This window comes from Limanda limanda, chromosome 4 (genome assembly GCF_963576545.1).
Source record: "Limanda limanda chromosome 4, fLimLim1.1, whole genome shotgun sequence".
Taxonomy (NCBI): domain Eukaryota; kingdom Metazoa; phylum Chordata; class Actinopteri; order Pleuronectiformes; family Pleuronectidae; genus Limanda; species Limanda limanda.
The window spans coordinates 24,537,686-24,681,864 of record NC_083639.1 but is presented as its reverse complement, the minus strand read 5'-3'; the positions used below and the strand labels follow the sequence as shown (position 1 = coordinate 24,681,864).

Sequence of the window (144,179 nt, the reverse complement as noted above, 5' to 3'; positions counted from 1 at the left end):
ATGAATCCTGGACGATAAGTTGTTGGGGAAAGAAGTGTGGCGGAGTTGGATTAGACATTGCAGAAAAGAGATTAGATTCGATGTTTAAAACTTGTGGCCAAATGCAGGAGAGAAGGAGGACTAGAACACTCACAGTACTCTACAGCATGAGTGAGTATACCACACATGTTGTTGATGGTTTTTTTGTAATCATTATTTTTTGTTTTGTTTCCCCAAGGAAAATGTCTTACCAATCCGTGATGCATTGGACTGCATCCTTCTGTTAGTGTCTGGGTGTTTAGTCTATAGGGTTAAAAGGCACAGTCTTCACATCACTCCAAGGGCAAGGAACGGCAAAAGAGAAATTTGCTATCATGTCATAACACACTAAGGAATATTTGACCTGGAGAAATAAGAACAAAAAGAGTACTTAAACCCTGTGGCTATCCAAACTTGGCCCACTCATCCAAGAATCATGTTGGATGAGGTGATACACAAGCAAGTCTAAGTCTAGATTGTAAGGGTCAAATCATAACATAATAAGGTCAGGACCTGAACAATTTACAGAGAAACCCAACAGTTTCTACAGAAAAGTATAATTTTTAAGAATGGTATCACTCATTTTGTTGTGTTACGTATTGATATTGTGGGAGTGGCTACAAAAAATCAATGCAAGGACAGTGACAAATTAAAAAATATGTTCAAAATGTAGCCGATCACAGACATCAGCTGTAGTGTGTCTGTGTGTGTCTGTGTCAGCGCGAGCACTACAGAGAGACAAAGGTGAGGGAGCAGTATCAGGATGGTCTGAGTAGATTAATATATTTAATATTATTCATAATATATATTAAGTGTCAGTTCCTATGTAAATGATTTATAGAGTTGAAGAATTGTTGAGAAGGAAGGAATTATATTGGCAAAATAAAAAGTCAAAATAGCTCCAAAAAAACTATCAAGGTATAATAGACAATATATTCCACCTATTGCCCAACCCTAGTTCTTTTTTTAACCCAAACCACAATCTACTGCCACTTTTTTAAGTGGTACGAGGAGTCATTCCTCCAACTTAACATTTAAAAAATCAAGGATATGGTCATCGATTTCAGAAAACTTGCCCCCACACACAAAGACACTTCTATCAAAGGTCAAACTGTTAGGAATCGTATAAATACTTTGGGACTATTGTTGAGTCCTAAACTAAACTTTGAAGCAAACAGCGGAGCTCTTTGCAAAAAGGGTCAGCAGCGTTTGTACTGTTTAAGGAAAATGTCCTATTTGAATATTGACAAAACCATGCTGACACTTTTTTATCATGCTTTTATAGAGTCGGTTTTATCTTTTTCTTTGGTGTCATGGTTTGGTACCCTGTCTTTAAAAGACCGAACCAGACTGAGTCAGATAGTGAAATGGTCCAGTCGGCTGATCGGGGAGCCTCAGATGAGCCTAGAGGCCCTGTACACCAGACAGCTGATGTCAGAGAAATTCTCAGTAATCAAATCAGACAGATTAGGTTTCTCACAATTCTGTCATTTTGCCATTAAGGAAGTAGCACATCTGTTCTTACATGGTTTTCTTCTGTCGTCAGTAGATTTTCTTAATTATTGTAACTATACAGGTTTTGATGGTGATCACAGGAAAAAAAGTCAAGAGAATCTTCATATTACAGAAAGCTATTATCTCATTACAAAAGTGATAATATTTCCACTTGAAATATACTAGCACTGAGTAGGAATTGTGACCCAAAGCACCTTCTGCTTATTTCATGTGAGATGGAGCATCAGCAGTGAAGATAATCTTCAGCTTTCAGATGGAATATTTCACGACAGGAACATTGTTTCTGCCGCTTGCAATGTTTTTCCTGCTGATGAGGGCTTATTCCATGATATCTCACTACATACCCACACAAACAAACACCCACCCATGCACGCACACACACATTGAGCCAACAGATTAAGTTGACATGGCAGAGGAGTCATCTATAGCTAAATATCTCTGATTACATAATATGCAAGTCTAAGCAACAGAAGAGGGGCAGCACACTGATGAAAAGTATAATTTCTATTGCTACTTTTGTTTATGCTCTACTTCAGTACTGATTTTATTCAACAGACCTTATATTCATGCTAAAAACTACACAAAAATATAAATATAAATGAAAATAGTCAATCTGTGTGTTAAAAGCTTAATACATGGGCATGAGCTCTTACTACTGAATGTTAGTTGAAGTGAAATGATTCCCTGCCTTCATACAACAGACAATCAAACCACTAACATTATGCGTCGTAGTTTTCAATCAATAGTAGTGGAACCAAATGATACTACAGTGAGGTGCTAATGCAACAAAAAGTTCAAGTAAACTGAACCAATGTAATGTCAGTAAATTCAATTTGTATGTGTATCTTCTGCGGGAAAATGTCACACTGATGTATCTATCAACCACCCAGGCGTCCACAACCTGACTTTGCCCTGAACTACATTGAAGTAACACTACTAAGAAACATTGACCTGCACATTGGTTCTGTAATATCAAGCCTGACCCATGGTGATGAGATGTCCGGTGGAGGCTGCACGTCTTCTCAGATTTTTTTCCTAACACAATGATTGGACTCAGATATATGGCTTTGAGCATTGTTCTATCTAGAAATAAAAACGTAATGTAACCGATCAGATACTTACAATTTATTCTAATCTTTTCTCTTTTGCCACAGTGGGCTGGTGAGCAGAGACAGAAGGGGGGATGGGATTAGAATGAGACCTCTTGACCAAATATTTGCAGTGAAAGGCCTGTTGTTGTCCATTAGGGGCTCTCTTTCTCTTTATTTTTTCTGGCTGCATTAACCTTTTCATCACAATGCTGCCGAACAAAGGAAGGACTGTATTTGTGTATATCAGAATGTGTGTGAGCTTGACTGTGTGTTCGCGCATCTGTGTAGTGTGTGCGTGTGTGAAGTGTGGGTAGTGTGTGTGTGTGTGTGTTTGTGTGTAGTATTCTCCTCCCACTCATATCCACCCTCTTGCATCCTTGAACAAACACATACTATACTGAACATGAAAAAAGTATTAATGTATTAATGCAATTATCCTCCCACCTGCATATTTCGCACTCACACACACACCCACTCACACACACCCACCCACACACACCCATATACACACACCGAACCTGAGGGTACACTTAGGCTAAAGGTAAATCCGACTGGCTACTGGCCTGTATGTCAGTACCCTAAAAGCTATGTGGCCTGCTCAGGAGATCAGACATCATTACCCTTATGCCTTTGTTAAACTTAACAACTGATGTCGAAGGCAACAAGGTCAAAAGCTGTCCCATAGGACAATATGGAGAATAGCCCTTGTACGTTCTACAGCATTTATACACACATACAAAATAATTATCAGAGAGCTACTCGTAAATGGGTGTAGTGTGTTCTGTGTATAAACCGCCCTACGTTACAATCACATTGCATCTTCAGACAGCCCTCAATCACGACACACACTCACACACATACATGGGTGCCCTTTAACAGATTGATCACTAATTCTTTCCCATAGAGCGACTTCTGGGTCTGCACCATCAACTTAGACTCAATCATAAGGGCTTATGCTCCTTCACAGTATCTTTTGCCCAAAAGGAACGTCATCTGGTAGTATCATCTCTGCACAAAAGACTGTTTTCCTGTCTCATTCCCTGATGATGGAGTAAGCTGCCAAATATTATCTTTTCACCACTCTCTTCAAAACTTCTACATGTCTCATCTCTTCTGAGAGCCCCTTCAATCATACACGCTAAATGGACTATACTGGTACTATTATATAGCACTCTTCAAATTTATCAATCACTCAAAGTGCTGTACAGTCATACAGCACTTCTACAGAGAACACTTTTTTTACACACCATTCACACATTTCCGTCAGGGGCAGATTTGGGGTTTAGTATCTTGCCCAAGGACTCTTCGGAAAGGAGACTGGAGCACCTGGGTTAGTGGACAACCCTCTCTTCCTCCTGAGCCACCCAACAGCCCACCTCACCTCTAACATCCTAACATGCCAAACTAATACCTACTGATCACCTGCATTCTGTCTTACTGAACAGACTTAGTACTTACTTTTGTTGTCTCTCAGATGTAAGTCGCATTGGATAAAAACATCTTCCAAACGAGTAGACTAAATATAATGTAATGTAAAATACTGCAAAGTCAAAGTTCTGATTAGCTAGCCAATAAGCCAGCATTACCTTATTCAATAAGCAACTTGAGTTAATTGTTTTCACAAGTACTAACATAAGGAGCTACCTAGTATAAGACAACCATCAATTATTTTCATACAATTCATTTTTATCAGCCACTGTGACGAGACCTGGGTACATCATATCTTGTGTAATGTTATTTTGTGAAACTCCTAACGCCGCTGATGTCATAACATGTGTCTGAGAATGAAGCAGATATATGTGGCCAAGTTAAACAAAGACAGAAAGAGTCATTAGCAAAAGGCAAAATATGTGTGCCAATGAGCTTGCGTGTGTGTGTTTCAATAGTTTCTGTCATCGATTTTTATGAAGACATAAAACCAGTGATAGAAAAATGTGGACAAATGAAGGGACAAAGGCTGAACAGGTGGATTCAGACCCATAAGGTACAGTACTCTGAATTGTGTTTAATCCTTGTGTAACCGTTATTGCTAAATGGTGTTTACCGTGAGCGATAAAGGCCAATCTGATATTTTTCCTTGAAAAATGGAAATGCTGAACTGCAGTTTTATTCTTCCCTACTGAAACACACATACACACACGCACGCACTGTAAATGTGCAGACAAACTGTGTAAGTACCTCTGTCAGTGCAGCTCTTGTCTCCAGGTTTGCAGCAGTGCTGAGTGAGTCTGTTGTATCTCCATCAATCCTGCAGAATCCAACGAACCAAAGAGAAAACAGCAAACAAAAAGACTGAGCAACTGTCAGTCAAATCCACCACAGCAGCTATATGGCAGGAGATGTCACTACTGGCAAAATGTAGGAAACACTAGACTCTGTCTCACTCTTTCATTCAATCTATCGTGTTCCTCCTCTCTCTCTCTGTCCTTCTCTGTCCTCTCACTGTTGTCACACCGTATACTCTCTCTCTCGCTCTCTCTCTCTCACACACACACACTGATTCTCCATCTGTCGCCACCCCCTCTTCTCTACCCCTCCCACCTCATACATTATTAATAAGCCTAACACACGCCAGCTTCACTGCTGTCAAATACATTCATGCACACATATTACAAGCAATGCATAACTATCCCACAAACAAAAAGTAACAAACTGTAGAATAGGGCTTTCTACTGTATAGTCTCTATGAGTTCATAGAACATTAAGATCACAGGTTGTGATCACTCTAGAAAAAACATAATAACCATTTATTTCTAAAAGGATGTATTTTCTTTTTTCTAAAGTAAACCTTCTTAACCAAAACGACATAGAAAAACTAAATAATATTGTTTTGTAATACACAATAACCCCAACTGGTTAGTTGATATGTTTTCCCATTTTGGAGAAACAACTGACCAATCAGAAATGTAAATACAGACATTGTCTTCTGAGGTCAATGTCTGTTTTGTATTTGTAGTTGGTTGATAGTAGCCTATAATCTTGTTGTTTGTATGTATTGTTTATTTTAAATTCTCCTATCCCAAGTTGGATGTAATTATTGACTGATGTGGTGTATTTTCAATTATAGTCTCAAGCAGGTGACAAGAAAATGTCAGTGTTCAGTGTCTGGTGCTGTATTGTTTAGATCACTTTCTGAGATCAAAGTAGAATGTGTGCAGCATTAGCGTTATACTTAAAGAGTGTGATGAAGCATGAATGGATGAATATGTGCTAAAGCATCATCTAAACAACTATATGAAACATATGGGATTAAGTTGCAAGTTAAATTTTTGTTCCTTCTTAGATTTTCTTTATGAAAAATTCAGACACACTCCAGACACAGTTCTCTGTGAGTCTGTCCAATGAAAAGGAGATATACATCCCCCACAGTCTACTCACATGTACATTTCACCAATGGAGGGTACAATACACACACCAAACATGAATACATTCACATGCAAAACACACACAGGTCACAGAGAAGACAGGGTTGACCATGCATGAATGCAAAGTAAGCATGCACACACACAAATTGTCACACTAACAGACACACTTGTTCATGCATGTAATGCAGAAAAGGAAACCCCCCTCAGCTGGAGGAGGCTATTTGAGTTTGCTCATGGAAGAGACATGCTGGAAGAAATGTCAGTCAGAAAAAGTGTGTGTGTGTGTGTACATTTTAGTTTTTATATATATATATATATTTATAATAAAACACTACTAGTATTTTTGTACTTCTGTATTTGCGCGCTTTCCCAGAGTCACATACTGTACAATAGGTGCAGACTATACATTGCTCGATATCAAACTGGTCTTTAAGCTATACAAGAATCTGATTTTTTTTTTTTTTTCAGATTTAGGGCAGACTCCAAACCTGGCAACCCCACATTGAGGACAGGGCCTGTAAGATGTTGTGTCACTGTATGCAGCTGTCAATCACAACGGGTTTTCCAGTAAGGGCCTCATGGTGGCCTAAGGGTTCATCTGAACCACTAAAGCCCCTTTTCCAGTGGTCTAAAAGCCCACTCACTTACATCTGGCTTTTGCCTGCAATGGGACTGATATCGGTAATTCACTCCCAGGTCAAATGAAACAGGTTTTTATTGGCTCTGGATCCAATCAGAAGTGATGGAAACATGACACCAGAATGATCTTGCTATTTTCTGCTTCCTCATTTAATTAGCAGGCTAGAGGCAGCAGCTGCATTTTTCCAGCCTGACGTTATGATGTGCATTGAACTTCGGGGTAGTGGTGCCTAAATGCGTAAACATTTTTAACATCTTTGGATGTGCAACAGCAGTTTTTCTTCATATCGTGCAAGATGCAACACTGGTAAGAAAGCACAGCGATAGGGCTTCACCTGAAAAAGAAATGCAGAGGCCGGTTTCTGGCACTGTGAGACACTAGGGCAACATCAGAGGCAACACAGGGTCAGGAAATAGAAGCTGAACCAGCTGAAGAGGGTTGACAGCCGTAGGTTTAACTTCTTTCTCTGCTTTTTTGTTTTGAAAAAGTTTCTTTTTTATTCATCCCACCGAGTTCTGAGTATAACATTGGGCCTGCGATGTGGTTACAATGACTTTGGTGTAAGAAGGTATTAGGGATGTAACTGTACATGTATTGGTACGCAAGTGTAGGGAACAAATCCAGCGAACTCAGAGCTTATTTGTGTAAATAAATCGACTAGATAAATCCATTATTATATAAATCTAGAAATGAAAAAAATTATCGTTAGATTAATCAATTAATTGAAAAAATAATCGTTAGATCAATTGATAAATAAATGATCGATATGTGCAGCCCTAGTGTGTGTATGGGTCTCAAAGTCATAGCGACCACAGACAAACAGGAGTGTGAAGACCCTCATTTAAGACTGCTGTGTGGGAACCTAATATACAGTGTATGGTGGGAACACTTCAGTGACAGTCACTATAATGACGATGGACAAAGACAAGTGGATAGTACAAAAGCCGACATTGCGCAAATGCAATCGGATATGTAGCTGGTAGCACATCCTTTGAAACGGCTTCACCAGAGTGATGTCCTAACATTGAAAATAACAGCAGCTTACTGCTTGCAAGTACGTCATACCACGTCAAAGCAATAACGAGCGACATGCAACCGTTCTCTGTTGTTGAGTTTCCTCTTTGATCCACAGCTGCTCAATGATCAGAAGTACCCGATATTTATATTTGACTCAAAACTAGGTTATTTACACCGTGTTTTATAGACTAAATGTCCGCTGATATTTTTCCGCGAGGTGTATTCAGGGACCTTCGGAAAATGCTAAAGTCTGCTAGCTTAGCCACTTCCTGTGGACTTTTATGAATTTAACATTTGTACAGTGATTTAGAGGAGATTTAAAAAATATTGAGATATAAATTGTGTATCGCAATATATCCTAAAAATATCACAATATTTATTTTAGCCATTTCGCCCAACCTTACATGCAATGTACGAAAAATATCACTAGTTAAGTAAATCATTCAAACCACACACCACATGAATAGAAATGAAGCAAACTCAATTTCATTTTATAAAATATAACTATATGACTCTGACTATAATGACTATAAAATCTGTGCAAAAAAATGAATACTGTTGATCATGGACACTCAAAAGCTTCACTGCAGATGAAACAAGTAGTATTAAAACAACTACACTCTGCACCATAGAGTGTTTGTAAAACATTCTGCAAACAACATCCACCACACAATCAATAAAAAGCGAGTTTTTTGTAGAACTGTTTGAGGAGGCCTCACTAGTAGTCACTAAACGTATCATGAAGCTTAAAATATTATAATACACATGTATTATTCAGAATATGGAAAGGGAAGATAAAAAATACATTGTTAAGAGAATTTCTTCTGTCTAATAATTCCAGAAATGTCTCTTTGCCTGTGCAGAAAAGAAGTGCAGTGTCAAATTTGGTGCAATTTAGACATATCACATTCAATATAAATAAACTTTGAATTACAGGCAAACAGTCTATAGCAGCAGTGGCTGGGACTCATCAAGTTGTCAATCAGGACACGTTCAGAAGTGGGGGCACTGCTGCAGGGTTCTGTGGACTGAGTCCTACGGATGGTCTTTAGTTGCTTAGGCTCACTTACAGTCTCAGAAAAAAAACTTCAAGCAGCTTTACCACAGGCCAAGCAGACAGCCCATTCCAAACAGGCATGTGTCATACAATGTTAAAGCCCTATGAGACGAATTGTTATTTGTGAATGTGGCCTTTCAAATCAAATTTGATTGATTGATTTGATTGATGTGTAAAATGGGCACTGCACTAGTTTAATTTAAGCAAGAAATATCATGAAGTCCAGAAAGGCAGATAGAAATGGTCAATAGGATATAGTTGGTTTGAATGGAGGAGGATTATGAGCCTTCGGGCATGTTAAAGCCCCCCCCCCTTTCCACCCCCCAGAGCCTCAACTGACCTGAGGCCAGCTGCGGCAGAGATTTTTATTTTTATGATCTATTTGTTGTGTACTGGTGTGTGCGTGTGTGTGTATCTAGGTTTGACCTCCTAAAATTCGCCAGCATTTTCACCTCCCCTCTCTGTTCAGCCACACCCCCAAAAATCAATAACACAACCTCCCACTGCCTCTAGCTATGACATGCAAATGACCCTTACATATGATTAAAACATATGCCCTAACAACAAAAGGAAAACCTCAACACCCCCCACCAATCCCTTAAGACATGCGCCAAGACGTACACTCACCCAAACAACAACACACACACACATACACACACTACACAAACAAAACGAGAGAAAACATCAAATTGTGTCCAGATGGACTCCAGTCAGTTGACCTCTGCAATAGACAAGCAAACAGACAAATATACATCGAGACAAGTGCACTGTGTCCCCCCTCAGACCACAACACACACAAAGAAAACATAGCACTTCTACATCTACAGCTGACTGCTTGGACTTCAGCTCATGTCATGGAAGTTTGATTACACACTATGCTTGATACTGAATTTAAATGATAAAGCCTAAGGTCAGCGGACAAAAGGTCAACTATGGCCCTAAATCAAACAAATATTATGTCAATTAAACCTTGATGAAGTTCTACAATTGGTTTTAGTTTTGTATTTATAACGCTTTTCTAGTCTTGATGACCACTGAAAGCGCTTTACAGTACAGTTTTACATTCACCGACACACACACATTCATACAGTGCATCTATTAGCAGCACTTTTCTTGTTCTATGAGGGGCAATTCAGGATTCAGCATCTTGCTCGAGGTTGGAGGACGACCGCTCTACCCCTAAGCCACAGCCGCCCAATTGGATACATGATATCATTATATGTCCTCTAACCATAATGTCGGCTGTTCGATCCCAGTTTGCTCCATTCTGCATGCCGAAGTGTCCTTTGGAAAGATACTGAACCCCAAATTGCCACTGACTCTTAGAAAAAGTGCTGCCCATATCACTGTATGAATGTTTAGCTGTTTTCAGAATTGATCTGCGGATAAAGTCAGGAGAATTGGGTACCCTTTCACACATGCACAAGACAGCGGGAGGTTCACTGTAAAGTCAGGAGGTGGAGCAGCCGGGCCAGACAGTCAAAAGTTTGCAGATAATCCGGAGGCTCTCACTCGGGAATATTTGCGTTGACACATGTACGTCCTCTGAAGAAAGTGCAGAGAATCTCCGCAATTCAGTCCATGTCTGAAAGCAGCTTTTGTGTCAATGGGTGAAAGCTGTACTACAATGTGCTTTGAGTGGTCAACAAGACATATAGAGAGAGTAAAGGGCCACAAGAATTAAACATTGACTTATTAGCCATACATTAGCACTGAAATAACCTAAATTACCCATAAAAAACATGCTTGCATATTAGAATGTTAACTGACAAAATAGTGAAAACTGTCATAGTGGGACACACAATATCTTGTACATAAAGAGGAACAAGAAATGAAGACAAGCGAAATAATAACTGGATGCATTACAGGTAGGCCACAAGTGGCCATACGTTAATTAATTATATTATACACAAAGTACAGCCATGTCCTGTGGTTATTGAACCAGGTGTTGGGGACAGAACTGACCCTGGGCACTGAGGTATTTTTTTCTAATCAAATAACAACACCAACACACACACACACAAACACCAACAACAACTAACACAGATACAGTTTTTGTTAGTGTGTTTGTTTACAGATTGTTTTGAAGCCTGGTTGGAAACATTTTCTTATCAAATTGTGATATGTGAATATGGGCGATAGAAATAATACAAGATTTATTAATTGATAACAAAATGTAAACCAGAACAGCAATACGTCACACACAAACACACACACACATGCAAACTCACACAAAGAAACATGGTCACACATGAGCAGGCCCCTTGACCTGTATCAGGTAGCTCACTAATTCAGCTCTTTAAAAATGTATGGTGAGATAAAGGGAGAGAGGGTTCAGGAGGACAATGGGGGTATGAGATTAAAAAAAAGTTGTCTCATATTCATAGACAAAAAATGTTGACTAGAGAGAATATTAACACATAAGGATGAATGATTTGAACATCCAGAAGAAACCAATGATCCACATTTACTTGCTCTCTGTCTCTCTCTGGAACATTAGACAAGCCACTACTGAAAAAGCCAATATAAAAGCTCTCATCTTAAAGTAAAATCATTGAAATACCTGTTTTCAAACAATTTAACAACTTCTAAGCACAACACTGTTTCGATGTATTCCAGACAAGTTTTAGACCACAGCACTGAGATTGCTCTCGTTAAGGTCTTCATTGATATCCTAATAAATACAGTGGCAGAATCTCAGTGCTCCATTTGACACAGCTGACCACAGTTTATTATTAGATCACATGGAAAACTGTGAAGGACTTATGCCAAATGACCTAGATAGACTGAGAGACTGTTGTACTGTGTACAATCAACTTCTGTTTGGACACCTCTGTTCCCGTCAAAACTCTTCCTGGTTTACCATAACCATCAAAGCATCCCTGAATAAGAACAAAAAAAAAAGGTGTTCAGGTAAGAGGACATGTAGGCAGCTGCCAGTCAATATCAGAGGAGAGAAATTGTTATTTATGAATATGGGCTATACCAATACAGTTTGATTGATTGAAGGAGGCCTGTAGGAGGAAGCTGAAACCAAGGCTTCAGTAGAATGACACCAGAAAAGGATTACCGACCACGTCTTTAGTAGATTCAACATGCAGCCTCACATTGAGCAAATGCATGGCAAATGATGGAGTGAATGCCGCTCACTTTCATCATTTGTAAACAGCTTCGTTCGGTTCAGCGTTCAGTATATTATGAGCAAACTGCCAATGACCGTCTCTGAACTCTCGTTAACTCGCTTGGGCTCTTCTCTTTCTTTCTTTCTTTCTCTCCATGCTCTCTGAGTCTCTTCCCTCCTCTTCTGATACACAAATACGCATGAGTGCAAGAGAGTTTTCTGGATGGGCGGGGGAGTGAGCAGTCTGCAGCTAAACTCAAAGAGAATTTCATGCTGGCAGCTTAAAACATTCACGTGACAATTTAAACTCGATGGTCACGATATAGTCATTTTATACATTGCATGTGGTACAAGCCGAGAAACATCAAGTATCTTCAATATATCACCCACTTTTGTGCTGCTGAATAAGTGCAGGCTAGAATGTGCCAGTTAAAATAGAAACGTTCTGTCACAAATAAATGATTTTCAATGAGTGCCAAATCATAACATACATAGAGAAACCAAACAGTTCCCACAATAGGCAAGCATGTGATTCTGTAACAGAGTAAACAAAATTAGAAAACTGTGATTGAGAGTGATAGAAAGAGATACATTTAAACAAAAGTAGTGAGAAACTACAATGAAAGGGGTAAGAGACAGTGAGTGCAGAGGGAGCAGCTGTCGCAGACAGTAAGGAAGAGAGAGGCTTGCTGTCTGGAGATAAACAAGCAACACACTGGTAATTGAGTAACCGTTGCCATGGCTGCACTTATGATGATTACCACAAACCCATACACACAAACACACACAAACACACACAAACACACACACACAATCTGATTTAATCTGGCACTGTGACACCAAGTGGGCACTAGTCAAAAAAAGTAATTCCCAGAACTCAAAACAACCTTCAGATGAGCCTTTTGCTTCACCATCAGGACACAGCCGTGATCAACACATGAGGAAATAAGAGCCACAATAAACTTTTTAACTATTTTAAACTAACCAGTCTAGTAATCATGCACCAAAATGATGAAAAGCCAACAAATAAATCTATTGCATTTTACTCTGGATTTATCTTTGAAGATTTGTCTTATTACTCCTTGAAGGATGGTTTGAATATTCTGTTGTAACTGAATGAACGTGAATAATTCATCACATTCTGAAGAATATTAAGCTATTGAAAATATATGGGGGGTTTTCAACTTCTTACCTGGTGGCTTAAATCTTCAAAGAGACTATATAATTCCTGCATACAATTAATATTAAACTACTAACATGCTTTGCAGCATTTTGTACTAATTAATGTATAAACTGTACCTGAAATGCCATTCTTCACAGAAAAACAATTTATTGAGTAAAGCAGAGCCAGAAACCTTTCGCTTAAGTAGGTGATACTGCAGGTTAGACAGACTTCCTCTTGGATGATTATTTTACAGTTAATTTTTCTTTTGCTCTATCAGATAAGTCGATTAGTGTCTGTTTGAAATGTTAACTGATTATATGGCTCTTCATATTTCTGACTTTGTTGGAGGGAAGTTGCCATGTTCCCTGATCTTAGATAGCCTAAGATTTTGGAGGGCAAAATGTTAATACAACCTATGGGGGGGTATCAGACCATCTGTTTCAGGACTCCTTGTCATCCTTGTCTGTTGTCCATTGTCCTCTTGCACAATAAACCCAGGATGATCAGCCTCCTGAAGGGACTCTGTGATGGACAACAAACACTGAGCTTACCTAAAACTTTTGTACAGTACTGTATTTGTCTTGCCTCATCCAAACATGCATGAATATTTATCAAAACATAAAGTCAAAAGTTTTCCATTCAAATAAAAACCGCAAGTTTGCCAGACAACAATTCAATGTTTCCCTGGCTAGAGTATGCTGTAGTAACTGCAAAATTGGGTGTTTAGTTGAAATGCAAATACAAAGATAGCCTTCAATCGAAATGAAATATGAACATTTCTTTTTATATTACTTGTCTTGCATCCGTTGCTTATTAGAGATGTTATCAACATGCATTCTCCAGTAAACATCCTGCTGTATTCTCACATGAGCTCAGTTGGACTTTGTCCAGATATTTTACTAATGGGCGAGAGTTCGGTGCATGTCTGAATAATAGAACGATTATTCTTTTATCCAATCATCACTCTTTTTTTTTGAGAAAAAAATGACTGACTCTCAGCTGAGTGCATCTTTAAACAGATCATGAAAAGTGAGGTTAGAATCCAAGCAAAGTAGATAGAGGGAAGCAATGAAGTGAAATGATAGGGGGGCTAGGGAGACTAAGCTCAGTAGACTAGACCCAGAGACAGCAGGACATGGCATCAGCAGTGTGTGTGTGTGTGTGTGTGTGTGTGTGTGTGTGTGTGTGTGTGTGTGTGTGTGTGTGTGTGTGTGTGTGTGTGTGCACATAGGGGTTAAGCAGGTTTTCTCTGGTTGGGTCAGAGACTAGACTACAGGCTTGGCGCGCGACCACCTTTACTTGACTTCACAATAAGGGAAAAAGTGTAATGCCTGCTGGATGCACACCCATGCATACACACCCATTTAAATCCCCCACGTCTTTGTCTCCAGCAACAGGAGGTGTGTCCGTTTTTCTACAGTTAATGAGTTGGAGGGGCCACAAGGGCCAAACGGAGGCACGGGTCATTCATTAATTTTGCCCTAAGCCTTCTTAGCCCACTTCCCCCTTACACCCACACACCCACACACCCACACTCACATTTATTTATATATATATATATATACATATATAGAAAAGGGTGAGTATAACAGTTAATTTCATTCAAGAATGAAAAACAAGTTTCTTAATTTTCTGAAGACAACAGCACTCTAGCTAAACTCCTCATGCACACACAAACACACGCCCATATAGTCCTGGCGTCTAGTGACACAATAGGCTCTGGCAGCAGCTGGTCAGCAGTAACCACAGGAGTCACACACATACACACACACACACGCACACACACAACACACACACACACACTGGTCCACAGTTAAACATGCAACATGTTCAAGCCCCTGCATGTCTAATGACGTGCCAAGAAGACACTAAACACAAGAAGATGAATTGACCATCTGTGGCATGGAGGCCATGTGGAACATATGCACTAATCAATAACACACTCACTCTCACACACACTTACAAATAGAGGTATGTATAAGTTAACACCATAACCAGGATTGTATGCTTTTAGAGGCAGATAACCCTAGTGGTAATAAACTCAAAACAAAACAACAACATTACCCAGGCATTTGAAGGTATTAACCTTCTCAACAAAAGATATACCATATTTTTTTATTATTGGGGAGTGAGGAACATTATCGTGGGTAAATGGTAAATGGTTTTGTATTTATATGGCGCTTTTCTAGTCTTGATGACCACTCAAAGCTCTTTACAGTACAGTTTTACATTCACCAATTCACACACACATTCATACAGTGCATCTATTCGCAGCACTGTGTTGTTCTATGAGGGGCAATTCGGGTTTCAGCATCTTGCCCAAGGACACTTCGGCATGCAGATGGGGAACACTGGGGATCGAACTGCCGACCTTCAGGTTGGAGGACGACCGCTCTACCCCTCAGCCACAGCCGGCCACTAAATGCATGCAGTGTTTTTGGTGTGTATGTGTGAGTAGGTGGTTTAGTGACCTATAAGTGCAGTGTGCCGGAGAGTCTTGGGCTTGTGCTATGTTTGGTCATGTTCATTCAACCAGCAAGGACACACACACCGTAGGTCAGAGACAGAGCTCATAATGTTAGCACTGTCGTGTATTAGCCTTGAACAAATGAATCCTGTCCAAACTGCAGATAAATGTTTCACTCAGACTAAAGTCCACAATCTGATACTTGACTGTCATGGACCTACTGTTCAATGAGGGAGAAACAAAACAAGGTCAAGTCACAGTGTGACAAGTCAAAATATTAGTGTTTAAAACAAAAGCTATATTACACCTACTATGCAGGTACTACAAAGAGAGTGCTCAAAAAACAATTACAAAAACACACATGTATTAATCATACTATGGAAATGTCATCATTTAGAATATTTCATTACTCAAATAAGTCATTAATGGGTCTATCCATTGAATCTTTGATTTCTTGCATATTCTCTATGTAACCTGCAGTCTGCTGGAGAAGTTCAGTTCTAAACCAAACTCATATCTCACACCCTCTGGCATGGGTGTTCTAGCAAAGAGGCTTAAACCCATGGGTGCTTACGCCTGTAGTTAGCAATGTTGGGTAAATAATACTGCATGGTACAACCCGCTTATTACTTTTACAGCTGCATCTCCCACACAAGTAAATAAAGACATAAGAAGGAGATTATATGTGATTGCTATTGAAGGTTTATTAAAGTGTGCGAAACCTAGATACAAACACACATCTGTGGCTCCGCATATTTCTGACAACATTACACAATTTGTCGATATCGACTCAGTTAAGGACACATACTGTAACAGTTTATCATAAATTGCAAGTGCTTTTTAATAATTTTTAAATTGATTGAATAATCCTCTGATCACGTTCTGGCTTGCCATCTACTGGCCTAGAAGCTAAACTTACTTGCCGTCACCTGGTGAGGATATTTCGGTTTTGTCAAAAATGTTTGTGCTGCGCACAGATAATTACATTGCTCTGAATAGCATTAGGTGAAGGATCAGTCTATTAGAGCTGACCTCCATCACTCACACACTGATAACATGTCAACAGTTACCCTTGGCAATGGATGAGTGTGTTTATGTGTGTTGAAGGTCACAAACTGGAGTAATTGTATGGTTGTATCTCTTCTATAATCCCTACCTTGGCATTCAAGCATGACCTGCCATGCTCTATTGACTTCAGATTACTCTGCACACAGTCCAAGAGCACTGTGAGCACACATACACATACATGGAAATTGAGACAGATTACCTAATCCATACACTTGGGGTATAGCCAAGTGTACACTGTATGTTATCATTACCTTTCTTGCAAAAAAGTGTGTGCACACAGAAGTAGAAAGAAACCTTGTGGAAAGCTGTGACACACATAGAAAACACAGATGTCAGGATAGTTTTTGGTGATAAGAGCTGATGGCTTTGTCGGGCTGCTGTAAACATGATGATGAGATCTCTGCAGTGGAATTAATAAGTTACTTCCTGCCTCTGTCTCCTCCAATTGGAGGATTTGTTGCTGTTGTGAACACATCTGTATAGAGACTCTCTAGAGACGCTGCATTGTGCATGTCTGAAAGGCAAAGTCCAGGTAAGGTCCAGACCCAATTCTCCGGACTTTACCCACAGGTCATTTCTGAAAATGGCTTACGTCTATCAGATCACATTCAGGGTGAAGAAACACACGCAATGCTGTTATCTTTCACCACTGACAAACATCATGGTGTCTGTCAAGAAAAGAACAGTTTGTGTGTAAAGTTGTAATTTTAGACAAGAAAGAAAAAGAAGGAATTGGGTTTAGTTTGCAGGGACAAGCTCACAGTGATGAAAATAACCAATCTCCATATCGTTACAGCTGACAACATGCAGCTAAACTGGATGACTTCAAGGACAAATGTTGTTGGATAAAGTTAATGGTTGATGCCCTACAAGAAGCTCTCACAACACCACATTGTGACAGAAACAATGTTACACAGGGAAGATTTGCAGTGAGTGAAATAACAGACATAACAACAACTAGTCAGTTTTGTGCTTGGGATCACTACATCGGGGGAACCACAGTTTTAGCTTGACATATATAGAACTACCAAAGGTGAGGATTGGTTTGAGCAAATTGCAAATTTTTAATAAAATCAACTGTGAGCGTCATCATCACTGCCATCTGTCATCAGAGACCAGTTCCAGCCTTCGCATCATAGAGGTTAGTGTAATAGAAGAGTTAATGGCCCTCAAAGGATGATACGAAATATGAAATGACCCTTAAGGGGAAAAAGGTTCCAGGCCCCTGATTTAGAGCCACTGACCTTCAACATTGTGACATTCTCACATAGTTTACAATTACTCTCCTCCAAGCCTTATAAGCAGCTACAATCACACAGCAATCAGTATGTGTGTTCATGCATGCTTTCAACACAGCTCATCTTGTACCCACTTCTGTCTATATATATTCTAACGTCCGAATCATCATTCAACCAAGCACAATTTAGGCAACCATTTTCCATTGGGGTATGAACTTTGAGGGTGATTGGCCATCCACTCTGACTAAGTCTGGAGTCCTGTCCAATCAAATTAGTGAATGTCCTGCGCTGGCCTTATCAAGCGCATTGAGATAACAACGTCCAGGGGATAATTGATGGGCAAGGACCACAGGAACAGACGGGTGACCTTTGGAAAGCTGCTCTGCTTTCATCTCTCATCTGTTCCTACATTCATCTTTCACCATCTCTGTTTTCCTCCTTTCCCCTATACTTCATTCTGCCTATAATTTGTCAAACTACATTTGTCAGCTTTTCTCTGTATGTTGACAGAATAATGAATGTGAGCATTTTGTATAAAGTAGATTAATTAGGGGAGTGCTATGCGTACAATGTTAAATATGTTTGATATTGAAATAACATTTTCAAACATATCTCTGAAGACTATTCACCAGAAATTAAAATTCCAACAGCCTTTTACCCTTATATACATTAAATGTAGAAATGTTTTACAACAAGTTAATTTCACCTCTTATATTTGGACTTAATATTTTATTACCTGGAAAGATAGATTTCGGGATGTAAATCAAATTTATAGGAGAACCTTTCTATGCAGTTTTCTGCAGAAAAATCTGCCTGAAGCCAGGGCTTCAAACAAGGAGCATTTTGTAATATGTTGGGTTTATTAGCACAAAAAATCATTGAAAAATTGACAATATTACAACCCTTTCAGAAAGACAAGAGCATCAAGTTAGTTAACTTAGAAAGAGCGTGTGCGTCACATCTTAGTTTAGTCTCGCACCTGTCTGATAATGCCTGTTGTGGAGATTGTAAATCTACGGCATACAATACACTGTGCTTAAACTTGTTCTCATGTCTAACTTTTTGTATTAAAGCATATCTCCCTTAGCTTTAATCATCAACATCACATACATAAATGCACTGTGCTTATAAGAAACATGTGGCATACGCCTTAGAAAGAATTCAAGCAGCCCCAGCTTCTGAAGGGCAGATAAGAATGGCGTTGTTTTGTCTGGAGAAGGCGCATGCTTATTGAAGACTCACAAGGCGTCAGTCCATTCAAGGCTTGTTTGTAAAACACAAAATTACACTGTCATGATATAAAGATTTCCCCGGCAATGGTCGAAGGAGGGGCTAAACTGGGAGCGGCTCCTCATCATTGGCGGATTCCAGTGACAAGAGGCTTGGACTACGCCTGGGCACCATCAAGGGAGCGCCAAGTCTGAACCACGGTGACTTCCCCTCGTTATTGACCAATCAAGTTATACCTACTGTTATAAATATTACACCCGCCGTCCGTTCGGCGCGACTTGTGACTGCCCGGTGCTGCTAGAGGGCCGGGGCTGTGCGTTGGGTGCCCATTGCTATGCTGTACTTTTCATACCTTTTCATTGCTTCTTAATAAATGCTTGTTGAACCAAACCGAGACCGGCTCTTCTCATATTTGGGATAAAAGAAGACGACAGAATGTGTAGTCTGGTAATTGTATCCAAGCACAACTTTCAAAGCCATAACGATTATGCAATACGACTCTCTATCATACATTGATCACTAAACAACCAGTGCAGTTTCCGTGTGTACATATTTCTACATACGTTTATTTCCCAGATTCATTGAAGGTCCCTGTGACCTTCGACCTTCGCCCACTGAAGCCTTATCTTTGAGTCTGACAGATAAAACCTTGAAGAAATTCCCTCAAGCAGTCTTGGGATATCAAATTCAAGGGGCTAAAAACATGTTTTTTTGAAGCCACCATGACCTTGACCTTTAATCAGAAATTAGATCAGTTAATCTTTCAAACTATGTGAATGACTTACCAAATTTGAAGACATTCCCTCAAGCTGATCTTCAGCTATCACGTTCCAGAAAAACATCCACAAAACTTCCATCCAACAAAAACAAATATTTTTTTGAGGCCACAGTGATGTTGACCTTTGACCTTTTGCTACCAAAATCCAATGATTTAATCCTTGAGTCCAGGTGAATGTTTGTGCCAAATATGAAATTATTATTTGATGGCAATCCAGAGAAATCACCTTCACAAGGTCAAAACTGTGCTTTGTGAGGTGGCTGAGGAGTAGAGTGATCGTCCTCCAACCTGAAGGTCGGCAGTTCGATCCCTGGTCTGACCCATCTGCATGCCGAAGTGTCCTTGGGCAAGATGCTGAGCCCTGAATAGCCCCCCATAGAATAACAAAGTTAGAGATGCACTGTATGAATGGGTGAATGTAAAACTGTACTGTAAACGCTTTGAGTGTCATCAAGACTAGAAAAATGCAATATAAATGCAAAACCATTTATGCACAGTAATGTACACTAAAACAAATAAACAGATTTTCATGTGTAAATCTAGTGTAATAAGCCTTTCAATTTCTGGGAGGAGAACAAACTACTTATATTACTATTTCTGAGGAAATTTGCACTAAATATTAGTAAAATTCTACTGTTTTGTGTTCAGAGGTATTTGCATTTTTCATGTGTCATTGATCACAATGGCAGATCCATGTCTCAACATCATTTTCTTTACTCGTAATCCTTTGGCAAAAGGTTTCCTTTGACTTCCTTTGACTTACCTATATAAATAACAAAACGTTTTAAAAGTCCTTGTTCTTAGTTTTGTTAGGATAAGAAATCAAACAACTCCCCAGCAGTAAAGGAGATCACATAAAATCAAGAGAAATGTGAGGATTTCCAATGAGCATGTAACCCAGAGCTCATCCACACAGCTTGCCATGACAGCTCAGTGCCTGAGGCCAGACTGAACGTCTGTCACTCACAGCAATGATACACTCCTTCTGCACATATGAATACATAATGAAGAGTACGCAAACCCAATGAGTGGGCTCACATGCATACTCACTATAGTCCCTTGTGGCTGACAATGAATCCCCACTGATACAGGAGGGTACCAGATTAGTCATCAGATTAATGCTGAGTGAATGAATCAACAACACTCCAAATTGGCTCAATGGCCTCTTTATGTATATGAGGCACTTCATTAATCAGGCACAGGGTTTAAACTTAGACCAAGACCTTGATTAATCATAGAATTATTTACAGCCTCCATTTAAAACTAGATTATGGCTGTTTGGTTCAGATTAAACGTGATTGGTAGAAGTGATCAATTTAAGAGCCAGGTTCTTAAAATCCCTTGAATGCAGTTTTATAAACATATACATAATATGTAACATCAATATCCACTTTTCTCAAATACCAACATGAAAGGCTTCCACTTTTTAGAGGAAGCTAGAAAATTATGTATTTAGTTTTTTTCTGTTTTTGTGTTATTCTCTTAACTCTAGATTACCACATTTTTTTAATCATTTTAAGAAACAAGTAAACTGTTATCAACCATTGCAACAGATCTCATTACAACATCAGAGAGCCATTTGTATTTGTTGGGGTCGAACATTTTACAGCTTTTGTCCCACATGAAGCATGAAGAGGTATTAGTTCTATAGAACAAAATGAATATATGAACTAGTCTTCACCAGTCTTATTTTCTACAGAAAATCTTCTTGCTCCTGTGTTTGCACAGACTACTTTGCTGAGAGTGAACAGCTTTCCACTGACCAGAAAATCAATACCATTTCCAATGTTGTGCAGCTGTTACATTTGTTTTAAAGACAGTAGCACTCTACATTTGAGCAAAAAGTGATGTTAGCACCACTGAAGCCTTGTTCTATAAAGCAACCTTGAAATTAGATGTGTCACAGCTGCAAATCAGGCAAACTAAAATGCAAAAGACTATTAGACAAATCAATGGATGTCATTTTCTGAGGAGATATTACAATGACTCTGTAGTAATGGGTAATTGAAGCTTCATATCAAAGTAGACAGGGTGTCATTTGGTTTGGTTTGGTTAAGTGTTGTATTATACAACCTGGACAAAACAAATCTGTGGTGAAAAGGCATTAACTGAGAGCTAATGCGCACTGAAGAGATGTGTGTGTGTTTGTGTGTGTTGTGTGTCCATGCACATATTTGCTATCAGAAAGCCTTACAGTATCCCTAAAATGGCTAAACCATGTAGAAAATCTGAACCATGACTGCATCTATATATTCATGTATGAATGTGCACGTGTGCATTTGCTCCACAGATGGAGTTTTGTAGAATTTGGCAGAGTTTTTCCTTTTTAATAGGGTTCAACAACATCTGTGGTTGATTAGGTTATTTTACAGCATCTGAGGCCCCTCGGAGCTCAGCAGGGAAAAAATTACCAACATGTCATCTACATCTGTACATTTGGTTAACTAAATGATAATTCAGTCCAATTTATCCAGATTTAAAGGAAAAGCTAATGCTATACTGCATTTGACTTAAACATTTCATACATTTATAATGGTGTTTTGAGTGTTATTTTTACTCTAGACCAGGGGTAGGGAACCTTTACTATCGAAAGAGCCATTTTGCCCCCTCTTCCCCCAAATTAAATCTTTCCAGAGCCGCAAAACATATTTTATTACACAGGTTATAAAGTTATATATATTGTTATACAATATAAATAAAAATTATAGTTTGTTGCATTTATTAAATGATAGAACAACAATAAAAAAACTGTTGACGTTTAACTGCTAGTTTTACCTGTTACAAAAAAGGAAAACACCAAACTCTTATGAAGAGGAGAACAAAATACATGTAAAGGCCTACTTCGAATATAAATTAAACACAGAACTCTGCTTTTTTGCTCATCTCCAGCTTGGTACTTTTCAGCAGATGCTATGTGCTTGCTCTGAAAATGTCTTTAAACATTACATTTTTAATGTTTGCTAATTCCTCGCCACATATCAAGCATACAGGTAAGCCAGCATCGTTGGCAGTGAAAGCTAATTAATCCTTCCACGCAGAATTAAACTCTCTATTTTCCTCCCAGACTTTTCTTTTTGGGGATTTGTCCCTGGTTAGTTTACCGAGGCCGGGGGTCGGAAACTCTAGATTAGCCACCTGCAGGGGAGAGCACCGAGACGTAATAGGATGTGATGCATATTTTAGTTGACGAAATGTTAAAACAAAACGTGAGAGCAGGTCAGACCGGAGGCGGACACAGAAACTGAAGCTTCTGCTCTGATCAAGAAGCTGTGGCGCTGATCTCTGAGCAGCTGAGACCAGAGAAACTCTGTGTTTTCACTGTTTCTACTGTTAAGAAGCAGCCGGTGAGTCACGGAGCTTCACGTGAACGAGCTCTGATCTCACGATGTGACGCCGGGTTCACACCGGACGTAAAGTCTCTGAGCGAGTGCGCGGGGCCTGTGTGTGTGTCCGCTATCTGGAAGCACAAAACACACACACACACACACATTCACCCGCTCCTGGTATTTCATGACGGCTTGATACGATGATGATTTAAACATTTTAACGTGAACGTGTTTAACTCACGTTCATCATATGAAAACTAATTCGTTAAGTTCACCGTTCGCGAAAATATTGTCTTGTTGACTTTCTATGTGTGTAATGAGGTACTGAGAATATGAAATGACCCTCCCATCTTTTCATCACCCTCCCTGTCTTGGATTCATATAATCCAACACCTCTCTACCTCCTTCTTGATATGGTATTTTTCTTTCTCTCACTCTTTCAGCTTTCCTCTGTCTCTCGATCACTACCCCCATATTTCTCAGCGCTCGCTTCCTTCTGTCCGCTGTTGCTGTTTTTTTTTTTAACCCACTTTCAAGGCGAAACAATAGAGACAATAGGGAGTGAGCCCCTGAGGCAATGGGAGGGGATGTAGATGGCAGAGCGAGTACAAGTATCAAAAGACTGCTCCCCACTGAGAGCGGGAGACAGACAGAGAAACACAGAGACAAAATGACAGAGGGAGAGGGAGCACTACTGCCCATCTGCTGAGGTGCTGAAAGGAAAGAGGGGGGTTTAGAGGATGGTGACGGAGTGAAGGGTGTGTGTGTGTGTGTGTGTGTGTGTGTGTGTGTGTGTGTGTGTGTGTGTGTGTGTGTGTGTGTGTGTGTGTGTGTGTGTGTGTGTGTGTGTGTGTGTGTGTGTGTGTGTGTGTGTGTGTGTGTGTGCCAGAATTCAGAGAATTTAAAGTATCATCCTCTTTAAATTGTTTCCAATTAAATCAATTTTCATTTTTCGAATAAAAAATATTTTCATATAGATTTAGTTCAGAGCAAAGTTAAAAAATGTAGCCAACAGGCAGCTTGTCACAATAGTCGCTTTCTAAACATTTTAAGGTTCTTTCCAATTGCTGCACTGAACAGAAAGAAAGAACCACAGTATGTGTTATGTATTGTATGGCTATATATTGTATTGTGTGTGTGTGTGCTTGTATTGTGAGTACACTGTAGAAGTACTGTAGTTTATCAACAAAAGGGGGGGCTGCACAGTCCTGCAGATTTGGACAGGCTACACTGAATGTTGTGTTAATGTATGCAACAAGACTTTCATTCAATGTAGACACTGACAGTTTGTGTCCAGGCAGCGCCCTGTTGGATAAGGCCCTACTACCTCCCTTGTTTAAAACTATACATTGATATTTCAATTATCTTTATCATTTTCAACATATAAACAAATCCTCACAAATGACCAGGTGTTAATTGAGAAAGCCACATGAAACATGCTTCAATATCTTTACACCAGAAAGAGAGAGCGAGAGTGAGAGAGAGAGAGAGAGAGAGAGAGAGAGAGAGAGAGAGAGAGAGAGAGAGAGAGAGAGAGTCACCTTCTGTCCTTAGGTCACAAAGTCACATCTGTTTGTGTGTGTGTGTGTGTGTGTGTGTGTGTGTGTGCATGTGCGTGTGTTTGTGTGAGACTGAAGGAGCAAAAGAGAGATTGCTAGCTCTAAGGTGACAAAGCCAATCATATCAGATGACGGGAGGTAGGGTTAGCTGTGATCGATACAGCAGCGACCACTCGTCAGAGAGCAGTGGGAAAGCCCTGCAGGGTTAACACAGCAAGCAGGAAGCCTGTCCTTTGTGAGGAAGTTTAGGTAGTTCAGCTTCATAATGAGAAGGGTCTTTCATTGCAGACACTCCTCACCAGCTTGACAGTCAGTGCCTCGGGAAGCTGCAGTGTGATGACAGATGGGATGCATGGTGAGAAAGGCCCTTTAGTCATCACGCTTTAGTTACACTCAGGGTGGAGCAGAGCTGGAGGGTCAGAGATACCTCACAAGTCTTTGCAACACACAGGCTAAGGCCCCGGGACACACCGGCAGTGAGGCCGGCTCCGATCTGCAGCTATGGTTTCAGCGCATGTTACATTTTTTGATTATCTAACTATTCCAGAAATGCGTTGTGTCTAAACAGATAGACACACACAAGCACCCATGACAGATATCAGCTAAATGTGTGACTACAAAGTAGCAGAAGAAGCAGAATCGGGGGCTGACCGGCACAAATAAATGTGCCTCCGGGCTGAACAGCCAGGCGGCTGCTCGCAAGGGTTAAGGCCGGCGCTTGCTTCTGCGTTTTCAGGCACAGGCAAGCGCAAGAGCCCTTGTGTACCCCTTCTTGCGTGCGTTGCCCAATTTTTCTAACTTTACGACAAAGCTACACAAGCCTCACGCAGGCCGCAAGGCTGGGATTGGTCTGCCAACTACATCCTTTCCGGAGTCACATTTCCGGTTTCATGCCCCATACTACCGGCAGAAACCACGGAAGATTTAGAAGAACGAATATGGACCAAATAGAAGAGAGTTTGGCAGAAGAGATCCGAAAGTATGACCACTTGTATAATGGAAGATCTGGGACAAATTTGTCTGCCAGAAAAAGGCTATGAGGAGCAGCAGGGGCGATGTAAATAAACAGTCGACGACGACTGCCACACACAAAGAAGGCGTCTCTAAGGTCGTCTTCGACAAAAAACATTACTCTGCCTAGTGTGCTGGCGGTGAACTGCTTTGCAACACGTGCAACCCTTGGAAAACCATAAATCAAAATGAGTCCGTCTACACAACTGTGTGAAAAGCCGCAGACACAGTTGCAGAAGCATGCACCGGCCTTTAGGCTGTGAAGTAAAAATATCCAAACATGCAAAGCCCCACTAGTGACCCTTAGAGGCTAAAAGTCCTCATTACACCCCACATTCCCACTGCTGCTGTGGTGTAGGTACAAACGCTCCTCCCTTGGGTTTATATAGGTTACATGAAATGCAAACTATTTGTACTCTGAATCACGATCCACTTGGGGGGGGGCCAGGGCGTGCAACACTTGGGCTCTATTCTGTACTTGGACCCGGAGCAGGAGAGCTACTCCAGCTGCTACTCGCAGGAGAGTGAGTGTTGCCATCTTCGCCACCCTGGATATTTTTATCTGCTTTTCAGGTGGTTGATGCGACATGTTTTCCGATGGATGCTCTTTGTCCGCTGGTGGGAGTGTGCTCACCTGTGTGTGTGCGCACGTGTCAGTGTGTGCGCGCACGTGTCTGTGTGTGCGTGTATGTGCATCGGGATGGAACTCCGCCGTGCGCGATACAGAGAGCAGAGGACAAATCTAAACGCGCGACAGAAAGGAGACAGAAATGACATGCCGTCGTGTAAATAAGATAAATTACATAAGGCCATTTAGTTTAGTTTAGACCTGTTTTAAAGGAAAAGTAACCTTAAATGACTTTGTGGAGGTGAGGGGACTGGGAGAGAACCCTCACCTGCACCACGGAGGATCAATCAGCGCAGGTGAGAGCTGTTAGCTGATTGGTCCTCCCACTTTAAAAAGGCAGCAACTTCGCTGCCTCAGGGCGACTCAGGGACTCAGAGATTAGAGACCTGAGAGGAGCCGGACTGAAGCTGCAAAGCTTGTCACTTTCTCTGTGTGATACGTTTATGTTTAGTAACATGTGGTGTATTAATAAATAATGTTAAGAACTACGAATTCCGTCTCTGGCTGTGTCCTGGAGAGCCCCGTGGCATGCACGACTGCCACAGACTTATGTTGAGATCTGGCGCTACATCAAAAAAATATACAAATTAACTTGACCTTCCGGGGGGGCGGGTCTTGCCATTGGGGGGGGCAGGGCGCCCTTCTAATATAATGGTAGGGGAAACACTGGAGTAACCTAACGTTACTTATGTGATCAACATATTTCTCACCCTTATATTTGTTGTTTATGTTGTCATTGAATCCCCTTTTTGTGCTTTGTGTGAAATTTTTCAATTAATAAGATTGGTGTGCCTGAAGGAACAGTGTCATTACATGTGCCAAAGGTGAACAAATCTTTGTTTTTACTGAGGAGTATCCTGTCCTAGCTTGTTTTACATATTTCCATCTTTAACAGTAAAAGATCAATCACTCAAATAGTATTTGTTTAGCCCATATTTACAAATCACAATTTGTATCATTGGGCTTTAACAAGGTTTGACATCCTCTGCCCTTAACCCTCAACAAGAGTCAGGAAAAACTACAAAAAATGTTGCATGTTGCACTATGACCCCCAGTGTGTCGAATTAATTTATTTTTTCTCTATTTTCAAAAAGTATAGACTGATGGAGGAATGAATGTCACCAAAAGTACTTCAATTAAGTTGAATTTAAGCAAAGTTGAAACAGATGAACAGAAATAAATTTAGCATGTTTTAGTATATCTGTTTCCTACCATCATTGTTGTGGAAATCATTGTTAATAATTATTGTGAGGAATAATTAACATTGACGTGATCAGACAGTCTCTTCACATATATTATTATTAATATTAAAAGGTGATCTGTGCAACTTTGTTATTCAGGAAGTTTGTATCAAACAAGTAGCCCTTCGTACTACTCAGTACCTTCGAAGTAGCTCTCAGTCTCAAAAAGGTTGGTGACCCCTGGTCTAGATGAATCCCATACATTCCATTCCCCAGAAAAATTCCAGAGGTTTATCAGTTTAGAAATAACTTTTTAACAGAACACACAAGAAAGAAGTATAAAGATTTATAAAATTATATAAACCATTAATTAAGAAGTGGTTAGAAGGTGAAAGTTACCTCATGTGTATAGAAACCAAAATAGAAGATGCAGTTAATTGATTCAGAAGCATCCTGCTAATGCAAATTTTGGGGATGAGCAAAACTTGTTTGTTTGTTTTTTGTTTTTAGCCCTGCTGAAAAGGCCATGTGTCACTTCTGTCATTTATGCATATGCATGGCCTTCTGTTGTAATTATAAAAGGGACACACTCATACACACACATGCACAGACACACACACATACAGAAACAGCGGCATCACTACAGAGCTAGAAATTGCCACAGTGCCAAGAAAGTAGAATCATCATGAATTAAGGTTAAGTTGAGGCTTCATAAGCAGCATTAAAATGTATCATCGTGACACATCAACTACTGTCCTATATGGTAGTGGGTACAAATTACAAAGATTGGGAGGTTTTATGCTCTTTTTAGCAGTAATAATGCCATAATGTCCAATCTGAATTGCATTGGACTTATACATCTATAATATTGTATGGCTATGTTAAGTGCCTTGATGTTTGTATTGATTTGGCTCTATACATAAATAAATATATTGAATTGAAAATCATTAAATTCCATTGATTTCAATTGAATCCATTTGCACAATTTTATAGACAGAAATGGTCATGGTCCAAATTGTTCACAGCTGAGTCCGGCACCATAACCACAACACCATTGCCTGAAAAGGTTTACAAATAACTTAACTTTAAGGTATATCTGACTGTGCATAATCAAACCAATGCCAGACTGCTGAGTCCTTTTCTGGCACCAGCTCCTTAGCCACCCTGCTGCTAACTCATGTTGACTTGTTTTTCAAATACACCACACATGACAGAAACCATGTAACACGGACACATGCTGGATATTCAGCACAGCCATATGGCAGACAATGATTTTTGTTTGTTACTGGAGTCTGGATTCACGTTATCTGGAGAAATGTCACAATCTCTACAGTTCACTTGAAAGGTAGATCTAGGATGGTTTTAAAGTCGATCACTCATGATTAATTTTAATAAATCAGACAGGTTTATACAGGAGAACGAGCATGTAAGCAATAAATCCAGAGATGGAGAGAAATGGTCCTAAACAGACAACCACAGCTTTTATTATCCCAATAACATCTGTCTGAACAACAGCTTCTACCGAATCAGACGGTTTGTCTCCCAGGGTCCTACCTGCTGAATGTATACTATTCTTAACCATAGAGAAGCTGCATTTGAAGAACAGCCTGGGGCAAAGCTGAAGCCAAAATATTCTCTGTGTGAATATCGCCTGAACAGAGGTATGACCTTACATTGGGCTCTCCTTACCACTCCTGTCTCTGCCTCCTCCAGCATTTTACATCTGGTCTCCTGATACTCAAGTGTACTCTCCTGATCCTAGATAGATGTTAAATAACTAGATGCTGTTCTCAGTTTATGATAAAACTGTAAACATGGGTCTGAGATGACAGTGACACTACAAAGGTCATGATCTTATAAAGTATGATGCATTGGTAGGTTACAGTTTAAGCCGCCATTCAAGCAGCTCAAGCATCCCAAGGCATGAATAGAAATAAACAACTCCAATTATTTTTTACTTTTTCAATATGCTAGCCATCATTGCTCTGATAAAATATGATTCAAACATCGTATTTATACATTGATCTGGCATATTAAAAATATAATTGTAGAAAATTTTTGAATAATTTTCCATTATTAATATGAAGAATTAAAATGAAAAATTTAACAACAAAAGCTTTAAAATTGACCCCATACCTAATAGAAAACTCTTGATAGAACTGCAGATAGTCAAAGCATTGTCCAGACATAAAACTTTTCTAAAGCAGTTTGTACTCATATATCCTCTTAAAAGACAGTGGTGTAAACTGAGTATATTGTCAGAACTACAAATTTTCATTATATTTCTGAAATGTTACATTATATTAGTGGTCATTAATTCAATTTAAGTGTTCTCTAGTTTTAATCTAAGAATATCAGTAGTGAAATCATATCTCTCCCCCCCTGACCTCTGTTTTTTATTCATCCAGGGAGTGGTCTCAGTGGAGACTGAGGCCTGGAGCAGTACCAGTCAATCAGCCTCACACTATCATCTGCTTATCCTCTCCACCTGGCAGCCCGCCAAACAGTGCGGTGCCATTGGTTTGTCTCCTTTTCTTCTCTTCCTTTCCCATCAGTCATCTTTTCTCTCGATCATTTCTGCTCTCTCTTTCCTTACAGCCCTCATTTTCTGTGAGGTGTTTATTAAAAATAGAAGCTGCTGAGAAGCAGAAAACGTAGCCATGAAGGTAGAGTTCAGGTAACCTGAAGAGGGATGGGGGATAGCGAAGAAAAAGATCTTCCATTGAAAGACAACTCTAAGCTGGAAATATGTAGTGCTAGTACCTGGGATGAGCAATAGCCACAGAAATAAAGGCGCATATGACTGACTCAAGAAAATGTATTTTTTTAAGTTTTTAAGGTATCAGGTGCTGGTCACAGTGTATCAACCAATTATTTACCACCCACTCGTGGTGAGGGTACTGGATACAGAAAATACAATAAATTAAACGAGTCGAAACATCTGCACACTGTCTTTTGCAGAAAGCCTTATTGTGCTAGCATGAGAATATGCATTACCTCTGTAATGGAAAAAGTACCTAAGTATGTATGAAACCTATGTTGAGGTTGAAAAGTAAGTTTTATGACCTATATCTACATACATATACAAACTGTCTAAATACTTAATGGACTGAACCGAATGCATGTCTGCTTATGTCCAAAGGAAACATATGTAAATAATATGTCTTAGAATTTAGATAGCTCTCTCCCTGCCTTTCTGCAGAAAGCCCCTTTCCACCACACCTCCCTACCCTACAAATAGTAACTGGTCTAAAAATGTAGTATAGTTCCTTGACACTCAACCACACTCTGTGAACGACACACAGGGCAAACTGGGTCTAGCTGTTTTGGGGCTGCCGCGATTAGTCAACGTCATTGAGGATGTCAACGCTGAAAATGCGTCGACATCAATATTTTCAACCGACGCATCTTTTTTTTAAATTTTATGAATTTACCTTTTCGATTTCTAAAACGTTTCATTTCAATTCATTATAACAAATGTTCTTCATCAATATAACTACGTAAGGCCGGGTGCAGCGCCATTCTCAAGCGTGCAGGCGCCTGGCTGTTCACACGGGACGACCATTTCTCAGCGCCAGTCAGCCCGCGATTCTGCTTCTCTGCTTGTTGTTGTATGTAACCCGTTCAATGTACTGGTTTGGGGGTAAATGATGATGGTCTTCATAGCCCCCCCCCCTCACTTTTTCTCTCTGTCTATCTGCTTGTGTGCTTGTAGTGGATGGGCAGAGGGGGATATTTAATTATGTGATTGGGAAAATTGGGGAAATTAAAACTCCAGTACAACAGAAGGGGAATACAAAGTATGGAATGCACATTTGATCATTTATATCATTTGAAATGTAATTAATATCGTTTACTTCTTTTTTAAACAATAGACTCTGTGGTATTGTTCAATGTTATTTTTTCTGAGCGGAAAAAATAGACTCTGTGGTATTGTTCAATGTTATTCACAACAGTTGATTGACATCTAGGTTTAGCTAATAGGAAGCCCCTATGTTTGTATGTTGTGGACCAATAGGATGAGGCAATAAATGTGGGGGGCGGGGTCAGACATGGAAGTGAGGACCCGAATAAAGATGCGAGGTGCCCTTGGCACGGTGCATCGCAGCCCATGTGAACCGGACCGCACAAAGGTTTAACAGGGGGGTGGATAGGAGGAGCCTGGCTTTCCTTGGCGCTGCACGGCTCGGCGCTTCGGAAATGAAATGGTCAATTTGATTTTTTTGGAGGAAAATTAATTGTTTAGATTAATCGACTAATCAGTAAAATAGTCGACAGATTAATAATCGAAAAATAGTTGTTAGTGGCAGCCCTAAGCTGTTTACAAAGTCATTCAGCAATTGCACATTTAATGGGAAACCATCCAGCTACACAGACTGAATAACACCAGTTTCCAGGCCTAGTCTGACTGCTTGGTGACCTGAGGTTCAATCTAAATTTGATGCCAAGTGAATTATGAAAACACAGTCCCAGACAAGACAAGCTGAATACACACACACGCAGACACCATGCCAGATGATCATATTGATGCCAGCATGCTTCCATAATTCTAAATTAATTAAACCTTTTGCCCCATCAGTCCACCTGGCCTATATATGCCCCATGAAGGATGGGCTGACCTTGTAGATTTCAAGGTGTTTAGAAAGTGAACTTTCTGAATTGACACTGGCATCCCCCCTTAGTTATAGTTTACTGCTTCGGTTTAAGCTTTATGTATATTTATAGGAAAAAATATCAAAAAGAACAAAATTATTGGCATTTGTCTGTTATACATTCCATTTGTAATTAAACAATGAGCAGTGACACTTTACAGGATTACAAAAAATAAAGAAGGTCAATAAAAGATTAAATGTTTCAAAACAAAAGAAAGCAACCTCAGCACCCTGTGGTACACAATGCACTCACTGAACTGCAGTTTGTGTCTGTAAACTTTAAGACATGTATTAATGTGTTACAATGCTGACACCTGCTGGCCATAAGCATGAACTGTAGCATTGGGAATTATAAAATCTTTCATCAAGAGCCTGGGGTTTTCAGTAAGAAGCTTAAGAGAAATGATCACAGGATTACAGCTCCTAAGGTATTTTACATCCACATGACCCTTTTCTCTCCCTATGTTCTTTATCAAAGGCTTGCTGCATTCCCATGGCTCCTTAAAAAACTAGGATTGTTCTAATTGGAGTTTAACAGTCATGAAAATGTCAAGAGAACAGCAATATTGGCAAATGGCAAAAAATGGGGGGATAAATCCTGTTAAACAGATTGTTAAACTGTAAAAGGTATCACATACATGGCCTGGTTGAAATTTTATTTTTGACTCAACCTGAAGCTGCCACTGTTCTTTTCAGTGATGAGTTACGAACAGTTTGAGACAAATAGGGGACTCACCTCAATATGTCTCAAAATGTTAAGCCCATGCATGCATGCTTTGCTTTGATTGTGGGGTGATATCAGTCTTAGAATATACTCTATATAATGGTGTTAGACCTTGAGCCAAATGGCAGTTTGTATCTCGATGTATTTACAGCCATGGTTGGCTCTGCTCTGATGGCTACTTCCGTGTCACAAACAAGTTTCAGTAAACATGACAGTGACATTGACCTTTACAGTCCCCAGATGTGAACCCATTTAAACCTTTGGGATGTGATAAAACAGATTGGGAGTATGAATGTGTGCACCTTACAAATTTGCAGAAATGATGTGATGCAGTCATATCAACATGGAGCAGTATCTCACAGGTAGTTTTCATCTAGAAGGCTGTCCGAGAGCAGCGGGAGGAACTAGTATGGTTTAATATAAATAAAGTGTGTATCTAGATCAACACATAGTTCAGCCTGAAACTATAAATGTATATACTTGTGTCTAGGGATGTATAGAAAAGTATTTCTTGAATTGATATCATCGCGACTGCAAAGACACCTTAACATAATTATTGAAAAAAGACTGGGAAGATAATGGTAAAAAGCCAGGAGGAGGCCCCTCACCCTACCTGTGTGGGTTGCTTGGAGTGAACGTGGCCATTTGGAACAAAAATCCTCACTCTTGCCTTTAGATGTATTTGGATGACACATCATAGAAGCTTTTGAAGCATTCTAAGAACAATATTGTCCGGCCCTCAGGTGATTAAATTACATTTTTGCATAGTTGTCCACAGCATTCAAACGCCTCTTTAGTTCCTTTCCAATCATTCAACAGAGGAAGAAAGTCAAACTGCTAATACCTGACACCACTGGCAGTGCCAGGACATCATGCTTGGAGGAGCTGAATTGCATTGTTACCACATCACACGTTTCTTATTCTTTGCTAATAAATATTTAATGAAGTCATTTATATGATCACATCGATGATGATGATGTTCATTCTTAATTCTGCTCTACCTGATGTAGTCGATTGTCACCTCATATAACAGAATCAGGATTGTGAGGCATTTTTTTGTATAAAATTCCTGAAAATCAGCAAACAAAATTAAAAAGTGCTGCTAATAGATGCAATGTATGAATGTGTGTGTGAATGGGTGAATGACAAACGGTAATGTAAGTGCTTTGAGTGGTCATCATGACTAGAAAAGCGCTATATAAATACAAACCATTTCACCATTTCACCATTTAACCATTTAACCATTTAACCATTTAACCATTTAACCATTTAACCATTTAACAATTTACGATTCATTAACATAAAGCATGTGTCCTGTTACAGACTACAGGGTCTCCGCTCGAACACGTTCAGAACAACATGGAGATTTCCAGAGGATTCAGGAGATCACATGTTTGTTTACAGCAGCGTCAACCCAGATCACATAAGCATTCTTGCCATCTTTGTCAGTGTCTTTCTACGTGTGTGACAACAATTTTTCCTCTGGACATATTTGTTTTCTTTTTGTCAAGTCCAGAAGCTCTAACTTGGACATTTGCGTTCACAGGAACAGCTCCAGTGAATGTTTGGAGGATCTCCAGAGTTCAGTGCATGTTTGAATGCAGCTCTAGGAACAAATATCTAAAAAATAAATGCTGACTACTTCACTGCTTTAGCCATATTAAACTCAACATTTGTATATCCATGTTTCATATCATGTTTGATTAAACAAACTAAGTTATATTTTCAAAAAAATGCTGAAATAATTTAGTTATTGATAAAGTCTGAAGATCCAAAACCTTTACAAACACATGTGGTTGTGCTAGTTAAGTGGACCCATAACCTAATTTATAATGCATTAGGGCTGAATGAAAAAGAGGAAGCATTGTGTGCGTCTGAGAGAGAGAGGGAGGGAGAGAGATTGCAGCAGTAATGGTCTTACATAAGAATGGGAGAGGCTAGTGTCTGGGAATACTCACCGACAGATAAACAAATACCTACACACAAACACATGCATTAAAGAATAGGGCTGGCGATATGGCAAAAACCTAAATCTAGATTTTTTTTAAATGTATATCAATTGATCACGATAAGTATCGCATTATTGTTTCTTTTAAGTGGAAAGACCAATTTTTGCTCATGAGCGAAGTTTGTGGATTGAACTTCTTTATGAGCAGAGAATGAGTAACACTGGATAAACAGGAACACATAAAAAAACATTAAGATAATACCTACCTCAATGTGCTTGCACATTGCAGAAGCATTATATCAATATATATTGCACTTTTGTTATATTGCTAATGATGAAGATTAGATGATATGGTTGAGTTAGGGTTATGATATAGTTAAATTGTCAAGCCCTAATCCAGACACACACAGACACATGCAGGCCTAACAAAGTTGAAAGTCTGTAGACCAGTTGTTTGCACTACTGTGGTCCTCATAAAGTCTGTTTAGACTGGGGACCAAACAATATAGATTATTTGTGGAGCAGTCAAAGCTCTATTAGGGTCTGAGCTGCTTGTAGCGGAGGCTGTACACCTCTGCTGGTGCTTGTACTAAGGCTGCCTGTACTTCACCTGTGTCTGTGGTGCTTGCTAAGAATGGCTGTAGTGGGTCTGTGCTGATAGTGCTCGATGTGGATCAGCTGTACTTGTATTGGCTGACTGGCTGGAGTCCCTGCTTTCAATGGCTGGTTCATTATCCAGCTTGTTCTCTTTTGAAAAACGTAAGCATAGCACCAGTGAATTAACAATACTGTTGTCTTCAGAAGTTGTTGATGAGGCACTTAGAACCTTTGAAACCCCCAAAATAAGCAAAACTGACAAGGAAGAGGACAAGAACAAACAGAACAACATTGTGATATTTTAATAGGTTGAATCTTTTTCCTTGGATTTGTTTTACCTGTAAATTTCCAGCACAATGGACACTCTTTTGAGGATGATAAAATACATATTTTGGCCAGAGAAGAGAGAACCCATTCCAGTCAACCTGGAAATAACACTATTAACACTTAACAGATGAGCTGGTTTAATTTAAAACACCAACTTTCAGCCTCCTTCAATTCTGTCCTAAATTCTCTCCCCATACAGCTTAACACCCGACCACACCCAACTCCAGTAACTCAAACAATAGCCTGGTGGCTCTATGACTTACATGCATTAACAGCCATTCAAGCAATCAATAAAGATGGGCAGGCCAAGAAATGCATTGTCCACAACTAGGTTAGCAACACTAGAGAGATTCACTGCAAGCTCTTCTTTGACCTGACTAATGTTTGCGCCGTTCACTCTCACTTTTTGACTCTTCAAGTGTCCCGAAAAATTGTAAAGTGAGCATGTAGAAAGGGCCAGGTCTGCTTATCTGTCCAGCGGACTGCTGATAGCAGTTCATTACCCAAGAGGCTGCCCCTGGACTCAGCATTTTCAGCTGCAGGGATTTTTATTTCTAGCTCTCCATTTTTATTCTTTTCACAACTACACTGCAACACTATGATTGCCCAACCCCCCAAACCCATGCCACCCACACTACCTCTGTGAGGTAGTCTGTCCCATTTGAGACTCGGGCTCAGGTTCGGTCTGACCTTCATGTCCTCTGACAGAGTGGCTTTCAGTGGACTGTGTTCAATAGAGGACCTAGCCCCTGACAAGTGGCTTCCTCCTTCCTGATGAAGGTGATACAGAGGTTGATGCTGACGCTTCCTTTTCTCATTTCACTGTTGAACTGCATTTGAAACCACTGACTAAACTGGTTGTGAAGATTTTAAAACAAGAATTTATATGCTGACAACGACTGCAAAAAGGTGACCGCCAAAATGACTCACAGTCCGATAGATATAAAGTTGTTGAATGGAGTATGTTTTAACAGTCAGATGGTCGTCCAGCCAACCAGAAGGTCGGCAGTTCAATCCCCAGTCTTCCCCATCCGCATGCTGAAGTGTCCTTCATACAGATGCACTGTCCATTCATACAGACGCACGTATGAAAGTGTGTGAATGTGTCAATGTCAAAGACTAGAAAAGTGTTGTATAAATACAATTGGGTAATTTACCCAGACAAGACAAGGCTACACACACGTGTTATGGGAAAGAATTAAACAAAAAGTTTGAAATAAAAAACTGCTACAATAAACAGTGTCGCTGTGACAACAAAACATCTAAATAAAATATACATTTCAGTGTTTTAACTCATTCATGGCTTTTTTGGCCAATGAATATATATATATTTGCAATTGTATTTAATACATTTTATATGAAATGACACTGATTGATATGTTTTGTCTTTGTCATTCAGATGTTAAGGTGTGTTCACCTGCACAACACAACTCTCTCCACTGAGTACATGTAGTAGGCTCTCATTAGACAAGTCACAAGTGTCCCACAGTCACAGCAAAAGACATCTAGGCCACAGCCATACGAACGCTATAGGGATATGAACGTCACACAAGAGGAGATTAGGAAATTGTGCATATATGAGAAGAATTATGGTCATTTATTATCTTAAAATTTTAAAAATGTCTCAGAATTTATGATGATTTATTTAAAGTGGTGTTGAATGTTTAGAACAAGAGAATCACATATTTTCAATACAATAAGGCTGTACAGAAACATTGTTGGAATATAACTGAATATATATATGAAAGTAAATTTGATCCAGAACTTGATGGTACTTCAGGTACTTAAAATGTACCACATTTTTTACAAAAAGCCTTACATCTAATTACTTGTGATTATGAATTTACCAAAAAAGACAAGATTACGAATTATGATACACTGTAAATGTTTAACCATGCAACAGTATAAATATAAATGCTACTTTATACTAGCTTCCCCTCTACATGAGAAAAAAGGTGTGTCATGTCAATGAGACTGTAATAAGACACTGACAGGAGTCTGTATGTAATGGAGAATCTTTACAGTGTGAGGATCTGAGCTGTGATAACCTCCAACAACACAAACTATTTAAAACACCAATTATAAAACAGGATGGTTTGAGGAAATCAGTCCAATGCACCATACTTTACATCAAATGTCGCCTGGGCGTAAAAGAGACTAAAAGTAACCGATGACACACAATATTACGGATCAGTATAATGATTCAATGACATAGCTGATCTCGTCAGGCACACACTCTATGAGGCTTTCATAGGAACACACTCACTCTTATAAAGTGAACAACAAGGTCATCCTCATAATGTGCCAGCCTGCTGTGGAGCACACATACACGTCCGGGAAGAGACATTTCGTTTCTGTGAAATGTGTCTTGATATAATCCTCCATATATAATCAACGTTTCTTTCAGTCACCTCCCTGTGTCACATGTTCTCTGATCCACTTCCAGAGACAGACCTGACTCAGCCTGCAGCCCCGGGGCCTAACCCAGCAAATCCAACTTTTCATCCTTCACATCCTCTCGTCCTCTTCAACACAACACTTCTGCTCATACACCGCGCACACAGACAGGCCTCTGCAGATGCACACAGCCAAAGCCGGCCCCGTTCATGTCACCGTTACTTGGGACCGTTATTCGCGATTTGCGCAGAGCAGCACAAATATCTCAAAACCGCAGCATCATCCAGAAGATGCGCAGAGAGAGAGAGGCGGGGGCCGGGCGCACCGCATGCCCGCAGAACACCGCAGGCAGACGGGTACATTGCGTTCGGGGCGTCGTGGACGGGTTTTCCTGTGCTAGCGTCATTTCTCACATCCTCTCATCATCAGCCCGCACCTGCAGAGCCAGAGCCGGGACACCACCCGATGCGTCACTGCGAAGGGAGCTATGACTCCACTGGATAACCCTCAGCCCAACATGGAAGCCTTCGCTTACCCGCGTTACTCCGCCGCTCCTCTCCCCAATGCGGCGCCGGGCACCGTCAGCTCCGCAGAGGCATCAGAAAACAATCCGCCTCCTCCTCCTCCTCGGTGTTGGTTTCCGTGTTTCCTGTCTCCTGTCAATGCGGTGCTGGTCTGTGTCTCTCACTCCGGTGCACTGTGTCCTCTCTCTCTCTGTGTGTGTGTGTCTCTGGTCTGCAGGCGCGCATCCCCGGTGTGTCGCTGCGTGCACACGCTCCACGTAACCGGAGGTCGGCGAGCAAGGGGCCAAAGCACTGGAGTCAGAGAGATGGGACCCATGTTAGTGCCACTTTCCCCTGGGCACAGCATAACAAACCATATGTTACAACCAAGCAGAGATGGGCAGTATTTCTATTACTTGTATTTGAAATACGTATTTCAATTACTTTGAGTATTTTGTAATTTGTATTTGATAGGGCCGAAAAAAAATCGAACGTAATTTGTAACAAAATACTTTAGAGTGGAGTAATTTAGTATTTAAAATACTCAAAATACTTTCTGTACGAATCAAAAAACAGTTCACGAGTATGCATCAATTAACAAAATGGCCCAAACCTGAATGCTCTGCTATACCAAATTGTGAGAAAACGTAAAATCCAGAAAAAGTATTTTCTATATTTTAAATACAAAATACATGTATTGTATTTTGTTACATTTTCTGGCACCAGTATTTTGTATTTTATTTTGATACATTTATTCGAGGGGTATTTTGTATTTTGTATCAAAATACATTTTGATGTATTTTTGCCCATCCCTGCAACCAAGGTCATCCTGTACAACAAATGGGGGAAATTAAAGGGTTTCAAAACATGTATTACGGTTGCAGTGTGTAGGATTCTGTGACATAAAGTGGTGAAGTTGCATTTGGCAGCTGAATACCTCTGTTAGGAATTTCAAACTTTTAACTAAAGGTTGTGTCTGAAAGAACTTTTAACAATAAAGATAGAAGTAATTTTAGTTAGATATTATGCTTTATACAAATTATTTTAATAATAACTTTTCCTTCCTAAGGTTTAATCTACGAATTAGAATGTATGTGCGTCATAATGTTGTATGCTGATTTGGTTTAGTCGTTTGAATGTCTGTACAAACAGAACGTACAGCCGATATAGCAGAAATAATCGTCTTTTCATTCTCAGAATGGTCAGTCTCACAGCTGTCTGAAGGTCAATTTATGCTTGTACGTATTTTGTAAAACCGACAGATAAGACCGCCCTATCCGTCGTGGAACGCCCTCTCCAAGCGCCTCGGAGAGCTTTTCGTACACGTCTGATTTTTCTAACTGTCCGTCTTTATGTCGAAGAGCCCACGGACAGCTCTTGGCTGTGATTGGTCCGCGAACGCGTCATTTCCCTACGACGTCATTTCCGGACCTCACACTTCCTGCCTTCTTCCCTGTGTCACATCAAACCCAAACACAACTATGATTCTACGATTAATGTGACGTGTGTGTTAAGCCAGCGGAGTTGTTCGGCTGATGGTGGCTCGTTAGAGCACTGAGGGCATGTGTGCACGGTCACATACGGTTATAACGAGCTTTCAAAACGGCGCTAGCAGGCTAGGCTAGCGGGCTAGCCACCATGCTAACTGCGGTGGTAACAGAGCAAAAACCCGCCGTCACGACTTTAATTCCACTTCTATCATGACACTGTTTCTATAATACCGTCAGGTTAGAAGCAAACACTGGATAGTAGTTAGTGTCGGGAGTCCTGCTGACTGTGTGTGGAAGCTGGGGGGAGCTAGCTCCGTGTAGCTTCTAGCTACATGTAGCCTCAAGCAGATTCAAGCTGTGGAATCAGCAACACAGTTCGGAAACAAGACCGGAGAACCGCTGCGCTAAGAAACGATAACATCAGCATTTTGACCCGCTGGTTGTCACTTTATTTAGTTCTGTTAGTTGCCATGGTTCAGTGTGTGGGAGGCAAGCTAACAGATGTAAACAGAGACACGTGGACTTCTTCTTCCCAAATGGGGTAGGCTTCTCTGAGCTCGTCTTCCGTTGCGCCACCTATGGGTTTGGCGGTGAATTTTTTTCGACGTACAGAGGTCGGAGAAGCAAAAATCAAAAAGACTCTTCGCCCCTCCTGGAGCCCTCTCCGAGAAACGGATACGTAGAAGCATACTGGAGCCTTGATAAGTCTCGAGGTTGGACAGAGCGTCTCTGTTGACTTCATTTTGGGACATTGTTTTGGTTAAGTTGTTGCAAATGTTTACACAGTCAAATTTGTTTTAAATTAGCTGAAACTAAATAATCTTTTCTCCAATTGTAAACACCTTTGGCCCATATTGCATCTGTGGTTCAAGGACGTTCTTGAAGTAAAACTCGTTGTCTAGCAACTATAGCGTCATGGGGAGTGTCTTCCTGTTCACTTCCATATTCCAAAAGCCAGGAGGAAGGATTACGCCTGTGCACTTCCGAGGAGGAGGAACGAAGATCTACTGTATGAAATGGACAGATGCCGGATGTTCGTGGCGCTCTGATACAACTAGTGTGGGGAGGCCCATTGCTTTTGCCGTATCCTGTTCATTGCTTTCCTAAATAAATTCTTGATTGACTAAACTGAGTTCGGCTCATCTTCTCTTAAAGGATAAAAGAACAAGTTTCTCAACACCTCTCACCTCCTCCTCTCCTTCCAAACATGAAAGAGAACCTGTGGTAACCTTCAGTTTTCATAAAAACTCAAAGGGTGTTTAGTTTCTCCAGTCTGGGCTACTAGAAGAAACATGGTGGCGTCTGTAGAGAGGACCCCCCCTGATGTTAATATAAAGTATTTCAATATAAAGGGCCCATTCTAGGGTAAAGAAAACAACAGCTTGTTAAAATATCACTAGGATTATTTAATATTAAATTTCTATCATTAGATTCCTATCACCTAAAACACTGGACCTTTAAACTTTCCAAATTCTAATCCCAACTGAAATTCCCTCACTGGGATTTGACATTAAATGGCCTGTACATTTGAAGGATATCTGATTAAAGTAGATCATCATTTATTTAGTCGTGGTGATTTATTATTACACTGTGTGAAAGGCAGCCTTTCTCTGATTTGGCTTATTTTACACATGAAAAGGTTTATCTCCACATATTGGTTTAACAGAGGCATCAGCAGGACCACTAACAGGGATTGTTGTTACTGCTTTAAAAGATTGCTATTTCAGAGCCTGTGTTGTGTTGTAAAGTTGGATCTAAAGCATAATTGGTACAATAGGCTTATAAGACTTGAAAAGCAATATTATTGAGAAGATTATGAGGTGAGGTTTGGGGAGATGAGTTAAAGGTTAACGGGCAGGGAGAGGCAGCAGAGCAGCTGGAAGGCAGACTGGTGAGGCAGGCAACGGGGAAGGAGAACCTGAGGCACAGGGTATACACAGTTAAACAAGGCTCAGGCAAACACAACAAAAATACACACTTGAGTTAAGGTTTGGCTGCATGGACTCAAATTATGGTAATTGTGAGACTTGTTGAGCCAAAGAGACACAAAGACACACAATAAACCCTCATTTATGATGCTGTTGATTTGTCATCTGTGTTCATCACATGTTCAAGAAAAAATGCTCCATCTCCTTAAAGGTGTGGTTGATTTTCAAGACGGGCAATGGTGCAGACCTGCCAAGACCCAAGTAGGTCTGCATACATAAACATCTTGTACAGGCCGTTGTGGCTCAGGGGATAGAGTGGTTGGTACACTAACCAGGTTAATGGTTTGATCCCTGTCTCCCCCATTCCGCGTGCTTTGGTTAAGATGCTGAACCTCAAATTGCCTCTGCCGGCATTGTATGATTGATGTATGATATCGAAAGTGCTGCACATAGATGCACTGTGTGTACCTGGGTGGATGGCAAAACTGTAAAGCGCTTGTGGTCATCAAGACTGGGAAATTGCTATATAAATGCAAACCATTTAACATTTAAGCATCCTCAAATATTATTCAACCCACCTATCTTCTTAACGCTTTTCCTCCTTAAACTACAGGCCAGGTAAAAGTTGACAAAGTTGACAATACTGAATTTACAAATGTTTGGTATCAGCCACAAATACACCATAAATCACCTGCACATACGCTATGACCCCATGTACAAATATTCTTGATATCAGATATGATCTTTAAACAATCATTTATAACACACAGTAGAGCTGATTACATGTGTAACTTCATCCTTGACTGAGGCACCTGTCACTGTGGAGGTGAGGTTGAAGTAGCTTATTTGTTGTCAGAGCCTTTTTGACATGATCCAGAGTGTTGACGACAACATGCAGGACTGAAAACTATACTAAATATTAAATGTATACATTTTAATATCAAATATATAGATATTTTTAACAAACTACAAGTATGATGCTGAAGTGATGACTCAAATGACTCAGAATGGTAAAATAAGAACTACAGTGATGACTACCCATAATGCCCTCACTCTGAAGAAATACTGAATCGGTCAATAGCCTCCAGAGAGAGTGTGTCAGGGCTGCTGGTACCGCACCATTCATATGGTTTATATTGTTTCATAGTCAACAAAGGGCCAAACTGGCCTATAGCAGACAGTGGACAAATAATCTAAATCTATAATTATCTTTAATTTCCATTCAACACACATGTGTGAAAGAAAAAATGATGGGCAAGATGCTGAACCCCAAAAATGGCCCTTCATAGATTTTTAATGCACTAATTGTAATTCGCTTTGGATAAAAGCGCTAGCTAAATGACATGTAATGTAATGTAACTATCCTGCTACACAAGAGTGACGAATGAGGATCCGACCACTAAACAGTAACAGAGAGCACAAGTGCACCCGGATCTCAAAATAAATTATCTATAGGCATTTTACATGGTAAGGTGGAGACCTTACAATATTATGGAGAATCCCAACAGTTCTTAAAATAAGTCAGCACTTAGAGACTGTGGAGAGAAAAAACTCCTCCATTAACTGGAAGAAACCTCTCACAGAACCAGACTTAATGTGAGCAGCCATCTATCTCGCCTGGTTGGGGTGAGCAGATAAAAATGCGGAAGAGAGGAGAGGTGGGTGGAAAAGAGCGGAGAGAAAAGAGAGATAGGGGGGATGGGGAGGAGAGGGGGAGAGAGAGGTGCTCAGTGCCTGTTAAAAGTTCCCTTAGCAGTCCAGGCCTATAGCACCATAACTAATCAGGACTAACCTGAGCCAGTCAGCTTTATCAAATAGGAACATTTGAAGTCTAACCTTCAATGAAGAGAGATGGTGTCTGCCTCCGGAACCAAACTGGGAGCTGTTTCCACAGGAGAGGAGCCTGGTAGCTGAAAAATATTGATCAAAAATCGAAATATAGATACAATCTAGTTGGGTATAAAAAGCAGGCGCACACAGAAAACAAATAAGTAGTAAAATGAGCTGAGAGAATAAGGAGGCTTGTGGATGAACTGAAAATAATTTTAGCGGTGATGAAAAACTGTTTTACTAGTGTTTTACCACATTACCACAGCTCAAGCAAACAGTTCAAACAGGCATGCTTAGAACGAGAACAACACTACTTTGATAGATGCTATTTTTGGTAATTTATTGATTTGTGATATATGAATACATAAATAAACTAGATTTGATTCTGTGGTTCCTGTTCTGCGATATGACTACTCTAGGAAATTCCTTAAGATAAACACTCAAACTCCTTGTATGTGTTCACATAATTGCCCGATCAAACCTCATCCAGGATAGGATAGATAGGACATAAAGTTGTAGCCATGACAGGAGAAAATATGGATTTAAATATGGATGTTTCTGCAAAGAAGCTACAAATTGTAAAAGGTGGATCTTTCATGTGAATTCAACTATGCAAAAAATAAAAAAAGGGGACGAAACCTCAGCGAGAGCCACACAGAAGAAGATCCGTTTCCAGGGCAGACATACATGCAACAGCTGTGTCTACACGGCCAATTTAAAGTGTGGTCAATCAGGACAACAACATTATAGGATATAAACATGAATGAGAACCATGATGTGAGAGAAGATCAAGCAGCTGCCAAAAGTCTGACCTGTCTCATCCAACTCATGTTACAATGTTATTGAATTTAAATATACATCAAGCTGCTGTATTTCCACCCAAAGCAGGCAGAGACTGTAAGTACACCATTTGATATTGTGGCCAAAATAGCAACTTATTAGGTGGAATCAAAAATCAGACACACTAAAACATTTTATTAATTTACTGACTGATGACAACCATACTGATTAACATCAAGATTCACACGCCTCTCATATAGGATTTCAAGTTTGGTTGTGTACCACAGTCAGTTATTAACTGACCACTGCACAAAGTAGTTTACAGGATATTCTTCATTGATTTATACAGGGAGGAAGCTTATTTATTGTCTTTTTCTACTGTGTTTTCCCAAGTGCCAGTAACAGGGAACCTCCGGCAGATGTCAGCGTTATCATATTATCACATCTTGGTGGACATGACAAACTGTCGCAAGACTTAGTCTTACGGATAGAGCTTCAAATAAAGGCAGCATTTTTAAAATTCAGAATATGGAATACCAGGTTCTGTCTGATGAAATTCAACACAAAACATCCTGTAAAAAAATCACAAACATCCCCTTTTCATTTTCATTCTATTTCAACACAATAGAAGTTGCCTATTAGGTTTAGCTTCATACAATTTAATGTTATTCCTGGTAGAGGTGACTTAACCCACTCAGATAATGTGACTTTCTCTAACAAATACAGTTATAATAATGACATGTTTTTCCAGTTCCAGCTCGGGTAGTGCTCACTTAACTTTCCAACTGTCTTCGTCATATCTCTGCTCCTGTGAATTGCCTTGTTGGTTCTATAGAAACAAGAGAACCTGTGGTAACCTTCGGTTTTCATAAAAACTCAAAGGGTGTTTAGTTTCTCCAGTCTGGGCTACTAGAAGAAACATGGTGGCGTCCATAGAGAGGACCCCCCCTGATGTTAATATAAAGTATTTCAATATAAAGGGCCCATTCTAGGGTAAAGAAAACAACAGCTTGTTAAAATATCACTAGGATTATTTGATATTAAATTTCTATCATTAGATTCCTATCACCTAAAACACTGGACCTTTAAACTTTCCAAATTCTAATCCCAACTGAAATTCCATCACTGGGATTTGACATTAAATGGCCTGTACATTTGAAGGATATCTGATTAAAGTAGATCATCATTTATTTAGTCGTGGTGATTTATTATTACACTGTGTGAAAGGCAGCTTTTCTCTGATTTGGCTTATTCCTGGTAGAGGTGACTTAACTCACTCAGATAATGTGACTTTCTCTAACAAATACAGTTATAATAATGACATGTTTTTCCAGTTCCAGCTCTGGAAATGCTCACTTAACTTTCCAACTGTCTTCGTCATATCTCTGCTCCTGTGAATTGCCTTGTTGGTTCTATAGAAACATCTTAGTTTTGAAACAGGTCAGTAAAATGTTGCACAAATCTGTCCTTTCTATCACATTTGGTGGTGATGAGATAAACAACAGAATCAGTGGATCATATATCTTTATATACAGTACTTTATTGCACAACAAGACACAAACCATTATTGTACACTGTCTGAAGCTGAAAGCTGGACTATTCCAGAATTTTACAATTAACAGATTCATTCCCTGTTACTCTGACTTCACTTGGGGTGCGATGCTTGTCTCCAGCTGGCCCTCTCTCTGGTGTGAAGCCTGAAGTGGGTGTTGAGGTGGGCCGACTGGTTGAAACATTTCCCGCAGACATGGCAGCGGAAGGGCTTCTCTCCGGTGTGGATGCGGTGGTGTCTCTTCAGCATGCTGACCGTGGTAAAGCTCTTCCGGCACACTGCACAGCTGTATGGCTTCTCCTTGGTGTGCCAGCGCATATGGACCTCCAGCTGGCAGGCAAAGCTGAAGCCCTTTCCACACGCTTTACAGCTGTGCCACCTCTGGATGCTTTGGCTTGGGTGAGAAGAGCGAGACAGAGGAGGCTTCAAGGATCTCACGCTTTTCATCTGCAGGATATGAGAACTCTGTTTTGCATTTGAGCGGAGTAAGCCTTTCCCCTGCTGGTCTGCTTTCTGAGTCCTGTGACTGTTTGCAGTACTGGCACAAGAATCACTCTGAGCCACTCTGCAGTTTGGGTGAACAGTCAGAGAGGGGGCTAAAGTGTTGTCTGGCTGGTTGTTCCTGTCACCCTCTCTGTCACACTCTGCCTTTATCTCCTGGGATGTGAGTGGAGGTGGGGAGACAGTCTCAGCTGATGGAGGATGTGCCATTTGCATTGGCTCAGCATGATGACAGTTCCCCTCATCTGAGCTCGTGATGTTTGGTTCTTCTTTAACTTGTGGCAGCAGCTCCACAGTGCTCTTCCACTCACAGGGCTGACCGTCTTCTCTGGGCTGGAGAGTGTGAGGTTCTGAAAGGTGACCAACATCACAGTCAGGGATGGGGGAAAAAATCGATTCAGTTACAAATCGCGATTCTTGTGAATGACGATTTTAAACCGATATGCTGCCTCCCAAATCGATTTAAAAAAAAAAACCATATTTATTGGTTTATACCGGGGGGGATATATTGGGGGAGCAACACCAGAGCATGTTGACCAGCTCTTGTTTTTGCACAAGAATCTAAACATACCCAAGAACTAGCTTTGCATCGGCTACATGCAAACAACAATAGCCTACTTTTTGTTTATTTCAAAGTTTATATTTTAAGTAAACTTTTATTCATTCTGTTTAATTTACCTTTTATTTATTGTTTAAAAGTAGCCTAAGTGGCATACATTTCTTAATCTGTCAGTTTGTGTGGAGTTGACAGGGGCTATACAATAATAGGGCACATTTTTATTTATTTTCTCTATTGGCTGCCCGGCAGTCATTAAGTTAATGTTAATATTTGAAATAAAACTTGTAAAGCTCTAAGTGAATTTGACTGTGTTGTATTTGAAGGAATGATTCAACATTTTTCCATGGACCAGTATTTAAAAAAAATAAATAACCAAAAGAAATCCCAGGAAATCGTAATATTGAATCGCAATACTTACAGAATCGCAATACATATCATATCGCCACCTAAGTATCGTGATAGTATCGTATCGGGAGGTCCCTGTCGATTCCCGTCCCTAATCAGTCAGGTGGTTCTGAATGAAATATCATTTTCTCTTCTAGGAATGTCTCACCTGACCTGCAGGGACGATCATCAAAAACATTCAGTTCCCCAACTATCATTTCATCAGGTAAAACTTATCATACCTTGGCTCTGTTGTCTGACCATAAGGTTTCACTTCAGCTTTTACATGATCCTGCTGCTCTTTCAGTTCTATCAGCAGTTCACAACTGTTTAAAACTTAGTTTTATGAGAGATAATTCAAAGGAAAATGTCCACCGCCTTTGTTATTTACACATTGCCATGTGTCTGTCACACCGCGGTCACTTGCCCTTCCTCATGTGTCACCGGTCTGATTGTCTCCCCTGATCCCGGATTGTTTCCATCTTTTCCCTTCACCCTCATGTGCTTATAGTCTGCGTCTCCCCTTTGTCTTGTGCCAAAGTGTATCGTCCTTGTCCGTGCACCTAAGCCCTTCTCCACAGTCATTGTCGTTTTTGCCTATGAGGTTTGCTACGCCACATAAGTTGTTTTCTGTTTCCTCCTTGAGAGTGATTTTTCGTTTGTTAAAGTTTTCTAGTTTAGCTTTGTTTTGTGTTGTTTGTAATCTGTTTTTCTTCCTCCCTTATGGAGCGATTTATGTTTAGAGAGTTTTAGTTAGTTTGTTGAGCCTCCTGTTTAGGTGAGCCTTTTTTTCTTTTGTCCCGTTTCATAGTAGTTAGGTTTTCCTCCTTCGGCAGCGCTTTTGATTTCTTGCTCTAGCTTTTTGTTTGTCATCCTTCGGGAGCGATTTTATGTTTTAAACCTTTTTCTTTTTCTAGTATGTGTTTTGAATTTATTAAGGAGTTTTCTTTCCCCGAGTTATTCTTGCCAGGTCTTAGATATATTAAGTGAGTTTTTCATAGCCCTATCGTTTGTCACTCTTCATAGAGGATCTGAATTCAATAAAGTGTGCTGGTACGTGTAATCCTCTGCATCTGAGTCCTCATTTCAGTCCAGGCCTGACAGTGTCAATACAATGAAGGACAGTTATCTCAACTTTAGTCCCACACATGAAGCTGATGATGCAGCAGCCTCACTATGTACAAAACCCTCCACACTGATGCCATCAGAAAGAGAATCAGATATTCATCACAAATAGAAGGTAACAAAAGTCTCACCCCTTCATTGGCACAAATGCATGTCCATTACAATAACCTTAGAATCAATAGCACCTGATCTATATTTCAACTGCTTCACTCCCGTAGATCTCTCTGAGCTGGGTTGAACAGTTTCTTCATCTAAACCATCGTCTTTTAGGTCCTATTCCCATTAGACTTTTAAAGGACTCTTTACCTTTAAATAACATTTCCACATAAACACTTTTTGTGAAAAGTGTAATTTTAAAATCAAAACTGGATCCAAATATTTACGTAAATGTTGCTTAATTAAATTACATGCCAAAATATCAATTTACATGGACTATTGCACCATATATCAAAATCTATTTTTGGAAGGATGATTATCATAATGAGCTAGGTCCTTACATCTGTTCTGTATTGCTACGAGAAGTAAATCTGCATTGTCAGTGTATTGGTTCTGTGCTAATTTCTCAGCTGCTTCATGATTTAAAGGCTGGTGTTGATATAATGTGACTAAAGTGATTAATGTAAACTCCATGTTCTTTAAGAATATTCCACAATGGCACTCATCTACCTCTGTCAGAGCCACCATCACAGAACTGCACTAAATATACCTGTCTCCTTGCACTGTGTACCCTGTACAACACTCCGCTCCATATACTGGAACACTTACTTCACATCATATGTGATATGTGTTAATATAAATCATACTGATATTATATATCATTTTATACAATAATATTGTCTTTTGCACACTCTGTCTACATATTCTTACACTCATAGTATATTATATTACCTATTGTATAGTCAAATACTTATATTTATACCTCTACTATATATCATATATTATATCAAACTCTCTGTATATTCTTTGTATATATAAGTGTAAGTCTATATACACATATTTATACATGTGTACATGTTATTATTATATTATTATTATATATACTGTTGCTGCCATTATTACTATATACTGCTTTTATATTGGTATAATTACTATCATATATAAATATATATTATGTTATATAACATACTATATATACTGTACTATTTTTATATACTGTCTAGCAATAACATTACCATCATATCATCAGTACTATTACCATCATCTTGCCACTGCAACTTATCTACCTATTTATCTTGTGTTTCTGTTTGTATTCTTTCTACCTCAATATTTTTTTTATTGTATTGTATTTTATTCAAATATACCGGCTGCTATGACAACTTAATTTCCCTTCGGGGATGAATAAAGTACTCTATCTATCTATCTTAATGCAGGACAAGACTTGTTCATACTGAATCAGGAGTGAGCCCTTAACATGTGAGGTTAGTTCCTGAGAGGTGATTCCATCTTATGTTACTATGATGACACAGGGTACGACACAGGGCTACCACACTCATTGAAGCCATGATCAGAGCTCCATTAGAAGGACTGCGTGTTGAATGGGACGTGGCCTGGTTGTCGGAGCACATCGGTGACAGCTCAGCGGGCTCACCTGGCTGCAGCAGCAGCCGCTGGACGGCGACGTGGAGGAGGCGTCGGAGCCGATCGTTCTCCTGCTTGGAGCGGAGGATCTCCCCCTGGTACTCCACCACCGCGTCCCTGACGGCGCAGAGGATCTCCTCCCCCACCGCCGCCAGCCTGTCCTTCACAAACACGGTCAACGGCTCCAGTGCACTCATGTTCGCTGCTGTCTCCAGAGGGGACGTCCTTCTGTTTACATCCACTCTCCAGGAAACACCGGCTCCTGCGTGGTCCCGAGGCTCCGGCTGCCACGCCCCCGTCTGGACGGGAGACCACACAGCACCATAGATATATATCTATGCTCAGCACCGCTCAGTGCACAGCGCTGCCTCGGGGAGTAAACTTCACTCAGCGTAGTGACCAGGATGTAGTGGGAACCATAGACATATATAAGGCTAGATGTCTCGTCTGCGTTGCCGGCCAACGGAGCCGGACGTCACCAGATGGCGGCCATCTTGCTAGGGGGCAGCTCGCTCACACATAACATTGTGTTGGTAGTGGTAAATAACCATAACTTACTCAATTTTCAACCGATTTTGAAACGGTCTGTTTTTTTTATAAACGTCAGAGATGTAGTTATGACACTGCATTATAAAAAAATATTTAGAAAATAACATAATTATTCATAAGTATGCAGTGTCATATCGAAAAATGTAATTAAATGAATAATGTGCGCAATGGTTTTCTGCGCAGAATGTGCGCGCGCAGTTTTTTTTTCGATTTAATTTTTTTATTTAATTTAATTTTTTTTTTAATATTTAATTTGAAATGGTTATGGTTCATTTTTGTTTTTAAATTTACATATTATTAGATATTGTGCAATGGATAGGTGGTTGAAGTCCTGCCAACACGACAGCCTGCCAAACTTTCCCATGAGTTCGGACCCAGCTCCTGTGTCCACTGGTGTCCTGGCCCCACCCATGGCAGCGTAGTGGCGTGGGGCTGGCTCATCCCTGCGGCCAAGGGAAAGCATTTCTCTGCGCTGGTTCAGGGGTAAATGATGCTGGTCTTCACAGGTGACTGACCTACGCAAGCCTGTAGCCGCCCCCCACCCCCCACAGGAGATTATGTGCTTGTGTGTGTGGCCGCGGCGCTTCCCGGTTCTTCCCAGCATTACGCTGCCGGTGCGAACATGGGCGAGGAAATGAGGCGGACCGCTTTTCGCGGCGCTTCTACCTACCTCCGGTGCGTCCCAAGGTTAGAGGATGATGGTGTGACGTTAATATATTGTTTTACATTGCATGTGTCACGTCATGATAATTCAGTCTCTTGTGCCGCCCTCTCGGCATTTTTCACCCTAGGCAACCGCCTATGTGGCCTGCACCAGGAGCCGCCCCTGGTCCCAGGGCTCACAGATTCAAGTCTGTGAGGAGAGCCCCACAGGATACCATCTACCCAATCATCAGGCCCAGACATTCATATAGGCACCCAGAGGCCATACAGACTACTGAGTCACATTATGAGTTGGGTCAGCCTGTAATAAAAATGTTTACTTCGGGGTGGTTTTGCATCCAGCCATCAATGGATTCATGATTCTGGTTTCCATTGACCGTTGTGCAATTTTATATGTACCAAATTATACAATGTACATCAGTAAAGATTTTCGACTTGAATAATTCATTCAAGATTTGTTACCTTAATTCATTGAAGCAGTATATTTACAATCAGTCTATTATGTGCAGTGAGATAACAAATGTAGGCTAATCCAATAGTGAGTTTTTTTGGAACTATTCCAGAGGCAAGACTACACTTTGTGATGATTCCAGATTCTGCAGTTGGTTCTTTTCAGCCTTGTTGGGTTGTCCTGAATATTCTATTCACAGCATTTCTTTCTCACTTGAACGCCTTCTTCTTTACAGTACCTTATCCCATTGACTTGTTTGGAATTAAGGACATGGATATGTTAAGAGCTAAACTGAAACATGAGCTTACACATCTTTGCTTGTATGAATCAACATGTGATGTAGGTTCCGACCTAAGCACATAGTATTAGCTGAATTGTATATTAATTGATAAGCTATTTATCAAGTTGGTCATTAAAAGCATTATTTTATTTACACAGCAATATGTACAAGTCACTCTGAACAGTATGCATGAGGAAACAGGTCAGGACAAAGCAAACGTAAAGACAAAAAATGACAATGATCTCAGCTGACCACTCATAAACCAATGCTAACCCAAATAGCAGAAAAAAAAACCATACACAAAAAATACAACTAAAGACAGCATTGTTGAAATGAAATACAGTGTTTGTGAAACATATGAAGAGCATACAAAATCAGAAACAGTCCCTGAGGTGTTCCTTAACAAAGACAAGAAAGCGAGTTTAAGCTGATCCCAGACTAGTCTTTTTAAAGTTTACCCACCGGATAAAAGATCTGGTTAAAAAGTATACATACATTATACATTATACAAAAAAAAAAAGACTTAGGGCGGGACAGTCACAGGCAGAAGGTGCATTCCATAATATCTGAGTGGAAAAGTATATAAAGCACATTAAACTGATGGATAAGACGCTCCTCATGTTAACTACTTCTGGAAAACATAATTTCTCAGGGACTGACCTTTATTGCTTTGTTGACAGGGTCATCATTATCAAAATAAAACATTTATTGTCGTAATCTTGAAACTAGCTGAGCAGCAACACTCTCTTCCAAACATAAGCAGAATGAAAAGTTAGTCGGCGTCAATCTATTATTAAGTGCGGCAGTATTGATTATTTCTTTAATTCCGCTTGCTATTCCCTTTGCATAAACGGCATACCAATATGACTTCACATAACAATATCCAGAGATCTTTGACAATCTCAGGATGTTTACTAACAGAACCTCTCCCAGGATTTCTTCTCAGGGCCTGGAAATGTTGAACACTGATCATAAACCGACATGATAAAGAAAACCAAAACCCTGCAGAATTAGCTCCTGGGCTTTAAGAGGATCATATGGGCAGGAAATGAAAAAAAAAATTGTATCTGGCAGGATAAAAAATCTTGAACATTTAAACTAAAAATTATCCGTAGTAGATATGATGGTCTTCACTTCTTGTCAATAGAAAGCCATAGTTTTGGATGAGAATTTGGGGTGTGGTGGTGATTGTTTTAGATGGAACCCTCAGCTGTCAATCATCTCTGAGAGTTCCTGCAGCAGGTCGTCCTCTCCGATGCCCGGGTCTACATCGTCCTCCAGGTGGTCGTCTGTGAATTCGTTTATCAGGTCCTCGAAGTCGTCCACGGCTGAGGTGGACAGAGCAGCGCTCTGTCTTCGGGCCCTGGGCTGAATGGGGGTCTTCAGGACTGGGCTGAAAGATAAAAAAGGGACTTGTTATTTATTTAATGACCGACACTGCTGCAGCACTGTTTCTACTTTAAACATTTTGCCACTCTAGTGTAGCAATGTCATGAACTCAGTTACCCAACTCTGCTGAGGGCTTTTAATTTGAAACAGTGCATTCAGGAAGTGAAGGCATCAGGCCAAGGCAAGAAGAGGAAGGTGAAAGATGTAAGATGAAAAGTAGAAGAAAAAAATAGCTTACATTAAATAAGATTCACGCTGACAACGAGCTTACAACACATGCTTTGACTGCTGAGTAGGGATAGAAAACATACATTTTTCTATATCACTGCACATGGCAGCTTTTTCATAAATGAATACAAGAGTCAACCAGTTTTAGAGTATTAGAGACTGCTATTAAAAGTTTGCTGTAATTTACAAAGTAAGGTTTTTCAATTAAAAAAGTCAGTCTGTCACATATTTTAATTGGCCCGCATTAAAGTCTACAAATATAATGGACTATGGCCCACTGTATTCAACTTCTCAGTTTACGCACTAGGTGGCGCCAAACCCAACCCTGACCTGCCAACTGTCCCTCAGAACGCAGCCACGCCCCCACCCTGAAAGTCACGCATGTGCAATAGCGACAATCATTGACCAATGGCGGTGTCCGTTGCAACAGCATCGCGTACCAAGAAGTCAAACATTCGGGAGATCTTCACCCTTAACATAGCCCGAAAAAAACTACCTGCAATATTTGTACGGCGGACCTGCTCTCCATGGATCAGGACACGAGCATTTGAGGAGGAGGCACGTTTGACATCGTAATGGAGACGATGCGGACGCGCCTCTGTCAGATGTCATATATAAACGTATATACCTGTGTGCAGGATTCTAGATTCCATTACAAAAAAATGGTTTAAACTATTTTTTAACGGGTTTAAAGCGCAATGTTATCCTATTGCCTGACAAACGTCTTTTTTAATCACAATTATTTAGTCTGAAGAAGACGTAGTTTCGTTTGTTGATGTTTTTATTGCTGTTATTTTCCCCGTCCTTTTTGTTAACCGGAAAAATGGATACTTGATTTTTAATTTTTAGTATCAGCACTTGGCCTGTTCTTGGTTCACAGGAAAAAGGGAAACTTGAATTTAAATAATTTTTTTTATTAGCACTTTGCTTGTCCTTGGTTTTGAATGGACAAAAACTTGATTTTTCTTTGATTTTGTGTCAACAGTACCCTTATATGCAACAAAGTTTATTTAAAGAAATTTCTTTTAATGAAGTATCGATCTTAACTGTCTTTATTTTCAGTCATCACATGCATCGAACAACCTCAAGCTAAATTTAAAAGCTGTTTGCTAAATAAGAGCAATTGAGAATTTGTGTAATTCATAATCAGTCGATTAATTAGTCGATTAATCGTTTCAATAATCAATGACTAATCAACTATCAGAATAGTCGTTAGGTGAAGCCCTAATTGTATGTTTAAAGCCTCATAAATTCTTGAGAAAAACAAGCAAACACAAGGTAAACTTCAAGTACTGGATATGAAAATCTATGCTAATGCAGATGATTATCAATGACATTTGTCCTTTATCCTATGGAAATTTAAAGCTTGGCTGCTCGGCATTATTTCAAATATAAATCAAAAGCACACAGCTTCAGACTACTAGCAGTAGTTTGCATGCAACCCATCCAGGATGCATCGTCATCAGAGGAGCAGTTAAGTAAAGGAACATCGCTGCTATATGCTGGTTAAATCAAGTGCATCTTCAAAGAGGGGGGGGGGGGGGGGGGTGGCGGCAATTTTTTAAATGTTGAGAAACAAATTACAATAATACATTAAAACTATATTAGACTACGATATTACAATTATTATCGCATAATAATAATAGTATATAATATATTTTTTAATACTTATTAATGGAGAAAATACTACATTTGTGAGCTTCTCTCCAATCTTGCCAGTGATTCGCAGGGCATTCTGGGAAATTATTTGGTGGAGTTGTACAGCCCAAACAGTTGCCCCTACCTCTCCATCCCAACAAAGATCGGGACACACTAGCCCTACACGCAAAATGGAGGCGAATGGGTGAAATGGGATTGGGACTAAAAGGTGACCGGAGCTATAATGTGAGTCTGCCCCAATACTGAAACAGCGGGCCACTGCTATAAAGTATACTTAGAGGAAAACTATAATGGTAAATCAAGTTTAAACATGTCCACACCAGCCTGCAGACATTTCCTTTGTGAAGTCTGATATTACCAATAGGTCAATGATCATGTTTTAAGTTCATATTTAAAACCCTGTGGAAATTTACCTTTGGGGGAGTTCACCAGTGTCTCTGGAAGTATTAATACTGAAGGTGGGCTTTGTTTCCTGGCTCAGACTCTCATTGAATACAGGGACAGTCTGGAGCTCCTCTCTCAGAGGGCTGGAGCTGCAGTCCAGGCAGTCCAGCAGGGTGCTGGGACTGGGGGGAGCAGCAGCACTGGAAGATGGTAACACCTGGTAACACAAGTCCCTGAAGATTATTCACAGCACTAGATTGTTTAGATTCTCCATCCCACTTTGATGACAAATCTATTAATTGCAGGCAGATTATAAGAAGGCACCAGATACATCAGAGAACTGGGTAACCAACATCTTTAGGACTTGAGTAGAAATACTTCAAATGTTAAGGACGCAAAATATACTTATGATATAAAAACAAATGCAATATACAGAAATGGTTACGATTTTGGCACCTGTCCCAGTTAATTCATGAACACTGTGTGTTGAACCTACTTGTCCATCTTGGCATACTGTCTCTGGCAGTGGCTCCTCCACCTCTCTGCAGCTACTGTTCAGAGGTTTCACAGCAGCCACAGCAGATCGCTCTGTTCCCCTCCTCTTCTGGCCTGGTTTCACCTGCACTGCAGGCTTCATGACAGATGGCTTCACATTCAGTTTGGGCCTCACTAAAAAGGAAACAAAGTTTTAAGGATAATACTAGACACTCACTTGATGCTTTTAAAAACAAATCCTGATTGAATACCAGTTCTTTCAGGTTTCATGAAATCCCCAACCTCCTCCAAATCAAAAACTGGGTTTTTATCATTTACATCAAATTTTAGATAACAGGTGTCTGTAGAATACTAACAATGACATAGTCACTCAAGTGCCTATAAGTATTTCCTGCTTAGAAGAGTTTTCTTCGAAGAGTTTCCTTAGCACTCAAATAGAAATGTGGGTTGCAAAAGAGGTGAAATACCTTTGGCATCTCGAGTGTGTTCTGGGGATTTCTTATTATTATTGCTCAGTGTTTTGTCAGCGGCCGGGAACTCTGCACTTTCATGAGGAGCTGCTCTGGATTGCTTTGCTGGTGGCGGTGCTGTTGAGTTCTTTGAGTTTTTGACTGAGACCTCCCTGGAGTTTCTGGGAATCTTTGACTTAGACTCGCACGCCCTTGGTGAAGAGCTCTGCTGAACAGGGACTGAGGTCACAGCTGCAACTCTTGCACCAGAAGAAGCAGTGCTGTTGAGAGGTGATGCAGCCTTGGATTTGAGGGGGATCAAATCACTTGCTTCAGCTGAGGTTTTGTCCTGCTCCTCCACTTCCTGCCTGCGGAGGCGCTTCTTGCGCATGATCTCCTCGAAGGTCTTGACCTTGACGTTATAGGTCTTTGCAGGCCTGGTCTAGAAAGACACAGGAAAATTACTATCTACAGCAGTCAACAGGTGAACAAGCAACAAAGACAAATACTGCAGTGTCTTCCAGACTGTACCTCAGGAGCAGCAGTTTGAGCTGTAACCTCAGCTCTGTTCTGTGCTGTGATGCTGCCTGCTGATATGAACAGAAAGATCACATTTAAATACAATGTATGCAAGATGAAGATCAGCATATTTAAAATGTATTTTAATCTGAAAGACATTTACAACAGTACAACAGCCCTTGAGCCAATATACAGAGAACTATATAAATTGTCTCGCTGTCTTACTTTGGGGAGCTAGTTTGTTGATGCGCAGTAGGCAAGGAATCTTTTCACCATTCTCCTTAGTATCAGTGCTCCTCTTGATTTCAGCCTGCATACCCTGTTGAGCCTGTATCTTTGCTGCTTTCTCCCTGCGGATCTCCTCCAGGGTCTTTACTCGAACTTCCTCTACGTTTGTAGCCTCAGAACAGGGCCCAGCTGCATTCGGCTGTGCTTGGCTCTTGCCTGGGGGTTTCTCCACAGTGTCCTTTGCCTTTTTTGGGCTGGGCTTCTGCTCCTCCTTCCTTGTCTTCTTGGCTGGATTGATCTCTGAGAACGTTTTGACACAGCGAATTGAGTCATCTTTAACACTGATGGCTCGCTTGACACCCTTATTGGTTTTGGTGCTCTCTGGTCCCACAATAGAAGGACCATCCTTCTGGCTCTTAGACATTGCTGCCTTTTCCTGTTTGATCTCCTCCAGAGTTTTGATGCGGATCTGCTCAGGAGCTTTCTTAGATTCTGTGTTGGTCTCAGCTGTTGGGAAAATTCAGGGCACAAGACACAATATTTTTCTCAATGTGCATGATTATTAATTCAAAACAAAATAATGGACAACATCAAGGTAACATTCAATATTCTTCTGATTTATTACCTCGGCCAGTAAGTGCAACAAGAGCAGTTGTCGATCCAAGTCTTTCCTTAATAGGCTTAAAAACTGTAGAAAAGGAAAAAGAAAGTAGTTTAAAAAGACATTAATTCGGGGCCCATCAAAGCACAACCTGTTTATATACACATTTTACAGTTACAACTCTTCCCTCCTTCTGACTAATATGATTTAAAAAAAAAACCTGCAGATGATGCAGAGAAAGAACCTCTACTTTTGATATTTAATGATACTCGCCTTTCTGTGGGGACATTAATGGCTCTTCTTCATCCACAACTCTGCCCAGACGCTCAGCCAGACTCCTTTTCAGCTGGACACCGCCTCCACTTTTTTCATCTACAGCAGGGAGAACTCATGAGATTCTGTATTGTTGCCATTAATATAATTTGTCGTAGCACCTCAATTCTATTGGTAAGCTCAAAATATTGTCATGAGTTGTAACAAGAGTGCAAATTTACCGATAGTTGGCATCTTCCTTCCGAGCCTTTCAGCCACACTGCCTCTTGATCTCTCAGTTTCTTCAAAGACATATTGGCCTAGGTTAAAAGGAACCACATACTGGTTGAGAACGAGACGATGATGGCTTGACTTCTCACTTAGGAGTGAAGATATTGGTAATATGCTTTCAGTTCATTTGAAATAGTTTATCTGTTTAAGATGGTCATTTATTTTGAGTTTTCATGCAGCGAACATCCAGAGCAGATATTTAAGTGTGTTTAGAGCCTGTTTCAACTCATCATCAGATGAGAAACAGAGCAAAGTAAGAGACTCGTTAGTCCCCTGGAAGAACAGCTTTTTACCATCTCTGGCCTCATAGAGGGCTGGCCGACATAATGACTGGATGTTTTCTTTCTCTCCATTGGCCAAGGTATCAGAACTCTGGATGGGGTAACCGGCTCTTCTCATGCTGGTCTTCAGGGCCTTCCTGAGTCTGATCTCCTCCAGGGTGCTAACTCCAAAATTCAGTGAGTCATCTGCCAAGTTAGAATATCTTATCAGAAAACACCCTAACTTTGATAATATTACAGAATTGGCAGCAACGTTTGTATCCAAGTTTTTTTTGTGTCGCTCAGTCTCACCTAATTTGGGTAGCTTTCGATGACCAGAGCCGGACCTGCCATCATCTCCTTCCTCTGAGAAAAGGTCTGGAAATATTAAGATACATGAGCTTAAGACTACAGGGAATAATGTGTCTCAATTAGAGGCAGGTGTGTTTAAACAAAATTCTAAGAAAAGAGAGAAAGAAGCAAGAGGCATGGAAGGAAATTCGAGATCAAATCTAGCTCACCATCTTCATCCTCATCATCATCTGCAGGATTGATCACCACTGGTGGGTGAGTGGGGCTTGGTACCGGCTCCTGACTTTCGGTCTTAATGACCCCTCTGAGCTGGGGGTTGGCTGCAGTTGCAAGAGGGACACTTGGTAGGAGAACTGTTTCGTCAAGTAGCTGCTCCTCATTCTTGCTCAGACCTGGGAGAATTACAAGGATTATCAGTATCATCAGTGCCTTTCACAAGTGGATGTAAAATGTATTTTAACTTTGTGGGAAAGAAGTCTAGTCACCTTTATCCGGTGGGAACAAGATGCCCTCTATGTAGCGGGCCTTTTCATGGAGGAAGGCACAGTGGGATTTCTGGCAGCCGGCAGACTGTTTCTCCCAATAGCAAGGAATCTCCTTTCTGTTTTTCTGTTTTGATGCACATGATATATGTATAAGCATGCATGGTGGACATTGGTTGATCATATCTCTATAATTTATCTGTTGTCTATTAAACTGCCCTATTGCACGCAACAGCACAATTTAGTTAAATGGAAGTTTAGACAAAGTTGGCTTGTTTTTACAGGATTGCTAAGGATCTGAATTTCAATTTTCACTGAAAATCAGTTGATAAAATGTTCACTGGTCATGTTTAAGTCAACCGGTCAGTGAAAGTCAATATATCCAATTGCTGGGGGAAAGCTTTTAGATGCACTGTAGATGTTAGATGTCTAGTCAGACAAAACCTGATTATACTGTACTCTAGGGCTGCATGATATCAGGAAAACATGCAACATGCGATAACATTGTTTAAAAAGTTGGGATAAGGAGCCACTTTGTTTTGTCAAACCTCGGTTTTCAAATTCTCTTCTCTCACTATTCTCTTAATCTGTCAATGAATCATTGACGGAAAAACCCAGCAATCATCTGAATACACGTCTATCGTGCGCTTTGATATCACAATAGATTTTCGATATATGGTGCAGACCTAGTTCATTGTAGTGTAGTATGAGGTTCAGTGTGTATAATTTTGTGACATCCAGGGGGAAGTTTCATGTTGCAGTTGAATACCCCTCATATCAACTTCCCCTTCCAAACATGAAAGATAACCTATGGTAGCCTTCAGTTGTTATAAAAACTTTTTTTTTTTACCACAGTTGATATGGTTCCTTGGGGTCTCTAGCGTATCGTTTCTGACATAGAGGAACCACAACAAATCGTGGAATTGTTTTTTTCCAGAGTTTTTGGGCTGGTGGACATGCCAGATACCCAAATTAACGTGTAGCACTACAAAAGTGGAATTTTCATCATGTTCCTTTTAAAGTATTTAAATATAGAAGGGCCCATTCTAGGGTAAAGAAAACCACAATTTGTACAATTCAGATGATTCCACAATTGTGAAAAAATAATTTGGATTATTTAATATTCAATTACTGCCAATAGATCCCTTTCACCTAGAATCGTACACACTGAACCTTTAAGTGTTCCTTCCAACAACTCCAGAGGCTGGAGTGGAGCTCCTGGACAAAGTTTATCAGGAATGTTTTTCTATCCAGGTAATGGACATTAAAGGGATAGTTCACCAAAGTTTAAAAATTCATTCATCGGAGTAACTGGTGACTCTTTCAGACGTAATAAAACAAAAAATGACCTTGTTTTGAGTCAAATTTGAATGTTGGAGCTTCCGGACACTTTGAATATACCAAACAATAAGTATGGTGGGAGCAAAGCCTGAGGGAGATTTCTTGGCAAGATCGTGGCAAGCCTGCACATAGCAGCTCTTGGCTCATTGACATGGTGTGCATTGATTTAGAATTTCGTTGTATTATCTTGTGCAATAACGATAAAAATGGATTTCATTAATGTAAACATTATACTTACTGTGATTTCCATGTGTCGAAACTTGCAGATGGTCCGAAAGCAGCGTCCTTCCTGCCACAGATTGCAAACTGTTTCAATGCCCATTGCAGCCTCACAGTGTCTGAAGGGGCAGCTGTCTCCCTGGAGGATAAGTGAAAGGTATTAAAATCACACTCCTTCAGTCCACCAGTCACATTCCAACTGGTTAGATTATGCATTTACAATATGTGTGATCTTTGCGCTCAAACTTTGCTTACTTTAGCGCAGGTGGAATAGTAAAAGAAGTAGCAGTCATCTCCATGGTTGGTCATAGTAATGCTGGTATGCGTCTCCAACTTAAGACCTTCAAACGCGGTGGATGGTTCTCTTCAGGACTGACAGGACTCTCACTGACAACCAAGAGCACAATAACACATCAGAAAGAGACTTTCTCCGCCTGTCCTCCTAGCATTAAGTCCGCAGAAAGTCCGGACAAGTCTATGCGAGAACACAGCAAGCGACTGGGGGGGGGTTGATGACGCTTCTAACACGCAACAGAAGCTGAAGTGAAAAAAACAAAAACAACCCAAATATCTCCCGAGGGACAAGCGGTGCTTTATTCATAGACCAGCTGGTTTGTGCATGTGTGAAAAGCAAACTACTCAAAAAAAGTGTTGTTGCTTTTTAGCATTTAGATAATTAAAATCACCTTTCAGGATTTTTTTATTCAAATGCCTAGGAAGAGTTCTATCTTAAACTGGTGGTATTTCGTACTAAAAAGCTGATGAGCACAGTTTTAGCATGATGCCATGTTTACCTGAGGTGGCTGAGAAGTTTTCCTCCCTCTTGAGCGCACTGCTGGTCTCCGTGAGGATATGGAGTCCTGAAGGAACACTTGATCCATGAGATAAGAGGAAAAGGGGGTTGGATCGCCCAGAGACACTTGTCTTCCTACGATATCCCTCCTCTGAGACATCTTTATCTCCGCCAGACTGCTAACTATTACTGATGGTGGGTGCAATAGAGTCCTTTGGTGATATTTGTATTTATTAATTGGTGTAACTAATTAAAAGAAATAAATGGGGGAACATGGACGGCCACGAAAAGAAAGAACTTGATCCAAACGGCTTTAACTGGTGTGGCAAAAAGAGGACAAATGTGGGTAGGTGGGGAAAAATCCTCAGCTTCATCTTGGATTTGGTGGCATTTGATGATGGCAGCAGAAAAAAAATGGGCAAGATACTCAAGCTTCTAGACATTATCAGGTGAAGGTAATCAGTGCTGAAGAAAAAAAATCTTCCGCCAATGAATTCTGATGGGGGGGTCAAGCTATCCATATCCAGGGATCCCCACAAAGGGCGGAGAGGATGAATTTAAACCTACAAACCAATCAAAAACACTCCCCAGGGAACTGAAAATAAGTTATTAGGAGACAGACATTTGTGCACAAGTACAAATGAATTTGACATTTCCACAGAGATACACAGCAACACAAATATTCTTTCAATAAAAGACTGTAGGCTGCAGCTATAAAAGGGAACCAGGTCGTGGAACAGACTGGCTAAAATCTCAACCCATGATTATGTGTTGATTGATTTCATGTACCTAATCCAGAATTAAGAACAATTACATTTACAATTGGTCCACAGGAGTCGGGTTGTGTATTTACTGGAGACATGGAGGGCCTTGTTCGACACTGACGACCAGCTTGAACAACACGTCTGCCGCCCATCTGAGCAATAGATAGAAAGCACTCTGAGTGAAGATAAAGCATTTAAATTATATATAATATAAGAGTCAAACTGCTAACTCAACAATCACGTATGCCTGTAACATTAACGCAAGTTTTGCAGGTAAAATATCTACGGCTGCTGACCAGAATCGAAGTTATGTGGGAAAGCAAGTGACAGGGCAGCTTGTGTGTCGGTCCAAGACACGTATGTTGAATAACTGAAATACCAAGACAGTCAAAACAACAATAACATACTTACTGTGGAACAATAGTACGCAGCCCAAAGCTACCTGGGACGATCTACAAGCGGTTCCCAGCAGCGAAAGAAACGAACTATCCGGTAAACGATAGACTTGTGTTGACGAGATAACGTGTAACGAGATATCGACTTTCTACGTTTAAACTTTACGAGTGTTTATGTTCATGTGGTGTAAGGTTATTAACGCTGAACAGAGGCCTACCTAAACCACGTCGCGACCTTATTGCTAGCGTTAGCTAAATGTTAACAGTTTTCACTTGATAACTAACCTCGTACTCACGTTGGACATTTAAACACTACCATGTACCAGAAATGTGGTGTTAATTACCGGTTTCAGATTAAAAAAGATATTAAAAGTTGTGTGATGCAGGAGAGAAGCCGTCCTTCGTCGTTTTCTGTAGCAGCCGGACACACACTAAACAAAATGGCGACTGCAGGACACCAGACGAGAAGGGGCCAGTCAGTGTGTTGCGTTCAGGTCGAGTGGAAATATTGTAAATTATAATTGTACAATAATAAATCACTGTGTGTGTGTGTATATATATATATATAAATATATATGTTGCGTTTATTGTTTGTTTGTATAATTTATTAGCCTTTAGTAATTGCATGTACAAGAGAAGCACTAACATTAAGAGTCACACTGGTGTCGTTAAAGCTTTCAGGAATAGGAGTATGAGCTTATTTTTTATCTGGTCGATGTACCTGAATGCGACCTTTAACGTGATGTGGGCAGGGTTACATACACGTATGCAAATTGTACTGTATAACAAAAAAATAACCAGTGCTTCCAACATATTATGCAAGATTTGCAATTCACTAAAGATAAATGCTGTCTAAACATATTCATCCAAGAAAACACAGAACTGCTGCTGTAACAAATGTTTTCATCATAATTAGTTGAATTATGTCTCTAAAAAACACTTAATCCACTCCATTTATACTTAATTGTTCTTTCTTTACACTCCATTGCTCAATGTTAGACACAGCAGGTGTAATAATACATTAATTTCATCGCTTCCAATTTACTTTCAAATGCATTAACTTTAACTTTCATTATTATCTAAACCATTTTTTGTTCATTCCACAATTAATTACTCAAACCTCTGTATTGTCCCCTTTTCATCAGATTAAAAAGGCATTCATATTTCAGGCGCATTCTGGTTGGAGTAAGTTACCTTTAAACTTCCGTTCTCTGTCATCATTTAGTTTATTAAAAAATGTATTGATTTCTCATCTTAAAACAATTGCGTATGTTTTTTAGTAATGATGACACTTTTCAATAACTTCTTCTATTTCCTTCAGTCCTTATTCGTTTATAGAGAGATCCTGTTCCTCTGTTTAGATTGTTTGTAGTCTAAAGTTGTACCCTTTTCATTAGATTTTTCTGTCCTTACTTTGTTTTCCTGTTTGTTGTTGTTGTTTGTTTGTTTTGTGTTCTGTATTATTGTCCCCCCCACTGTTTTTTTTATAAATGTTTGGGAGCACATTGGAAACGAGATGATATGTCTGAAGTTGTTCATTCCATGACAACAACATCCCTACAATTAACAGATTGATAAATCAATAATAATAGAACTAATATCCCGTAGTGGAACCGGGGTTAACTATATCAATACATGTTATTATCTTTTCATCAGATTAAAAAGGCATTTCTTATTTCAGGCGCATTCTGGTTGGAGTAAGTTACCTTTAAACTTCCGTTCTCTGTCGTCATTTAGTTTATTAAAAAATGTATTGATTTCTCATCTTAAAACAATTGCGTATGTTTTCAGTAATGATGACACTGTTCAATGACTTCTTGTATTTCCTTCAGTCCTTATTCATTTATAGAGAGATCCTATTCCTCTGTTTAGATTGTTTGTAGTCTAAGGTTGTAACCTTTTCATTAGATTTTTCTGTCCTTACTTTAGTTCTTGTTTGTTGTTGTTGTTGTTGTTGTTTGTTTGTTTGTTTTGTGTTCTGTATTATTGTCCCCCACACTGTTTTGTTTATAAATGTTTGGGAGCACATTGGAAACGAGATGATATGTCTGAAGGTTTTCATTCCATGATGTTCATTACCTACAATTAACAGATTGATAAATCAATAATAATAGAACTAATATCCCGTAGTGGAACCAGGTTAACTATATCAATACATGTTATTATCTTCACATTAACCAGAAGGGTACCGGAAGTAGTAAAGTTCTTATCTTGGTGTTGGTGACAGCGGGTCACTTGTACACTGTGGAACAGGCAGTGATGACTGTAGGCTGAGTTTATCAGTCACTCGCCTGCTGCAGCTCTGCTTCTCGCTGACAGTCAGCCAGTAGCCGCTGGATCGTAGTTCACAACACGAACAAGTGGGATTTACAACCGAGCTCAACTTCAGGAGTTAACAACAAACGACACTGTGGTTGTTTCACGCCCCAATGGAGACTGTTCAGGTGGGTGGGTTTGCAAAGTAATCCGGATGACATGAGTTGGAGTTAGCTCGCTGCTAGCAGGGGTTGGCTAACAAGGGCAGGGCCAGTTAGCCCCCAAGGTGACGAACAGGTAGTTTGGCAGCTCTTACAAAAGCGCTGCTGCCTGAACACCTGCCTAACGTCATGTTTGTGTAGCTCTGTTCTGCTTTTTACACTCGCTGTTTGTCGCCCCCCCCAGAAATTGGTGTCTGGATTCTCTGTCGACCTGGGACCACTGAAAGAACCTCTTGGGTTTATTCGTGTCCTAGAATGGGTGAGTAAAGTCCAAACGCATCTCAAATGTGTCAAAAGTAGATTAGAAACCTCGTTAACGTTACTCACACCTGTTAGTATCACCTTACCTTTCATGGTTTTCTCAATATGTGCATTAGCCCTTTCATGACGATGGCAGTGTTTGCTCTGTTGTTCATTAACACTATACTAGTTCAAGATTCAAGATTCAAGATTCTTTTTATTGTCAAATGAACAGAGATAACATGAAGTAGTCACTGTCAATGAAATGCTTGGGTCACACACTCTCTTTAAGCAATGCTTAGTAATTTCAACCCAAAAAAATTAAATAAAAATAGAAATAGTATAAAAAAGAATAACAATGAAATAGAATATCAAAAATTTAAAATAGAAAATAAAATATGTACATTTAAATATATATCTTTACAGATGAATGTTCAATTTGTGCAGTAGTGCAAATATTCAAATATGCTTGTTATGGTGCTGGTGCAAATATGCAAATATTCCAGGGTGCTGGTTTGGTTGTACTCGTGTATGGAGACGACTCTAAAATCGGCAATAAAAAATAGGTCTTAATAAAATAAAAATAAAAGTTTCAATGAAAAAGGGGTCTACGAAACAACTTAATTCAAATAAGTGCTTACTGAATGAGGTAATAATAATAATGGAATTAAAAAAAAAACACATTTCAAAAAGATAAATGCTTAGTAGGGTTCCTAAACTAACACGTGTCTCTTCCAACACTGTGCCAAAAATAGCTTATTTGCAACATATTTGTTTGACTTTCCTTTATTGGTTTTCTCTTAAAATGTCAACACTATCTAGAATTCTTTAAATGAGAAATCACATTTCACCATTGCACTTTTTCCGAAGTGAAACCCAGTTATGTGTTATTTTCCAGGAAATTCCCAGATATTGTGAGTAGCTCAGCTGAAATGCTAGTTGTTGCATAATTTCAACATGTGTGTGTTTCAGGTGTAGGTTTGTGGAACAGCCATGTCCTGTTTGAAAACAAACACACATTATACAGTTGCTTACTGTACTGTGGAGTTGCAAGCCAGCTGGGCACATTAGATAGGCCCACTATCTGTTTCACTGTTCAAGTTTAGTGCACAATTGTCCCTGTTATTGTTGTTTATCAAACGTCAATATGTTAAATCTCAACCAAATAGTCACAGAAGCAGATACTTTTTATTTTTTCAGTGTTTTTTATGGCCTAAATTCAAAGTGCCTAAGGTGATTAGATTCGGTGATTAGGTTGTACTCAAGTTGTTTAATTTGAAGTTAAAACTCAAAGTGAAGGCACACTTTTTTTCTTTGCAATAAGGTTTAAGCAGAGTTTTTAGCTGCTATAATCATTTCTGTTGAACATTTGATTAATAAGTGAAATGTTGAAACTGTTTGTGCTGCTATAGCAGAGAGGAGAGAAGATAAGTTGTTAATGTGTGATGAGCTCAGTCTGACTGAAATGTTGATTTAAAATCATGAGAAATATTGAGACAGTGTCTATTTTCTCAAATAAGACATCAGAGGCTTTAGTTTTTATTTCTCCTTATTCTGAGATGCAATGATAGAACAACACAGTGGAATTATCAAGACTGTCAGAAATTATGTCACAAAGAAAGAGTCTGTTAAATTCAGATGAAGCTGTGATAGGTCTGATGTATTTATTTAGTGTGATAACCCCCTTCATTTGTTAGAAACTGTTTTTAAAAGTCTGGAACATCGAAACTATTCCACTCATTTCTCACTTTGTCCTGTTTCCCTGTCAGGCTCATGTCAAATGATGTCACTTTTCAGTGATCTGATTGGTCAGTAGTTGGGCTGCTGACATGTTTTGATCTCTTTTCATGAACCTACCTGCTTCATAGCAGATCAGAGGTAAAGAGGTAAATTCCTTACACCAGTAAGGAATTAACCAGCTTCCTTCCATTGAACACCCAAAGTTGATCCTGAAGTTACTTCTATATTCTTTTCAAAATGAGGCAAACAGGAATACAATGTGTTCCTACCAATTAATCTATCAGGAAGTTGTGCTGTGATATATGCCACTGGGCACGGGAATGCCTTGCCAGATGTGGTTGTGGTCTTGCAAAAACCCTGCATAGGTTGAGCCTTTGGCCGGGTTGCTGGACTCCATTTTAGGGAATAAGAGGGCCGTGTTTTTTCATGCAGGGCTGAAGTCTGAACACAACTTTAAACTCAAGATTGGGTTATTGTAGTGTCACCTTAGTTAATGTACCAATTTTGAATTTGTCTTTTGAGGAATATGTGTGTGTACAAACCTCTTTTGTTCATTTGGCAGAACAAAAACCCTTTTGACAATTTATAGCCATCTGAACCCAAGCCTCTGGACAAAAGTTTGGCCAAAGAGAGATACATTCTATATGTAGAAGTATTGAGTTTTCATACCTGTGACTCTTCTGTAGAGTCACAAAGGCAGGGTGGAATGTTCCTGGCACGTAGGTTTTAAATGAAACTGATGAGATTATATCCAATATTGTCCTTTTTGGGTGATGTTCCCATTTATTGAAAAAATCATTAGAAAATGAACTTACATTTAATTCTTTGTTGTCTTGCAGATAAAGCTATGGTAAGAAGCATCTGCTCCACACTACCTACTGTCCTAAAACTGACCAATTGGATCTAGTGTACACCTAATACTCTACTGAAATGATGCAAAAAAAAAAAATACACCTTCCCTAGTTGTCAAAATGATACAGCACATTCATGTTCAACTCAAAACACTGTCATTGACACCGTGTTTTAAGCCTAGAAGTCCACAAGAAGTGGCTAAGCTAGCTGACGTTAGCATTTCTGACGGTCCCAGAATGCACTTTGTTGAAAGATATCAGATGACTTTTAAGATTAAAACATGGTGTATATGCAGCGTTTGGAGTTCAAAATGAATCTCGGGGCTTGCGGACACTTGGATGAAACCACACAAGCAGTATGGAGGGATGTTATGGTTTTTCTGTTTTATTACGTCTGAAGCTTTGGTCACTAGTTACTTCAATTGTATGGTGCAACACTGCTTACACCTGAATCACCTAAATGTTTTGTGGACTTAAACACTTCACCCCACCCTCCATTGGCATAGTGGTGAGTAGATAATGAAGTGAAATTTCATTTCTGGGTGACCTATCACTTTAATTGCAGCTTCAATGCGATACCACTCAGTGCGTTGTCTTTTATTGATACAACTGCTGTGGCCACCAAACAACACATTTCTGAACCTCACTCACACGCTCCTCCATTTTGGTTTCAGAATCATGGCGTCTTGCTTGATCATGATTCACCATAAATAAACAGTAAGTCTGAACATGGAGGCTAAGCCCTCTCCGAAGGGTTTATGGGGCTATGTAAGATTGGCCTGGGTGGGTCAAACCGGGATGAGGGGACAGTTGGGAAACGCCATGATCCAGAGATACCTGAAAGATGAAACTCATTCCTGAAAATCCTCCGTGGGCTTGAAGCTTTCATATTACTCATGGCTTAAAGTTCTCCGGCACTGTGCCGGAATTCCGGCGCAGGCCAGTGGGGGTTGGATTCAGAAATAGATAATTATGTGTCTCTAAATATTCTGGCCTTTTTATAAGTGTCGTATTGCAAGGTTTGCGCTGTGTCATACTGGATATTCGTTATGGCTTTGAAAGTTCTGCACACTGTCTGTCATGATGCACTTTTAATATATCGTTCTATTAGATTTTGTATTTTGTCTTTTTGAAAGGGTTTGTGATCCGTCTTACACCACAGTGTACCAAAATATTTTTTGATTTGTGGTAATAAACTGGACTGGCCAATCACAGCCCCCCTCGCACCACCAACCCCCCTGCAAATAACATTTCCTTGATTTATCCCTGAATACTGTAACTCAGGACGTTACTCCTTCAGCTGCAAACATAACAACGTAACTTTCAGCCTTGTTTATCAGAGTGAATGCACCAGAATGAGACCGGTGATAGTCCTGGTCGCGTGTCACTCAAAGTGCAGTCAACAAATTAGAGGAGGGGCTCAAGAGGCAGCTCCCGAGAGAGGCAGAAGAGAGGACATGGAAATACACATTGCCGCAGTTTTTCCGACTTTAAACCACTTATATGTCATCTTAGGGGAACCAATACCTCAAATTAAATCCCGAAAGGTGTAAAATATGGGCCCTTTAAATCCCACTACAAGTTTCTTACTAAAATTGTCCTACCTAGATTCTATTCACAAAGCTGCTGAGCTGTACTATTAAAAATGCATGTTCATCATGTGGCAGTAATTAATAAAAGAAAAATATATAAGAAAAAAGGCTGTTGAAATCTTGCTGCTAGGGTGGAATTGTTGTTTCTGTGATCCATATTAAAGGTTAAAGGTTAAAGGAAATGGTCATTGTTTCCCTCTTCCTGATGATGTCTGTCGTGGTCAGCATATTTGAAGATAGCATTTCTCTCACTTGAGTGAGAGAAAAAGAGTTTTGCTGACATTAATTCTTCTATGAAAACAATTCTACAGAGTTAAACTTTTTAAATCTTTATCCTTTAAAAAGTTTAATGCTTCTTTAGTGTTTTATCATTAGTGCTGCATTACACCTGTGTAACACTTGCAGCAGCATGCTTTCCAATCCCTGAGCATAGCTGCAGTGACGATAGTGATGGTGGGGAAGTTGGTAAAAAATCAAAGAGAGAGAAATGTTAATCTGTAATCAGTTGTTTATTGGCTGTAATCTACAAATTTACCTATGATCTTAAAAAGTAGCATAGTTGAAAAGGAAACTGTATTTTGATATCAAGATTCAATACTTCACAGCCATATCAACAAAGTTGACTGGATTATTTTGGTGAGCTCACTCAAACGTAGAAATGAATCCCATCTGAGAGTATGAAACGGATAAATACATTCAGAGCCCATAAAATGGATTGAATAGATAATTATTTTAACGAATGTTAAAATAAACGCTTTGAGTGGTCATCAAGACTAGAAAAGTGTTTTATTAATAAAGACCATTTAGCATTGAACAAACATTTCTGCTATCCTTGAAATATTTTTTCAAGATGCAAGATGCTGAACCCTGAATGGCTCCCCATAGAAATAACAAAGTGCTGCGAATAGATGCACTGTATGAATGTGTGTGTGAATGGGTGAATGCAAAACTGTACTGTAAAGCGCTTTGAGTGGTCATCAAGACTAGAAAAGCGTTATATAAATACAAAACAATTTACCATTTATCCCTCTGCCATTTCAGGTCTTTACCATCTTTGCCTTCTCTACCACTGGAGGTTACTTTGGGACAACCCACTTCAGTGTCAAATGTGGAGACAAGGAACCACAGGATGTTAAGGCTGTGTTTGCATACCCATTCAGGTACTGTACCGTAGAACAAGAGTGCTCCTTTGATCTTTATTTATTTTATAGACCCTGCCCACATTACTGTCAAAAAGCACTGAAATGCTGGATTTTCAGATGCTTACTACTCAAACTCATGCCAGAATATACACCTGGTCTGACTCCTGCTTCACTTCACAAACAATTCAATTGTGGATTACTGCCATCAATAATGATTTTGATTGCTGGTCTGAATGCTGAATGCAGTGTTTCTTGGGTGGTTGCATTTAGATCCACTATCAAAAAGCACTGGATCATATGGTTAAACCCAATATCCAAATACAAATATGTTTTAAATAGCAATATACAGAATACCAAGTTATATCAAATGCATGCAGAACCACTTAAAATGTGTGTTATGTGTGCCATTTTGAGACCTGACCCAGAGCTGCCATTTTTAACCGCTTAACATTAAAACCATATTAGTTTATTTTTTACTTATGGACTGCGCTGAAGTTTTGTACAGCTAAAATAAAAAATGGAAAATCACATGTAAAGTATGTATTAAAATACAGAGGAAATGTATAATTAATGCACAATTTACCCATAAAGGCAATTCGTAATTGTTAAAAACAGGAACCTTATATTTCATAAAATGCTAATTAAAAGAAAAGAGAACTTTTCTTAAGAAAAGCTTAAATAATTATGTGGTGGACATTGCTGAACAAATCAATGTATGGACAACAAGAAGAGTAATAATACGTTTGATTCATTGTGAAACTGTAGTGGGTCGGTTGACGTCAGCTGTAGTCATTTGAGTTCACTCAGCAAAATAATGTGGTCACATGCATCACAGACAACCTCCTTATTTGTTTTTATGTTTTGTTTTTATTATTATTAAGATTCCCGTAATCATGCGCAGCTAAGCACTACATGCAATGGGGAAATTGACCCTCTGCTTTTAACCCATCCGTGTGTCCCCAGCACACGGAATACAGAGCAGTGGGCAGCTATGGTGAGCAGATGTTAGAGGAGTAAGGTTTGTCTGTCTAAGTGGGATAGGGAGAGTTGAACTTGAATTTCTGATGTCCCTTTTTCTAACCACTAGTCCACTGCAGCTTCACTTGCATTCTGACGTGAACTAAGCACTTAGCAAAGTGTTACATGAGAATGATAGAATGCAGCTGGAAATGTTCCTGAAACTAGTGAAGCATCTATCACAAGGGATTCCTGGCACAATGTTGAGAGATATATCTTTGACCAGTCAGTAGTATTGATCCATCGTTCTCAGTTAGATAAACATTAAATCTCTTTGTAGAATCTGACGAATGTGTCTTAATCACTTCATATTCTCTGTTCTTGCATTCCTTGGATAAAGAGTAAGTGAGGTGAGGACTTGTTTTCCCTGAAATTCCAGAGTATGAAAATAAGAGTAATCAGAGTGAGTGTTGAAAGAATTTTCTGTAATTCTTTTCAGGTTGTCAGCTTACCCATATAAGATACCATTGTGTAATGGTAGCCAATCCGATGAGACCTACCTGCAGGGAGACTTCTCCTCCTCGGCAGAGTTCTTTGTGTGTGTCAGCGTATTTGGGTTTCTTTATTGCACCGCCACGCTAGTCCTCTACCTGGGCTACCAGAATGTTTACCGCCAGACCACCCGCGGCCCCATCATTGTAAGTACATGTCCTATACTAACCCTCATGAAGAGAGTTGGGATGGGTTTTACATCCCAGGATTGTTTTGTGTAGTTAGCTTGTTTTATTTTATTTCTTATAACATCCACTGTGGATCTAATTGTGAGTTTTTAATAAAACCTGCCCACAGATGAAGGCAGCCGAGAAGTTTGAAAACTGTGAATGTTGTTTTGGGGGGACAAGATACTCATGTTTTAAATAGTAAATTATAGTGGCATGCAAAACAAACTGAGGCCGTTCTGAGTAGTGATGTGTAAGTGAACAGTGTTTACTATGTTCTCTTTACCAGGACCTTGTGGTGACCGCTGCCTTTGCCTTCCTGTGGCTTGTGTCCTCCTCAGCTTGGGGCAAAGGCCTGACTGATGTCAAATGGGCCACTAACCCTGAGCACTTAGTGGAGCAATGCAAGGGCTTCTGTCACCCAGGAGAGTTTCCTTCCATGGGCCGCCTCAATGCCTCTGTGGTAAGTCATGTTAGAGCAGTGCACCTGCTCCATTGGCAGGAACGCAATGGTCATATTTTGTCAACTTCTATGTTCTTAAAAAGCTCATCCTATCTCCTACATGATTTAACAGAGCTGCAAAGCCGTCCTCAACAGTTTACAACTTTTGATTGTAAACATGAGCGTAAAGTGTTCCTGTTGTTGCCCAGTGTTCAGGCCCACATTAAGTTACACTAAGTTTTTTATAGATCTATAGAATGATAGATGAGTCAGATGAGGGTGGTGTCGTCCGCGAACTTCAGGAGTTTGACGGACTGGTGACTGGAGGTCCAGCTGTGGAAAAGAGCTGAGGAGAAAGTATGCAGCTTTGGGTGGATCGGGTGCTGATGGTCCGGGGGTCAGAGACATGTTAACGTGCTGCCTCTTATCAGACAGGAAGTCTGTGATCTACCTGCAGATGGAGTCAGGCACGCTCAGCTGTGATAGCTTGCCCTGGAGCAGACCAGGGATTATGGTGTTGAATGCAGAGCTGAAGTCCACAAACAGGATCCTGGCCTAGGTTCCTGGGGAGTCCAGGTGGAGGATGAAGTGGAGAGCCTTGTTTACAGCTTCTTCTACAGAACTGTTACCATATGTTAACATGAGTGGTGTTGTTGTTGGTGAGCCGTGTATAACTGCTACAAGTAGACATGCTAATGTAAGCAGATTTAACCTTTTTAATGGAATGTGTTTAGATGTCATTACGATATTAACCCATAGATTTGCTTCGCCTTTTATACATCTCATCTTGGTCTGTCCGCCAAGGGATTGTTCTATTCTTGTTTAATAGGGTTGTTAAAAGTGAAGTCATTGATCTTCTCGCTGATTTTTGGAGATTGCTTCAGACATTTTCAACTTGGTAATCAAACTGTGGTACGCTACCTCACTCCCTGACTGCAAGATGCTCTTTGCCTGTTTATAAAGATGGTATTACTATTGAACAAACTGCTTGTCCAGATAGCACCAAATTCGTCACTGCAGTTCCTCAGGCCATGCAAAATACATGTGCCAAGTGTGAAGCTGATAAGAACATTTGGTGAGATATGTACTTCACGTACAGACAGACAGACATTTGTGGAATTAGAAGAGTAGAAAGATAGTAAGGTAGATTAAAACATTTAAAAATCTGTCTGCTTGTAGCATCACCAGTCCTACCACTGGATGTAATGATACACATTTAGATGTTTGTGCCATCATTGAATACAATGAGTTAAAAATTTGCAAAATGTATAATGGGCTTCCATGTTTAATGCCGTATTCCTGGGGCTGTATTCATAATGCCTCGTAGTACAAAGTCGTGACACATTTCAAAAATAATCTTAGATTAACAAGGTTTTTCTAAGAAAGTGCCCTTACAGTTGAGACTTGATACTGGTGAAGATACTGGTTTCTCTTAAATAATCACACACTCGATGTAACCTCTATTGTAAAAGACTGCTAGTCGTAGGGGCGGGAGGAGGTCTTCTAAGAGGCTTAGGTTACTTAATGCTAATTTACAAATTTTAGGTAATACCACAATCCGAGAAAAGGAGGAAACAATCTCAAAAAAAAAATATCTAAAGACTATTGCAACAAATTAACTTTGAAATTACTACTGTGCATTGTGTGTCACCAGTCATCTGTTTTCCTGTCTTTCTACAGATATTTGGCTTCTTGAATTTGATCCTGTGGGCAGGTAACTGCTGGTTCATTTACAAAGAGACTGTTTTCCACAAGGATCCCAACCCACCGCCCCCATTGGAGGAAGTAGAGGCGCCTTACCCAGAACACTGAGGTTCCTCAGGCAATCGCCTGCACCCACAGCTGAAAAGCTCTTTGCCCAACACTGGTCTCCTGCAGTTGTGATTAAGAATCCCTTAATAATAAAAAGATTTGTCAATTACAAATAGCCGAAGTTAACCTCAAAACCTGAAAAATCTTAAACCCCAGTGCCCATGTGCCTTGAAAACACTAAGTGTGAATACAAACTAAATTCTTAACACTATCTACCACAAGACTTTATGTGACTGTAGCCTGAAACCTAAACTGTATGTAAGTGGTGTTCAGCAGAGCAGACCTGTACAGTATTTTTGCTTTAACAGCGTCTTCCGTTATCTGCTCTTCAGGGAGCCACCCAGTGATGAAATTGTGATGTAAGAACATATAATCTCTGCTGGTCCTCTTCTGGAAAAGGGAAAGGACTAATATAAGTTGAAATTAAAAACATTCTCACATCCAATAAAATTCGATAAAAAGCAACATCCAGACTATATGAATTATGTGGGATTAGATGCACTTGTGGTTTCTCTCTTGAGCAGGATTATTGTAGGCCCTTCTCTTGCATTCATTTATCTGTAAGAGCAGAACGCTACAATACAGATTCTAACTACTTTATTTTAATTTCAATAAATGACTCAGCCTCAAGGTTAAAATATGTTGTATGCTATTTTTCCTCCAGTTATAGAAACAGTCATAACATTCCCCCACCTCTGAGTCCTATAAGAAACACTGCAATATGTTAGAAAACCACATATATGTTAAACTTTCAATTCACTTGGATTTTCCTGTGCTTAAAATAGAAAACACACAAACATGGAAAACATCACACTCCAATCTGCTTTACCTCAGGAGGGGAAGCAAAGCTTTTGACTTTTGAAATAGTTATTTTCAGTGATGTTACAGCTTGTGACAGCATTTGCCACACTACTGTGTCCAGGCCAAGGCAGGCTCTCTACATGTTTACTCCCACAGCTAATGTATTGATGTCAGGTTAAACCTCATTTAGTTCCTGTTAGTTCAAAATGTTATATTTAAACTAGTCTGTAACAGTAAGGCTCCCCCTTGTTTGCAAAATGAGACTTTATTTACATTATTATATACAGGTTATTGTATTCTTTCTACATTATTTGGTCTGTTGTATTTTTTAAAAAACACTGTTGGGTTTCTGTTTGTATTGTCCAATGAAAAATGATCAGTGTGCAACTTTTTTTTCCCTTACATTTTTTGAGATGTCACATTCATTGTACCATTGTGTGTCAAAAGGGGCACGATGTGGATGGCAGATTGATGTAATCCTGCTGTGTTTCTTTATTACTCCTTCACCTATTTTTTCTGTACATGTAACTTGCAACAGTGCAGTAGATAGCACTGGTTTTCTATAGCTTTTCTAATGAAGAATGTCAGTGTTAAGGCATAAGAAAAACAAAACAAAATCACGCCTGACCCTAACACCACAATACTATATTGAGTCACTGTTGACTCGGAGGGCCTGAATTACCCTTATGAAGTATATGTGTATTAATAGATCGAACAGTGACTCATATGGCAACTATCTGTGCAGCTTTATTATTTCATACCCTTTTGAATGTAAGGTATTGTTTGAGGCACTATAAGTAAAGTAATATAATTCCACGTATTTACATTGATTATATATTTATATATATATTAATGAATCATTTAGTGTTGTTAGAATGACAGCTTGATATGTCAAAAGTAACATACAAGTTAGGCCAACAAATCCGAAAGGATTTACTTTGTCAGACCTAGAAGACTTTGCAACTGTTGATATGTGAATTGGAAAATGACATATCTATTATTCAATTCATTTTTAATTCAATTTTGTTTGCATAGTCCCAAATCTCAAGGCAGTAATGTTGAGATCTTACGATATTATAGAGAAACCAAACAGTTCCCACACCAAACAATTTCTTTGACAACCGGGGAGTGGGCGAGAGAGAAGTGCTTTATGAATGATGGGAGTTCCCCCAGCAGTTTAGATAACTATATCATAACTAAGGGATGGTTTAGGGCTCACCAGAGTCATAACTATAGGCTCTATCAAAGTGAAACGTTGTTAGTCTCACCTTAAATGTTGAGACCTTGTCCACCTCCAGAACCCAAACTGGTAGTGGGTTCCAGGAGAGGAGCCTGGTAGCTGAGGGCTCTTCTCCTACTCTTACAGTACGGAGCTAAATTTATGCCAAAACTTATCAAACAAACAATGTTTTACAAATTCCCCACCTTTCACTTACAAACACTGTGAGGTTTGCAAATAGAAAAACACATTATAAACTAATGCATTTAGTTTCACAAATACAAAACGCACTTCACAAACAAATACACATATTTCTAATAAATAATGCTTCAGCATTTCATGCAAGTACAAAAATAAATCCCACAAGGACAAAAATATGTGTCGTACATGTATTAAAAATACATCTGAAAAGTAGGACACTAAACAAATCACGTGAATTTTGTCACGTTTTTCCGCTGTTGTGTAGGGTTAGGGTTAGCGCTTTTCTAGTCTTGATCTCAACAAAAGAGGGCTCCTCTTCCATGAACACCAACAAAGCATATACCATATATCTACTGTTAAATTTTCCTCGCCAACATTTGAAGATAAAAGCTGGTTTTAAAATTACTTCAAAGTCTTTTTAACTGATCTACAGTTCAGCATTACTGTTGAACTTGCTGGACCTGGCAATATAGAATTATAGAATTATATTGCCAGGTCCAGCTCGTTATTTAAAGAACAAGTATTCAGGGTAAGGAGTGGAAATGACACCATTCTCCCTATATCAAGGCAGTGTTGCTTTAAATGATCTATTCTCTATCCCTTTTTGTTCTGTGAACATCTTTTTTGTTTTTGTATAAACAAAATCAATAAGGACAAATCTAATGTAAGTAATATAATCCTAAAGACGTTAGAGCTGCAATTTAATTTAAATACCAAGATTTTCTCTTTTAGATTTAAACCTTGTAATGTTTAATATTTGTTTCATCCACAAATATTTGACAACTAAAGCTCTGGCCACTAGAGGGCGCTCTGACTCTTGTGTAGTGATTTCTGCTGATGGTTACTAGCACCTCCAATAAATGGCAAGAGTGACGATGTAGAGAGGATTGTCAAAAGGCAATGACGACTTTAGTGTATGCTGCATGTTTGAGGAAAGCTTAATCTTTATTCCTGTCTGGCTTTATCTAGAGCACAGTATTGTAAAAGGTTGAAAACAGTTCAACCAGTTTTGAAATAATATTTCCCCGGTTCATAATCCCATCTTCAATTTGGTCAAAGTGAAGGTTTCATTTTAAAATGGTGTAAGACAGTGTACTGATGAAGAGCTAACTGAAAGTAGGCATCCCTCAACACGAATGATGATGCCAATCTGGCTTTAAATAAATTTGAAATATGCATAACCAGCCCACTAAACGGAGACGTCAAAAGAAGTAGCCCAGTGGAAAATGTGGTGGCAATGATGTAAAGATAAGATAATCAGTATTTCTCGTTTGTGGAAGTTGTCAGAAGTGCTCGAGTAAAAGCTTCCAACACAATGAAATTACACAAGTGTATGCAGCAAGTACTTATAGTAAGAATTAATGATATTATTTATGATATTATATTTTGTTAATACTGATACAATAATGTGTCAGCAGCATCTTATTCTGTTCCAATTGTTCAAGGTTAATGCATGTCAAGGTAGCTTGGACCGGTCAGTGAAAAGTGTTTCATTGGGGGGAAAAGTCTGTAATATTTTTCTTCCCTATAACTATCATTTACTAGTTGTGTCTAAACATGAAATAAATCATTAATAACACACTCCAGTAAAGTTGCATTCAGATCTAACTGTTAATTAATGTATTTGTTAACTAATTTAAAGCCTGTATAAACAGATACAGTTGTGCAGATACAGTCATAATAATAATATATTTTTTGTAGTTTGTAAAAGATAAAAAAATCAACAATATCTTTAAATAAAACAATAGCTGCTCTGAGAGCCAGCCTAACAAATATTACCACTCAAAATCTCTAGGATCTTCCTGCCCATGAGTAGGTGAGGTGATTAGCATGATGAAGTCTTTCAATTCGACTCAATTCATATTTTATTTATCTCGCACCAAATAATAACATACATTTTCTTCAGGCATTTTACTTGTTAAAGTAAATGGTAAATGGTTTTGTATTTATATAGCGCTTTTCTAGTCTTGATGACCACTCAAAGGGCTTTACAGAACATTTTTACAATCACCGACACACACACATTCATACAGTGCATCTATTAGCAGCACTCTTGTTGTTCTATGAGGGCCAATTCAGGGTTCAGCATCTTGCTCAAGGACACTTCGGCATGCAGATGGGAAAGACCGGGGATCGAACTACCGACCTTCAGGTTGGAGGACGACCGCTCTACCCCTCAGCCACAGCCGCCCAAGGTCAAGAACTTAATAATATTAGACAAACCCAACAGTTCCCACAATGAGCAGCACTTTGGTGATTGTGGAGAGAAACCCTGTCCCAAGCAAGGCCCTGACACATATTTGTGATCATCACCATATCAACTACCATTTGTACCATGACAACTCACCACTGTATACCTCGGTTTCTATTATCAGTTTAAATTATTTGAGGACTATTATGCAAACTTTAAAACTGGATTACTGATTCACATTTACATTAAAAAGATGCTGAAATGCTCATTTGTGCCTTTCTTACTTGCTAAATTGGATTACCTAAAAGGGATAATTACTATAGCTGGTTCAAAATGCTATAGCTAGAAAGAAAGCAGATAAATATACACACTGAAGACCCTACACTGGCTACCTGCACCTTTCAGAAAGGATTTTAAAGCTATTTCAATTGTCTAGAAGCTTTTGACTTTTGAGCTTTTGTTTTTTTACCAAGTATTGACTCAGGGGGGTGACTTACTTATGCACCCAACGGATGTCAACTTTTTTGTTCTCATTATTGTTGTGTCACAATTAAAGGTATTTTGCACCTTCAAAGTACTATGCATATTGTGTTGATCAAATGGTAAAAAGTCTGTTTCAGTCTATTTGAATTATTTCAGATTGTAACAGTGCAAAATGGGAAAAATATATATATTATTTTTGGACATTAGTGCACATGGTTCACATGCACTGTTGTGACATATGGACACATGGACAGTGGTCCACGGTCAATATCATTTTATTTACAGTGGTTGCTTATAAAATAATAAAAAAATTAGAGTAAACCCTAACCCTAACTTAACTTGATCCTGTGTTCCTCTCTGTGTTTCAGCTTTCATCGTGCTTGTATGAGCTCATTACTTGATCTGTCTTTTAACGTGTTACTGAGTTTATCCAATGGATTTATTTCCCCTATGTAGATGACTTTGCATTGACAGGGTTTGACAGGTGCTATACAAATGAGCGTCCCTTGTCTCATAGGCCATGTGCTGATATGTACTTACTTTCTACAGGTATCTGTATCTTTCTTGACCTAAATGTTACTGTTGCTAATGTCCTGTCATGACTTCTTCGTATCTTTGCGCTTTGGCTCAGTCGCACAGTGTCAATGTTTAGATAGATAGATAGATAGATAGATAGATAGATAGATAGATAGATAGATAGATAGATAGATAGATAGATAGATAGATAGATAGATAGATAGATAGATAGATAGATAGATAGATAGATAGAGTACTTTATTCATCTCCGAAGAGAAATTAAGTCGTCATAGCAGCCGGTATATTTGAATACAATAAAATACAATACAATAGAATAAAATAAAAAATATTGAGGTAGAAAGAATAAAAAACAGAAACACAAGATAAATAGGTAGATAAGGTGCAGTGGCAAGATGATGGTAATAGTACTGATGATATGATGGTAATGTTATTGTTAGACAGTATATAAAAATAGTACAGTATATATGGTATATAATATAACATAATATATATTTATATATATGATAGTTATTATACCAATATAATAGCAGTATATAGTAATAATGGCAGCAACAGTATATATAATAATAGTAGTAATAATAATAATATAATAATAATAATAATTATAATTATAACATGTACACATGTATAAATATTTGTATATAGACTTATATATCAAGAATATACAGAGAGTTTGATATAATATATGATATATCGAGAGGCGGTGGACTCGTGGCAGAAACTTGGACTATGGGCAGAAAAGGTCTCTGGGATATTCCCTACCCTGTCTAGTGCCCCTGAGCAAGGCACCTTACTCCCCCAACATCTGCTCCCCGGGCGCCGTACATGGCTGCTCACTGCTCTGTGTGTCCTGCACCAGATGGGTTAAAAGCAGAGGTTAAATTTCCCTCCTTGCATGTCTGTGCATGTGTTTGGGACAAATAAATGTATCTTAATCTTAATCTTAATATAGTGGAGGTATAAGTATAAGTATTTGACTATACAATAGATAATATAATATACTATGAGTGTAAGAAGTGTGCAAAAGACAATATTATTGTATAAAATGATATATAATATCAATATGGTTTATATTAACACATATCACATATGATGTGAAGTAAGTGTATATTTAAGTTTAGAGTCTCTTGAAGAAGAACAGCAGTGACATCACTCTGTGTTCCCGTCCCTTGTGTTTTGTGTGTATTGTGTTGTATTGTGTTGTATTGTGTGTGCTTGTGTGTGTCCCAGGAACGCGCTCGCAGGAAGTTCCTCTCCTGTCGAGAGCGCGACATATGACGTAAGCTGCTTGCCGCGCAGTGATGATGGCGTCGCGGGAACGCGCAGTAAAAGTAATGGCTGCTGTGGATCGGCGGGTGCCTAGCCTCGATGATTTCGTGGGTGAGAGCTGGAGCACCTGGGCCGACTGGGCCGGTGTGACCGCGGCCGATGGTAAGGGAACACCTCGACCTACACACTGGCTGCTACAAAGGCTTTTCACCAAAGAACAAGGGTTTATTTTCGTGGAAACGGAGGACAGCGCTAACCATGTTACCCAAACAAAGACCCTGCCGGGTCCTAGCGCTGGGTGGGTAACATGTTGCTCTCCTCCAGGTCCCACTACAAATGCTCTCTTCTAGAAATACAAGTGATGGTTATTAAGTTAAAGCCATGACGTAAAGCCATGGTCATGACACATGCTGCCGGTGCTTCGGGGACACGCTGCTTCATTGTGGGGACAGCAGCCGGCAGCGGAGGCTAGTGTGGATGGAAGGGAGAGCAACTTCTCGTCGTGGGAAGCGAGACTAGCTAGCGAGGAAGCCGGAGCAGTGGTGGACGACCAGGCAGCTAGCGTTAGCATACCAGGGGCAGCAGCAGGAGGATCGGGAGCAGACACCGGTGATGGAGGAGGAGTCTGTGCGGTTGCCACCATGTAAACGCTGCTGGCCCAGCCTGTGATGTTAGCCACCGGTACCCTGTCTTCATTTAGCTTCGTTTCTGCGTTGCCCTTTGACTGCCAGCGTCGTCGCCTCCATTTGAATGATCTTAACAGTGTGTGTGCGACGGGAAATGTCAAATGTGAGACTTCAGCTCCAGAAGTGCTCCTGTCCTTCTTGTTTTAAGTAACAATCATTGTCTCACATACCTCCAAGTGCTGCTCTGGACACAACTGTCAAATAAAAGTCCTCCTCCACCGAATGATACAATCACCTGCTGACTGTTGGAGTAACATCCAGCAGCCCACTGTGGAAGAGAAGCTGACCTGTACATTAGTTATTTATATAACACAGTGTTAAGAGCCTGTTAATGTGCAAAATCTATGTCAGCTCATCTTTGTCTTGATGATGGACCTGACATACTGTTGGAAAAGCCACTAGTCCGAGGCGGTGGACTCGTGGCGGAAACTTGGACTATGGGCAGAAAAGGTCTCTGGTTCGTCTCTGGTTCGACTCCACGGAGAAACAACAAAAAGCCGAACCTGGATTGATCTGTCCAAAAATTCAAGAGGATTCTCCCTACCCTGTCTAGTGCCCCTGAGCAAGGCACCTTCCACCCCAGGTGCCGTACAGAGCCACTGCTCTGTGTGTCCTGCACCAGATGGGTTAAAGGCAGAGGTTAAATTAAGATACATTTAGATTAAGATACATTTATTTGTCCCAAACACATGCACAGACATGCACAAGCACACTCATGCAAGGAGGGAAATTTACTTTTGCTTTTAACCCATCTGGTGCAGGACACACAGAGCAGTGGGCAGCCATGTACGGCGCCCGGGGAGCAGATGTTGGGGGAGTAAGGTACCTTGCTCAGGGGCATTAGACAGGGTATGGAGAATCCTCTTGGATTTTTGGACAGATCAATCCAAGTTCGTCTTTTTGTTGTTTCTCCGTGGAGTCGAACCAGAGACGAACCAGAGACCTTTTCTGCCCATAGTCCAAGTTTCTGCCACTAGTCCACCGCCTCCTTGCATGTCTGTGCATGTGTTTGGGACAAATAAATGTATCTTATCTTAATCCTCCCAAGTGGCTAATCGAACATGTATGTGAAATGCCTTGTTTTTTAGGGCCTGATGTGGAAGACTGCAGCAAGAATGGCAAAAAAGCTGCGGAGGCCATGTCTCTCAGTAAGGAGGGTAAGTCTGCACATCATAATCTACAAGACAAAGTCAAGGCTGCTGTTGTCTGTGAAAACCTTTTAACTTATCTGATCCGAGAGTCTTAACAAAGATGTGTGTTGTATGCCTTACATATCGTTACCTCGTGGCAAATTTGTGGTATGTGATAATTGGCTAATATCTGAAAACAACAAAGCACAAACTGTTAACCCTAAATCTATATAGTTACATTACTTTGAATGTACAGGGACCTGTGAAGTTAATTGTATATCAGCATCTCCTTGGTTTCCAGCCTTGCCCGGAGACGGTGAGTAAATGGCGCCGCTGGTTCACAGAGACCTTGGCGAGTATTAAAGCTAGGCAGTGTAATGCTTCGTCATCTGTAGCTGCAGCTGTCTGACGTACATTCTTCATTTGTATGTGTGATATCTACACATTCTCCGGAGGGGCTTTACATGCAAACGCAAATGTTCAAGTGAAAACCTCCGGACTCTTAGTGGAATTTCTCTGACCACTCTCTTCACCTGCTTTCAGACATGCACTGGACTCCACATATACTGGTCACTAGTTCACCTAGCCTGCAGGTATTTCGCTTGTACTGTATTATACTGTACAATAAGAACTTTAATTCCAGATCCTCATCAAAAAAAACAAATAACAAACCATTATTTGAAATTCAATTCTCTGAAAATGCTCTGACACAATAATCTGTAAGTAACCTACATCTATAACACTAATGGGGTCCAGTGCATTCAATGACCTTTTACAACATTGACTTTTTCCCAATTCAGGATGAACGATGCTTCGTTTTACAGATATAAACTCTTTTGCAAAACATCGATTGAAAGTAATAATAACATTTTAAGGGAAAAAACAAAAACAAAAAAAAGAAAGATTTGTGGTTTCAAAACAATTATACCAGCAGCATTCTTTGGAGCTGTACTAAAGCTGGCTAACAACAGTGTTAAAAATCAAATCAGATCCGATCTTTAACCCAGTGTTGAGCTGTGTCTATCCATGGCATTTTAAACTACCTAAAAGTCCCAAATGATTACATTTACATAGTGTACAATACACATTTATTTTATTTGTGTATTATTTCTGATGTTACAGAGATGGTGAGAAGATCGATCATCTTTCCATGATGTAGCCTTGTACCTGGCTGTTACACAAATAAACTTGTTTCCTCCTCTGTAGCCCAGCATACGGGTGTCTGCTTTTCATTAGCTCATCGCCTTTCCTCTCTACTCTCCTCCCAGACATGTCCATCTTTGGTCTTTATCCTGGCCATGATGACTTCTACCTGGTGGTGTGTAGCCATTGTGGACAAGTAGTGAAGCCGCAGGCATTTGAAAAGCACTGCGAGCGGAGACATGGCCCTGTTGCCAAGCTGTACGCTCGACTTCGCTCTCCCACCCCTGCACCCCCACCCCAGCAGAGGCCCCAACATGGCCACTCTCCTTCTCATGGGTCCAATTCTGCTTCTGCTTCTTCCTGGGAGGGTAGAGGTCAGGGTGTTGGCCAGCCACGGGCAGCCCCACCGTCACCTTCTACACCACCCCAGTACAGACACTCCAAGAACTCCAAAGACGCAGTACGGTAAGGACTAGGGTTAGGTACCGAGAACTGGTTCCAATATGGCATCGGTTCCAGTACAACCGGAACCTACCCGGACCGAAATGCAACCCAGATTTCGGAGCCTAATTTTGGTGCCTGAGCCAAATGAAGACTTAGGTCTTCTTTCCTCCTGCCTCCTCCCACTTCCACTCCGTCCTTCACGGGAAGCGGCCGGCTCTGGGTCGGCTTGGAAAGGCTGGGGGCGGGAGGAACGAAGACCACCCGAGGAAGGTTTCACAAAAGGGTCTGCATTTAGGGCGACGAAGGCGGGCTGAAACCTGCCTGCGACAGCCCCAGTCGCGGAGACACGGGGGTCTCCGAGTGATGGGAAAGCGACCCTCAATCTTCAATTGGCTCAGGCACCGAAGTCAGAGTCACGAGTCAGAGTGTGTGTGTTTTGTATTTATTTTTATTTATTTAAGTATTGTGTAAACTTTTGTGCATTTTTGCATTTATTTATATTTATAATCTACTTTTAACAGTTCATATATTTTTTTTAAAGTACTGGTTCAGGCACCGTTTAGGCACAGGTATCGTTTTAAAAGTATCGGTTAGGAACCGGTATCGGGGAAAAACCAAACGATAACCATCCCAAGTAAGAACAGAGTTCTCTAACATGCTCAATGGTCAAAGACTGAATTATGGTTATAAGTGTCTACTTCGCTTTTTCACCAGGATGTAGACAGCTCTAACTACTGGACAAAAGATTGTCGGCATGCTGCTTCATTTTCTTGCTGAGATTTAGATGAGAAGATCAGTACCACTTTCATGTCTGGTAAATAGAGATCTATAGGATGCTTACTTATTACTGTGAAACGAGGAAACAGTTAGCCTCACTCCGTCCAAAGGTAACAAAGAATGCTAAGTTACAGCCCCTCTATAGCTCATAACATTATATCTTATTCTATGTGAAAGATTTGAAGACTAAAAAGGCTATTTCTCTTTCTCGCTTGGGTTTACACGCAGCCACATACTCAGACTTAGCTGATGTCCTGATGCATCTTGGTGTCCATATCGGTTTGTTTGTTATCGTCACATTATCAACACTGATCACCACATAATGACTGATACTTTTCATTAATAGGTCAGATCTTCTTTGTTGCCCGCCTTCATTTGTTCAGCCCATGCTTACTTTGCTCCCTCTCTTTTTCTCTCACTGACACTCAGACACACACCGACCCGTACACTCACAAACACACACAGGCACCAACATAATGTTACTGTTCACAAAAAGCAACATCATTTGGTGTTCACAAACATAATCAAAGGTATACATGTTTTGCAAGGAGCTCATTCGCTGATACTGACTTGCGGAAATGTTTCATAATTTGACGACTGTTGAGCTGACGGTGGTTACTTAGATCCTTTGAGCAGATCGCCCAACCCTACTTTGAGCAGTAACTAAAGCCCTTGCATCACAGTGAGGTTGTTAGATAACTGCGCTGGATAAGAAAGAGTCCAGCTCATAGCTACTGAAAAGCCACATGACTTGCACTGCACTTTGGCGTCCTCGATAGTTTGTCAGTTAAGGACCATTAGTGTGTATCTCATGATTTTCTTTGCATTTCATATGACTATATGAAAATATATCCAATTGGTAAAGTGTTATGGCCTACACAAGCAGAAGGGATTTTCTCACTGCTGCCAGTTTAATGGAATATTTAGTTGCATCATGTTAAACTTATAGATTTGTGTAAAATTACAGTTGTAAAGATTTGCTTCTGATAAATAGAAGGGGTGACTACACAAATTGAGGTTGACGGATGTAGGTACTAGGTGGGTTATGTTAAGTAAGGGTATAAATTGACAGTTTCATCACTGTATGACATTGATTCTTTGGACATCAATGGGATATTTGCCAATATCACAAAATCGGCCGCATTTTAGGTGCCTGCGATTGATATGAAACAATAGTATATGCCCATTTTACACAATCATTACAAATGTCGACTCAAAAAGCAACTAAAATATGATTTCACAATTTACAGACAAGAGATCAGTCTTATGCTACATTTAAATTAAAAACATTTTGCTTATTATTTTTTTTTCTACATCTTTAATCAAGAGTGTGGTCTTTGTATGAGAGAAGGACTTACTGATTTTACGTTCACATTTTGTAATCTTGTCACTTATTATCGTGTGCCTGCAGTAGGGTTGCAAAATTCCGGGAATATTCAAAGTTGGAAACTTTCCATGGGAATTAACGGGAATTAATAAACTGGAAATGTTGTGGGTAATTTATACTAACTGTATTTACCTTGTCATATACAGACAATATATACATTTTGTTTTGTCATAGGCTGATTTGAGGAAACTTTGGGCACTTGACTATATGCCTCTGCATCTTTGTGTCATTCTTAACATAGGTCTTTGCACAGTATTTGCAAATGTACACAGCCTTTCCTTCTACATTGGATGGGGTGAAATGTCTCCACACATGAGATAGTACATGTGGCATTGTTCTGTAGAATAAGATGAGAAAAAAGTTTGTAAAAAAACACTAATGCAATGTCAGAGATATAAATAGTAGCCAAACAATTGGAATGGTCTGTAAAAATATTTTGCAATTGATGGATAAATGAATGGAAATAGGCTAGATGAACAGATGAACAATCCTCAATCAGCATGCTAATATATTTTCCCGAGTAATATCATGGAAACTTACCTGACTAGTCCTGCACACTACAGCAGGCCTCAGTAGCCCTGCTGTAGAGTGAAGGATGCTGGGAGTTATCTGTGCATGTGATGGAAGAATGCACAGTGGAGGGTTGAAATTCAACGTGCAGCGTGTGCTGCATTCCATCCATCTTTAAAATAGAGTTTTGAATGATGTTTTTATTGCTCAGCGTTTAATTTGCATAGTTTTTTTTCTTTAAAATTCCCCAAATTCCCGAGCTTAATATTCCCGTGGAAAGTTTCCTGAAATTTACCGGAAACTTTCCGCCCCTTTGCAACCCTAGCCTGCACTCAAGTATACCCTGCTTGTTCTTAAATCTTCCGAGCTCCAGCTTCAGCTTTTCAGCTCCTCGCACTGTGGCTGCTTCTGTGACTGTGAACAACAAATGCTCTTGGATTTTTTTCATCTGCGCCTGGATTTTTTTGAGCAACAAGTCAGTCAAATTTCCCTAACCATTAGAAAGCCCGGTGTAGTGATGATAAATTAAAAAAATTTGCCAACATTTTGTCTATTTTGGTTTTATAGCTGTAACAGTAATTTTCACAATGTAGAAAAAATTGAGATCTGCTGGGATCCTGCTCGTCATTTTTCTTCAAACACACTCGTGTAAGGCCAGTGTAAGCATCCACAATGAGGGCAGGACAAGTCAACATTATACATGGCATTCTATTTCTTGGGGAATTTTGACTGACGCGTTGCACAAAAATATTGGAGAGCAGAAGAAAAAAATCCAACAACCCAGGTTGGAATACAGATAGTAATAGAGATGGGTTAAAAAAGGGTTTTGCAGCATTTCATCGTGTCCGTGGCCCTTTCCTGGAGGGAGATTACACAAACTTTTGGTAAAGATGAGACATCTTGCAGCTGGTTTGTCTGGGAAATGAAGTGCACACAAGCCCCAAGCATTGCTCCTTGATGAAACGAGCCGGTGCTTGTGTTTTTTTTCCTTTTATAAGCGATGGTGTTGTATTTTTCTAAGCGTCAGTAGAGCAGACTGCTTGCCCCTTAAGGGTGAGAAGGGTGGAAATGGTCACTGTAACACAAAGGCATTTCAAAATTAGGGCACATCAACAATACATTTTGCATAGACACATTATGTCGTTGCTCTTTGAATAGATGGTACCAGGTCGATGAATCGTTTCTACTCTCGAATGTCAATGTTCTCTCTGTTTGAAAGAAAGTTGGGATCCAAACAGACAAGGTTTGGTCCAGGATGGTGATCCTGTACGAAACTATAACTATGCATCAAATTACGAGTCCAGCCTTAGCAGGATTCACATGTTTTAAGATGGAAAAAACTGTCCTGGCACTTTTAGTTGGGATAACAACATTTTAAAGATGTGTAGTCAAATGTTAAGTAATTCTTTTTTCCGGCCATTCAGACATTCCCCACTGGAGAAGTTGTCCTCCTACAGCAGTCACACCGAGTCATCAGTATTCAAGCAGCCGTCGCCTTTGGAGCCTCCGATGAGCTCTCCACCCCCATCACTCAGAGATCCCCCCTGGCCGCACGGAAGCACTCCACCTGGTAGGCCTTCGCCTAGTGACAGGCCACCCGCCCAGAGCCAGAGACAGGATTCCCCTCTGGCCCCTGCAATGCCACCCCACCGGATCCCCAGACCCTACAACAAAGTGGCCTCCAGTGAGTACAGATGGCGTGTTTGGGGTGATTTGGAGTAAGAGGTTGAAGGATGAATAGGTCGCGTATCAGTCTTCTACTGATCATGCATACTTGTATTTGGCATTAATTTGCCAGAGCATTATTTTCAAATGTCTCTATGAGGCTGTTCGCACTTCATACTGGCACAGTATAAAGTGTGTATATATATATATATATATATATATATATATATATATATATATATATATAAGCTTCTCTGTGTCCTTGGATGTCAGAAATATTGTTTACACATCTTATAGTCGTTGTTGGACTGGCCATTGACAGCACTGGAGGGGAATTCTGTGTTTTTGCTGGTCTGTTGGACCATCAACAAATCTATACAGATTTAAAAAAATATATAAATAATATACATATATATATATATATATATATATATATATATATATAATGTCTTTACAGTCCTTGACTAGCAGAACTCGACATTTACATGCTGTGCACATTCCAATAACAGTCAACAGTTCTCAGCAGGCAAGCAGAAGTTTAACATAAATGAAAAAAGAAAACCATCATTATCTGATGTTGGCCAAATAGTTTTCTTAACATTGGTATTGTGGGGAATCAGTGCATCCCTAATTATGAGACACACACGATTATCAAATCAGAAGAGTCACCATGATCTTAGTTCTTGCTATCTCTACGATCACTAGGTGGGATAAAGTTGTTTGTGGTTTAAAGTAAACATACCAGAAAACTACATGGAACATATTCCGTCTGTCTATACGGGATGCATTTAGGGTTTGATGTGCTGTGTGGTCACCCAATAATTTGCAGCTTTGGGGATGTGATACACAAAAAACTGGAGTTGATTACATGAAAGTGAAGAATATTATATTTTAAAGTGTTTTTTGTTGACTGTGTTGACTTTGTAGCTGAGACATTGTTTTTGTGTCCATAGAGAGGGAGTGTGACTTGGATAAACACTGCGGCGTCCTTGATCCTGATAGGAAAAAAGTCTGCACTCGCCTTCTGACATGCAACGTAAGCTCCAAACACACTTTGCTTCACAAGACTAATATCCCTCTCATTTTGTCTCAGATTGTCTTGCCCGTGCATGTTTTCATTCTTCTTTTGTGTCTCTCTTCTTTTCAATTTTTGTTTTCTCTCTAGAGTTTTTACTGTAGTTGAAACAAAGGTTAAGAAGATGAATTTTATTGTCCAGTCCTGTCACCTTTTTGTTTTTGAGCCATTTAGTACACAAGACAACAGCCATCACGTCAGACAATATTAATTGTGGCTTTGGCAGACAGCAAAACAGAAATCTGACTCTGGCTTTTTAAAATTCTAACATTCTACACGACCAAAGACATGATAAATGATTCATTGATTCATTAATTTCAGTCATCATTTCGGATGATTTGGAGGAACCATTTAGGTTTTGGAGGAACGGCCCACAGCCAGTGGTCATGTTTTCAGGTTTCTGTCCATCCTACTCTTGAGATCATGCAATGTCATAAACACCTTGACAGAATTGCTTCAATTTGGAACATTCAGCTGGACTCAAGGATGAACTGAATACATTTTGGTGTTTAAAGGACACACACGCACGCACACACACATACACAGCTTGGACTCATTAATCCCATTTGCAAAGCAATAAAATCATGATCAACCCTGCATGATTTGAATCCCTTCCATGTTTAGACTTTTGATTTGTGAGAAATGCAACTTGTAGTTGAAATCTAATATATGCAGTAGAATTCTTACCACAGGGCTCCTTTTAACTCATTGTGTTGACTTTTAATCCAGCTCGACTGCCTGTGTTGGTCCTCAGATTCACTCCATCCACCAGCGAAGGAAGGTGGTTGGCCGAAGCAAGAACTTTGACCAGCTGGTGGCAGAACTAAAGACCAAGGTTCGGGAGAAAGGAGGCCATTCGTTGGAGGGGGGCTCCTCCAGTGGACGATCCCCCAGCCCAGAGGCCCCCAGAGAGCAGCCGGGGGCACCGCACTGCAGAAGACCTCTGGCCAGCCTTCCTGCTTTCAGGTTGGTGAGCTTTACCAAAGCTTATGTGTATTGAAGAACGCAATGGTGATTGCAACTAGGCAATTTAAAGACATTTAAAAAAACCGTATAGCTGTTTACAGTTCTCACCTGTTCTCTAATGGACACTATTATATATATATTATATTTTTATCATCCCCTTTCTCTCTGCCTTGTATTTTATGGGAAATTAAATATCATGATTATTGAAATAACAACTAGTCTACGCATCCAACATAGATAAAGCTTAATTCTTCTTATAATAATACATTTTATTTGTAAGGCACTCTTAATCCGAGAATCTCAGAGTGCCACAAGTAAATAGTTAAAATCAAAGTCCTAAAACTCAACTCAAAGTAAAAACGCCTTCTTCAATAAAAAGGTTTTTAGGCCAGTCTTAAAAGAGTCCAGGGTCTGTGTTGCCCTCAGGTGGTCAGGGAGACCGTTCCATAGGCAAGGCGCTGCTGAGCAAAAGGCCCGGTCGCCCATGGGGCGGAGCTTGGTGTTAGGAACCCGAAGGAGGGAGCTACTTGTAGATCTGAGGTTGCGGGTGGAGGTTTGGGGAGTGATGAGGTCTTGTACGTAGGGAGGTGTATGTCCATTTATGCATTTATGGGTGAGGAGTAGGACTTTGTAGTCAATCCGGGTTGAGACAGGGAGCCAGTGGAGTGAGTGGAGAACTGGTGTTATGTACCCATATTTACAGACTCTCAATAGGATCCTGGCAGCGCTGTTTTGAATGAATTGCAGTTTTTGGATGTTCTTGCCAGTGATCCCAGTGAAAAGTGAATTGCAGTAGTCCAGTCTAGAGGAGATGAATGTGTGGACAAGCTTCTCTGCATCTGACAGGGTTAAAGTGGGGCGGAGTTTGCAGATGTTTTTGAGATGGTAAAATGAGGTTTTGCACAGGTGTTTTATATGGTCATTAAAGGTCAGGTGAGGATCAAACCTAACTCCCAGATTAGTGACTGCGGAGGAGAGGGGTATCTAAGTCACTACAAGACTTGTAGTTTGAATTTTAAATTGAAAATCTTATTTTGTAAATTATAGCACACAATAAAAGTATAATTTTAGAGCATAAGAAAATATGGAAAATATCCCTTGTATGTTTGATTATCTTTTGCATTTATTAAGATGCCAATCAGTAATTAAAGTAAGAAGATGATAGCAACCACCAGCAGGTCACCACACACACAACTCGCCTGCTTCACGTTACGGCTGCTTGAGAGTGAGTGCCAGTTGAATGCTTTTTTTTCGAAAACAATCGTTTCAACTCGATTATAGTAATTTGGAGATCGTTTGATCCCATAATCGAAATCACGATAAATTTCGATTAATCGAGTAGCCCTAGTTTGTAGTCACCGCCACATTATTAACACTGACCACCACACAATAATTATATTTTCTCTTCTTAGTAGATCTGCGTGCAGCTCATAATTATAGATTTATTCAGTTATTCCTGACACAACTATGTGTGCCTATACACAGACACACACACACACAAGCGTTGGTATTAATCTGTAAACCTAGACTGGGTCAAACATAATTTTGCCTTCAAATCTTTTTCTTGCAGTACAGTGAGGTTTGTTATCTGGTTCTCACTGTCCTCAATTGTGTTTTCCTCTGGATTTCTTTTGTTGTTGTTTTTTGTCATTAAGACAAACCTTTTCCAGCATCGGGTCCATGACTGCAGTGCTCATTTTGACGCCGTTGAAGTCCATTATTAAAATGCAGCAGAATCATTGTCAATAAGAAAGGAGATTGCACATGTATCAAGATCAGGATAGTATTATGATCATTGATGGTTCTTCTAACAGTTTGTTTTGTTCTACAGTCGATCCACCGTTGAGTCAGAGTGCAGCCCAGAGGACGAGACAGAGCGGCAGGACGAGGGAAGTCTCCGAACACAATCACCTCTCGTCCATGGACGAATCTCCAGTGATGAAAGTGAAGCAGAAGGACCTGAGGAGCCCTTAGAATTCCCATCTTCTTGTGCACATCCGAGACCACTAGCGGTAGGCAGTTTGATCCTGGTTTTTATTCTTACTAAACTATGTGTTTACATGTACAGAATCTATTGCTGAAAACTTGCTAGACGTTTTAATATACTACTGTACTTGGGCCAGAGAACCCCAAGGCCCATTACAAAGTCTTAATTCTTACAAAGTCTGTGATCATGCTCATAAATATGACCCTGGTATAATGTGACTATATCAAGTTGTTTTGGGCTGTGTGTTGGATAACAACTGCTTTCCCCAAATAGAAGATGCTAGTAAATAGGGTTGAGTGATGGAAGGATTTGAGTCCATCATTAATTTGTTTTTTTTGGGAGTGATTGTTAAAGTTATGAATACTTTTCTTAAATGAGTGAAACCTATCTTCATAGTTGAACCGCAGACACACCCACGTATATAAACTCGGACTTGGTGAAAACAACATAATTTGGTCCTCAGGAACACAAATGAAGGTCCTATTTATTTGCACACAGAAGGAAGAAGTGAGATCCGAACACAAGTGGTTACAGCTCTTTTTGACATTGCATTCGCTGATACTAGCATGCACATCTGCGCCCCGTGCACAACCACGCATGTACACGCACGTAAATATATTGTCGTTTGTTGGGCTGATGGAGGCTGAACATTTTTGCATATTGCCCAACTCACTAGTAGAACAAAGCTGCCTTATGCCTTATGATACTCTTTGAGCTATGTTAACCAAGTCCAAACTGTTCATATTTTAAATCTGATGATAACACCCATTAATAAATCTCAACAACAGAGCATACCAGCTCATCCCAGATTGACATGTCTTTTTTCTCCAGGTGTGTTCTTTTGGAAGCCATGCATTTGGTCACGGCATCTACACGTTTGACAGGAGACTTCACCACCTAAGGTCGGCTCTCAGTAGTATGCTGGAACAGCACATCAGCGCCCACCTTTGGAAGTAAGAAACCGAGGCTCATATTCCTTTCATTGTTTGCTTGAAGTGATTTTAATCTCTGGAAAGAATTAGCTGTCAGTACCAGATGGTTGACATGCCTACACTACAAATAATAAACATAATATGAATCTACCACCACACATAGTGGATATTTTCTAATCACAAATAACACATTTAAAATGCTACGTGGTGAGTTTTTTTGTTCAATTATTTCTACAAAATGAGTGTGTTTCACAACAGAGGATTGGTTATTCTGTTTGGTTTACATAAATGTGATTGTGATTGTGTGGGCGTCGGCAGTGGTGTATAAAGTACTTGAAAGCCATACTTGAGGAAAAGTACAGATATCTTACCTGATATCTTACCCTTACTGTGACTCCGTTAAAAGTAAATGTCACCTGTAAGAAAATTACTTGAGTAAAAGTCTTACAGTAGCTCATATTAAATGTACTTAAGTATCAAAAGTATCTGGTGTTGAAATGTACTTAAGTATCAAAGTAAAAGTACAAGTAACAAACTTAAAAATGCAAAGTGCTTTTAATAGTAGGCCTATACAGACACAAAACAACCCAAACTTGTTCTCTTCAGGCTTTATGTCTTCTGACTGAAAAATTATAACAAAAATATACATGTACTGTATAATTTTACAAATTTTGAACCCAAGATGCTGAGGTTCAATTAGTAATGGACTAGTGCATCTGAACTTCTGGTAACCAACACACCAGAATAAACAAGTGCATCTTGAAAATTATTATGTTTATATATATATATTATGTTTCAGACATTTCATTAAGAACCCAATGAACCATATTAACTGTGGTAAAATGGGCATAATATGTCCCCTTTAAAACCTAATTGACCCTTTAGTTTCTAAATCAACCACTTAACTAAATTAAAGGCAAAAAGGTCTCAAAAGCAGAAAATGATGCCACAAACTAATACAGTTTTACAACAGATGTGAAACAAAGTCATGTAAATCTATTAGTTGTGAAAGGATCCCAAAGCATGTCTAAGACTGTGGGACTCCAGGGAACCACGGTGAGTTGCTGCAAATGGAAAACACTGAACAGTGGCTAGTCTAACTGGGACTGCCCAGCCCACCAAAGGTCCTGCAAAAATGTACTTAATAAAATGTTAATACATCTTATATAAATAACAATCTAATCAGCCATTGCAGTTTCTGATCAAGTTAACCATACTGCGCACTTTACTGTACATGGTTTATTACACGTTCAATTAAACAATTAAGTAAATTCTTGTTATCAGACAGTTCAGGACATATTTGATGTATTGATTTGTGGATTTCTTTTCTCTCAATCCAGGAAAATACCTCAAGCCACAGACCTTCAATCTCCACCTCCCTCAGCCAAGACCAGCACTTCCTTGTCCCCATCCTCCACAGCCACCATGTCATCACATTCTAAAATCCGAACAGCAAGTCATATAAACTCCTCTCTTAAAAGCGCGTCCTCTTGCTCCACTTCCTCATGTCGTGGTCCAGGAAGACCCCAGACAGCAATGCAGTCAGAGAACTCTTCGGGCAGTGGTGGCAGCAGCAGCAGCAGCAGCAGCAGCAGCAGTAGTAGCAGCTGCAGCGACGGCGGCGGCATCGGTGGTAGTCATGTGGTGTCTCCAGGTAAGCCTGGGGCAATGTGTCAGATCAGTCCAGGGCGACCCAAGAACCCTGTTGGACGTCCAAGCAAGCAGATGCTGAAGCTGCGCGAGGAGGCTGCTGCTGCCCTTCGCAAACGCAAAGCCCCATCGCAGGAAGGGGAGCACTCGGGTCCGGACAGGAACTGCATTATCCTCCAGGACCGGGGCCGCCCACCCTCTGCCACCTCTCTCTCCTCATCTTCTAAAGTCACCATTCCCTCACCTCTTCAACATGGACAGACCAATGGCACGCTTTCTCCCGGAAGCAAACCCCGCCCACATCCCTCTCCGTCAGAGTCCCACCCACCAGCCGCCAAGGCAGTTTGGACCTACAAACGGACACACTCTTCTCTGGGCCACTCATCACCCCCAGACCTTTCCACCGCCACCAACAACTCCCATAACCGGGCAGGTATGGGAGACTCAGGACTACACGGGCAGGTCGGTGGGAGGGGCTTCGAGCACCAGGGGCTTGTCAAGAAACGCAAGGGGGGAAGCATGGAAGAGCACTCTCCTTCCTCCAAAGCCTCAGCACACCGCCTGCCCTCTTCCTCCTCTTCCAGCTCTGCCACCACCTCCTCTCCACGCTCTAATTTCTACACCTGGAAAGACAGTAAAGGTGGGGGGCTGGCTGGGGGTGTGGAGAAGAAACTCGGCACACAGAAGGTGAGTTTAGTCAGAAAAGCAGGGAAACTGAGCAGCACATGGGCTGGAGAGAAAAATAATTTAAAAGTTTAAGTTACAATATGCAGCTAGTCTCCTTGAGGCTGAGCTGTATTGTGAGCCTTTGTTCCCAATTGGTATTGTGGCAAAGACAGAGGCAAAACAAAAGCATTATATTTTAATATTTATTGAAAAATCCCATAGAGATGAGCAGACATGTGGTTTATGCTCACTGTTCCTGTCCTTGTGCACCGCGGCACACACCAGAAATGACATTTCCTCTGGCGCACTGCATCATTTTGGCTGATCCCAGCTTTTTATTTGCTAATTATGTTTTTGGATTGTCTGTCCATACGTATGTCAATTTGCACACACGACCCATTCTTGTGAACGAATAATCTCAAGAATGTCTTGAGGGAATTTCTTCAGGTTGTACAAATATTCACCTGGACTCAGACAAAGGCTGGTTAGATTGTGGTGGTCAAAAGGTTAAGGTCATGTGAACACAATATACTGTATTAGGAATGTCACACAGGAATTTCATTACATGTGGCACAAACATTCACTTAGACTCAAGGATGAACTGAAAAGTTGTTTGTGGTCAATGTCAAGGCCACTGACCTTTATAAAGCACATTTCTTTAAATGCGATAGCTCCAGAACAACTTGAGGGAATCCTTTCACATTTTGCCCAAACATTCACAAAAGCAGTTGGATTTATTTCAGTAACCAAAGGACAAGGTCACAGTGACCTTGAGGGATATCTTTAAAATTGGTAGAAATATTCACTTGAACTCAAAATGAACTACTTAGAATTTGGCACCTGACGGTCAATAGGCAAGTTCACAGTGACCTCAAGCTCCTGTGAATGTGATGTCAGGACTTCCAGTAGGGTATTTCTTTACATCTTGCACAAGTCACGTTGACTCAGCTCTTTACCCCTCATACTTAAAGGGCCCATATTCTGCAAAATATATTTTCTGGAGCTTTTACTATCCGTAAGTACTTGAAGGGGGTCAGTAGGTACCCTCAAAGTATGAAAAAAGTCACTCCGCAGACTGTTTCACTCGGCCCACTCTAAGAAAAATGTTATTGAAACGTCCAGTTTCATACTTCCACTCCGTATGATACCATCATGGAATCGCACTCTTCTCTCAGCCCCATCCTGCCAGTACCAGTCCAGCCTCTGAAACCATAGACTGTTTATAATCTCCGAACCCACCGATCCCCACCACCACCACCCCTTCGCACCGAATGCAACACCAAGCAGACATGTTGCTGAGCTAGCAGCTTGTTAGCTACCACAGGTTAACCACAACAAACCACACTGAAGAAACACTGCAGTGTGGAGGGACGCAAGGAAGAGAATGTGTCCGTGAGCATTCCTCCGAAGAACGTTACTGTTCGAGGCCAGCGGTTACGCTTTATTTCTTCTGACGTGCCGTGTCAGTGAGCTCGGCTCATTTCACTACAGCAACATCTCAACCTGCAGCAATTCCTCAAGGATAGATACGTTCCACACTGCTCGACATATGCTCTTCATGCAGCAGTACAGAGTAACGTAGATGTTACTCTGTACTGAAACTCTGTACTGAAACTCTGGACTTACTCCTACATTGGCCAACTGTCCTGCTTGAACAAACATGAGGACGGTGTAACTTATCGTTCAGAAACATCCTGTTGTAACCGACTGTAAATATGTGGCTGGTCTTCTATAGCTGCAAACATCGCAACGTGACTTTCAGCTGCGTTTACCAGAGGATTGTCAATGCACCAGAATGATGCCGGTGATTGGCCTGGTTGCGTGTCACTCAGAGTGCAGTCAGCCAATCAAAGGAGGGGCTCATTAATAATTAATGAGGCTGGCGAAAACAGCCTGTTGTGTCTGCAGCTCCAGAGAGAGGCAGAAGAATGGACACGGAAATACACATTGCAGCAGTTTTTCCGACTTTAAACCACTGATGTATCATCTTAGGGGTACCGTAATCTCAAACTAAATCCCAGAAATGTGTAAAATATGGGCTCTTTAATGGAAACTCAGTTATGTCTGAACTAAAAACAACACAGCATTCAGTAGCCAAGTATCCGATAACTTATGAACCCCTAAAAGATAAGGCCCAAGATTTAAGGTTATTTTGAGTTGTTTCTACTTTCATGCACACCTGCTCAAATTCTAGCAGGACTTGGTACTTAAATGTAGTATCCATTTAGCCGACGTTACGCTTTATTTCAAATTGAATGTGCAGGAGATCAGTGCACAAAGTATTAACAAAATCTGCAACTGTCCATATTTGTAGGGTCTGGATTGTAAGTAAGTCCCTAGCCGGAACTTGTGGATGGTGGACTGTGTGTATATTAATGCCAGCATAAGTTCTGCTCTTACAGAATCTTATCTATTATCATATTATCTAACATGAGGATAATTTTCTGGATTTAAATAGTGCTTTCCTACTCTCGACCACTGAAAGTGCTTCACAGTTTCAGTTGCTTAACATTCATACAGTGCATCTATGGGCAGCAGTTTTTTTTTCGGATTAGGGGCAATTCGCGGTTCAGCATCTTGCCCAAGGACGCTTTGGCATGCAAATGTGGACGACTGGGATCGATCTGCTGACCTCCTGGTTAGAGGACAACCGCTCTACCCCTCAGCCACAGCTGCCCAATAAAGAGTGGCCAAACATTCAATCTATTAATATTCCAGATGAAGGTTTGTCGCCCTATCCCCAGTCCATGAGGCTCAGATCTGTCTCTCCCTGGCACCTTCCTGTGACCCCTGAGAGACATGATAGTGGAAAACTAGTAACCTGTCATACTGAGAGACGAATTTATGTAAAGGAGCAATCCCCCCCCCCCCCCCCCAAAACAAAAAGTTAAACAATACAGAAGTTTCTTATCAAGTCAAATTTTTCTTCTGATGCTGACTCTTCTGACACATTATTTTTTTTATGTGTATGTACAAATTGGTTGATAAAATTGAAGTAATAATTTCAAATATTTATTTTCCCCCCACAGCCAAAACTGCACCATTAAGTGTGCCTGCCTTACAAGCCACTATGAGGGAGCCAGCTCTGCGGCCTCTGAGGCAACAGGACTCAAATATGTGTGTGTCTGTCTGTGTGTTTGTCTATGTGTGCGCACGTCTCTATTGAGCACATGTTGAAGTATGAATGTGTCAGGCTGTTTGTATGTGCAGAGTTAGTGAAGTATGGATCTGGTGTGTGTTTGCTGTTTGGATGAATGTCTGTGGGAGAACTCGGGGAGGGAGGAATGAAATTCAGATTATGGATTTAGAAATACCTCAAGACCATCTGGTTATGCTGCTAAATTAAATATGTTTGTTTATAAAAATGGATTAAAATGTCCTCTACACTCGGTTTCTGTGTTTTTTTAAGAATGTGTTGTATTTATGCTCTTGATTTATCTGTCAAGGTTTCCATTTTCTTTAAATGAAGTCAACACAATTTTACAGTTTCTCATTAGGTTGTGCATTTGCTGTTTGCCACACTTAATTTAATCTATGTGAGATAGATAGATAGATAGATAGATAGATAGATAGATAGATAGATAGATAGATAGATAGATAGATAGATAGATATAGTACTTTATTCATCCCCGAAGGGAAATTAAGTCGTCATAGCAGCCGGTATATTTGAATACAATAAAATACAATACAATAGAATAAAATAAAAAATATTGAGGTAGAAAAAATAAAAAACAGACACAAGATAAATAGGTGGATAAGGTGCAGTGGCAAGATGATGGTAATAGTACTGATGATATGATGGTAATGTTATTTTTAGACAGTATTTAAAAATAGTATATATGTGATGGTCACAGCGAAACGTTTTGAGCGTAAGATTTTTTCAAATGAAAAAAAAATGTCAGTCTGTGAGTTAAGCATGAATGGAGCAAATGTTTTTCTTCAAATTTTAAAGAGTTGTTTAATTACTGTTGGATGATTAACTTTGAGACTCAAAATCATCAAAATATCTGGATAATTTTAACTGAAATATGGTTACAGTGTCTGTAAAGAGTACAAAAGGTGCACTTTTTCAACCTGGTAACCAGGATGGACTCTTTGAACCACATATATCACCGACATGATTATTGAATGAATTAATGCTAAATATGCCAGTAATTAATCAGATGAATATTACAGAACTGCAGAGGCCATCTGTGATCTCAAATCCAAAACAAAGGAAGAGAAATGTAATGGGCCATACATTTGTTAAATTATTCACATTTGTTGAATTTAAAAAAACAATAGTGACTTAGAAATACTCTTTACTTGTCACAATATATTTACATTTATCCTCCAACTGTTTTTTTGAGTCTTGTTTTTGGACGCTCCTGTCGAGATTAAAATCAATATTACACAACTAATGCAGATACGATGCAGTAATTAACAGCTAGTAGTGCACTCGTCACATCGTTAGTTGACAGGAAGCTGCTGGAGTACATCCAGATTCCGCTGAAAAGAAGGAAAGGGGAGGTGAAGCATCTCACTGGTCTCTTACTCTTCGGCGTTGATGGAGAACCAAAACAGGAAGTAGAATCTTAAGACGGAACTACCTTTATTGTTTAGAACCTGGTGCATAGTTTAGTTCTGTTTCCGATAGATTTCACACCGTCTGCTTTATCTGCTGCGAAAACAAGACGCTGACTGGAAGTGAATGGATTTCGCTTTAAAGCGGATTCTTCGTGACATGTGGCTGAGGACAGAAGCCACAGCTCTGCTTCCTTCAACCTGACCTGATATCCGGAGTATGGAGCTGGTGTGGTGTCCGGATAGCACAGCACTTCTTCCGCCCGCTGGAGCCGGCAGGTGGCGGGTGGAGTAACCCGGCGGCATGCGGACAGACGTGGAGTACAGCCCGGTGCCCAGCCCGGTGGGAGAGGGGCTGGGGATGCGGGACTTCTGGCTGTATGCGTGGCTGCGGAGGGCTGCGGTGGTCGCGGCTCACGTCACCGGGCTGGGCCTGACCCTCATCATCTCCCTGCTGTCCAGACCCGGAACCAGTGAGTGAACATGACAGACTAGAACCAGTGATGATGCAATATGAGCTTAATTTACCAGCTACACAGACGTTAACATTACACCTAGGGTTGCAAAGGGGCGGTCCAGAAACTTTCCATGGGAAGTTTAGCTCGGGAATTTTGGGAATTTTGAAAAAAAAAAATACACAAATTAAACGCTGAGCAATAAAAACATCATTCAAAACTCTATTTTAAAGATGTATGAAAGGTTGAGTTTCAACCCTCCACTGTGCATTCTTCCATCACATGCACAGATAATTCCCAGCATCCTTCACTCTACAGCAGGGCTATTGAGGCCTGCTGTAGTGTGCAGGACTAGTTAGGTAAGTTTCAATGATATTACTGGGGAAAATATATTAGCATGCTGATTGAGGATTGTTCATCTGTTCATCTAGCCTATTTCCATTCATTTATCCATCAATTTTAAAATATGTTTACAGACGATTCCAAATGTTTGGCTAACTATTTATATCTCTGGCATTGCATTAGTGTGTTTTTACAAACTTTGTTCTCATCTTATTCTACAGAACAATGCCACGTGCACTATCTCATGTGTGGAGACATTTCACCTCATCCAATGTAGAAGGAAAGGCTGTGTACATTTGCAAATACTGTGCAAAGACCTATGTTAAGAATGACACAACGATGCAGAAGCATATAGTCCCCAAAGTTTCCTCAGGGCTCAAATCAGCCTATGACAAAACAAAATGTTTATATTTATGTCTGTATATGACAAGGTAAATACAGTTAGTATAAATTACCCACAATATTTCCAGTTTATTCCTGTTAATTCCCGTTAATTCCCATGGAAAGTTTCCAACTTTGATTATTCCCGGAATTTTGCAACCCTAATTACACCTGCCATGACGCAGCAAGGTCAACCTATACGCATCTAAATGTTTTAATGGGTCATTCAGATGAATACACCGATTAAATGTATGACATTTTATAATTCCATATAAAGGTTGGTCAGTTGTGCGTTGTAAGATGCTCAGTGTTTCTCTGTGTTCCAGGTCTGTTTTCTTGGCATCCGGTGTTGATGTCTGTTGCTGTAAGTCTACAGCCACACATGATCGCACCTTACACAGACACATCATGAAGGTAGACTGATCTGTTCTTGAGTTGAGTTGGTTGCTGCTTGAATACCCTTTAATTCCCCTCAGTCTTTCCCCGCTGTTCACCTGCTATGACAGATAACCAGAGGTGTAAAAAGTACTGAAATATTGTACTCAAGTAAAAGTACCTTTACTTCGATGAAATTTTACTGAAGTACAAATAAGGTACCCATCTAAAAAACTACTCAAGTAAAAGTAAAAAGTAGTTAATTTAAAATGTACTTTAAGTAAAAGTTACTTAGTTACTTCCAACAACTTGATGGGGGTCGCTCCTATACAGTGCAAAAAAAGGTCAAGGGGTCATAAATCCAATCCAAAAACAGTTATTTTGAATTAAAGGAGAACCTTTACAAATATAAGTGCAATGACATTAAACATTTAACATGTAATTTCATAGTTTTAAGGTGGAAAGTGAGAATGAAAGACTTAACTTGTTTTTTGGAGAAAACTTTATCCATCCATATGTATCAATAATGTTTTTTTTTTATTATTATTATTATTAATTTTACGTGTTTATTTATTCATACTCTGCACACAAAAGGCACAACAAATCAAAGTTTTGATACATTTATTTTTAAATGTTTCTTTTATTTGAAAAGGCACTTCCTAAAAAATCTACTTAAGTAAAAGTAAAATTACCCATTTCAAAAACTACTCAAAAAATTACACAAAAGTTTAAGTACACAAAATAATAATCAATAATAACCAATAATAATTCACCAGTTGAATGTGAACTTTGAACATGCCTTTGCCTTCAAATCCGCTGGTCTCTGTTTTGCCATTTTCTTTCCACAGTGAATAATAGATATGAGGAGTGCTGACACTAAGCCTGCGGTGCAACACTGTCACATATCATGTTACAAACTGACCTAGAACATGTAACTGAGAACAGCGTTTTACTCTGGACTGGACCACAGGCTGATGGTGGGGGTTTCAGTAACTAACTATGGAGTGACGAATCATAGGATGCTATTATCTGTTAAACTCTGTCTAACATGTCTCCTTTTCTTTTGCACAAATGAATTCAAAGCAGACACACTGTAAACCATTTGTTAGGACACACCAGATTAGACTGATGTATAATATTTTGTTCATTTAAAAAATATATATATTAAGCCTAGTATTGCTTAGTCTAATCTTTGGCAGTGGGTTGTTGCTCTGTTGTGTTCATTTTATTCAACAGGTCCCCTCTTAAATATGACTTTTTGTTTTGGATTCACATTCAAAGAGATCTGGACTGGCTCTTCTCTGGCATGAAGTTATGAAGCAGTAAAGTCAAACTGTGCAAGCAGTGAAATATAACTAATCAATACAGTTTGGTGCTGAACTGAACAGTTGAATCAGAATCAGAAAGGATTTATTGCCAAGTAGGTTTACACCTTCCTGGAATTTTCTTTGGTGAAAAGGTGCATACATTTAACATAAAGCATAAAAACACAATAAGTACTTCCCATAAGAAAGTGTGCCACAGTGACATGATGGTGACCAGAACAGGAGAAGTTGGAGCCTAGGATATAGACAGGTTTCAGAGCGACGTTGTCAGTGACATGCTGAACAGGCAGGGGGCAGGAGACCATCCAAAATGACTGAGGGCTTAGGAGCAGATGAGAGGAGATGAACTGATCTGTAGTCAGTATAGAATCCATATTGATTTAAGCACATATTTTGTAAGTGGCCATGGTCTAACAGCCATAACATGACTTAAGAGGCGGTGGACTAGTGGCAGAAACTTGGACTATGGGCAGAAAAGGTCTCTGGTTCGTCTCTGATTTGACTCCACGGAGAAACAACAAAAAGACGAACCTGGATTGATCTGTCCAAAAATCCAAGAGGATTCTCCCTACCCTGTCTAGTGCCCCTGAGCAAGGCACCTTACTCCCCCAACATCTGGTCCCCGGGCGCCGTACACGGCTGCCCACTGCTCTGTGTGTCCTGCACCAGATGGGTTAAAAGCAGAGGTTAAATTTCCCCTTGCATGAGTGTGCCTGTGTGTGGGATAAATAAATGTATCTTAATCTTAAAAAAAATGTCTATTCATCCATCCCTATCTCATTCTTTATCATTTTATATCTTGCTTTGTCTTTCTTCACTCACTTGATAACAAATCCTGATGGTCTTTATAAATTCATTTTCTCTCCCACAGTACTGCCTGTGTTTGACTGAGGGCATCCTCCTCTTCTCAGCGGAAGGATCCCCTTTCTGCTTCATATCTCGTAAATGTAAACTCCGTCTCCACTGGTTCTGTCAAGCTCTGGTCCTGATAATCGCAGCTAGCGGGCTGGGCTTCATGGTGGCCAGTAAGAACCTCTCAGAGCACCCCCACCTGGTCAGCTGGCACAGTCTGCTGGGCGTCTGCACCCTGGCAGCCACTGCTCTCCAAGCAGCTGTTGGTATGTGTGTGATCTTCCCTAAGCTGCTGCACCTCTCCTCCTCTCTACCCAAACTGAAGCTGTACCATGCCACCTGCGGCCTGGTGGTCTACCTGCTGGCCACATTCACTGTGGTGTTGGCTATGTTCTCAGACTGGTTCCAGGCCACTGTGAAAGGGGTGACCTGGTGGGCCTTCTTCCTGCTGCCCTTCTTCCCTGCCCTGGTGGTGATGAACCAGATAACTAGCGCCTACCTGCTCCGCAAGAAGATCACCAGCTAGGAAGCACATCTAAGAGTCCGTTACTTTGTGTACCAAGTGACCACACTGGATTCCCACAGTGATGGAAGAAGGATTCCTCAGTTCAAAGTAAAACAGCTAAATGTAAAGGCTTGACACATTGGTAGTCCCATAGGCAGTAGAAGAATGAAACACCTGGGTGTCTGTTTTACATCACAGGTCTCTGAAAGGAAGTGTTACTTTCAGCATCTCTCTCATTACTAAGTAACTCGAGTGAGTAATGTTTATTGGTTAAAAGGGCAGGGTGTCTGGGATCAAATATGCATTGTTAATCTGGGATTTCTTTGTTATCAGATTATTCAGCTTCTCCATTTAGATGAAATTGTGAAGCCATTGTTCACCAGCTCACCCTATTTCTGAGTGCTGAGGTCACACATTTACTCCATCTGAGGAACAAGTAACATAATTAGTGGAAACAAATACACACATTTTTGGCAGAAGTTATGACCTTCAGAATATGGATGTTGTGTGCACGGATTTTCATATATGCTACCCCTGATACCTCCTGGACAGAAACTTATAGCACTTCAACTCAAAAGAATAGAATAGCACTATGTAAAATAAATGGGTAACTATGTCATTGTATACACAACACCCAGAGGAATATTTGCACTACAAATGCAGGGAAATGAAAAGTCTCAGACACTGTTGGGTGGTTTTCAGAAGGGCTGTGAGGCACCTGCTGCTGTTCAAGCTTCAGTGAAGAATGAGCTATGGATGATTCTATACCAGCCTGTAAATACTATTTATTGATTGATTTGTTTTGTGTGTCGTCTGTTTTGGCTGCTTGCAGGAGCTAAATGAAGCAATACAACATGAAAGCTCCATCAATTAACTTTGAATCAAATGATAATGTAAAATGTGAAAGTAATTAGAATATCACTTATCATGCTGGTTGTTCTAGTTTAAGGACACCTCCACTCTTTGGTTCAGTTTTATGTCTCTCATTAATGGAATAGTTAAAATCCCTCATTATCTACTAACCACTAACACTTTTTGAGTCACAGGTAAACTTTGTTGCAGCCAAATCCAATACAATTGATTTCAATGGTGAGTCCTTGAGACGTAATAAAGCAACAGAACAAACACAACATGCCTCCATACTCCTCCTGTGGTGTCATACAAGTGTCTGTAAGCCTGACATTCATTTACACAACGTTTTAATCCTAAATGTCCACTGATATTTTACCACGAGGTGCATTCAGGGGCCGTCAGAAATCCTAATGTCCACTAGTTAAGCCACTTCTGGCGCGAGCAGTATGGAGGCATGTGTTTCTTCTGTTTTATTACATCACTAATGTGCTACACTGTTTACCCCTGAGACTCCAAAAGTATTTTGTGGACTCGAACACTTCACCCACACCTCATCGGCGATGGAGGTGTGAGGGGTGAGTAGATAATGAGGGAATTTAAATTTCTGGGTTAACTATCCCTTTATATTTAGTTGGCCGACACAGTTTTCAACTATCTGGTGAAAAAAATTGAAGGTGTAGCAGTTGAACAGTAAGGTATTTTTCTCAGGAGTTGCTGGAGAGCAGACTACAGCTAAAAGGCTAAAATGTCACTCAGTAGAGCACACGCCTCCACCAAGGCTGAACAATCCTACACATGCTTTCTAGTCCTTAAAGTATTAGTATAAAAGAAAAATAAGTGATTTGATAATCAAATTATGTATTTGCGATTTAAATGTAGTCCTTAACAGTGGACCTGAAAACCAAAGTAAGAGATATTTTACATGTGTATCTGCTCAAGAGAAATACACCTAACACAATCTTATATGACATAAATTATGTGCTTGAATAATACTTGTATTTGGATCCACAGCAAATTGCATCAGCCAATAATTATCAGCCCAACAATAATAAATATGCCTGTTTTTTTAAATCAAGATTTGTGTCTTATTCCCAGAACAAATATCACTAATTTAGAAAGTTTACCAAGGTTTCTATGTTAACAGTGAAAATGAATTCCTGGATCTTCCCTTAATATGCACCGAAATATAACGGGTTCCTCCAAGGCCCAGGCTCCACCTCTCCACCATAGTCGGTGGAAATCACTTTAGTAGTAGTAGTGTCGTTTTTGTGTAATCCTGCTGACAAATAATCAAACAAACAGACTTGGGTGAAACCATAACCTCCTTTGCAGTTGTAAAGATTGAATGTTGAACTTTTTCTTTGTTAGGTGGGCCTGCATACTACTCCAAATGAATGTCTCGTGGATAAAGTAATTGTCATAGAATTGAAGATTTCAGATTTTGATTGTCAATAAATTTGCACAACGTTTCACTTTGTGACTCTGGGTATATTGAGTTAAGATCGATGGGCAAAATGAGATCGTTTTCCAGATAGATCTACACACAATTGAAGGGGTCTGAATTTTTTCTGAAGAGACTGAAAAACCATCATGTAGCATTTGGTTCATGAGCCAGTTATATCTATCTATATGTCGCATGTACATGTAGCTACACATACACAATTCTGAAAGTTTATATTTTAAAATGAGAATAAATTTAAATAAAATCCCACGTTTCTATAAAAAGTTCATATAGACACAGCTACATAATGGAGAGACCTCGCATAATCAAGTTATATTTTCATCTGCTTGCTACTTTTATATGTTGACATGTACCAAGTCCCCAGTTAGTGTTGCACAGTGCACACACAAAAGCTTATTTGTATAAGATAGAAAAACACACCTTAACTGTGTCATGGTAAATGGTTTTGTATTTATATAGAGCTTTTCTAGTCTTGATGACCACCCAAAGCGCTTTTCAGTACAGTTTTTTACATTCACCCATTCACTCACACAGTGCATCTCTTTGCAGCACTTTGTTATTCTGTGGGGGGGGCATTCAGGATTCAGCATCTTGCCCAAGGACACATCGGCATGCAGATGGGTCAGACTGGGGATTGACCGCCGACCTTCACGTTGGAGGACGACCACTCTACCCCTCAGCCACAGCCGCCTTAAGGGTTATTCGTTGGTAATTCTATTTCTTATATTGCTTTTAATACAGTAGGACACACGTGCACTGACTCCTGTGTTGCTTTGTTACAGCCAAAAACACATTCAGCTCTGTTCCTCTATATAGGTTAACATTGACAAAACTTCAGATTCACATCTTGCCAATGACCCGCCTGCATTCCCCAAGTGATGACTACCCAAGGGGCGTGAGACCAGATGCAATGCAATATCAAAGTAATCCAAGCACTACAAGTCACTTTATGCAAACAGCTCTCTCATTGTTGTGTATTGTAAGTTCCCGCAGCATGTACAGTGCCTAACATAAGTATTCACCCCCCTTGGACATTTCTACATTTTGTCATGGCATAACCACAGATTATAATTTATTTCATTCTGATTTTATGTAATGGACCAACACAAAATAGGCCCTCATTTGGAAGTGGGGGAAATATTACATGGATTTCAAAATTATTTACAAATAAAAATCTGAAAAGTGTTGAGTGCATATGTATTCACCCCCTTTACTGTGAAACCCCTAACAAAGATCTGGTTCGACCAATTGCCTACAGTTCCAAGTCACATAATTAGTTAATAGGGTCCACATGTCTGCAATTTAATCTCAGTATAAATACACATATTCTGGGAAGGACTTAGTTAGTTGGAGATGTGTGGCGGAAACCCAACACTGCCCATCACCCTGAGCACAACATCCCAACAGTGAAACATGGTGGTGGTAGCATCATGCTGTGTGGATGCTTCTCTTCAGCAGGTACAGGAAACTGGTCAGAATTGAGGGAAAGATGCATTGAGCTAAATACAGGGCAATCCTTGAAGAAAATATGATGCAGACTGTAAAAGACTTGAGACTGGGGTGAAGGTTTATCTTCCAGCAGGACAATGACCCTAAATATACAGCCGGGGCTACCATGGAATGGTTTAGATCAAAGCATGTTCATGTCATAAAATTGCCCAGTCAACGCCCAGACCTAAATCCAATTGAGAATCTATGTCAAGACTTGAAAATTGCTGTTCACAGACGGTGTCCATCCATCCTGACTGAGCTTCAGCTTTTTTGCCAAGAAGAATGGACAAACATTTCCAAGTATTGACTCAGGGCGGTGAATACTTATGCACCCAACAGATGTCAACTTTTTTGTTCTCATTATTGTTTGTGTCACAATTAAAGGTATTTTACACCTTCAAAGTATTATGCAAATTGTGTTGATCATATGGTAAAAAGTCTGTTTCAGTCCATTTGAAATCCAGTTTGTAACAGTACAAAATGGGAAAAAGTACAAGGGGTGGTGAATACTTATACAAGGCACTGTAGGACTAGGATAACCGAGGACATTTAGGCTGAAAACATGGTGTAAATGACACTGTTATGAGTTGAATTTGAATTTCGGGGGGCTTAAGAACACTTGGATGACACCACAGGAGCAGAGTTTTTCCCCCCTGTTTTGCGTTTGAACAAATGATCACCATTGACTTCAGCTGTATTAGATTTGGCTGCAACGCCGTTTACACCTGAAACTCCAGAAGTGTTTTGTGGACTCAAACACTTCACCCACCCCTCCATCGGCAAAGTGGTGAGTAGATGAATAGATTTTTATTAATGGGTGAACTAACGGGAACGGTACACAAAAATGACAGTTCGGTACGATCCCTGGTACAGTTTTGGTACAGTAGAAACAAGTAACAGAAAGCAAACTGGTTTTGTATGGCTGTCATTCTTACCTCAGTCATTTTAGCAAAAGTAAAATAACAAAACAAACACTCATAAATACAGTCAAATAAATATCCATAACGTGCAGCATGTAGAAAAAGAACCGTACTTAAACTGCACCTTAATTGTATGAATATCATTACTAAATATATGTATGTTCATATTATTTCAAATGAAGGTTTGCTGCCCTGCTGCGTTCTCAACAACAGAGAACGCTTGCATGTCGCTCGTTATTGCTTCGACGTGGTATGACGTACTTGCAAGCAGCAGCTTTAATGCCTCGGCCACCTGGGTTTGCACATAACTCGTTTCTCCTTGTCCCATTAATGATATTGTTATTTTTAATGTTAGGACATCACTCTGGAGAAGCCGTTTCAAAGGATGTGCTACCAGCTACATATCCGATTGCAGTTGCGCAACGTCGGCTTTTGTACGATCCACTTGTCCTTGTCCATCGTCATTATAGTGACTGTCATTGACTTAGACTTAGATGATGAGGGTCTTCACACTCCTGTTTGTCTGTGGTCGCTATGACAACAAGACTACACAGGACTTCTCTGTAGTGTAAAGCCTTTCTTATTGATCTTGGGAAATATTAGGATATTTAAAGGCTTCAAATATTTCACTTTATTTGCGATGAATCTGATATGCACCTGTAGATTGATGTGAAATATTAAATTTATTAAAACAGAGTCTTGTCCTGTGATTTTTGTCACTGTAGGGACAGTTGTGGTAAAGACCAGAGGACACAATAAATCCATAAATCCAGTGTGATCCTCCAGGGGTCAAGGTTCATGGTTCGCAGTGAGGAGCTGATGGTTTTTCTTCACAGATGAAGGTGACAGAGCTGTTCAGCAGGTCGTACATGTTGACCTCCACTTCCTCTGGTGATGATCCGTCCTGTCTTCCACCTGCCAGAGCCACTAAAACCTGTTGGGCCTGCTCCTCAGAGAGGGTTGACTCCGCCCCTTCACCACCTGTGGGATCGGCTGGCGTCACCTGAGTGCACAAAGGAGTCTCATGTTTAATGTCAATTTATTCTTACACCACCATACTCTGAAACTGTCAATGTTCAGCACGAGTCATTGCTGATTCTAAATTCTAAAGTGCTCCACCAATCAACCATTGCACTTCTATGACATTGTTGGACTCAACCGATGAAAACAGACTCAAGCTTTTCACATATGCTGTGATGCTCTCAAACAGTAATCTGACAACCAGTGCAGTTTTCAAACAAAGAAATTTCTCCAGAATCATATAAGGTCTGTGACCTTTACCTGTGACCCCTGAAATCGAATCACTTCATCTTTTAGCGACAACTGATCAAATATTCCCTCAAGGCAGTCATATTATAATCTAGTGAGGCCATCCTGACCTTGTCCTTTGAAAACGTGGGCTAAATTTGAAGTAATTTCCTTCAGGTGTTCCTGAGATGTTACATTAACAAGTCAAAATATGTGTTTCATGAGATCACAGTGATCTTGACCATTACCCCTTCGACCACCAAAATCGAATCAGTTATTCGTTGACGCCAAGTGAATGTTTGTACAAAATATGAAGAGATTCCCTCAAGCTGATCCTAAGATACAACTTTCAAGAAAAAATAATCTAATTTGTGTGGCCCCTGTTACCATGACCTGTTCACCTTTGGCTACCAAACTCAAGAGTTATTTTTTTGAGTTCAAATGAATGTTTGTAACAAACCTGAAGGTCAGGTCGGTGGTTCAATCCCCGGCTCCTTCAGTCCACATTTCGAAGTGTCAAAGACAATGAAGCCTAAATTATCCCATACTACAAAACACTGCATTCAAATGGTTCAGGAGAGACTGATTCCTGTGTGCAAATTGCACAAGCCTTTATTCACCTATTTACTATACAGCTGAACAATATTCTTCAGATTTACTGGCCAACTTGAAAGTTGTTTGTATTGTATTTCTCATCTGACTTGAGTGCAGCAGCATAGCTTCTTACTGCTTGTGAAGTGGAAGCCTTCTCCTCCCCTGACTCCTGCTCTTCCTGTGTCTCCATGTGGCTGGAGACCAGGTGTTCCTGCAGCTCCTGCTGAGACATGCAGACCAGGGCACAGAGTGGGCAGCTGAAAACCTCACTGCTCTGGCTGATGTGGTCGGTGCTGATATGCTCCTGCAACTCCTCCTCTCTTTCCAGAACAGCTGGGCAATACGGACATTGCAACGCCGACGCTGCTGAGCCTGGAGGAAGCACAAACAGGGTCAGTAAAGATGCCAGATCAGGTCAAAACTCACAGTTGTGCTGCACTGCCTTCCTCACTGACCACAACCAATTCAAAATGCGATGAGACCCTCCTGAGGATCAACCATCTTGTTTGAATGCACAGAACTCATGATGCAGCTGCAAGGTCAGATTCGATTGAAGTCTACACTTAAGTGTTTGCTCAGTACTCGTTCACTGCTTAAGTGAAATGACTTGGAATAATTTTTTGGAAATGAGATTGTAATGTAAAGACTATAAAATCTGCTGGCACGCACTCAACTGATATCCACAATAAAAATGAACTTCATAAAACCACATGGCATCTATTGCTCTTCTGTTCATCCTGGGTCACACGTGGCTCTCTGAGGTTTCTACTTTTTTTTTACATCACCAGTAGGGCTGAGTGATGTGGCTTCAAATCAATGTCAACATTATTTTAAACTTTACTTTACTCCAACTCCATTAAGACTTTTTGAACAATTATTTTAGTAATGTCATGTGTTGAAATACATGTAAACTTCAATGACGGTTCATGTCCTAATAACTTCTGATTAGTAACCCTCTTTATTGATAACGTGTTACGTGAGTGCAGATCAGCACGGGAGTGAGGAGGACATGCACAGTAATACAGCACAGTACAAAGTAGTGGACCTGCTGCAAATTGAATGTAGCCGAAACCTGACAGTTTGTGAATGCACGTATTAGGGAAAGTATTAACTGAATTAAACAACATGCGCAAAATTAAAGGTATAGTTCACAGAAAAAATTTAAATTCACTCATTTTCTACACACCACTATGCCGATAGGGTTTGAGTCCACAAATTACAAAGGACTCACCATTGACTTCAATTGTATCAGACCTCGTTGCAACAAAGTTTACCCCTGAGACTCCAGAAGTGTTTTGTGGACTCAAACCCTTCACCCACCCCTCCGTCGGCATAGTGGCGAGTAGATAATGAGGGAATTTTTCGGTGGGTTAGAGCATGGGTTTTCAACCAGGGGTCCGCGGCCCCCTTGTGGTCCGCCACGGCATTGCAGGGGGTCCGCGAAATTCGCATTGATATTTCAACACATTTCCAGCTTACTCTTGAATATCGTGAAAAGTATCTAAAATAAGAAAAATATGTCTTAAATAATATAAAGGTGATGAGGGGAACCTTGAAACCGGCTTGGGGCTAAAAACTGCCAGTAGTTTTCCCCTGTGCATGCGTGTTAAAGGTAGATGTAGAAGAGCGGTTGAGCTAGGTAGAAAAACTCTCAGGTCTTGGAGATGTAGTTTGTATGATGGGAATTTTTATTTTCCCAAAAAGAAGGCCCAAAAGAGCAGAATCAATAATGAACATATTAAATAAAACAAAAGAGCGAAAAACAAATACTTTGTAATAAGAAAAATAAATTGGCATAATAGCCAAAACAATTAATAGCAATAACAATAGATTTTTCTAGATTTGTCTGAGGTTTTTAAATAAAACCAACATGGAAAACCAAATGTTAAAACTTCCTTCTATCCACATGCACGCACACACTCACACACGCACGTAGGCACATCAGTGGGCTGCGGATTACTTTCTAGTCAGAATGGTGGTCCCTGGGACAAAACCAGTTGAAAACCCCTGGGTTAGAGGTTCAAAGTTTTGGTTTAATTTCCCAGCTCTAGTTACAAATGCAGTAGAGTCACTCACAACATGCCATGTCTGAGCTCTTTGAATGATAAACTTCTTTATAAAATGGTTTTGGTGGATGTCTGAAATCTACTAGCCATGACTCAGTGCCTGTCCTGGCCTATGCACAGATGAGAAGTCCCTGAAATACAAGCTGACATCACCGTCTGAACTGCAGTACCATGTCAACATTTGTGACTTTGACTGTTTCAGACTGATGCTGTTGTCTTCGGACTGTTCAGCGGCCAATTCCATCCACTTCAGAGGTCAGCAGAATTGTTGTTGCACTGATATCTCAATGTGGAAACTGACACCAAACCCCATTCTGAAGAAAGTGGTGCAGTATTTCACCGAACACCTCACATTAGCTGTGAGGAATGTGGCGTGTGCTCATTGTGTGAACTGTTGGATTTCTGTCTATGACTGACTGACAGACCAATCTGCAAACTCACTTTGCTTTAAAAGGGAAGTTGTCTGTCAAAATGGTTTGTGGCATTTTAAGCCCAAAACAGACCCATGATAAATGAAGACTGTCTGCTGCATAGACTTTTTTTCTGCAGGTAAACTGACAAAAGGATTTGGACACAAACTAAATGCACTTGTCATATATAAAATTAACATAAATCAGTGTGTCTCCCTCAAAAGTGTGGAAGATGGTGGATAAAACAAATGGTAATTCTATATAAGAAGTAGACCGCTTAGTGTGTGTGTTTTTCTGACAGTTTGATATGGTAATATTCATTGTAGCTGTTTGTGTTCATAATGGGAATAGACTGCGGACACGTGGACCTAGTAATCTGATCTACCATTTTTCCCTAACTCACCTCTCCATTTGTAAATGGACTATCATATATATGTATTTTATATAAACGTTTTTTGACTTATTGACAACTCCAAGTCAAAACGCATTCACTCAAACATTCATACAGTGCTGTTATGCACAGTACTTTTTCTATCACACACCATCCAAATACTGCTGGCACAGCCACCAGAGGCAATTTGGGGTTTAGTGTCTTTCCCAAGAAAACTTCAGCAAACTGAAACCAATGATCAACTTTCGGGTTGGTGGACAACCCGCTGTACCTCCTGAGCCACTATTGTTTCCTGATTATCAGCTCGCTCAAAAGTTCAAAACATATGTTGATACCCAGTCTGTAGAGGCTCTACCTTTTAATGTTCCTGTCCACTCCAGTATTGTCCTTACCTTGGTGTTCAGACGCTTGATGTTTGGCCACACTGGCGACACTGGGGAAGAACTTGAAACAAACCTCACACTGGACCAAGGTCTTGAGCTGCCGGGTGTGGTTAGCGAACACGTCAGGGTGGTTGGTCCTGTTATGGTACCACAGGCCTGACAGTTGCTATGGCAACAGACACACAGATGAAATATTATGAACATCATATGAACATGAACACAGCCATATTCCGTCCCGTTTCCCAACAAAATTCTAGTACAGTGGAAACCACTTTTAGTGTTCATGTTTGTCTCGGGGTCAAATTCATCATTATAAGCAATTATTTTACTACAAAATAATTGTGTAGCTTCTTTATGAAAAGCACAGAACAGAGGGAAAGACAATGTCATGTGCACACACACTCCTCTGCTCACTTCTATGCTCCCTGAGAGTCTGCACCATTGTTCTGACCGGCTTGATCCCGTTCCAGGGGTGAGTCACATGTTATTACTCTCTCTCTCTCTATCTAATGTATTCTTTCTCTTTCACCAGCACACGTACCGAAAGTTGGTACCGCTTGATTTAACGTGAATCAGTACCTAGTAATACCGGCGTTATTTGTTCGGTACCCTTAAAGGTACTGGGTTCAGCACCAAACCCCAATAACAAAAACAGTCATGGAGCATCACCTCAGAATCTGAAGCATCCTCTCTTACCTGGTACGACTTGTTGCAGAGGTCACAGCTGAAGGGCTTGGCTCCAGTGTGTGTGACTTTGTGCTTTTCCAGTAGGACGGCGCTGGTGAACACTTTGTTGCAAGTTGGACACTTGTGGAACTCCTTAGGGTGGAACTCCTGGATGTGCTGCCGGTGATCCTCCAGTGACGAGAAGCTGAGACAGCACTTCTGACAGTCATGGGGCTCTGTTAAGTCTACCAGAGAGCAGGAGGAGGCACAAAGAATGATATCATTATGATAATATTATTACGTTTGTCATTTATAATTCTTCACAAGTCAATTGTTATCAAAGTCATATAATATAGCAATGTTTGTTACAAAAACATTTTAAACATTTCACTCATGTGACAAAACACGATGCAAAGAGCCATCACCTGAATGAATGTGAAGATTTCTTACTGTGGAAGTTGTGTAGGTGGACAGTGAGTCCACTGGCCTGGCTGTAACCTTTGCCACATTCCCGACACACATACGGACGATCACCGGTGTGTGTGCGCACATGACGTGTGAGTTCAATGGACTGAGCAAAGACAGCCTTGCAGTACTGACATACATACATCTTCCCTAAACACAAAAAGACAAAGACACCAGGACGCTCAATGCAAAGCTTTGATTTTTATCCTTAAGGAACCATTTTTCACACTGCCTCATGATCAGTTACAAACATTTAGTATTTGATTTAAAGAACATTTTTATTGGTTGCCATTACGGTTGCAAAGGGGTGGAAAGTTTCCGGTAAATTTCCGGAAACTTTCCGGAAACTTTCCATGGGAAGTTTAGCTCGGGAATTTTGAAAAAAAAATTAATACGCAAATTAAACGCTGAGCAATAAAAACTTTATTCAAAAGTCTATTTTAAAGATGTATGGAATTCAGCAAACGCTGCACGTTGAATTTCAACCCTCCACTGTGCATTCTTCCATCACATGCACAGATAATTCCCAGCATCCTTCACTCTACAGCAGGGCTACTGAGGCCTGCTGTAGTGTGCAGGACTAGTCAGGTAAGTGTCGATGATATTACTGGGGAAAATATATTAGCATGCTGATTGAGGATTGTTCATCTGTTCATCTAGCCTATTTCCATACGTTTATCCATCAATGGTAAAATATGTTTACAGAAGATTCCAATTGTTTGGCTAACTATTTATATCTCTGGAATTGCATGAGTGTTTTTTTACAAACTTTTTTCTCATCTTATTCTACAGAACAATGCCACGTGCACTATCTCATGTGTGGAGACATTTCACCCCATCCAATGTGGAAGGAAAGGCTGTGTACATTAGCAAATACTGTGCAAAGGCCTATGTTAAGAATGACACAACGATGCAGAAGCATATAGTCAAGTGCCCAAAGTTTCCTCAGGGCTCAAATCAGCCTATGACAAAACAAAATGTTTATATTTATGTCTGTATATGACAAGGTTAATACAGTTAGTATAAATTGCCCACAACATTTCCAGTTTATTCCCGCTTATTCCCGTTAATTCCCATGGAAAGTTTCCAACTTTGAATATTCCCGGAATTTTGCAACCCTAGTTGCCATTATGGAACCCAGTCACAACATTTCAATATCATTTACAGATTCTTAATGGAAAAATATGCTTAAGATATGACAATTGCCTGTTGAAAAATATATGTAAGCTAATTGTAATTAAAAAAACAAAAGGGTTCCTCTCTTACCATCTGAGTGTTTCTTCTTGGTGTGGTATGCGAGAGCAGCAGCCACACTGAAGCTCATGTCACAGTGTTTGCACTGGTATGGTTTCTCTCCTGTGTGCAGCCGCATGTGATTTTTCAAAGACGAGTTGGCACCGAACTTTGCCCCACATTCCTCACAAGCAAACGGCTTTTCTTCAAAGTGTTCTGTTCGTTTGTGGTAAATCATGCCTGAAAAAAGAGGAACTTTGGAGTTATGTTTGACCATAACATGTCACTTGACCCACATATAAAACAAGTTGTTAGGACAGCTTCCGTCCACCTGCGCAGTTTCATGTAAATTAGGAACATCCTGTCTCAGAAGGATGTTGAGAAACTAGTCCATGCATTTGTCACCTCTAGATTGGATTACTGTTATTGTCAGGATGTCCCAGTAAGTCTGTGAGAAGCCTCCAGCTGGTACAAAATACTGCAGCACGAGGGCTGACAGGAAGAGATCATACTACTCCTGTCTTAGCTTCTCTGCATTGGCTCCCTGTAAAATAAATAATTTAAGATCCTGCTCCTTATATACAAAGCCCTTAACAATCAAGCCCCTTCATTTATTTAAGAACACAGGCCACTGTCCCAATTCATCACTTCGCTCCCTAAATACAGCTCACTTATGGTCCCTCGAGTCTGTAAGAGTAGAATGGGATCTGTTATTATTTATGTAACCCAGTGCAATCCAGATTGGGTTTCTTGAGGGGGGGGGGGATTGACCATTAACGTTTTTTTAGAGGGTTGGAAAGTGAGGAGATTCATATTTTTGTAGTTTATCAGGAGAAGCTGCAGTAACAAGATTTAAAAGGGTTGGTTGGGACAGGGTCTAAAACAAGGGTCTAATCATTATTATCATTATTAATAACTGATGCTATCGTTAATAACATCATTGTTATTGTACTTAAATATCACTCTTATTATTATTTTCATTATAACGGCCAGTCTGATAGAGCTTAAATATGACGGTTTCATAGCTTTTCCATGCCCTCTCCACCCATCTCCTCTCTCTTCCCCCTTGTTTCTGGTTGCATTGAGTCAGGTTCTAGAGGTTTCTTACAGAGTTTTTTCTCTCCACAGTCGCCAAGTTGCTGCTCATTGTGGGAACTGTTGAGTTTCTCTATAATTTACTCAGATGTTGACCTTACAGTGGAAAGTGCCTTGAGATGATGTATGTTATGATAAGGTGCTATAAAAGTAAAATTGAACAGAATTCATCGAGTGACCTGCAAGTTAATACCAAACTTTCTTCATCATGTAAAAGCAACATGACAGTAATTACACTACATGAGGATAGGATGATAACGAAACGTTATTGTTGCAACGAAAAATGATTCAAGTTCATCTTAAGGGGGGGAAATAAATAAAGACATTTAAAACGTATAGGACCGTATAAGTTATTTTTATAAGTAAATAATAACGATTCTTAATTTTGCAATGAAAGCACTTTGTAACCTTGTTTAGATAAGTGCTATATAAAAGAGAAAGAGAAATGACAATGACATTTTTCCAGTTCATCTGATGTTTTGCACAGGTCAATAACAATCTATTCTAATAACACTCTATATCACACAAACGTATATTACACATCAGATAATTGAATATCTTCTGATCACCTAAGTTCTGAGCAGACTGCCTCTGCCAAATTCGACCGGTCCTTGGTGGGATACAGTGTTGATCTCATCCTGTAACGGAAGGCTGTGTTGTGTCTAATACAGCTAGAGACAACCTTACACATCTTTAGGGTGTACATGAGTGCTCCACTTGTATGGTCACTTTTCAAAATACACTAAAACCCTTTTCTTTTTACAATTAACACTAGTTCCTCCAATTATCCGCTAACATGACTTCTCGTATCACTGCTTTACTTGTTCTTCCAGAGATGTTCTGAAAAGTTCACATCTTTTCAACTAGAAGTGTTGAAGCGGCTGCACAAAAAGGCAAAGCGCTCTAGACAAAGATTGACAGTGCTTTTTCTCCGGAGGCCGAATACTCCTGTATGTGCCCTCTCCTCATTGGAAACAAAGATGAGGTGCTCAGAGAAATGCCAAATGTACACATACTTTAATGTGTCACATTTCAGAGTGTTAAAGCTAATGTAAAGACAATGTTATTAAAGCTTTATTATCCCAGCGACTCTCACCTGATGGGTGGGCAAAGGTCCGTCCACAGAGGTCACAGGCCACCTTCTTCTTCACACGCATGGTGTTGCGGTGAGCTTCAGCCTGGTGGCGCTGCAGGGCCCGCTGGTTTGGCAGCTTCTTGGTGCACTGTGGACACTGCTGCTCACACTCCTTGGACATGGAGCAGCGTTTCACATGGGCCAGCATTCGACATTTGTAGGCAAAGCCTTTTTTACACCAGCGGCAAGAGTAAGGCTTGGAGGAGGAAGCGGGGGAAGGGGAGGGGGAGTCTATTGTATCTTTCTCATCATCTTCAGTCTCCTCCTTACTGTTTTCTTTCTCTCCCGCTTCCCCCTCCAGTTCGTCACTCTTGGTGCTGCTCTGCTGATCTGACACGGCTGTAAAAAAACAGAAGAAACAAAAACTTTGATCACCATTATCACAACAAGAAGATATAAGAGCAATGTGAGGATGATCAATGGTTTTCACTTCTGTCAACAGAAAACTGGCTTTGCAAACAGTTTTGTTTGAAGATGCAGAGATGAGTATGTTATGATAAGGTGCTATAAAAGTAAAATTGAACAGAATACATCGAGTGACCTGCAAGTTAATACCAAACTTTCTTCATCATGTAAAAGCAACATGACAGTAATTACACCACTTGAGGATAGGATGATAACGAAACGTTATTGTTGCAACGAAAAATTATTCAAGTTCATCTTAAGGGGGGGAAATAAATAAAGACATTTAAAACGTATAGGACCGTATAAGTTATTTTTATAAGTAAATAATAACGATTCTTAATTTTGCCATGGAGTCTATTGTATCTTTCTCATCATCTGCAGTCTCCTCCTTACTGTTTTCTTTCTCTCCCGCTTCCCCCTCCAGTTCTTCACTGTTGGTGCTGCTCTGCTGATCTGACACGGCTGTAAAAAACAGAAGAAAAAAAACTTTGATCACCATTATCACAACAAGAAGATATAAGAGCAATGTAAGGATGATCAATGGTTTTCACTTCTGTCAACAGAAAACTGGCTTTGCAAACAGTTTTGTTTGAAGATGCAGAGATGAGTGACACCATGCTATACCTTACCTCTTGTTTGGTATCTCTTTGGCTCCTGTGTGCTCCTCTCCTCCTCCAGCAGAGCAGCAGAGGCCTTCTGTTGGACGGTCTGGAGAAGCATGCTGAGCACTCCCTTACTGAGCTGCCCTTCATTTACTCTGCTCATTAGTTTCTCCAGCGCTGATCTGGGATCTGCCTCCTCACAGCACTGACAAACAACCTGGAATAATAAAAATATAAAAAAAATCTTGAAATATCTTAATTTGCCTCAACTACAGATGGAATTAAGCCTTTATTTCAATTTTAATTCAATTTGTATAGTGCCAAATCACATTATAAAAATGCTTCTCATTCACTGCTAGTTGAGTGTTCTTCCAGTAGTTCAAAGCTAGTTTACTGTGTACTGGGAAAGAGGTTAATCTTCAGGTGCTGGCATCAAGTAAGGAGAAGCAATATAATCCAGTAACAAGTAAAGTTGGATGATGCTGTATAAAATTGACTGACAATAGTCACTTCTTTTCGCTTTATCTGAAAACGGACAGTATTTAATATATTAACAGGTGTGTGGTCTGTGTTGTACCTCAGTCTCTGGCACACTGGTTCATTCATTATAACTCTATTCAACTGTGTCACATGATTCTTTTCATTAAATGAAAGTGAACAGCAAATACTTCTGATAAAGAAAACCCCAGAATACAGGGATTTTCTAGAACTTTGTTGGTCAAACATACAAACGTTTTTGCTTTCCTGATACATGTATATATGTATCACCACAATTGTTTTATTAAATTCTCTCAATCTGTGCAAACCTCTGTGCATTACAGCCCTTAACCTATGCCTTTATTAATAATTAATCTAATTATACAATTCAAACAGTCTCATTGCTGAATAAACCTGGTTACTATTCATTGCAATAGGTTGACCTGAATTATCCTACTTTCTAAATCAAGTCCTAGAGTGAATTAGATGCAGTTGATTGTATTTCTAATTTGATGTAGTTGACCTGATCGAGGATGGAGAAGGAGAAATTTGAAGAATACATGTATGTAGTGTAATGGATGTGTAAAAAAACAAACATTTTAACAAACTTTTACATGGAAAACACGTTGAAGATATTTTCAGATTATTTTTCTAACTGTAGTATACCTGTCTCTCCTGTTCATCCAGGCTGCTCTGTGCTGCTTGGCTCAGCAGCTCCAGGACCGAGGACATGTTGGTGAAGAGTTCCACGATCTGTGAGAAATGTTCCAGTGAAGGACCAGTTGCAGACTCACTTGACACTTTGGCTATTGTTGCCGTGGTGTTGTTTTCTTCCGCAGCAGTTTCTGAGGGGCTGGCTGCTTCAGGCGCTGTGTACACAAATATGATAACACGGAGTTCAGTAGAAGTAACAGGAGTAGTCACAGTAAAACATTGTGGTTATAAGGTTTGTTGTGAGATTTTTACACTGGATTTCATTAGACTGAAACTGACCTGAGGACTCAGTGAGCTCCACACAAGCTCTTTTACATAGGGGTTCCTCTGCCTCATCACAGTCTGTCTGACAGTCTTCCTGCTTTAACTCTGTCTTCAGTTCTGTCTCGTCAGAAGTGGACTTGTCCATGTTGACTGAGGCCAACGGCTGCTGGTTCACAAGGCTGGTGAGGACGTTTTTAAAGCCAACAGCTACGTCGAACATCTGCAGGTTGTCTGCAGCGGCAACGATGCGACTGACGTTGTGTTTCCCCTGAGGCAGCTTGCCGGTGTACACCATGTCCAGCAGACACGCAAACTCCTGCGAGGAAACCACAGCTGTGTCGATGGAGATGGTGTCAGAACCATCCAGAAGAGACCTGACGGAGATGACCACGGTTTTACAGTTTTAGGTCCCAAACAATGAAAGTAACTGGTTCCATGGCAACACTCACACTTAAAAGAAACAATCCTTACCCACTTTTTTAAACTTTACGATGATGCACTAGTCTCACACTGAGTCTTACACTACCTGCGCAAATATTTTGCGGATTAACTTGTAATGAATTTGTTGAGAGATGAACCTTGCTTCATCAAGACTTGAGACAAGACTCAACACTTGACTGGAGCTCAAAATATTTAAGTATAGGAATATACAGAACAACAAAGCAATCGAAGATGGTTGACTTTGGACCTTCTCCATGCAAGGAGAGTGATTGCACTATATTGGAAAAATGTAGAAACACCATCACTGGCAACATCTGGCACTGGAGAGATTGACATACATTGTAAAAGGTAAACAGGAGGAGTTTGCTTGTATTTGGGAATCATTTATGTCATTTTTGACCAATGAAACGGATAACACTGACTGAACAACAGGTTGTGAAATGATCCTGCCTTTTTTTTCCTTATTTTTATTTATTTTTTATTTAATTTTTTATTCATTAGTTTGATGTCTGTTGTCATTTTCCATTTTATTTTTTCTATATCTGTGTGAATGAGTGGCTGTTCGAGGGGATGTAAATGAAAATGTTTGTAAATTCTGCATAAAGTTTGATATGCACTTGAAACTTCAATAAAAAATATTGTTAAAAAAAAAAAGTATAGGAATATACCAGAGACACAAGGCTCTTGTGCAGCATTTGTTTGCCATAAATCGTGGATGGAGGCTCTTCACGCTGCTCTGCACACCACGGACATGACTCTGCTCACACATCCAACACGTGTGCAGCATCATCACAACACCCTATATAGACAGTAATGGAAGAACCAGGCGCAAAAGCTGCCTTTTGCTGATAATGTAAATATACATTTAGATTTGCCCTAAAATGCTACTGCTGCAACAGGATGGAGATGCTGTATTGTTTTTTAAATCTGGGTTTTAAAGCTCAAGACAAAATGAATGGCTGTATGACAAACCAAACATTTTGATAACTGCAATGAATATATAATAATTCAAGAGGTTGGATAACAACAGAGAACATTCACTTTTTGGGAAAAGAGTGTATTTGTTGTATGTGTTAGATGAACAGATCATCAGTGGCACTTGTTATTGTGCAACGTGAAGCCCCGCTAAATGGATAGTTCACTGAAATCTCATAATTCACTCATTATCCACTCACCACTATGCCGATGGAGGGGTGGGTGAATGTTTGAGTCCACTAAACACTTCTGGAGTCTCAGAAGTAAGGTTTGTAGGAGCCAAATCCGATACAATTTAAGTAAATGGTGGAGACTTCAGAGGTAATAAAACAGAAAACTCTAAACGAGGTAATTTACACCATGTTTCAATCCTAAATGACCTCTGATATCTTCCTACTTGGAGCATTCACGGATCCTCAGACACACACCACCCAGTCGCTAAATCCACTAGCTTAGCCACTTTCGGTGAAAAAAACCTAGTTTAAATGAGCTTGTTTCAAGTCGAATATGAATGTTGTGGCTTGTGGACACTTGGATGACACCACACAAGCAGTATGGAGGCATGTAATGTATTTTCACCTCTGAAGTCTCGGCCACCATTTACTTCATTGTATTGGATTCGGCTCTGTTGAGATTTCTTAATTTTAGTTTCTCTCTGAGCTGCCAGAATTCCAACCAAATAAAGCTATAGGTAGTTTTAGCTAGATATTATGCTTCATACAAATGATTTTAATAAATGTTGCTATTTAGTGCCAATAATTAATCTTTTTACTTGTTCTAATACTTAACTTTTGATATTAAAGCATAATTCCCTTAGATTCATTAAACTCACATAGAGATCCAGGAACTGTTCTTTCTGGGGCAAAGTCAGTATGACATTGTTTGGGTTTAGTTTGTTGCGAATGTTTACACAGTCAGGATTGTTTTGATGCAGCAGAAAACATTATAATCTTTTCTCCAATTGTAAACACCTTTGCCCCACATTGCATCTGCTGGTTCAAGGACTTTTATTAGATAAACAGGTTGCCTAGCAACTATAGCGTCATTGGGAGTGTCTTCCTTTTCACTTCCGTATACCAAAAGCCAGGAGGATGGATTACGCCTGCGCACTTCCAAGGAGGAGGAACGAAGATCTACTGTTATAAAATGGACAGATGCCGGATGTTCATCGCGCTCTGATACAACTAATGTACTGGAAGCCCATTGCTTTGCTTTAACCTGTTCATTGCTTTCTAAATAAATACTTGATTTGAGCAAACCGAGTTCGGCTCTACTTCTCTTAAAGGATAAAAGAACACGCTTTGACAGCTCCTACAAAGTTTACTTCTGAGACTCCAGAAATGCTTTGTGTGTTAATACTGTGTTGAGCGTAATGCAAACAGTATTACCGGGTTGCTGCAGTGATTGTATACCAAAGTGTAAAGACTCCTTTAGGTGTGATGGGTTGGAGACAACTAAATATGATCCTGTGTACCTTGAGTTGAGATTTGACACTTGAGTTCCAGCCCAAAACATATATGACTTGAGGTAAATCCTCTGCAAACCATTCTATAAGGATCATGTTTCATGTTGTCTGCTGTTACTACCTGAAGAGCATACTGGAGGCAGCCAGCACCAGCTTGTGTGCCCGGTGAGGACTGTCTCCCACCAGGATGGTGCAGTCACAGAAGTGGCCCTCCTTCCTCAGCGCCCACAGCTGCTGCATCAGCTGGCTGCTGTAGTTGGGGAGCTCCATCATGTTCTGTGATGCTCTGGAGAAGGGCTCGATCTTCTGCTCTTTCTTTTATGGACAGAACATAAAATCATTCCCAGGTCAGAGGAAACATGTACGGGAATCTAAGAAACAGAGAGCATGTCGTTATTAGGATGCACAGAATATAAAAGGATGGTTAATGTTCTCCAGTCAGTCACTGAGACCGGATGAAACAGTTCAAGTGCTTCGGTAGACTCTTCTGTAAAGTGGACTCTGAGTTGTGCGTCTGTTTACAGTTTGCTTATTAGTCTAAGTGTGATTTTAAGTGTCGCGTCAGTGTGTTTGGGAAGACGCTGCTTATATTTACCTCAGTCAATATTTACTGACACTACACAAGCTAATCGGCTCTAGCATCTATCGATAGCTTTGGCTACACATGCTAATGTCATGTAGCAAATAAACGCTCTGTTCAGTGGGTGGATTTCCCTGGAACACAGGAGAAGCTGAGCTGTGATAACCCGGTCTCCCCCGGACATGCAGCTCCCACTCACTGGATGTCTTTACCTTGAGTTATTCAAACGATCCGTCTCTTTATTTAAACGCTTCTGTTGAACAAACGTGTTGTGAGCAATAAAGGTTGGCCATTTTGAAGATGGCGACCGGCGGTACGGTCTGTAAATTGGTCCGGTTCCGGTTAGCATGTTAGCCCGTTAGCTCTTCGGTTAGCTCTGTCTGTACTTGGTCTGTACGTGATAAAAAAGAAACACATCTTGAACATAACTTCATCGTTTAGAACAGTTAAACTGGCACATGCATTCACTTCAAGATCGTTTGACTTGAAAACAATTATGGTGGCTGAGAGCTTGATTAAAGCCGACCAGTAGTTCCCCTCTGTGTGAAGGATAGATAGATAGATAGATAGATAGATAGATAGATAGATAGATAGATAGATAGATAGATAGATAGATAGATAGATAGATAGATAGATAGATAGATAGATAGATAGATAGATAGCTTACTTTATTCATCACCGAAGGGAAATTAAGTTGTCATAGCAGCCGGTATATTTGAATACAATAAAATACAATAGAATAAAAAATAAAAAATATTGAGGTAAAAAGAATAAAAAACAGAAACACAAGATAAATAGGTAGATAAGGTGCAGTGGCAAGATGATGGTAATAGTGCTGATGATATGATGGTAATGTTATTGTTAGACAGTATATAAAAATAGTACAGTATATATAGTATATAATATAACATAATATATATTTATATATGATAGTAATTATACCAATATAATAGCAGTATATAGTAATAATGGCAGCAACAGTATATAGTAATAATAATAATGGTAATATAATAATTATAATTATAACATGTACACACGTATAAAAATGTGTATAAAGACTTATATATACAAAGAATATACAGAGAGTATGATATAATATATGATATATAGTAGAGGTATAAATATAAGTATTTGACTATACAATAGATAATATAATATACTATGAGTGTGAGAATATGTAGACAGAGTTTGCAAAAGACAATACTATTGTATAAAATGATATATAATATCAATATGGTTTATATTAACACATATCACATATGATGTGAAGTAAGTGTATATGGAGCGGAGTGTTGTACAGGGTACACAGTGCAAGGAGACAGGTATATTTATATATATATTTAGGTATATTTATGAAACAGCGAGGATTCTAAAAAGCTTATGGGAGAAGTAAAACACAATGTTTCCCACAAAGCTGTCTCTACCAGGGCCACATACACAGAACGATGAAACAGAGAGTTTCGCAGAGCCAATAAAGCACCTACATGTCAGATTTTTGATTTTGTGCGCACAAGAAAGTAAAAGAATCTCCCTAAACTATAGGAAGATTATCTTGTCTTTCTATAGGGCCTATAGGAGCAAGTCAATGGATGATTGGCCTATGCTTATTATTTTCATTAATATTTTCCTTTGCCTGTTTACCACAGCTGCTTTTATAGCTTAGAAGAGCTGCAGAAATTTCTTTGTGACATTGTCAAGGTGAAAATAAAACTTGATCTCTCTAAACCCACATGAACTTTCAGTAAATTATCTTTAAAGAACAAGATATTAGTTGTGTGTGTTAATTGAGTATTCCATCACTGACTGAACGACTCCCAATTCACAATAGCACAGTAAATGATCGAGGCTGTATTTGCCCACCACCTGCATCACCTCTCTTTCCAAAGTAGCCTACATGTCATCCTGTCACGTTCAGGTAAACTAATGAAACTATGATGGAGCTCCTCCCTGGTTTAGGGGTTAATGTACCTGTGAGCTGCATTGTTCTGTAGTAGTTAGGTCTATTCCAATAAACGATGTACCACCAAAACCACATTTCAACTGGGAATTTGTAGAGTATTTAATTCAAGTATTTTAGGACAGAGTGTTTTGAAAATAACTTTATTGTCCATAAGAAATAACTGTCGGAGGAAGAGAACATTAACTGCTTGCACTCACTCAAGGTTTGCACGGCTGAGACCCCTGCAGGAATCAGCCTCTATACATAGAGTAGCTGTGTCTCGAAATGCCACATGGAGTATTATGGATATAGATTTTCTATAGAGGTAATAAATGTTCTAACATTAGAGAGCAGTTATATTTGTAATACTTGACAATTACTCGTGCATTCTTTTGACAAACCTGAAAAACTGTGCAGTGAGAACACAAGCTTCCACACAATGGAGAGAAACACTTTCTTTCATATTACTTCTGCCATAATTTAAAATAGTGAAAAACAAAGCTTTTTTCAAAAGTAACAGGAGGACTGAATTGGAAACAAGCTTTAGAATACAGAGATCCACTTAACTTCCTCAACATTGAACAGTCCTGCAGAATGACAAGGAACTTTAAATATCAAAGGTCAGCTAATCCTTTGTACAGCGGCTTTCCAACATAATCACAGTTTTATTAAAGAACGCCTCATCAAATTGTAAAAAAAAAAAAAATTAAAGCACTTATTTATATATATGGACACTTGACAAATTCAAGCTTTTCTCTGATAATTTCTCTGTCATCTTTCCAATTCAAGCATGGCTGCAGCACAGCTTTCCTCAGTGTCCAAGAAGCCCAGTGCCTGCAAAGAGACATAGACATTGACACTGAATCAGAACCTTTCAATAAAAGACACCAATACAACAAAAACAGCAAGTCCATTGTAATATTTTTGAAATGATCTGATAACATACACAAAATAACAGTGTGGTCGAATTTCAAAGCTTAACAGTCAAACTCAGCATTACGGATACAATAAAGTCCGGTGCTAAAATGTATTTATCTTTAATACCAAATAGGGAACCTCAAATCCATGCATTCACAGATCGAAGTCGGAATTAAAAATTCTACAACAAATAGAAAGGCATGTAACAATACTCCAAGCTCCAGAGCTCGGAATCAGTGGCCACACCTCTGAGGGTTTTCAAACTGAATAATTAAGTAAATTCAGTCTGATCATCAGGGTTGTCCCTCTCAGCTTTAATACATCGATGAAGACAAAACATTAACATCCTCCATGATGAAGGGAAAAACTAAAACAAATGCTCACCTTTAAATCCTTCTTCAGGCATTCTCACTGTGAAGGAAGGATATGACTGTATTAGAACATTATCATCATTTGACTTTCTTTTTAAATAAATCAAGACTAATGAGTCATCTACAGTGAAGGTGAAAATAAGGCCTCTTACCCTGGTAGACATCATCCATTGCAGCAAAGTCTGCTATAGGCTCATCAGCCTGAGGGGGAACAATGAAATTAATGTTTTGGATTTTAGATTATTGATTTCGATAAGAATTCAGCGTTAAAGGTGCAGTGTTAAAGATTCCTCTGTGACCATCCAGCCACTGGAGATTCAAAGAAGCTGTACCTTCAGACAGATGATGCTTTCTGGAATAACGCCCAGACTGCCCAAACTGGCCGAGTCATCTGTCAGACTTTTTCCATCAATAGAGAGGTTCTGGTCAAATGGAGCTACGGAGAAGGCGTGCATAATCTAAAAGATCGAAGGGAGGTTTATTTTTTATTTGACTTATATCATATTATTATTAATAATGACTTATTATTATTACACTTGATCTGGTTATTTGGAGCCCTCACCTGTATTTTCAGCTCTTTAAGTGTCTGATTAGCTGAAACTATGAGTGCTTTCTCTCCTCGGAGTTTCCTGTGCCGGGTGCTTCTCCTGGTTCCACCTAGTTTGGTCATGTTGCTCACAGGAACAGCCGCTGCTGAGGCTGTGCTGCTGTCACACAGCTTTAGCCGCTTTGCACCATTTGCACCATCTTCTGACTGTAAGAAATGTATGATTTATGTTAGATACATCAATTATTATTGAACATCATGGTTTGTTTGTGACACAGAACCATCTGCAAAGTCTTTGTTGGAAACAGAAAGGGCTGGTGCTTTCAAAAAGTACATGTTAAATAGTATGTATTTATATAGCGCTTTTCTCGTGACCACTCATAGTGCTCTAGAGTATAGTTTTCCATTCACACACACAGTCATACAGTGCATCTATGTGCAGGACTTTTTCTGTATATGATTGGATGAACCATCTGTCTATCACTGACAAAGCCCATCGAGAAAAGAGTGAAAACACGTTTTCCACTGAGAAAAGCCTTCAGAATTATCCTTTGCTCTTTCAATGAAGAAATACTTTCCTGCAAATGTATTCAGGAGGAAACATTGTTGTTGACAGTTGCTTGTCATTGATGTCACACATCTGAAGGAGCCTGTATTTCCTCCCTCATAGGACACTGATTGATCTGAACAACTGTGGTTCAGCCAAAAGTAAATAACTTGGAGCTTTGACAGCTGGATTATCTCTTTTGTGAAACCTGTCTGTGTCACAAGATTCCCTTTTATAAGTTCCACTGATTTTACTGTCCACTGGTACTGTTAATTGAATACTGATGGGTGAAACAGAAAACATGAAGATCAAAGAGCAACAAGACTATATATTAAGCAGGTATAATCTCTAGTGCAGAGTGACACGCACACCACCTATTATGGGTCTTCAGGTAGCCATTAGCATCAACTAGCTTGGTAATTCTGTCTTTCATTTGTCAACCCCTTCAATTAATTTTGGCTTCGATTTCTCAAGAGGTAATAGATAAGCACACATGCTGAATATGTACAGGTAGAGAACATAAAATCATTCACTCCACTACGTTTTCAAACTGTATGGCTCCCAGTAGAATATTAATTTACCTGTTTAATGAAGCGAAGCGTCCTTGGGCAAGATGCTGAACCCAGAAATTGCTCCTCATAAAACAAAAAAGTGCTGCTAATGGATGCACTGTATGAATGCGTGTGTAAATGGGTGAATGTAAAACTGTACTGTAAAGAGCTTTGAGTGGTCATCAAGCCTAGAAAAGCGATATATAAATACAAAACCATTTACCCTTTAATTGTATGTTTCGATCTAGAAAATCTTCCTTTGTTTCTAAGGCGGAGAGTTATATAATGTTGTTACTCTATGCTCTTTAAAAGCAATGTGAACAAAGGGAATTTACCAGAACAACCAGGATGTCTAGTTTGATTGTATTTAGGCAGGGAGTATTTGGCTGCCTTTACTACTGTTATGGTCGCTCCTGTTTCAACTGCTGCTTGCAGTCAGTGGATATCATGTGTGTGTTGTCACCCTTAGTCTTCTGCTGTGGCATGGTGAACCTACCTGGCTAAAGTCTGGGTCCATCTCTCCATCCACCTTCGGAAGTTCTTCTTTCTCGTCCTCTGCCTCAGAGCTGCTGGCATTTGTCTCCGGAGCTGCCTCCTTTAACAGCTATGCATCATATATGCAATGTAGAAAAACACAAACTTTAAGACTGCACACAAGACAATACAGTTGGTGATAAAATACCTCTCTCTGTTTAATTGACTTAAAATTGGCTTTATATTGTACCCTCTGGTCTTCGATGACTTTCCGGATGTAGATGGTTGCCTGGGTGTACTCTCTGAGGTCCCTCTGCTGTTGGAAAAGGAAGCTCTCTCTGCACTCCCAACACAGATCTAAACACAATAACACACACACGCGAGTGTAACAAAAAGGCTTAAGATTCAAAATGGCCCTTCAATTTATCAAAAAATTCCACATGCATATCCTACTTTTTTTCAGTTGCATCGACATTTCATACTTCTGATGCTAAAGGAGTGTAACTACCATCTTATAAAAGCTGTAAATCGAAGCTCACCGAAGGTGCTGCTCTACACAAAGGAAGAACTTTTTTTTACAGAAAATATTTTTTTGTCAATATTTAAGCCTACAGGCACTGAATGTTTGGCATTTGAAAATAGATGAGTGTAGTGTTATTTTTAAGTATATGAAAGAAGTAAATTAGATGGCAATAAAGTATACTGCAACAAAAACAATAAATATTCAAGGTTAAACATTTGGGGTAACTGCATTCTCACCAGGCTGGGTGGTGAACTGGGTGGTAGGTCCATTTGCTGTGGCTTGTTTAAAGCAGTGGATGGAGATGGGCTGGTCCACAATGAAGAGTCTGCTAATCACTTCCCATTCGTTGGGCCAGAGCAGAGCTATACTGTGCAGGACAAACAGCAAAACAGGACATCACAACAATGTGCAGTCAGTATGACTTGAGGTCATGTCGTCATATATTTTCATTTTATTAATGCAACTTGCCCAGTTATTTTAAAATTATTAACCCAGCTGTTTAGACTAGAGCTGTCGCGATTAGTCGACGTCATCGTCGACGCTGAAAATGCCTCAGACGCATCTTTTTTAAATTTTATGAATTTACCTTTTCGATTTCTAAAACATTTCATTTCAATTCATTATAACAAATGATCTTCTTCAATATCACTGCGTAACGCCGGGTTTACACCGTACGCCGAAGCGCCCCCACCCCTTTCTTTCTTTTTTTTTTGGAGGAAAATTAATCGTTTAATCGATTATTCGACTTATCGGTAAAATAGTCGACAGATTAATCGATAGAAAAAAAGTCGTTAGTAGCAGCCCTAGTTTAGACGTTCGCAAGAGTTCTTAAGTTTGTACGTGAAGCCTGACAACTGCCCATTCTAAGTTAAGGGTTTAGTGTTTGTTTTGGATCTACTTGAAAGTTTAACTGCTGTTCCAGTTTTTTTTAATCAGTGATGGCAACATAATTCATTAAAATTTGCTGGGCATATTTAAAGGGTTAAAAACACATAGTGGCCAGGTAAGAGGTTCAAGCTACGACACATGAATGTCATATTATAAAAATTTAATTTAAAAAATGGGAGTAGGACGAGTTAACACTCACTATATACATAAGTAGATTTTGACTTTTACAAGTGAACTCCACAAGTCCCTTTTAGATAAGCAGAACTCACTGTTGTGCATCTCCGTTCATCAGGGACTCATAGGTAAACATGAACCCTCCATGGGGGCAGAGAAGCAGAGTGTTTCCCACATTAGACACTGGAGAGGATTTTGTGGGTCTCCTTGAAAACACAGATGTGAGGAAAAAATCATTTGCTGTACTGACTAAATCATACTGTAAAATAGTTTGTAAATTACGAACAATCATTACTAATGAAGCAAATCTGATACTCATGAGTGAATACAGTCAATTGTAATTTTCACAATGTCGTTTTATCAATTTCACTACTGAAACAAACATACCTGATAAATTTTCTCCACTCATCCACAAAGAACAGAGGAACTATGTAAAGAACATCTGTGCCCTGGAGAGACAAGCCAGAGAACAAATAGTGTATTCATCTACCAGCCACAGTGATAATGTGTCATTTTAATAAGAAACAGAAGCTATTTATAACTGTAATAACTGTAACACACACACAGACACACACACACACACACCTGAGGCCATTTGGTGAGGGTTGGCCGATTCTTCTCATTGAAAAGGTTGAGCAGCTGGTTCTTCTGGTCCAGGGCCATCATCTTACTGATTGCCTCATTGTCCTTCTCCTCCTGTTCTAACGTCTGGACACAAGACAACAATAACTTTTTATTCTTAAAATTACTCTATGGCTTACATGCTGGACATATCTGGGAACTGTGGAGGTATTACTGTGTCTGTATGACTACAGGTTTCATCAGTTTGGCTCCTTTTTTGGGGGTGGCTGTGGCTCACGGGGGGAACGCTGTGTAAATAAATCCCTTTAACATTCCCTTTATTTCCAGGCTAGGGGTTAAGGTTAAGCAACAGAGCCTAAACAGCTATTGTGCAGCCAATCAAAACAGCAGTACTGTGCATAATTCCACCTTCACATTTACAATTTCAAAGTAGGCATAGAGAAAATATTAGTAGAAAACACTGAAGAGTTAGGGGGTCAAAATAAAACATAACAATTACATTTTTGAGTATTTAAGTGAGGGACCAGTTTATTGCATCCTTAAATGTTTTTAAATAGTTGTATGTCAATTCTGTCGTAGCAAACACTTAGCTCAGAATGAATGATGAGATTTTTCCAGTGCTTGACAAAAAGAAAAAAATGTCTTCTTATGCTTCAATTTCACTGCAAATTTGACAATTATATAGAGACATGGCTATTGTCTTTCTCACCAGGCACTGCTGGCAGGGCTCTTGGTTCTGGGTGAATTCTGGGGCTTTGGAGAAGTATGCCCTTAGCTTGGTCCAAACTTCAGTGGATACTAACTTCCGTTCAGTCTCGAGAATAGTCAGACCCCCTACAGCAGAATCAAACACACACAATTAAGAGCAAGTGCATCAAGGATTGAACCTCGGGTTCTATTGTAATAGCAATGGTGACAGATTTTTTTATTAATGTAGTACAATGTCAGTGTTAAAGGGTTTATAGATGCAAATGATAGGACGTACCATGACTGCAGACAATGTCTTCATTGAAAGTCTTCATCTCATCCTCGTTGCCCTCTGAGAGCTCTGAGCTGAACTCTACAACCAAACAATTCACCAAGAATGTTAACAGTAGGGTTCAGTAATGAAAGCCAAACCACTATCGATTGACAATATATTCGCGCAGGTGTTGTGTTGCCATTATAAGCTAATGCATGGAAGGACTTTTTGCCAATAAGAACATAAAATCACCTGATCATGGCAAGCAGAAGTATCATCAAAGAAACTCTTAGCAAACATGTGCAGCAAAAGATTCTAACATGATGGATTTACCTGCTCTATATGCAAATAATCCAGACTATCATTTGTGTTCTTGAAAACCAAATTATACTGTTTTCACCCAGGCTGAGCTTTCAGATGTGTCCAACTACACTGTATGTGTTTGTGTTGGTCTGTGTTTGCGTGTCAGAGAGGGAAAGAGATGGATGATGGAATGAATGACTGAATGCGCACAGCTATGAAGAGAGATTTGAGCCATTTAAGAAAAGTATTAGTCATTATGTGGTTATGTGTGATATTGTGGCTATAATCAAATGAATGTAGGACACTGAGAAGAGTAAAAAAAAGCATTTAAACTGTACTGAATCAGAAATGTCAGATGTCTGAGTATGTGTTTGTGTGTCAGCTGGAGTGAGTCAGGATTGACCGAATGGATATATTAATATAAATCATATAACATATAATAAGTCTTACTATTTTGTAATTTACAGTGAAGGGCTAGGTATCGCCATTGCCCATTTAATTTAGTTTTCTTGCCTGACTAATATATTATTTGTATTGAGTTACTGTAAAGAATAATTTGTATGGTGTTTATTAAGTCTAAAAATGTCTGCACTAACTCGCCCTTCCCTGCGCTTGCAAATGCACAACACCATTCAACAGTCTTGCTCATCAAGTTGAATAGTGAGACTTTGAAGGGCAGGCACAATGGCTGATGCTCACCTTCTTTGATTGCTCACTTTGAACACATGCTCGCAAGTATGCCTCTCCACCCACTACTATTATATGTGCTTGTAGACTCACAAGTTCACGAGCTGGGAAATTTTGAGACTAAATAAACGCTATGAATTACGCCACTTGTGCCTTATTGCTAACACAATGGTTGACAAATCAGAAGTACAAGAGAACACAGAAGGAAAAACTAAATAATTTCCATTCCCCCAACCTTTGATGTGTGGTCCCTGTCCATTGGTCTGGCCATTGCTGTGTTTGGTTTCATGTTCATCCTCCTCCAGCTGTTCCAAAGCCAATTGCCTCCAGCTACGCAGAGATGCTTTGCCCACCCAGTAACCCTCGCCACTGAAACACACACACAATAAATAAAGACCCATGATTATATTCCAGTCTATTATCTGCATTAGTTCTGAATTACTCCCTATTCACTTGCTGCATATTCAAATAACTATTTCTCGCCCCTGAATCATGAATCACAGCTAACCCATTAACACTTATGCTTGAGTGTTTGCACCTGAGCGTGCGTTTGACCAGGTTGGAGACCTCCTTGTAGTCTTCATTGAGCTGGTTCTTCAGCCGCAGCACTCGGCATCGTTGTCCAACACACTCACTACACAGAGAGGAATCTGAACAAACAAATAAAACTGTTATAAACGACAAACATCGTTCATTGCTTTTGAGCGGTTTGTGCTAAAGACATTTGTCGAGACTGTGGTTAACTTTAAGTATAAAGTTTCTCATATACAAACAAGTGTATTTCCAAAACTCCAGAAATAAAGACAGCAAATCTAAACATGGTTTCGGTTTCATGGTATTTCTACTGGTGTTAATGATTAGTTAGTGAATGATTAATTCAGCTTCTTTGACTGTTCCTCCTGCGCAGTACTGTCCCACTAACAAGCCATCTTATTTAGTTGTAGTAAAGAACCTGCCCACATAACCCTGACCTCGGAGATACACTCTAAATAAGGACGTTACTTCACTAACTTCACTCCTCTGTTTATTTTATAACAGAGGGATAAGTAGGCTCTGATAAAAGAATTGAGCAAGCTGTGGATAATCCACAATCTGTTTGGGTCTGATAACATGAGCACATATTTCATTTGATGATTTTAAGATTTTTCATTAAAAAATTATAAAGTCAGAGTTTTGATACGTAGCTAACTATTTAATGAATAGCACTTAAACTGATTAATTTGAGAAGAGACCACAGCCTTTGTAAGACCTACCGTCCAGTCTCGGCCCTCCGCCGTAGCGCTCATAGAGGAGCTGAGCGGCTTGCAGAGAAATCCTCTTGGAATCTCCCACCTTGTCTGGGTGTAGTTTGCCGTGTGAACACAGGAAGAAAGAGTTGTCGATGTCTTTTGTGGAAGTGGAGTCATCCAGCCACTTCTTCAGCCAGTCCAGGGGGATAAACTCATATGGTTCACCTGAGGAGAGAAGTGCATCAACAAGAGACACAGGATCATTAATTTTGATTCTTGAAATAAAGAATTCCCCTGTGATTAACAACTGTCAGTGAATTTTCTCTTACACGTACACGCCAAATGCATGTTAAGTATGGGAATTGAATTTAAGTAAATACAAATAGGGTTATTGTCTAATAATGTTTTAGCTTTGTAAGAATCACAAATCATCGTGGTTCAGGTGTGTTGTGGAATACTCGCAGTTTTACTACAGGCAGGGGAGCTGTAGTATGAGTGAAACAAAATCTTCCATTAGTGGGATTGTCCCTTTGTCACACTGTCATAATGTACTTTTATTGTTTATATTTAATTTTCTAACTTAAAGTCACAACAGACATTAAACTCTTTTCAATGTTTATGTTATAGAGTGTGTGATTGAGGAATGTTTTTACCGACCTTCTTTTGTGGGTAAAAGCTCGTAGAGTTCCTTCACCTCCTCGTGCTTGGCCTTGCCCTTATCCACGCTCTGCTTTCTCATATCTGCCATTTCATTGCACCACTCCTCAAATTTATGGTTGTCTTGGTCCACCAACCTCTGAAGGAAGGCTGGCAAGAAAAAGACAAAATCATCCACTAGACAAGGCAACACAGAGCAGGTGGGAGTTAGGGCTGAGAAATGAATTTAATTCAAATTAGCTTTTGCATGATGTACAGTATAAATTGTCCAGATCTTGAAAATGTGATTATTGCAGTTGGCTCAAAAGGGTATTTTAGGTCAATAGCTGATGTCTCAGATGACGTGGTCCAGGTGGCTCGCTGCCTCGGACCAATTCTTGAATTTAATGGTTACATCTTCAAAGAAGACGGACTAGAGAACCATTCTGGATAATGGTCTGTATTCTCAGTTTGTGTTTGCTATCCAGGTTTGAAAAGCGCAGAGATTCTACTTTGCTCAGTCTCTAACTGACTATTAAGGTGGAGCATTGTGCTCTATGACAGTCTACGATAGACCTTGCATCAACTGGAACACAAACAGGTTTTAAACTTTTAAAAATGTGTATGACCCTACAACCCAGCTCTAGTGGTATAAGCTGGGAATCATTAGGAATAAGAATCATTTGGGTTAAAAAAATAAATAAATAATAATCTCTACTTCTCACCTGGCACCTCGATGTTGGTCCTAGAGGGATCTGAGCTCTCCTCTTCCTGGACCTTATACACCAGCATGTAGGCATTTCTGGAGCAGTGGTAGCCTTTACTGCACTTTGGCTTTCGTGTCTGGGACTTAACGGTCTCGGCTAGGGACCATGAAGATCAAGAAGAAAAAGTTACAACTCAGAAAGTGTAAGGGTATAGACTTACAGACATGACCCTCATGATTTAAACTAGTGCTACTTTAAGTCACCAAAGCAACATGAAAGTAGAAAATACACTTTTTTTACAAAACCTTTCAGCTGTCTTACAAAATGATGGTTAACAAAAAAACAAGAATCATCCCTGGCTTTCAGCAAGGAGTAAATGTGTATTTATTGCTCACCAATGTCCTCCTCGATGCCAAGCTGCAGCTTCTTGCCTTCCATCTTCTCAATTTCCTCATCGTTGAATTTGTACCAATCACCAGTACGAGCATCCTTCACGTGGGCAATGTAGTGGCCTGAGTACGCACTGATGCCCCGATGGATCAGCACTGCACTCAGTTCATAAACACACTTCTGGTCTGTAGAAACAGTCAGATCAAACATGAATCAAGCTCAACAACACAATGTCAGATTTCTCAGGCAGTAAAGTTGCTGTGACAGTAATCAATTGCCCATCTGAAAGTACACTGCCTCAAAATTAACCATGTTTTTTTCACCCATAAGACGTCACTCTTGCTTTCTAAATTGAAAAAAATTGGTTTTAGTCCTTAGAATGTAAAGAGATGAAAAGAAAACTGAGAGTTATTTTTTCTTTTATATAGCTAACACATATCAGTGTGTATTGACAAGCAAGGAAGAGTGCAGATTGTGTGTATGTGTGTGTGAATCACAGAGATTAAACTGCTGATACCCTCTTTTCCTTCCAGAAATGGCCCCATGTCCAGTTGCTCTGGAAAACTGATGAAAGTGTTCAGCTTCTTCTTGTGGCCTGTTTGTCTGAAGAACAGAGTAAGGTCACTAAAGTTTCTGTTCTCCCACGAACAGACTGTTAATACAACTGCCCTCAGTAGTTAACCAACTACCTTAACTAAACCCCCCAAAAAAATTTAAATCTAGCACTTTGCACAGTGATTTAAAACATTTTTTTATTTCCAAAGCCACAAAATGCAATTTATTGTTGTTTTACACAATGCACAACAAAGAGATAGCTTACCTATCAAAGACAAAGCGCATGAGCTGGAGGTTGAGGGTTGGAGGAAGGCTGTTCAGCTTTATCGTTCGGGTGGCGCTTTGTTTACTCTGACAGCTCTCACAGAAGTAGCAGTTATCACCGTCCAGCTTCTCCTCCTGCAAGGTGGAGAAGGGAAAACCATTATGAGAAGAACACACAAATACACTCATCAAGACATGGAAAGCAGTATACAAACTTTACTCCAGCAGATTATGCTTCAGTCTACACTGTTCATTATAAGTAATCACTGATAAAACAAGTGCATGTATGATTCCAAAAATCAATTTGATAATACATTTGAACAGGCATTAAATGATGCTGCTCGCCCTTAAACATTTGTGTTATACTTTTGAGCAGTTAACACAGCAGGAAGCTTTTTCAAATCTTGGGACACTGAGTCTGTCCCTGAGATTCCAGGAGTCTGACACATTTTTGCTCTTTATAAAAAGGATGGTCTTTCAGCACACTGCTGTCACTCACACGATAGGGTTATCGACGTCGGAGTCCCTCCTCCGTTTGTGCACTGTTTTTCATGTCATTTTTAAGGTCTCAACCTTCTTACTGTATGAAGTGCCTTGAGATTATGTATATCATTATTATGTGGCAGGATTTCTACACGGAGACTGACAAAAGTTCTTTGTGTGTTTGGATTCATGCTGTGTGTCCTAAGGAGCATTTTTTTCCTTTGTTGTGTTGCTGACTCACTCAACATTTTACAATATAAAAATCCCAAATATGATTTACTGCAATAGATGAAAAGACACTCTCTGTGATAATAAATAATCCGTACCTTCAGGAACTCTGTGACACACTCTCTGAGGTTCTTGTGACCCTGGATGTTGAGCTCCAGCTCGTAGAATCGGGATGGGAGAGCAGAGGATCGTCCACACTGATTACACCTAGAAAACAGTCAAACCAAAATATCAGATTCCACCACAGCACTGAGAGATAATAGCTCCCACTTGATCTGACTCAATACTATTCCCCCCCCCCCATTCCTCTTCAAAATAAGTCAGCCAAAAAGATAGATAGCATGACTTTAACCTTTTTCACAAGAAAGAAGAACAACGCCTCTCGCTGAGCAACAAGAAAACTTAACCTCTGTCCACTTTATAGTCAAAGGGAACTTGTGACACACTCGAAAGTAATGCTCTTTTACTTTTAGAAGATTTTAGAAGGCTAACCATACAGCTGTAGGTTATTATGAGCCAATACCTGACACCTCACTCTCTGAGGATCAGCTTTTATCTTCCTGAGGCCCCAAAGGTAACAGAGTAAGGTCTAATGTATTCTCCACAAAGTCGAGTTAAACAAATAATGCAATGAAGGTAGTTTTGACATTAATCCAGCACAGAAGTTGGAATGAGAAGATCAGCACCAAAACGACCTTCCACACTTTACGAGAGCACAGTTAGCTAAATTTCAATAGTGACATTTTGAGGAGTTGCAATGTCTATAGCCTACTCATCTGACACTTTTCCACTTAAGTACAAACTTAATTAAGGTTTAAGTATTGAGTGGTCTTACACAGTAACGTAGGAGAACTGTCCACAGAACTGCAGCTGGATGACATTCTGCAGGTTCGGGTTCTTTTGCTTCGACAGTGTGTCCTCCAATAGAGACAAGAAAAGCTTGGAAAACTCCTGAGCATCCTGAAAATGAAGGGTTTGAATTCAGTCAGTGGTCTGTAAAGAAAGCGCATCTCTACTTCCTAATAGACACGTTTGTATTATTAACAGATGAACACATTTCAAACTGTCAATTTAACTTCTGGGAACTTCTGATGGGTGTTATTTGTTTTTACCATTTAGGTACAGAGGAAATAAAATACTAAACTCAACAAAGATGTAAGTGAGAAAATTCTGGCACAACTCTCACAATGAGGAAAAACCAGTAAAATCAATATCCACCATCATGTTTTCAAAAGTGATACTAGCCATGTGTTTAGTCAGTTCAAGCTTTGATAATTTACTAAATCTCATGCGGTGATTTACCTGCTGCTGTCCTGTATCCAGGCCCAGTGCTTTAACCAGGCTGGAAGGATCTATGTACCTTCTGTTGCTGTTCTGCAGCAGTGCAAACAGATACTGAAGATGCTCACAGATGGATTCGGGCTCGTACTCTGAAAAAAAACATAGATGTCTGTCTGAGAGGTGGAAATTCTTACACTAAACCTACAGAGACATTAATACATGTTTACAGTGTGATGTGGGTACTTATAGTAATTTGAAATTATTTGAGACTGTGTCTACAGTCAGTATTGCCCCTGTATATTTGGCAGGCCATATATATAAAGATTGAAAAAATAATTTTAATTAAATTCATCAAATTTGATATATATTGATGATTCCTTTGGGAATGATGTCCAGCTGCACATTTTTTTCAGTACTGTTGGAGGACTCTGTTCTCAGAGAACCTGCATACTTGTTTGAGTAATGCTATACTAGCTGACAGTACATGCACTCCATGAAGTGTACAGTTTGCACAAAAATACCCCAAAATGTTGTTCAAACATGTGAACTTAAAACAGAGAATGAACAAACATAAATAAGTGTCCTCAGTATTTAGTTTTCAGTTGTACCAGACTCAATGTTATGTTCCTGTGCCCTTGAATTATGGCACTGATAGAGGCTCCTCCGCAACTCCAGGTTGTGGAACCACACTTGCAGGAATGTGTTGACATAACATGTTGCACCCAGGTTGGTCAGTCCGACAAATGTGTTCTGGAAGGAATCAGATACAGAGAAATAGATGAAAAGTGTAGATCAACTGCGTCATTACACATTCCTCCAGCTCTGGTCTGATGATAATATCCTGGGACTTCAGCTGTCCACCTACAATAGACTGGTAAGTATATAATGTAGGTGGATAACCTGATGAAATAAAATACCTTGTCTCTGCGCTCTGAATTTGGATCATCAATATTGTGGAAAGCATTTTCATCTATGTCCCCCAGCCATGCCTGCTCCCCAATGCCCACAAGACAGTTGGGATTCCCTTTGCAGTTCCTCCTGCACAATAGAGTCATGATTTACTTCAGTATTTCACGACCAAATTTAGCAGTAACATCCAACTGCAACCTGCTTAGTGGATACAAAAGTAAATACAAACTCCATGCATGAATCAGTCCATCTTTCAACTCTATGGAAAAGGTCATTTTTACGCATCTATAAACCACAGAGCAAGATTAAGTTCTGCAACATATTAGCAGTTGTGTATTGAGGTGCCTATTGCCTACCGACGTGTGTATTAAGGTTATTCTGGTATGTGGGATTTAGGAGTGGTGTGGATCAACCCGATCGTTCAAAATAAGTCAACGAAGCAGCTCTTAAAAACAATACAAATGTGTCCGACAACAATGGAACTAACCAGACCTGTAATGCACATTAGCACATCTCTGTAAAGCTGGGACTTAAGCCCTCAACATTAAAATCTAACTTCTGCTACTGATATTGTCATTGGAGTAGGCTATCACAACATATGCACCCAGAAATGTTACCATCATACCTGCAGGCTCCTCTCTTGCAGGCCGGGAGGTTGACGCGATATGCTAGCTCGATATGCTCCTGTCGGATTTCTTCTGGTTTCACCGCTTCCACCCAACGCCAAGCCGCTTTCTCCAGTTGTATGCGGGGAGCCATAATCCTGCGATGTGTCGTTCAGCACACAGTCAGATACATGAGTCGGAAAAAAAGAGTAGCAGGGTTAGCAAAAACCGCTTCTATGAATGCTAACATAGCCGGCTAAACGGAGCTAGCCGAGTTCTTGCAGGTCGGAGCCTGGGTCTTACGAAGCTCTCGTTAGCTAAGTAGTGCTACTTAACCTAGCTTACAAATGTCGGCCTGGTAATTCCCTCCCTGTCATATTGCTCTTGAGAGTCAAGCGTATCGAATCACATCCCAGGAACACACAGAACAAGACAATGAAAGACACCACGACTGATAGTATTTGCAGGGTAACGCCAGAGGTAATGATAACCCTTGTGCTAACGTTAGCTAGCTAGCTAAAATGTAGCTAACCCGACCGGCAGTGTTAGCAAGTCATTTTCCCTGCACTTTCCCTTTAGCGCTACCTGACGCTAACGTAACGAGTTTATTGTGTAAAGGTCAAATGGCTATCGAACCTTTCATGCATGCAGCTGCTTCACCAAATATTTATGTATTTTCACATTTTATTCACGGTTTATTTTAGATTTAGCGCCCTTGCGTCAGTTTATAAATATATTATTCTCCGCTGAAAATCAACACGACGTCAAAACGTGACGTCGACAACGTCTCTGTGTTGTGACGTCGGCGCTGCACGGATGTGAGCCTTCCATTGTCTCTACATGTCAATATTACCCATAGTGTATGAGCGACCAGTCCTTCAAAACGATTTAATGGAGTATAACCCTGCTCCAATAATATATAAAGCTTATCACTATTCACTTCCCAACAGTAGGCTATGCAAAGTTTGTCTCTGTCAAAGGGATAAATATATGGAAATTATTTAATATTAAATACGCAATATATGTGTATGTGAGTGTGTTTTAAAAAATAAAAATCTTGTTTGTTTCTGTTTGATGGAATAAATTTTAGGGCCTAATCGGGTTGCCAGTTTTAATGATCAATGTGCACATTTATAGATAGATAGATAGATAGATAGATAGATAGATAGATAGATAGATAGATAGATAGATAGATAGATAGATAGATAGATAGATAGATAGATAGATAGATTACTTTATTCATCCCCGAA

At 39.9% G+C, this 144,179-nt stretch overlaps 7 protein-coding genes across 13 annotated transcripts; 3 read left to right on the top strand and 4 right to left on the bottom strand.

The window, feature by feature from the left end:
• Nucleotides 1-46,190: 46,190 nt before the first annotated feature.
• On the bottom strand, nt 46,191-50,560 carry LOC133000055 (zinc finger protein 235-like). The gene is made up of 2 exons (XM_061069921.1): nt 50,361-50,560; nt 46,191-47,054 (listed from the first exon to the last, which is right to left on the bottom strand). Exons 1-2 carry the CDS (start codon nt 50,545-50,547, stop codon nt 46,297-46,299), a joined length of 945 nt encoding a protein of 314 aa, XP_060925904.1. The 5' UTR covers nt 50,548-50,560; the 3' UTR covers nt 46,191-46,296.
• Nucleotides 50,561-52,418: 1,858 nt separating this feature from the next.
• Nucleotides 52,419-63,793, bottom strand: zc3h11a (zinc finger CCCH-type containing 11A). 4 transcript variants are annotated; one of them, XM_061069914.1, is made up of 17 exons: nt 63,371-63,793; nt 62,197-62,262; nt 61,658-61,789; nt 61,422-61,541; nt 59,846-59,969; nt 59,570-59,752; nt 59,361-59,426; nt 59,082-59,255; nt 58,740-58,817; nt 58,519-58,617; nt 58,270-58,332; nt 57,642-58,151; nt 57,429-57,487; nt 56,916-57,339; nt 56,450-56,622; nt 55,983-56,170; nt 52,419-53,686 (listed from the first exon to the last, which is right to left on the bottom strand). In XM_061069914.1, exons 3-17 carry the CDS (start codon nt 61,709-61,711, stop codon nt 53,500-53,502), a joined length of 2,502 nt encoding a protein of 833 aa, XP_060925897.1. In that variant the 5' UTR covers nt 61,712-61,789; nt 62,197-62,262; nt 63,371-63,793; the 3' UTR covers nt 52,419-53,499. The 4 variants fall into 4 exon arrangements, with proteins under 4 accessions (XP_060925897.1, XP_060925896.1, XP_060925898.1 ...); XM_061069913.1 differs by having other exon boundaries at nt 62,197-63,111; nt 63,699-63,793; XM_061069915.1 differs by having other exon boundaries at nt 63,699-63,793.
• A 1,819-nt stretch (nt 63,794-65,612) lies between these two features.
• sypl2a (synaptophysin-like 2a) lies at nt 65,613-80,564 on the top strand. Of its 2 annotated transcripts, XR_009678175.1 has the most exons (7): nt 65,613-65,798; nt 66,016-66,090; nt 71,296-71,414; nt 72,853-73,051; nt 73,362-73,535; nt 75,195-78,416; nt 78,993-80,564. XR_009678175.1 is itself a non-coding variant. In XM_061069922.1 (6 exons), exons 1-6 carry the CDS (start codon nt 65,784-65,786, stop codon nt 75,324-75,326), a joined length of 714 nt encoding a protein of 237 aa, XP_060925905.1. In that variant the 5' UTR covers nt 65,613-65,783; the 3' UTR covers nt 75,327-80,564. The 2 variants fall into 2 exon arrangements, 1 of the variants encoding a protein (XP_060925905.1); XM_061069922.1 differs by having other exon boundaries at nt 75,195-80,564.
• Nucleotides 80,565-82,059: 1,495 nt separating this feature from the next.
• atxn7l2a (ataxin 7-like 2a) lies at nt 82,060-100,431 on the top strand. The gene is made up of 10 exons (XM_061069917.1): nt 82,060-82,189; nt 83,802-83,870; nt 85,112-85,451; nt 89,529-89,788; nt 90,723-90,805; nt 91,599-91,810; nt 93,642-93,822; nt 94,629-94,750; nt 96,070-97,066; nt 100,075-100,431. Exons 1-10 carry the CDS (start codon nt 82,060-82,062, stop codon nt 100,090-100,092), a joined length of 2,412 nt encoding a protein of 803 aa, XP_060925900.1. The 3' UTR covers nt 100,093-100,431.
• A 1,186-nt stretch (nt 100,432-101,617) lies between these two features.
• On the top strand, nt 101,618-108,164 carry LOC133000057 (probable transmembrane reductase CYB561D1). 2 transcript variants are annotated; one of them, XM_061069923.1, is made up of 3 exons: nt 101,618-102,081; nt 103,113-103,150; nt 105,358-108,164. In XM_061069923.1, exons 1-3 carry the CDS (start codon nt 101,913-101,915, stop codon nt 105,862-105,864), a joined length of 714 nt encoding a protein of 237 aa, XP_060925906.1. In that variant the 5' UTR covers nt 101,618-101,912; the 3' UTR covers nt 105,865-108,164. The 2 variants fall into 2 exon arrangements, with proteins under 2 accessions (XP_060925906.1, XP_060925907.1); XM_061069924.1 differs by lacking the exon at nt 101,618-102,081 and having other exon boundaries at nt 103,136-103,200.
• A 2,226-nt stretch (nt 108,165-110,390) lies between these two features.
• Nucleotides 110,391-126,456, bottom strand: zbtb40 (zinc finger and BTB domain containing 40). The gene is made up of 13 exons (XM_061069912.1): nt 126,390-126,456; nt 125,719-125,968; nt 122,732-123,090; nt 122,405-122,607; nt 121,289-121,478; nt 121,053-121,121; nt 120,216-120,593; nt 118,058-118,264; nt 116,777-116,941; nt 116,357-116,571; nt 115,670-115,826; nt 112,544-112,782; nt 110,391-111,571 (listed from the first exon to the last, which is right to left on the bottom strand). The coding sequence occupies exons 2-13, from the start codon at nt 125,868-125,870 to the stop codon at nt 111,365-111,367; spliced, it is 2,541 nt and encodes an 846-aa protein (XP_060925895.1). The 5' UTR covers nt 125,871-125,968; nt 126,390-126,456; the 3' UTR covers nt 110,391-111,364.
• A 1,805-nt stretch (nt 126,457-128,261) lies between these two features.
• Nucleotides 128,262-143,622, bottom strand: usp48 (ubiquitin specific peptidase 48). Of its 2 annotated transcripts, none has more exons than XM_061069911.1 (28): nt 143,566-143,622; nt 142,950-143,087; nt 142,333-142,453; nt 142,024-142,165; nt 141,437-141,564; nt 140,970-141,094; nt 140,233-140,341; nt 139,425-139,558; nt 139,122-139,207; nt 138,610-138,789; nt 138,233-138,370; nt 137,529-137,678; nt 136,896-137,096; nt 136,181-136,292; nt 135,878-136,011; nt 134,677-134,751; nt 134,401-134,525; nt 133,695-133,817; nt 133,497-133,558; nt 133,205-133,315; nt 132,284-132,414; nt 131,775-131,881; nt 131,547-131,654; nt 129,968-130,159; nt 129,738-129,863; nt 129,558-129,606; nt 129,419-129,445; nt 128,262-128,950 (listed from the first exon to the last, which is right to left on the bottom strand). In XM_061069911.1, exons 1-28 carry the CDS (start codon nt 143,574-143,576, stop codon nt 128,928-128,930), a joined length of 3,168 nt encoding a protein of 1,055 aa, XP_060925894.1. In that variant the 5' UTR covers nt 143,577-143,622; the 3' UTR covers nt 128,262-128,927. The 2 variants fall into 2 exon arrangements, with proteins under 2 accessions (XP_060925894.1, XP_060925893.1); XM_061069910.1 differs by lacking the exon at nt 143,566-143,622 and adding an exon at nt 143,275-143,503.
• Nucleotides 143,623-144,179: the final 557 nt, after the last annotated feature.

What these genes read in the sequence shown, in the direction of transcription:
- LOC133000055 (XM_061069921.1), bottom strand. Translation starts at nt 50,547, where the DNA reads ATGAGTGCACTGGAGCCGTTGACCGTGTTTGTGAAGGACAGGCTGGCG. An exon ending in GCGGCTGCTGCTGCAGCCAG is followed by an intron (nt 47,055 to 50,360) that starts GTGAGCCCGCTG and finishes GTCACCTTTCAG; the next exon opens with AACCTCACACTCTCCAGCCC.
- zc3h11a (XM_061069914.1), bottom strand. Translation starts at nt 61,711, where the DNA reads ATGACCAACCATGGAGATGACTGCTACTTCTTTTACTATTCCACCTGC. An exon ending in TGTTGCACTTACTGGCCGAG is followed by an intron (nt 58,152 to 58,269) that starts GTAATAAATCAG and finishes TTTTCCCAACAG; the next exon opens with CTGAGACCAACACAGAATCT. An exon ending in CAACAAACTAGCTCCCCAAA is followed by an intron (nt 57,488 to 57,641) that starts GTAAGACAGCGA and finishes TGTTCATATCAG; the next exon opens with CAGGCAGCATCACAGCACAG.
- sypl2a (XM_061069922.1), top strand. An exon ending in TTATTCGTGTCCTAGAATGG is followed by an intron (nt 66,091 to 71,295) that starts GTGAGTAAAGTC and finishes CTGCCATTTCAG; the next exon opens with GTCTTTACCATCTTTGCCTT. An exon ending in GTGTTTGCATACCCATTCAG is followed by an intron (nt 71,415 to 72,852) that starts GTACTGTACCGT and finishes AATTCTTTTCAG; the next exon opens with GTTGTCAGCTTACCCATATA.
- atxn7l2a (XM_061069917.1), top strand. Translation starts at nt 82,060, where the DNA reads ATGATGGCGTCGCGGGAACGCGCAGTAAAAGTAATGGCTGCTGTGGAT. An exon ending in GCCAGCCTTCCTGCTTTCAG is followed by an intron (nt 91,811 to 93,641) that starts GTTGGTGAGCTT and finishes TTTGTTCTACAG; the next exon opens with TCGATCCACCGTTGAGTCAG. An exon ending in ATCAGCGCCCACCTTTGGAA is followed by an intron (nt 94,751 to 96,069) that starts GTAAGAAACCGA and finishes CTCTCAATCCAG; the next exon opens with GAAAATACCTCAAGCCACAG.
- LOC133000057 (XM_061069923.1), top strand. Translation starts at nt 101,913, where the DNA reads ATGCGGACAGACGTGGAGTACAGCCCGGTGCCCAGCCCGGTGGGAGAG. An exon ending in GCTGTCCAGACCCGGAACCA is followed by an intron (nt 102,082 to 103,112) that starts GTGAGTGAACAT and finishes TCTGTGTTCCAG; the next exon opens with GTCTGTTTTCTTGGCATCCG. An exon ending in CGGTGTTGATGTCTGTTGCT is followed by an intron (nt 103,151 to 105,357) that starts GTAAGTCTACAG and finishes TCTCTCCCACAG; the next exon opens with TACTGCCTGTGTTTGACTGA.
- zbtb40 (XM_061069912.1), bottom strand. Translation starts at nt 125,870, where the DNA reads ATGATGGAGCTCCCCAACTACAGCAGCCAGCTGATGCAGCAGCTGTGG. An exon ending in TCAAGCGTCTGAACACCAAG is followed by an intron (nt 112,783 to 115,669) that starts GTAAGGACAATA and finishes TGCTTCCTCCAG; the next exon opens with GCTCAGCAGCGTCGGCGTTG. An exon ending in AGGCTTCCACTTCACAAGCA is followed by an intron (nt 111,572 to 112,543) that starts GTAAGAAGCTAT and finishes TTGTGCACTCAG; the next exon opens with GTGACGCCAGCCGATCCCAC.
- usp48 (XM_061069910.1), bottom strand. Translation starts at nt 143,306, where the DNA reads ATGACAGGGAGGGAATTACCAGGCCGACATTT. An exon ending in AGCCCTGCCAGCAGTGCCTG is followed by an intron (nt 133,818 to 134,400) that starts GTGAGAAAGACA and finishes TCTTGTGTCCAG; the next exon opens with ACGTTAGAACAGGAGGAGAA. An exon ending in GCCTGAAGAAGGATTTAAAG is followed by an intron (nt 128,951 to 129,418) that starts GTGAGCATTTGT and finishes GTCTCTTTGCAG; the next exon opens with GCACTGGGCTTCTTGGACAC.